We start from the raw sequence: 135,500 nt of genomic DNA, 5'->3' as shown, positions 1-135,500 counted from the left end.
CTCACTGCTGTATGAATATCTGTTATATTAACATTCAAAATAAACCTGATTTAACGTCCACAAACCAGGATTTAAGCGTCTTCCTTTATAATTGTTCTGACACGCGGCTGTGCGGATGAAGTAAAGCTAAGCTAAATCGCTGTAATTCATGACACACGTGCACTGTTTTAAAACATTTTAAACATGTGAAACTCACTCTTGATCACATTTGATGATGATTGATGAACCTAGCAAACTGAACAGACCTTTTATTCCCGGTTGCTTTGCGTACGTCTGGTCTTGCTGATATGATTATTCACGTGACTACCGGGACATGTTAATACCGCAGCTGTCAATCAATTCGGTGGGTGGGGGGACCGCACTCCTACGTAAAGTTGCGGTCGATCTGAAAACCGCTCCAATTGGTCCACCGTTTTTATGTTGCTAAATTGAAAAAAAAAGGACTGGGTGTGTTTATTTCACCCCAATTTGACGGTCTATACACCATACATGCACATATAGCTGTCCAAACAGCTTGAAAAGTAGATTTTTCACCATAGGTGCCCTTTAAATAATTCTATGTGAATCACGTTCAAATCTTTTGATTCGAATACCCAAAGTTTATATTTGATATAAACCAAAGAGCTGATTTACACCCGGAAGATGAAATTAGTGATATAAACATAAATATGAATTAGTTGTTCCCTACAATTAAAGCTAACAGATGCTAAAATTGTCTTCATTGATGTTTAACACACATAAATCTGTAAAAATCTCAGAAAATTTTGTCAAAGGGTTCATGATCTTTTAAAAAGACTGAATACCGAAAGAAAGTCTTAAGTGTTTGGAATGACAAAATTGGTGAATAAAAGATGAAATATTTTTAATAAATAGATTTAAAAAAATAGTTTTTACAAAGTGGTATGACAAAATTCCTTATTTCAATGTTCAGTCATTCATTTATTTTCTTTTTGGCTTAGCCCCTTTATTAATATGGGGTCGTCACAGCGGAATGAACTGCCAACTTATCAAGCATATGTTTTATGCAGCGGATGCCCTTCCAGCTGCAACCCATCGCTGGGAAACACTCATACACTCCCATTCACACACATACACAATTTAGCTTACTCAATTTACCTAGCACATGTCTTTGGACTTGTGGGGGAAACCAGAACACCCAGAGGAAACCCACAGGAACATGGGGGGAGAACATACAAACTCCACACAGAAATGCCAACTGACCCAGCTTGAACCAGTGACCTTCTTGCTGTGAGGCAACATCGCTACCCACTGCGCCACTGTGCTGCCCACTTCAATGTTGTTTGAAAAATAAAATAATAGGGATATCATTTAAGATCACGTGACGCATTCATGAGCCTAGACGCACGCTAGAAGAGCTCCGCACATGTTGCCCTTTTTCCTTTAAATTTATCCCGTTAATTTACATTTGGGGAAGTTTTTTCGTTTATATATGTTTTGTAGATGTCACACAGTCGGAAACTTGCTTTTTCTTCACCATCATCCTCTCCTATAAAGAAGAAAACTAAATCTTTGACCACGTCAGGCCGAACAGACATGGAGGATAACATGGTGCCACTTTGAAGCAATTCGAGAACATTCTGAAAGCTTAACTTGCAGCAATGCGCTCAGAATTTAGCTCTCACATGACAACAATTCAAAATATGTGTTCCAAAGTGGATTTCTTAACTGGAGAACAGAGAGAACAGAAAAAGGTGATTAACGAGCGCGCTCGGTGCCTGGATTCTCTCAAGCAACAAGTGACTGAACTACAAGACCGCAGCAGACGCAGTAACCTACGTTTACTAGAATTACCCGAAGGAGCGGAGAAAGACGACTCGATCGGTTTTCTGAAGCGATTCCTGCCGACATGGATTTCATCGCTGACGAACAAAGAATTAGAGGTTGAACGCGCACACCGAGTTTATTCCAGAGCCTCGTCCGATCACTCCAAGCCCCGACCTTTCCTATTCAAGCTGTTATGCTTCAATGACAGAAATCTGATTCTGAATGAAGCAAGACGCCATGGTCCGGTTAAAACAAACGACGGTGTAATGCTGAACTTTTTTCTGGATTTCTCTCCTACAACCGCAAAGAAGTGCAGCTCATTCACTACAACATAGAAGGAACTGAAAGACGCAGGTCTCCAAGCCTTTCTTCTGTATCCAGCTACGCTAAAAATCATCATGAAACACGGCGAAATTAAACAACTATATACAGTGGTGTAAAGTACTTAAGTAAATGAACTTAGTTACTTTACTTAAGTATTTTTTGGCTATTTTGTACTGAGTACTGAGTATTAAAAATATAAGCAACTTTTACTCTCTACTTGACTACATTTTTGATTGAATATATGTACTCTTTACTCCACTACATTTGAATGGACGCTTACCGTTACTCGTTACATTGTGATTGTGCGCGACAAGTCGGCATCTTTATCTACCACGGCTACTTTGTTGGCCGGACGAGATGATATTGCCATCTGCAGGGTGCTGAAGGTACTGTATGCTATTTATGAGCTAAATCATGTGAACGTGAATTAGCAGCTTGCCTAATACCAGGTATTTAATTAGCCACATGGCTGCAGCCAATGATGAGCTGAAGTTGGCACATCAAGCAGTGCCAGCACTGATGACCATCTATGGCCTTATCTGAAAGAAATGTTTTCATTTGCCGATATGCAGAAGGGCTCTAACAGGATGCAGTGTCTACTTTGTTTGCCATGAAACAGGAAAATAAGTGCTTTTAAGAATTTATCGTCAAATTTGAGAAAACACCTTGAAGTAAGAGTACATTTTGTATCAGGTGCATCTAGCTTTGCGTTTCTGATCTATTTTTCATTGAATTTATATGTAGTTTACTAAGTTGAAAAATCACACTGCTCCTCTTTGTTTAATTTTAATACAGAGAAAACATACTAATCAATTGAAAAACTACTCAAAATAAAAGTATTGCCCCCCTCTGAGACTGAGAGTGGAATCACATGAAAGTCAGCTCTGAATTTTTTTACTACGTTTTACTACTTTTTTATTTTATTTTATTAATAACATTTGAGTTTGACTGAGACTTTTTGTTCTTTTTTTTAATCTATTCTGTTTTGCCATTTAGAACACTGAGGTGTTAAATTTAATTTCTATATTAGGAAATAAAACCTTTTTTGGTGTTCTTTGAGCCTACATTCAGTATGAGTAAAATACTTAAGTTCTTTTAAATTCAAATACTTTAATACTTTTACTCAAGTCTTATTGGAATTGGTGACCTGTAACTTGTAATGTAGTAATTTTTACAGTAAGGTATCTGTACTTTTACTCAAGTATGGTTTTCGGGTACTCTTTACACCTCTGACTATATACCTCGGAGGAAGCTCGCCAGTTCCTGAATTAGTTTTTAGGACTTTCCCCAAGTATGGAAGAGTCGCAAGGGTTGGTTAATACTGAGTATCTTGATTTAGGATTTTAAACTTCTAAATATGGTGGTTCACTTGCTGTTTGTGCTCACAAGCCGATAGAGATATTGTCAATAATACACACATTTTAGGTTAACTGTTACATATAAAATCCGACATTTTTGATCAATACAAACTTATTAAAGGATGAAAAATTTTGTGAGCAATTTAGACTGAAACTATGTGAATTTATCGATATAAATAAAGGCTCAGTAGAGGATCCTCTGCCATTATGGCAAGCAATTAAGAGTTTTGTAAAAAAAAAATTAATTTGTGTCTTTTCATCAAAAAAGCAATTGTAAGAAAATCTCTGATTTAGAATCTAATCTGCAAACACAAGAGCAGATGAACCAGCAATCTTTTTCTGACAGTACAGCAGTTTCAATTGAAATAATTAAAAAGAAATTAAATTTATTATATAGACACAGAGCTGAATTTCTGATTCAAAGGTTCAGACAAAACTACTATTTTCAAGGCAGCAGACCTAGTCATTTATTGGCATTAAGATTACGTAACAGTGAAAAATTTGCTAACATTACTGCAGCGAAATCTCAAAATGGTCATATTTTGACTGATCAAAAAGCTTAAATGATACGTTTCACTCGTTTTGCTGTGACCTATACACTTCGAATTCTAGTTGCGAACCCATGTCCTACTCTTCCTTCTTTACTACTCTTGATCTTCCGCATCTGTCAGAAACAGATTCTGAGCTGCTAAATAAACCTATATCACTTACTGAGTTAGAATCTTCCATCAAACGCAGGCGCAAAAAGGAAAACCCCAGGCCTAGATGGCATACCAGTGGAATTATATTTGTATTTTTGGTCTGATCTGGATCCTTATTTCTTAGACATGTTGCAATATTTAGTTGATCATGGATCTTTTCCTCAAAACATGAATGTGGCTATTATATCCTTGTTATTAAAAAAAGATAAAGACCCCTTATTATGTTTTAATTATCGCCCACTTTCGTTAATCGGCACAGACCCTAAAATTTATGCAAAACTCCTTGCCAGCCATCTAGAAGGCCATATGACCAAACTCGCACATCACAAGCAAACAGGGTTTATCAAATCCCGCTCTGCTTCAGATAATCTATGAAGACTTCTTCACATAATCTCTACATCTGAGCAAAGGAATTCTCCTTCCGCTATACTATCACTCGATGCAATGAAAGCCTTCGACTATTTAGAATGGGACTATTTGTGGGCGGTACTTAGTCATTTAGGCTTTAATTCTAAATTTTTAAAAATGATCAAAATACTGTATGCTGATCCCACAGCCAATATACTCACAGGTCATATATCTTCACAATCTTTTGTCTATTGGAAGAGGCACACGTCAAGGGTGTCCTCTTTCTCCACTATTATTTGCTTATTATCTTCTTATTATCTTTAGAACCACTGGCCCAAGTTGTACGTCAATCTGAATTTATACTTCCCATTTTAATTAGGAACACCTCACATCACATATCATTATTTGCTGATGATGTTTTACTTTTTTTAGATAAACCAGCTCAAACAGTCCCCCACGTTTTAACATTAATCAGTAAATTTAGCACCCTATCTGGGTATAAAATTAATTGGTCGAAGTCATCTCTGCTTCCTCTTAACTTTAATGTGGGGTCTACAACATACTTTGGGTATATTCCTGTGGTACACTCCTTCAAATATATTGATGTAGATATTTTCATTTCATTTTTATGTATCTTCGCATTAGATCTGCGATTCGCGCATATGGCATTCCCTGGGATGCACAATTACCTGTACATCCTTTGCGGAAGATAATTACACCCAGTATTACATCCGTTGCTTCTGCTTCACTATGCCTCTCTTCTTAAAAATTTCTACAAACCACTATCCATTACTGCTATTTGGTCTAAGGATATCAGTGGAGATTTAGAATCTTTATTTTCTGACCAAACTTGGGACACTATTTCATCCTCCTCAAAAAAATCTGAATCATCAAATGATACACTGGAAACTGTTGAATATCTCTATTTATCCCCTGTAAAATGATTTTATGTGCATTTATCACCTTCCCCATATTGTAATTTATGCTCACAGAGTACAGTTGGCACTTATTTTCATTATTATTGGCAATGTCCTGCACTTCACTCTTTTTGGTCTCAGCTGGCTCATGACACTTCGTTTCTGTTAGGAAAAGATGTAGAACTGACTCCAGTATGCTTTTTCCTAAACAATTTTTCTAACATGTCACTCTCAATGCAACAAAAGAACTTACTCTTAGCTGCCTTCACAGCTGCTAAGAAAATGTTGGTTTGCCACTAGATCCCCCCTCATATCATGAGTAGACTTCAATGGAACCTATCTTTGCTGGACATTATTTGTATGAAACTTTTAACAGCGCGCATACATGGAGCTCAGTCAAAAACTGTTAAGTCCTGGATTTTAGCTTTTGATATTGTCACAGCCTTTGTTTCTTCCTTCTAATGTACATCTTTTCTGTTTATATATTCTTTATGTATCTCATGATGTTATAGTTATTTTTTTGTACTTACCTAACTTCTGCTCTGTATTTGACTTTACATAAATTTTATTTTATTTTTTTATTTTTTTTTATAACACAGCAAGCTTTTAATTTCTGTTATTATAGAACAAGTCTACCTGGGTGGGGGTGGGTATTTGGGGTTGTTTTATGATATACAGTAGTCATATGCTGTATGCTGTCTATATTAAACATTATTAGACATTATTAGAAGACATGGGATCAGCTTTCACTGCTATGCAGATGATACTCAATTATATATTTCAACTAAACTTGACGAAATGTCTAAACTTTCCAAGCTAACTGAGGGTATTAAAGATGTTAAAGACTGGATGACCAACAATTATCTTCTCTTAAACTCAGACAAAACAGAATTATTACTTATTGGGCCTAAATCCTGTACACAGCATATCTCACAACTCGACCTGCAATTAGAGGGATACAAAGTTAGCGTTAGCTCTACTATAAAAGATCTGGGTGTCATATTAGACAGCAATTTACTTTTAAAAATTATATATCCCATGTCACAAAAACTGCTTTCTTTCATCTGAGAAATATCGCTAAGTTACAAAGTATGCTATCGATCTCAGATGCAGAAAAGCTAGTCCATGCTTTTATGACTTCTAGGCTGGACTACTGTAATGCACTGTTTGCTGGCTGCCCAGCATCCTCTATAAACAAACTTCAATTAGTACAAAATGTAGCTGCCAGAGTTCTTACCAGGTCTAGAAAATTTGATCACATCACCCCAATTTTATCCTCCTTACACTGGCTGCCTGTTAAGTTTCGTATTGAATTTAAAATATTGCTTCTTACCTACAAAGCTTTAAATAATCTAGCTCCTGTTTATCTAACCAACCTTCTGTCTCACTACAATCCAACTCGCTCTTTAAGATTTCAAAACTCAGGGCTTCTGGTAGTACCTAGAATAGCAAAGTCGAGTAAAGGAGGTCGAGCCTTCTCATTTATAGCTCCTAAACTCTGGAATAGCCTTCCTGATAACGTCCGATGCTCAGACACACTCTCCCAATTCAAAACTAGATTAAAGACTGTGGCGAGTATACTGATTCAATGTCGCCATGGTCCCAAATTTATCCCAGCTGCCTTCTCGTCACAGTGGATCAACCACAGCTGGGAGTCATTAAGGGACACCGATATAAGCAGCGTCGGAACAACCAAGGGTGAGCTTCATTCTACCAATGACTCCCAAGCTAACCTCTGTGTCTCTCTCTCTCTCTCTCTCCCAGCGGACTCAAGCAGCTAACTTGCTGAACCACCGACCAACCCATCACGGCCCCACTCTCTATCCCCGGAGCACCTGCACGCTTCCTGGCCAGAAGAGCACCTTTACACCCCTTTCCACTTTAAACTATACCTGTAAATAAATCACCCTCCGGGGAAAAGTCTGTACTACAACCCTCTGTGTGAGTGTTTTCCCTCTAACTCGCCACAAGACCTATCTGTTTAGTAAAGGATACACTCAGTGCACCACTTAGCGGGCTTCCACACAGGTTTCTGCATCTTGTTTATATACACTATGAACAGCAGCTACGCTAATTATTCTCTTTATTCTCCATTTCCACCTGGGGAAACTCTTCCCAAGGCCCTCAGACTATGCAGAGTCACTGATTCGATCCAAGACCAACGACGAGATGATCCCAAGGTTTCCATATCCTGGACCAGGCCGTATCCTGGGCAGCTACTATGGTGGTCATGGAAGAGTGGAGAACATGAGACTGATTCCTGTGACGCTCCAGTTACAGACGAGTCTTCGCTGAGGCCAGCTTTCAGCCTCTGCCGCTGAGACTGCAGCTCTGCACAAGACGTTTGGCCAGCGGAGAAATTAAAATTGTCGTGCCCAACTGCGTCTGGTTTCTCTCAAGGTTTTTTTTCTTCACTTTCGCCAATTGGTGAAGTTTTTTTTCCCTCTCCGCTGTCGCCACTGGCTTGCATGGTTCGGGATCTGTAGAGCTGCGCATCGTTGGATTTGCTCTTTAGTGTTTGGACTCTCAGTAGTGATTATTAAACCACGCTGAACTGAGCTAAACTGAACTGAGTTTAAATACTAAAGACTGAACTACACTGTTCCTATTTACTATGACCTTTTATGTGAAGCTGCTTTGACACAATCTACATTGTAAAAGCGCTATATAAATAAAGGTGAATTGAATTGAATTGAATAAACAAAAACTGAAATAATAAAAACAATTGTTCACAAAAAAATTATAGGGATATCATTTTAAGACACTTTTTCCAGCTATTAAATTAGCTGTATAATAAATATGTTAATGATTGAGCCATTTTGTTGGTTGAACATTTCATAAATGAGCATTTTTACTAAATTAAAATAAATACCTTAATCTGACCCACTGGTTTGCTGAAGAAACACAGGTTTGAACCCTGAAAAAAAAAAAAGTGATCAGCAGGATGTAAAAAATATGCCTTAAAATATATTTTGACCATCATAATATAGTAAAAGAAGTGATGTATGTATTCATACTGAAAATTTGATCCTGTCCTAAATAGTCAGACTGTTATGGGTTCAGTAAATCCTTATTTTTATCACTGCATGCAAAGACGATTGCTTATGAATTTGGCCTCGTGGGCTTCCAGCTTTCAATTTCCAGTTGGTAACTTTAACCATTACACCTCAAGCTGTACAAAAATCTGAAAAAAATGTTGTACTGCATCTGCTGTTCTCACATATATGTACTTAACTGAATGTTTTAATCTGCTGTGAACCCCAGACTATGCTAGTAAAAATATATATACTTGTATCGTGTGCAATTGCGATCTCTTTAACTAATCGGCCCTTGTGGGTTTTTAACCCTCGACTTTCAGACCAGAACTTTAACCATCACACCACATTGCACAAAAATCACACATCGTATCCAAACAGCATGTGCTGTAAAGTAATAATAATGGAATTGACAGTAAATCAAAGATATTACTAGTTTAAACTCTAAAAACAACACCACGACAACACCTCTTTACATTAGCCTCAAAGCTAACACTTTTGCAACCGAATCATATAAACACTGAAAGAAAGTAGACTGCTGCCATTATTACAAACTGTATAGCATGATGCTCAGCAATTATTCAACATAAAATTATCTGTTTTAATAATAACAAAAATAGAATAAAATGGGGAAAAAAGCAAATTTACATACGTACCATAACAACAGTTTTTCAACAAAACGAAACAAGAAAGAGCGCCGTCTAAAGAAAGTCCTCCAAAGACTCACAATTCAAAGTAAAAAAAAAAAATAGTAAAAACAAATGTCGTATCAAATAAAAATATACTCATCAACACACTTTTAAACAACTGATATGAGATTTACCTACTGTATATAATCAATGTATATATGATTAACTCTGTGAAGAATCATTGGAAGACACAAACTTCCATTGAAACAAAATTGTAACAACTCAATTATTACATGCCTACAGAGATTGCAAAATAAAACAATACTAATTTACAATACTAATTCTGATTAAACAAAAGTGTAATTTAAACAAACATACAGTATCTGGCGCCAGTTTTGTCACTTTCAGTTACAATCCAACAATTTTGTACTTGCTTTTATGTCTTGTCTTCTTGAGCTCATTGACTCTTCCATTCTCGAGTTGTTCTTCTGAAGATTCTTTCATGAGGTTTTGTCTGAAGGTGACCATTTCAAATGTGATTACAGCAACTAAAATCAAGCGATTAGCCCACGTAATGAGAAGGCAGTGTTCGTTTTTAAAATGAAACTGGCATGCCTCCAAACAGGATAAATAAACCACATTCAAAACCAATGAAACAAGCCATGTTGCCATAATTGAATGACTGAGCAGTTACCATAAAAACTTAACATACTATTTAGGTCCTCATGACAGCTAGCTTTAGAGTACAATCAGTTTACTTAACTAGCATTTTTGGCAGTCAAACATTATATTTAAGTTATGATCTTACAAGAGAGACATTTAAAGGTATTAGTCACATAGTAGTGAATAATTGATGTATCTTTTCAAAAGGTACATGTTTGTACATAAGGTTTCCATCTCAAAACCTTATAGATACATTTTAGTACTTACAAATTTCAAAAGGTATACTTTCAGTTTAGGTACTTTACCTTCATAAGATATTAAGATATCAATATTGACTCTGTCCAAAAGTGTAAGGAGGTGGCATGTTGTCACAAAGCATCTTTCCATAGTCTAGAAGATCGTAAACATCTGGGGTGCGTTTCCCAAACAACAATGTAACTCACAGCTGAACTATCATAATACGATGCATCCTTTGGGAAAAGAACGATGTAGTGACAAGTGTTTCCCAAAACACATAGTTTCTCTGTCGCAGATCCATCGCTTGAACCATGTTAGTTATAACATAAATCGCCCATAATGACGCTCTAAACTGGGTGGAGTAACAACTTCTTTAGAGAAGAATCCCATAATTTCTTTGTGCAAATGATATTGTTTTACACAAACATGCATTTAAAATAAAATCCAATAATAGATTTGGTAAAAACATGCAGTTGCTTTCCATATTAATTAAAATATATGTAAACGGCACATATAAGGCCTGTGTTTCCCTTACAAATATTATTGAGAATATGACATATCCTATTCTAAAACATAAAAACACATATTCCAATATCATATATAAATGACATAAATAAATAATTAGGCTCTTTATTAAGAAACTAAATGTAATAATTATTATGTATTAGAAATGAAAAAAATCATTCTTTATGAATAATATTAATGATGATGATTATTATTATTATTATTTATATTAAGTAGGATATTGTTTGTTTATTTATTTGTTTTTTAAATTCTACTTTTTTCAATTTGACACTTGTAAATCACAGCAGAAAGTTCTAACCAGCAGGCTCATGTCATAAACAGTACAGATAGCCTATAAATTAAAAGAATTAACGTATGCTTTTTGTTTTCACAACCTTTGGAGATGTAACATAAATTCCGCTTTTAAATATTAGGTGACCTATAGCTTTCGCCATAAGGCTGTGTTCAAAATGACATCAATGTTTTCAAAGTGCACTGCGAAGGGAGCACAATTATAAACATGAAGATCGCTAAAACTGAACAATAGTTAGAAGGCAAATTACACCTAAGAGGGATGACCTTAATGTTTTTTTACTTTTAATAAATCCAAATTTGAATAGAAGTTGGGATTTAGAAGTGGGAATAGAACACAGCCAGGAAATGTTTCGAACTACAGCTCCAGAGTGCCAGTGCTCAAGTTTTTAACGCAGTTTGCGAATGTTCGTTGGATCGATGGATTTGGGAAACGCAAATCAACAAACTATGTTTGTAATGACGGAACTTGCGACCTTAGTTGGCTAACGATGGTTTTGGGAATCCATCACCCCTGGTTGATTTAGATCAGGATATTCACTCTTCTTGAGAAACAAACGAAGTGAATTAGAGAAGTAATTAAAGCACTGTGCTGAGTAGCCTGTTCTGACTAGCTGTGCTGCGGTGTAATATGAGGCGCCGTGTAGGATTTAAATCAAACTTTGCTTATCAACACACACATAAACACGTGCATATACACCTATAAATTACTCGCATATACACCTATACTTTTAGATGTTCAAAACAACATATATGAAACTTGTGTATATACATATAAACTTCACGCACGCATACACCCACACACAGACGCACATACATATAAACTCCATCTATGCAAACACACCGACACACGCGCACATACATATAAACTCCATCCATGCATACACACCCACATTAACACACGCACATACATATAAACTCCATCCATGCATACACACCCACAATAACACGCGCACATACATATAAACTCCATCTATGCAAACACACCCACATTAACACACGCACATACATATAAACTCCATCTATGCAAACACACCCACATTAACACACGCACATACATATGAACTGCATCTATGCAAACACACCCACATTAACACATGCACATACATATAAACTCCATCCATGCATACACACACACAATAACACACGCTCATACATATAAACTCGGTCCTTGCACGCACACACACACGCACATACATAAACTTGATGCTTCCATACACAACCATAAAAAAGTTGCGCAAAATTCTCAAACATATATATATATATATATATAATTACTTGTGTATATACATATTCAGTGTAAAAGTCACAGCCAAAACAAAATATATCATTATTTATAATTATAAGCATGTATAAGGTAATTTCAATTAGCTGTGTTGTAGTGAAATCTATCCTATCTTGAAGCTTATGAAAAATAAATAATGTGATTAATTGAGGTATTAGGTCTTTTGATTGTTGAAAACGTGACATGACTGCTCCAGCAAAATGTTTATTAAAAATCCTAAAATAAATGAAAGCAGTAGGTTTAATCAATACATGGTCACATATGAAGTATATAATATTATTTATTATTAGAATAAATACATTGTTGTCTAATATGATTTTCTGTATGGTGTCGCAATCCTTAATGGGTTATTTTGGTTCCACACTTCAGTCCAGAAGGTGGCAGGAATGCACATTGTTGGTTTGCCAGCTGCCATAATCAGAAAATAAGACGAAGTAAGCTATTTTGCCACGTTTCTCCATTTGAATGACCATGATGAACAGTGATAGCGCTAACGTTACAGACGCAATTAACATTTCGCGAAAGGTTCTTGCTTCGCCGACTATAATTAGATCCATATCTAATTCAGTGGAGTCAAATGTGTCCCCTTCAGCTGAACTGCAAACAGAAACAGAATCTGAAATGCGCAATTTGTTTCGGCCATCAAGGCCCGCAGTTCAAGACTGCGGTCACACCATCTGCGGTTCAGAGAGAGACGGTCACGCTATCTGTGCTTTAAATTGTAGTGCGCGTCTACTCTGTGTTTTGCGGTAGATTAAAGACGCGTGTGTTTAATGATAAGATAAATTAATAAGATCACTCTGAAATTCATGTTGATTTGCATGAGATAAAAAATTACTTAATGCCTTCCGTTTGAACGGACATGCCTTCCGTTCACACTGAAAAGTTAAAGCACATCCACATATAAATCACCTGCATATATGCGACTTTGTATACGTTTGTGTATCTTGTTTCGGATGTTTGCTCGACTGTTTAACGGGTGTTTATGCATGCTGGGAGTTGTATGTGCGTGTGTGTGTGGGTGGGTGTTTATACAAGGAAGTTTATGTATGTGCGTGTGTGTGCGTGCACAAGGACCGAGTTTATATGTGCGTGTGTTAATGTGTGTGTGTGTATGCATAGATGGAGTTTATATGTCTGTGTGTGTTAATGTGGTTGTGTATGCATGGATAGAGTTTATATGTATGTGTGTGTTAATGTGTGTGTGTATGCATGGATGGAGTTTATATGTATGTGCGTGTGTCAATGTGGGTGTGTATGCATGGATGGAGTTTATATGTATGTGCGTGTGTTAATGTGGGTGTGTATGCATGGATGGAGTTTATATGTATGTGCGTGTGTTAATGTGGGTGTGTATGCATGGATGGAGTTTATATGTACGTCCGTGTGTTAATGTGGGTGTGTTTGCATAGATAGAGTTTATATGTATGTGCATGTGTTAATGTGGGTGTGTATGCGTGGATGGAGTATATATGTATGTGCGTGTGTGTCGGTGTGTTTGCATAGATGGAGTTTATGTATGTGCGTGTGAGTGTGGGTGTATGCGTGCGTCAAGTTTATATGTATATACACAAGTTTCATATATGTTGTTTTGAACATCTAAAAGTATAGGTGTATATGCAAGTAATTTATAGGTGTATATGCACGTGTTTATGTGTGTGTTGATAAGCAAAGTTTGATTTAAATCCTACACTGCGCCTCATAGTGTTATCTGATTTCCTCAATAATACCACAAGAATACAGAGAAATTACTATAGAAGTAGACCACATTGCAAGATGCATGACATTTATACACATTTGAAACTTCACAAACCCACAGATTAACAATAACTTTATTCTAAGACAATATTGTGGATAGAAAAAAAGAGCAGTCAGAGAAACAGTGTGGCAAATCAGCAGTTAGTGACTTCTAATGCTTGACTTTTTACTTTTTTGCTACAACTTTTTTTTATTTTGCTGAAATTAATGCAGAAAGAAAAAAGAGAATTCACAAACTGAAAGTACTGGTTATGACTGTAACCCACGTTGCCCAAAGGAGGGAATGAAGATGTTGTTTCCTTGATATATTGGGGAATCACCAGATGACTAATCTGGAAAACAAGCCAATGAATGCCTATGGCAAACAGCTCTTAACAGGAGTGGCTAATTATAATCAGCTGAGTATATAGGCAGCACCAGAATGAGAGCAAGCCAGGTTTTAATCCCTGAAGAAGCTGGACATTCAGCTATCAGCTGGAGATGCAGCTTCTCCTTTGGGAAAGGTGGGTTGTGGTCGAAACCATGAGGTTCCCCTTTAGACCAGGAACTTCAACATTGTGCCCTTGACACATTGGGGAATGTGTATGGAAAGCACCACAGCAGATAGACCTGTCACATGTTTGGTGAGTAGATTGCCAATCAAAGATCTACACAAGCCTTTAAGGGTCATGAAACATCAAAACACATTTATTGAGATGTTGACAGTCATATGCTGTATGTGTCCCATGTTGCTAAAAACACTATTAGCACACACATATTTCGCTAACAAGTGAAAATTGGTTGTTTTTGCATTATTTCGAGCAAATTCGTTCTACTAATTTTAAAAGATATTTTGAAGCAACGTCACTGAGATTAGATCTTTGTGTAAATTCCAGCTTGGAGACTGGATATCAGTACTGGCAGGTACAATGTGATGTCTTTAAGTTTTCATCATTAATTCAAGAAAAAGTCTTGGTTCAAACCAATCAGCATGCTCTATTGTGAATGAGGTGCAACTTCATTAATATGCATGATAGCTTTGAAGACTGTTTTTACCTGTTACAATGTTCAGACTGCAGAGAGACACCAAAATGTGTTTCCAACCATAATTAAAACAATTCAATTCAATTCACCTTTATTTGTATAGCGCTTATACAATGCAGATTGTGTCAAAGCAGCTTCACATATAAGGTCATAGTAAACTAGAACAGTGTAGTTCAGTTTGTAGTGTTTAAGTTCAGTTCAGTTTAGCTCAGGTCAGTGTGGTTAATAATCACTACTGAAAGTCCAAACACTGAAGAGCAGATCAAACGATGCGCAGCTCTACAGATCCCGAACCATGCAAGCTAGTGGTGACATCGGAGAGGGAAAAAAACTTCACTAAATGGTGAAAGTGAAGAAAAAAACCTTGAGAGAAACCAGGCTCAGTTGGGCACGACCATTTTAATTTCTCCGCTGGCCAAACGTCTTGTGCAGAGCTGCAGTCTCAGTGGTGGAGGCTGGAAGCTGTCCTCAGCGAAGACTCGTCTGTCTCTGGAGCGTCACAGGAATCAGTCTCATGTTCTCCACTCTTCCATGACCATCACAGTAGCTGCTCAGGATACGGCCTGGTCCAGGATATGGAAACCTTGGGATCATCTCGCCGTTGGTCTTGGATCGGATCAGTGACTTTGCATAGTCTGAGGGCCTCGGGAAGAGTATCCCCAGGTGGAAATGGAGAATAAAGAAAATAATTAGCGTAGCTGCTGTTCATAGTGTATAGAAGCAAGGTGCAGAAACCTGTGTGGAAGCCCGCTAAGTGGTGCATTGAGTGTATGCTTTACTAAACAGATAGGTCTTTAATCTAGTTTTGAATTGGGAGAGTGTGTCTGAGCCTCAGACCTCTCAGGAAGGCTAATCCAGAGTTTAGGAGCCATAAATTAGAAGGCTCGACCTCCTTTACTCGACTTTGCTATTCTAGGTACTACCAGAAGCCCTAAGTTTTGAGATCTTAAAGAGCGAGTTGGATTGTAGCGAGACAGAAGATTGGTTAAAGCTTTATAGGTAAGAAGCAATATTTTAAATTCAATACGAAACTTAACAGGCAGCCAGTGTAAGGAGGATAAAATTGGAGTGATGTGATCAAATTTTCTAGACCTGGTAAGAACTCTGGCAGCTGCATTTTGTACTAATTGAAGTTTGTTAATAGAGGATGCTGGGCAGCCAGCAAACAGTGCATTACAGTAGTCCAGCCTAGAAGTCATAAAAGCATGGACTAGCTTTTCTGCATCTGAGATGGATAGCATACTTCGTAACTTAGCGATATTTCTCAGATGAAAGAAAGCAGTTTTTGTGACATGGGATATATGATTTTTAAAAGTTAAATTGCTGTCTAATATGACACCCAGATCTTTTATAGTAGAGCTAACGCTAACTTTGTATCCCTCTAATTGTAGGTCGAGTTGTGAGATCTGCTGTGTACAGGATTTAGGCCCAATAAGTAATATTTCTGTTTTGTCTGAGTTTAAGAGAAGATAATTGTTGGTCATCCAGTCTTTAACATCTTTAATACACTCAGTTAGCTTGGATAGTTTAGACGTCTCATCAGGTTTAGTGGAAATATATAATTGAGTATCATCTGCATAGCAGTGAAAGCTGATCCCATGTCTTCTAATAATGTCTCCCAGGGGTAGCATGTATATTGTAAACAGCAAAGGGCCTAAAACTGATCCTTGAGGCATCCCGTAATTTACTGGGCTAATTTGTGAAGGTTGTCCATTAATATTCACAAACTGGTAACGGTCAGCTAAGTATGACTTAAACCATTGTAGGGCCTGTCCCTGGACACCTGTAGACTTTAAGCGATTAATGAGGTAGATACTGTGGTCAATGGTGTCAAATGCAGCACTAAGATCGAATAGAACTAATAGCGAGATGCACCCTTGGTCAGCAGCTAAGAGTAAATCGTTGGTTATTTTCACTAATGCAGTTTCTGTACTGTGATGAGCTCTGAAACCTAACTGAAACACTTCAAAAACATTGTTCGTCTGCAGAAAGGAGCATAATTGAGCAGAAACAACTTTTTCTAGTATTTTAAACATAAATGGAAGATTTGAAATAGGCCTATAATTAGCTAAGTTGCTGGGGTCCAGTTGTGGTTTCTTAATAATAGGTTTAATAACAGCTAACTTGTAAGGATTTGGAACATGGCCTAAAGATAAAGAGGACTTGATAACGTTAAGAAGAGGTTCTCCTATAACAGGTAGCAATTCTTTCAATAATTTTACATTTACATTTACATTTAGTCATTTAGCAGACGCTTTTATCCAAAGCAACTTACAAATGAGGACAAGGAAGCAATTTACACAACTATAAGAGCAGCAGTGAGCAAGTGCTATAGACAAGTTTCAGGTGTGTAAAGTCTAAGAAGCAAAGCATTAGTAAAAATTATTATTATTTTTTTTTTCTTTTGAGAGAGAGAGAGAGAGAGAGAGAGAGAGGGCACAGTTAGTGGTATAGCCAGAGAGGCAGTTGCAGATTAGGAAGGAAAGTGGAGACTAAACAGTTGCGTTTTTAGTCGTTTCTTGAAGACAGCAAGTGACTCTGCTGTTCTGATGTAGTTAGGGAGTTCATTCAGTTCATTCAGTCAATTTTGTTGGAATTGGGTCCAATATACACGTAGCTGGTTTAGAGCTATTTATAATTTTATCTAGCTCTTCCTGTTCTATGATTTTAAAGCACTGTAGGTTATTTTGATTCAGTGGAATGTTTACTGGACCTGAAATATAAGGCGGTGCAGAAAGTTTAATATCTCCTATTTTCTGTCAAAAGCCTTCTATTTTATCACTGAAAAAATGAATCTATGAATTTATCACTGAAATGGTGTTAAATAAGAATCTAGGATTGTTATGATTATTTTCTATCAGTTGGCGGAGGTGCTCAGCCCTGGCAGATTTTAAAGCCCTCCTATAGCTGGACATACTCTCTTTGTACGCAATTCTAAAGACTTCTAAATTAGTTTTTTTCCATTTACGTTCCAGGGCACGGGTTGCTGTTTTGAGAGCGCGGGTATGACTATTATACCATGGTGTAGTTTTATTCTCTCTAGTCTTTTTTAGTTTGATGGGTGCCACAGTATTTAGAGTGCTAGTAAAGATGGCATCCATACTGCTGGTTCCTACATCAAGGTAATTTGCGCTTGCGGGTGCTATTCGAAATAGAGAAAGATCAGGTAAGTTATTTATAAATTCATCTTTGGTGGATGGAACAATAGTTCTACGATATATCGGAGCGGATCTGCTAATTTCAGGTAAACACAGCTTATATAGTAGGAGGTAGTGATCTGTAATATCATCACTTTGTGGTATAATGTCTACATTAATGACCTCAATTCCATAAGACAGTATTAGATCTAGTGTATGCTTTAGGCAATGGGTTGGACCAATAACATTTTGCTTTATCCCTAGTGAATGTAGTAAGTCCATAAACGCGAGCCCTAATGTGTCGTTAGCATCATCTATGGGGATGTTAAAGTCTCCTACAATTAGTATTTTATCAGTTTTAACTAGTAAGTCAGAGATAAAATCAGAAAACTCTTTTAGAAAATTGACATAGGGTCCTGGGGGTCTATATATGGTGATTAGAGCCAGAGATAACATAGGTTTTTGCATAGTGTCTGGAAGCATAACATTAAGCGCTAATACTTCAAAGGAGCCAAACATAAGTCCGTTTCTCTGATTAACATTAAGAATATCACTAAAGATTGATGCAACGCCACCACCACGACCAGTTTGACGAGCCTCATGTTTATATAGGAATCCTGGAGGAGTTGCTTCATTTAAACTAATATAGTCATTTTGTTTCAGCCAGGTTTCAGTGAGACAGAGTGCATTAAGATTGTTATCTGTTATTATTTCATTTATGATAAGTGCTTTAGGTGCTAGTGACCTGATGTTTAGGAGACCAAGCTTCATGAAATTTGTATTTTCACTTTTTAGTGGTTTTTCTGGTTTAATTCTTAATAGATTATTTCTGGAGCACACAGTACGTTTGTTTCTTGATCTAATAATGCGAGGAACATACACAGTCTCTATGGGGTTAGCTAGGTATGCATTACTGTTATTTATGTGGGGCGAATAGGACTCTGTATGGCTAAATTGTGAATTTTGTGAATTTTTACTTACTAGTCAGATAGAGCGAAGTTTTCTGGAGATGTTGTCCGACAGGAGTTCAGCTCCAGCTCGACTGGGGTGCAGCCCGTCAGCGCGGAAAAGCCTAGGATGCTCCCAGAAAAGATTCCAGTTATTGGCAAAGAGCAATTTCTGTTCTTCACACCATGTTAAATAGCCATTCATTCAGAGCAAAAAGTCTACTGAACCTTTCATTTCCTCGGCGGTAGGTAGGAAGCGGTCCAGAAACGATGATCTGCGTGGCGGGCGAAGTGCGTCGAACCGTCTCGATCAGACTCCTGAAGTCCTCCTTCAGGATCTTCGTCTGCCGGAGCCTGGTGTTGTTCGTCCCCACGTGGAGGACGACGGCACCGAGGCTCTCGGCAGCGCTCAGGATAGTAGGTATCTGTGCAGAAATATTATTAACACGGGCACCAGGGAAGCAGAAAGTGCGTACTTTGTTACCTTTGGAGGAAGCGGAGCGGATGTGGCGCACGATTGAGTCGCCAGTGATGGCCACATCGCGACCCGTCTCGCGGAGAGGGGCGAAGCGGTTCTCCGTGGGGATCTCGAACACCGGAGGAGGAGACGTTCTTCCCCGGGACCCGGTAAGCACCTTACGCGGCTGCACCCAGGGGCCGTGGTAGCCGGGTGTCGGCGTGAACGACGCCTGGGAGAGCTGCGCCCTCGGTGCGCTGGGCCGGACTGAGAAACACGCGGGGTTGAGGAAGAAAGAAAAATGTTATTGTATTGAACACTTACCTCAGACGAGCGAGTACGGGTTAAGAGCTTAGCCCTGAGCCCTGCTCGCTTCGTCTCAAGGGAGCAAATCTGGGACTCCACTGCTTCCAGCTCCAGCTCCAGCGCCTCCATCGATGCTTCTCCTGCACTCAAGGACAGACATGCAAGCGACATTGTACAAGGTGAAGAGCAAAGCCAGTAAGTGAGAAAATAAGTGAATGAAAGAGGTCGGTAGCTTTAGCTGACCAGCGGTGCTAGCAGGCTAAAGCTACAAACACCAGGCGGATGCTCGAGAGACAGAACGTTTAAAAGTAGATTTGTTTGTATGAGTGTGTTAAGGGATTGTTCACCCTAAGTAGGAGAGATAAATATTTAGTGAATGAGGAGGTATTTTATGATAAAAATTTAAATTGCGAATCTAATCTCCAAACACACGCAGCGAAGCTACCGTCCGGTGACAGCGATAGTGACGTCACTCGAGCATCCGCCTGTGGAAGAAGTGGAAGAAGAAGAATTGTTTAGAGACATGGGTCGTCAGTGTTGTGTTTATAAATGCGCTGCAATGAAGGTTTTGTTTTTATTTCTCCGCCATGAGATCGCAGTGTGTGGACTAAAATGTGTGGAGTACAGTGGTCTGCTAACACGCAACATAAATACGTTTTTAAGGAACATTTTTTACCCGAGAGCTGATTGTCCTGTCTCTACGGATTTGATAAATGTGTGATCAATGTTCTTTGTATGTTTATTCAGATAGCAAAGTTAATTTATATTGTCAGCAGTACTCTTTTAAAGACATATCTTACTCAAAATTATTTAGTTACTAAGTTTACAGTACGTTAATATCACTACAATATTTTGCACTGAAAGAGCCTCTGTAAATGCTGCTCTCCGAATGTAAGCATGTAAACAACTTAATCAAGCTACGTGTTGGATTTCAGCCGCATTTTGTGACAGGATAGTTTATAAGCCTGAGTGGCTTATATTTGGTTATGTTGCCATTTGAAAAATAAAGGTAATTGTAACAATGAAAATAGTTCTTAATCGTGTATATTTTCATGTAACTTTTGTGGTGAAAAAAATGTCAGAAGGAACTATTGGCCCCCGGGCATCTTCACTTTATCAAATTTGGCCCTCTTTGCAAAGTTTGGACACCCCTGGCCTAAGGGGAGGCAAAACTTCTTGTTAAGTGTGCTTTTACTCTCGGGGGACATGGCTTGCCCAGCTCTGATAAGTGAGGGTCATGACATCCACTATCCAGTGGGTCAACCGCTGTTTGGATATGGCACTTTTCTTCTGCCGACCACCATAACAGATAAAGAGCTGCTTAGAGGATCTTAAGCTCTGAGTGTGATCTGCATAAAAGCACCGAGCATGAACAGGATCTACCTCCTCCGCAGGAAGCAGTCCTCCGGTAGGAACCCTGGGCACATAGCCGGGCTGAGACCTCAGGATAAGAAGTCAGTTGGCCCAAATTACAGGCACCGTTCGCTGACCAAAAATGCCTCTAGATCCCAGACCCTCTTAATAGATGCCAATGCGACCAGCAGAGCTGTCTTCACAAACAGATTCCTTAAAGAAACTGAGTTGAGTGACTCTAACAGATCTCTCTGCTGACCTGCTAGAGCAGCAGAGAGATACCAAGGACATGAGAGGAGAGAGGGATGGATGGATTTCATCACCTCACACCTCTGAGGATCTTTTGGGCAAAATTAAATATGGACTGTATTCCTCTTGGCTGGAGGGACCGGTTTAATTGCATCCTTTGCCAGGAGGACAGTAATCTCTCACGAAAGAAAGGGGTGGTTGCAGATTTGACTACTGTAAAATAAACACCCATGATCTTGGGAATTGCAAAGCTGGGTTTGATTGTGCAAATGAGCCACCTTGACATACTGGGCAGCGCTATCTTTCTTCTCCTGGTGGACCATCTCAGGGTCGTTTCTCGGTCCGCTTACCAGACTTATTGGGGGCTCTATCTGTTGGGGGCTCAACGCTGCCACTTAGCTAGTGGAGCTGGCTATGATGACGAAGCAGAATCCAGAGGTGGGCGCCCTGAACAAGGAGCCGGCTAAAGTGGATGGGGCTGGGGAGGAGCCATTTTCTGAGCCCACTGGTAGATGACCTGCTCCATCGCACTTGACTGCTTATGCCCTGCAGAGAACTCCTGGCCCGACGAAGTTGCCAAACAGGCCTGCCTGGGATATGGGTCCATCAAAAAAGCAAGCTTTGTTGACATTGCATATATCGGCCAGGTTTAGCGAGAGGTGGCATTCCTGGACCACTAATGTGGCCTCGTCCTCCCCAGGCACGAGTGGCCAACTTGAGTAGCATTAACTCAAATTCCAACAAAGGAGGTTTTGAGATTTAATATTCATGCAGACAAACCATTAAAAGTCCTTTAAAGTTTCATATTCATAAGAGAAAAAAAACACAAAATGATTTACATTAAAGTAATGTAGAAACAGACCACAGTTTGACTTTATTACTCACATATGAGTAAAACTGGACTGATTAAATGCACTCATGCATGAGCATCTTACATTTATGTTATGTTATACATTAATATTTATGTTACCACAAGGTGGTGGCATGACTTCGTAATAGTTTTAATGCCTTATTCTTAATATTAGGTTTCCTCACAGTCATTGCTTGCATGACAGGAATAAGGAATGTACAGTTTTAAAAAACCATTGTTTCTATTTAGGTGACATATGGTTAAGACAGAATTGATTCATGCTTTTATGATGTTTACGCCAAAATTTACCCTTACCATCTAAATGTAGCTGCCGAAATTGAGACTCATCTGGCTAAGAAATCTTTCCCCAATTGTCTATTGTACAACATTGATGATTTCTTTTTATATCTGTCAGAGGTGTCACTGACTGGTGTGCTGCTGTATTCAAGATAAGATGTTTTGTGTGTTTCAAAGATGCTCTTCTGCTGATCTGTTTTAACAAACAGATTATTTGAGTCACTGTTGTCTCAATCAGTCTGTTTATTCTCTGACCTCTGGCATCAACAAAGCTGGGTATTTTTTACAATCTTTTTAAAACTGTTCTCTGTAAGATAGTAGTGTGTAGTAGATCAGCAGTTTCTGAAATACTCAGACCAGCTTGTCTAGCACCAACAACACATTTAAAATCACTTCTAAGGGATAGTTCACCAGAAAAAAAAACCCCAAAAAAACTCTTATTTACTCACCCTCAAGAGGTTACAAAACTTTATAAGGTACCTAATACGTGTACAAGAGGGTGCAAAATGCATAATATCAAATGGTTCTTTTAAATGTATATTAATAGTAGCTGATGATGATATTCTTTTGAACTGTCTAGATCAGGGATGTCCAAACTCGGTCCTGCAGGATCGGTGTTCTGCAGATCTTGCCTCTAACTTGCTTCACCACACCTGCACAGATGTTTCTAGAAAGCCTAATAATAAGAGCTTGATTAGCTAGTCCAGTTGTGTCTAATTGGGTTGAAACTAAACTTGGAACTAAGCAGGACACCGGTCCTGTTTTGTTTTTTGATAATCTGCTGATTTGATTTTATAATGTATCTGCACCAAGTTGTAATGGGACATACAATAATGGCCAAATGGGACATCCAGAGGGAACATTTATACAATTTTTGCTTTAAATGGATCGTTCAGCCTGAAATGACAATTCTTTAACCATTTACTCGGACTTCACTTGTTTCAAACTTTTATGAATTACTTTGTTCTGTTAAAGAAGCTGAAGACTTGTACCCATTGACTTCCATTGTATTTGATTTTCCTTCAATAGACATCTGTTTTCTTTAGTGTTCAACAGAATAAAGAAAGTCATAAAGATTTGAAACCATGTGAGGGTGAGTAAATATAATATTGTATAATAATATCTAAAAATAATTTTGATTAGTGGGTGAACTAATTCTTTAAATAAGTGTAATTCAAAAGTGTAATTCAACCATACAATATATGCATTAAAAACTACATTTGATTTACTGGAAAAAACATTTGACAAACTACAATATATCAAAGAAAATTACTTTATTTTACTCTGCAAAAAATGCTCAGAAAAACAAAATGCTAACCAAAAAAAAAAAACAATAGTGATTGCATTATAGTCAGTTATTATTTTCTTTTAATATTTTGGAACAAAGGGCAAATAAGTTATTTTTCCTATAACAGAGATCACTTTTGCCCTCAATCGCTAAATATGTGGAAGGGGTTGCAATCTTTTATAATATAGCAAACAAAATATAGTTTAACTTTGTTCTGAAAAGAAAATTTGTTTTATTATTGTAAAAAAAACATGTTAATAATCCAAGGAATATTTTGTCATAATAAATAACCTGTTGTTCATATAGATATTAATTTTCAATGTAGAACAATCAATGCCAATAAAAAGCCTTTTTTTAAGTGTGGGTCACAGACCATAATTTGCTTCGCACCTGCTGCTTTTAGCTATCAGGTTGTTTAGTCAAAATATCACCTTTTTATAATTCATTAGTTTGGTTATTCATTCATTTTCCTTTGGATTAGTCTATTTCAGAGGTCGCCACAGTGTAATGAACTGCCAACTATTCCAGCATATGATTTATGCAGCGGATGCCCTTCCAGTCGTAACCTAGTATTGGAAAACACCCATACACAGTCAATTCACACACACACGCACGCATGCACACACACTCACTCAGACTACGGCCAATTTGGTTTATTTATTTCATCTATACTGCATGTCTTTGGACAGTGGAAACCCACGCAAATAAGGGGAATACATGCAAATTTTACACAGAAATGCCAACTGGCCTAGCTGGGACTCAAAACAGCAACTTCCTTGCTGTGAGGTGAGAAGACACTGAGCCACCTTGCCTAGTTTGGTTATTCATTCATTTTCTTTTTGACTTAGTCCCTTTATTCGTCAGGGGTTGCCACAATGGAATGAACCGCCAACTTATCCAGCATATGTTCAACGCAGCAGATGCCCTTCAAGCTGCAACCCATTACTGGGAAACACCCATACACTCCCATTCACACATATAAACTTCGGACAATTTAGCATATACAATTCACCTATTGTGCATGTCTTTGGACTGTAAGGGAAACCATAGCACCAGGAGGAAACCCATATGAACAAAGGGAGAACATGCAAACTCCACACAGAAATGCCAACTAATCCAGCCGGGGCTTAAACCAGCGACCTTCTTGCTGTGAGGCGATCGTGCTACCCACTGCACCACCATAACGCTCTAGTTTGGTTATTGCAATAACGTAAAAAAAAATCACAAATCTAGAAAATACTGGCTTTTAAACTCCTAAAGTTTAAAATGTTTAGACTATAGGTCTCAAACTCAATTCCTGGAGGGAAAAACACAGCTGATCCAAATGTCTTGAACACCTTGATTAGTTGCATCAGCTGTGTATCAGACCTATGGGTTAGAGCAGGGGTGTCCAAACTCAGACCTGGAGTGCTGGTGTCCTGGAGAGTTTAGCTCCAACCCTAATCAAACACACCTGAACCAGCTAATTCACCTCTTACTAAATATGCTAGAAATGTCCTACTGGCAGGTGTGTTGAAGTAAGTTGGAGCTAAACTTAGCAGGACACTGGTTTTCCAGAACACGTTTGGACAACCCTGGTTTAGAGCATTTTTTTTGTTTTTTTTTATTTGTTATTAGCCTGAATTGTCATTATGGCTGCAGTTCTTCCATCACTAAACAGTGTTTCTTCATTTCATTCCTATCTGTTAAAGTGCTGGTGAACATTATTTATTTCAATCTGTTAAAAATGTTTAACCAAATTCAGTCTGCAGAATCAGTCTCATCCTTCATCATCATTCCCTTTGTAAAATTTATCCTTCATTTCATTTTTTCACATATAAACAAAGACATTCAACTTTAGATCTATGGCTCTTAAGTGGAGAATCCATTGCACATCCATTGCAGTTTAATAAAACTACTCTCCTTGGTCATCTTCTATGCTGATTATAATGCCTTCATCTTCAGTATCTGGCTCAGCCTGAGGTTGGAGATTGATGGGATAAAATATTTCATCATATGCAATTTTCCCATGAAGGCCTCTCGGGTTCTCCACACACTGCACTGAAAGCTGAAAATGCTTAATAATTAGTAATAAATCGGAATTCAATTTGAGTAATGAAAATACCTGTATGATCCAAGACTTCCTCTTTTACCTGTACAGTAGAATCAAAAGTGCCTTCTGAAAACTCTTCTTGGTTGTTCACATACTGGACAGAAATCTTAAAAGAAAGGTACAAATTCATTTGTAATGCTCAATAAGTTCTTGTAATAGGTCTAATAAGTTCTTGTACTCTGCCTTTTTCCACTGAATATACTCTAAGAAATAAAGGTCTTGGTCAGTTGGCGTTTCGGTGTGGAGTTTGCATGTTCTCCCTATGTTGGCGTGGGTTTCCTCCGGGTGCTCCGGTCTCCCCCACAGTCCAAAGACATGCTGTATAGATTAATTGATAAAAACTAAATTGGCCGTTGTGTATGTGTGTGAATGACATTGTTTGGGTGCTTCCGAGTGATGAGTTGCAGCTGGAAGGGCATCCGCTGTGTAAAACATATGCTGGATAAGTTGGGGGTTCATTCTGCTGTGGCGACCCCTGATTAATAAAGGAATTAAGCTGAAAGAAAATGAACGAATAAAGCTGTCACTGGGGCAGTACCTCTTAAAGAAGTACACATTTGACCACATTTGAAAGGGTTCATATTGGTAGCTTGAAAGTATACGTTAGTATAGGTTAGTACTTACTGTAGGTACATATTCATAGTTAAAAAAGCCAAAAGGTATATTATCATACAGTTTAATTATGAATGTGTAATTAAGTATAAAGATGTAGATGAGAACACCTCAGTGTAAACCTATGAACCTTTGTTTCTGAGAGTGTATATCTGATTTACAAAGCTTCAGTAAATATGTCGGGGCTGTCTTTTAGTCTTTAATCTGACTAACAATGATAGCAAAGCAAATGTTAGCAAACTGTTAATGTAATATTACATTTGTAAAGACCTAAATCTGACAATATGTATTATTTACTTACTCCAGATGTGCTTGCATGATCAACACTGGCTTCAGGATGCATATCTCCACAGCTTTCTTCTACTCTCTCGGTCTGCAACACACCCAAGAGTCATTTAATGATGTTTTCTTACTAACTGTAACTTAAATAAAAAGGATATTGCTAAAAAGGCTGCAAAATGCATTAGGCAGATTCTTAAGGTCAGAACATGCTAAATGTAAACTATTTGTTTACGCATGCTGCTGCACTTTTTCTTAGTGCTGTTGTTGCAAGTCAATTTGTGGTAGAAATTTATAAAGTTAAGCTGATTCTGTTAGCTATGAACATCACCGCAGGCAATTATTGTGGTTTTCTTCAATTAATCTAAGCAATCACATACCATTGTCTCAGTGACGGACTTGTCGAAGACCCAAATAAAACAGTTCTTGAACAGTTATGATGTGTTTGGATTTAAAACATGGATGTTTGCAACTCTAGTCCTAGGTTAATACCAGTCCTTGGTAAGTCTGATCCATTTAAATCAAATTAAAGCCTGATTTCCTTAAAGCCTCAGTTCCTGTTTCTTTTGTTCTTTGAATGTGTGAACGGCGGTAAAATTTGATCTCGCGATTCTTGAAGTCATCATGACATCATGTCCGGGCTTGTGAGATACAGTATGTGATGCCGGAAATGCGACTTCCTAGTTCAGATCCATTTTGAGGATTTGAACCGTACAATGGTTTGTTGTTAAAGCTAATCAGATCTGTATGATTCTGTGCCAACGGATAGTCAAATTGTACTTCTACTGGTCTCTAGGACAGCAACCTACCAACAGTACCTTACAGCAACTTAACAAACCCTGCTGAAATGCATAAAGGTGGCTACACCATAACCAAATACATACATTTAATAACTTAAAAAGCTGTCACAATGCGTGTGACATTTCAAGCACACTGGTTTCTGATGAAGTTAATAAAGTTATATTTAAGTTTATAAGCATATATTTTTAGAGCTTTGGTGTTGCAGCCTTTGTGAACTCTTAACACTTTTTGTTTGGCTGAGCACCCATTTAGATTGATGCATGTGCTTTTGTGCATTTTGTCAACTTAACAAAAAATGTTGTTAAAATTTTGTTAGCCGGTTTAGATAAAAACATCTACTAAATGAATTAATGTCAATCTAAATAGCTCTGATGGAACTGAAACTGTCTCCATGTTCCTCAGGAGTCATTTTTAAAAAGTAAAAGATCAGTGACGAACCTTTAATGTTTTCATTTTCTTCAGTTAACCTTGTAGATCTTGGCTCTTCTTGATATGTAATCCTCATTGTGGTAATCAGCAGTATATTGGAAGGATGCCATTTCCAATACGGTGTGTAAATAATCCAACAGAGCAATAAATATGGATTAATAAAATAATAGAAGGCGAAAATAAAGTAAATCAAAAGAAGACTAATTAGAGCAGTCCCCTGTCTGACTGTACAGAAAAGACTGACAAGCTTCCTTTTGTCTAAATGATCGGTAAGCACACAGGACTCCTCCCAATTGTAAGTCATTGGCATGAGGTTTATACAAGCTTCAACAAGACACTCAATAGCATCTGTTGTAATGATTTTGGTATGTCAATATTACGAAAGTTAAAATTACAGTTGAAATCAGAATGATTAGCCCACCTGTGATTTTTTTTCTGTTTCAAATATATCCCACATGTTTAACAGGGCAAGGGAATTTTTACAGTATTTTCTATAATATGTTTTATTCTGGCTAGTATAAAAGCAGTTTTTAATTAATAAAAAACTTTTTAAGGTCAATATTATTAGCCCCCTTAAGCAATATTTTTGTTTAATGATCTACAGAACAAACCACTGTTATACACTGATTTGCATAATTACCCCAACTTGCCTAGTTAACCTCTCGTATCTTGAAAAATATGTAATAAAATAAGATATTCTGTATTGTCATCATGGCAAAGATAAAAGAAATCAGTTATTAGAAATGAGTTATTAAAACTATTATGTTTAGAAATGTGTTGAAAAAAATCTTCTTTCCGATTAGCAAAAAATGGGGGGAAAATATAAAAGATAAAAAATTTAACAGGAGGGCTAATAATTCTGACTCTAAATGTATATTGGGACGCTCTACCCAAAGCCAGGTCAGCATCGCCTTAGAGACCAGCTCATCGGCAGAAGAAACCTTTCATTAAACACCCTCTTGTAATTATCATTTTACTTTAACATCTTGTATCCGTATATTCATTCAAACAATGCCCGGATTCTCTACCTGTTGTCGCAAGGGAGAATGAAAATATGAACACAAGATGTTAATTCCCAGAGGGGAATATTGTGCAGGTGTTGCTTCCAGGGTACGTCTGCAATGTTGTTCTTGCTATAACATGCAGTTACTGCAACCAAAGAAGAACTAACACGAGAAATCAAGAGTCAAAGACTCTAAAGAAAACACTGTTCACCACAATGATGACTACTGGAAAATACAACTTTTTAATAAAACCATTAATAATAATACTAAGATTAAGTCTCAATAATTCTAAGGATTTTTGCAGATGTCTGGCATAAATAAAGTCAAACAAATCTTGCATTCTAGTAATGTGGATGTAAATGAATTCTGAGTAGTGCTAATACAACAATGGTATTTTCTGCAAATATATATGACATCGGCGGCACAGTGGGTAGCAATGTCACCTCACAGCAAGGTCGCTAGTTCGAGCCTCGGCTGAGGCAGTTGGCATTTCTGTGTGGAGTTTGCATGTTCTGCCTGTGTTCGCGTGGGTTTCCTTCAGGTGCTCCGGTTTCCCCCACAGCCCAAAAACATGCGCTATAGGTGGATTGGGTAAGCTAAATTGTTTGTAGTGTATGTGTGTGAATGAGAGTGTATAGGTGTTTCCCAGTAATGGGTTGCGGCTGGAAGGGCATCCACTGTGTAAAACATATGCTGGATAAGTTGGTGGTTCATTCCGCTGTGGCGATGACAGATTAATAAAGGGACTAAGCCGAAAAGAAAATGAATGAATGAATATATGACATCCTGGAAGCTATAAATACACAATATCTCAGCTAATGAATGCTAAATGACTAGCAAGCGTGGCAAGGCAAGGTCAGAACTGCAGTATAGAGAGTTTTAGCTGCATTATCATTATTACTGCTTTGATTATAATTATAATTATATATATATATATATATATATATATATATATATATATATATATATATATATATATCAACAAGTCATTACAGTTAGTTAGTTTTAAAGTTAACATTGCTTTATTGTCAGATGGCCACTCTCTCTTGAGCCAGGCTTGCACAGTGCAAATTTTGATGCTGAAAGATTGTTTGTTTACCTGTCATGTGATGGACGCGGACAAGGGTTGATCACAGGAGCAAACAAGTGCATGCAGAGAATCCAAAGAATGGCAGTAAACAGGCGAATGATCAGGACAGGCAGCGAAAAAGATGGAAATAGTTAAACAAGGTAAAAAGTCAAACACAGCTGGGCTAGACAAAGAAAATGCATCATAATGTTCACTAATATACTAGTATAACATGACTCAGTCTAATGTGTGTGTCTGTGCTGTTTTTAAAGTCCATGTAATCAGCTTATAATGATACTCTGTGTGTGTGTGTGTGTGTGTGTGTGTGTGTGTGTGTGTGTGTGTGTGTGTGTGTGTGTGTGTGTGTGTGTGTGTGTGTGTGCGCGTGTGTGTGCGTGTGTGTGTGTGTGTGTGTGTGTGTTTAATCATGGAAAGAGGAAAGAGGAACATGTGTGACTAGATCACTGGTGATTGTGACAACCAACCCCGAAGAGCAGGCTTTCAGACACTCTATGCAGGCCAGGAGGGAGGTGAAGTGGAGGTGGAACAGGGGGAGAGGTGGAGGGCCAGGACCATGCAGGTGTGTTTGGAGCGTGGCGCTGCGGAGGACCTGGAGCATGGAGCTGCGGAGGGCCTGGAGCAAGGAGCTGCAGAGGGCCTGGAGCATGGAGCTGCAGAGGGCCTGGAGCATGGAGCTTTGGTTCAGTAGGCATTGACAGTTCAGATAACCCCAGTGGGTCAGGAGGCTTAGGTTCAGGAGACAATAGCGGTTCAGACCACCCCAGTGGGTCAGGAGGCCCTAGATCAAAAAGCACTTGCAGTTCAGACCACCCCAGTGGGTCAGGAGAGGCCTTATGTTCAGAAGACACTGGCATTTCAAACCACCTCAGTGGGTCTGCAGACTCAGGTTCGGGAGGCACTGGCAATTCAAATAACCCCAGTGGGTCAAGAGGCTTTAGTTACAAAAACACTGAGAAGTCACAAGGCTCTGGCGGCACTGGGAATTCATACAACTGTGGTAGCCATTTGTGGGACTCAGGTGGCAGCTCTGGTGACAATAAGGGCTTTGGCAGTGGCACAGAACCTGGCAGCTCTGGCAATAACAGGGGATCTGGCAGCACTGGTGGTGACAGAGGATCTGAAAGCTCTGGAGGTGGCGGTGGCCGCTCTGGCAATAACAGTTCTGGTGGTAGCAGCAGCTCAAGCAACTCAGGTGGTGGTGACCATTCTTGTAGCTCAGGTAATGGTAACTGTAAACAAGAACTACGACAGGAACCATGACAGGAAGACTTTGAAACATGAAACCATCTTCTGAGTAAACAGCAGATTGGCGCTTACCATCTTGTGAGTTGGAGTACTGATTGAGGCCGTATTGTGAGCTGACAGACTGGAGGCAACAGGGCTTCTTGCTCACTCTACTAAACTACAGTTCACAAAATGGCCACTGACAGTCCAAAAAAGCACAAAGCGTCTGCCTCCATCTCACAAGCAGCCGCTTTGTGCTTTTTTGGACTGTCAATGGCCATTTTGTAAACTGTAGTTTAGTAGAGTGAGCAAGAAGCCCTGTTGCCAGTGGGGTTTGCTGTCCTTTGACAGTGAAGGGGGACCCACTGAGTTGCAGTGCAAGATTAATGTATATATCTAGTGTCGAGGGGTATGCAATGGCATACATGAATAAAAAGGCTCAGATTAACCACCACGAACAAATATCATCAGGCATAAATTGTCAACATAATCATAGTGGAACAGGAACATGTGTGAGTGTGTGGTGCATGACAGGATTTGTAATTCTTTTGGTGGCAGAATTGTAGTTCTCCAACGATCTATAAGGACTAGATTGCTGGTGATTGTGACAACCGCCTCCCTTAATGTTGAATGTTAAAAAAGAACAGTTAGTTTGACCACTCTTCTGGTACAGGAGCAATCATTGATTGCTATAGACAAGGGGTGCTCAACCCTGTTCCTGGAGATCTAACTTCCTGCAGAATTCAGCTCTAACCCTGATCAAACACATCTAAGCAGGATCTGAAGGAGCGCTTGGTAATTAAAGACAGGTGTGTTTGATCAAGGTTGCAGCTCATCTCAGCAGGACGGTAGATCTCTAGGAAGAGGGTTGGGCAATCCTGCTATAGACTGATGATTCTCTGGGAGAGGGCCCAGACATGTTTTTACACAGCTTCATTGAAACCTTTGGGGTCCGCAAATGCACTGTAATCTCAATAAATAATTGCCTCGCAGACATCATAAATGTATCTTCATAATTATTTTTAATTAAATGCTTGAAAACAAAAGTTTTTTAGTTTTTTAATCAGTATGAAATTAACACCAGGTAATATTTGTCCTGTCTGAGCGGATGAATGACCTCCATTTAAATGCAACTCACAAAACAGCAATCACCTGAACAACCACAAACTTGAGAAAAAAAGAGATTGATGTAATTTTGCGAGGATATTTGCCACCAGGAATAAGTTGGAAATTACTTAAGAAGACTAACGCGAATGGATGTGCCATTATTCAGAGGATGGTTTTTAGTTACATCATTTGATTGACAGGATGATGTCTGATGTTTCCCTATTCTAATAGATTCTAGAATAGCACTTGCACTTGCATGCTCAAAGGGCCTTTCAAAGATGGCTGCCAAATTAAAGTACGTGCCTTAAAGGGACTATGGTAGCACACACCTCACAAATTCAAGCCGATGCCACACAAGCATTTCTGGCATGTTTGAAAATAATTGGGAGCTTGTGAGATACTTGGCTTGTCTCGTATATTCCTCTCACTCGGTACAAGCCATGACCATGCAAGCATCAGCAATTACCATGCAACTTTTCCCTATAGAATAAATCACACCGGGAATGCCCACCTTCAGACTGGCAACATACACACCCTCATATACATCCAAAATATCTTCAAAACAAAAAAAACTATATGGAAATAAGTGCAAAATATATAGTTTTAAAGCCCAATACATGTTTATAAGATTTTAAAGGTGAAATGAGACAAAAACATCATATGATTCACCTTATTGCATTCATATTTGTGTACCCCTTATATTCATATTTGCACCTGTCACAATTTTATAAACATATATGTAACCTATTTCAAGTTTATTAGCGCCTAATATGAATCAGATGATTGTGCTATCAGTATCATATGTAAAGATGAGTACTAGTGGAAGTAGTGCTGCTTGGCCTGTAAATAGGCTACACTTTTGTGTAATAATACAAAATTTGCTGTTTCAAAATGAAAAAAAAAAAGAAAAGGAAAAAAACATGAATGTGTGTATTTTTATTTTTAAGCTTCTATCGTTCACAAAAGTGTCGAGAGCAGCAATTGAGTTCGCATCAGGGACGGACTGGCCATCTGGCAAACCGGGCAGTTTCCCGCTGGGCCGACATACTTTTTGGGCCGGGCTGATCATCTTCTTATAATCTGATCGGCCAATAAAATATAGCAGTCTGTTGTATTTTTTCTGCCTAATTATTGATGATGCTGTGATCTGTGATGCTTTGAAAGTAAGATGCTTTTTTTTCAACAGACTGGCCCATGTGACAATCTGCAGCCCATTGGTTATTTTCTTTATTGATACACTCCTACAGTATTTTGGGCTCTTTGTGAGCTTGCAATGTCAGTTTGTATTTGTCAAAATAAAGTCAGAGAGTTGGAGAAGAAGCGGAAGGGAGGTTTAGAGAAATTGTGAGGAACACACTGGCATTTCATCTAGCGTTTCTGAAATGTTTTCCGTCCACACTACATCGCTGAAAATGCAAATCATGAAAACACACACACACACACACACACACACATACACACACACTCTATGCACTGCAGCCAGACAGTCAGCGGGTGCTTTGAGTACAATACCCCAGGTGAGAGCAGCACACGTCGGAGAGTTGATCAAAGATTTACCGCTGAATCTCATCTCACTATAGTCATTATATATGATATTTAATTCATCTTGTTGTCTCTATCTAATGACTCGTTGGTCTTTTTAATCTATTAGCTACTTGTTCTCAGGTAGCTCGTTTTGGCTGAGTGCAAAGATAAGTTAATATATATATTTTTATGTAACCACATACACTGATTCTGCATAGTTGACTGATTTCTTGCCTTTATTGTATAAATTTATTGTAAGTCAATCTTTTGTAATGGTCATTATTGATTATTAAAACATTCAACAAAAGTATATTACGGTATATTAATATTTTTCAATGAAAATGAAAGGAGGTAGTGATGTTATAGGCTCTGTTTTGTTATAAATATGCATACAGTGAAGACGACGGTACTATAAATATGTAGCTACACGACGCCTCAACATTTCTGCTGGTTGTTAAGTTGAAATTTTAAAATGAAAATAGGCATTTCCTTATAAAAATGTTTTCATTTCATTGTTTCATTGTTATAAAGTAGCCTACACTCTTCTCTTTGAAGATTTACCCATGCGTCAGCAGACAATTTTTGTTATTTATTATTTAATATAGGCTGAGTGAATAGTGTATTGAATACGCTAAATTGGCCGTAGTGCGTGTGAATGAGTGTGTATGAGTGTTTCCCAGTACTGGCCTGGAAGGGCATCCTCTGCATAAAACATATGCTAAATAAGTTGGTGGTTCATTCCGCTGTGGTGACCTCTGATAAATAAAGGGACCAAGCCAAAGGAAAACTAATTAATGAAAAGTATACATTTATAGAACCTAACAAATAATTGTATGGACAGTATACAGAAATTAAATTGAGATTAATAACTGTATTTATTTATTTATTTCATTTATATTGCTTTTGTGCCTTTATAAACTTATATTCAAGGGCGTGCACAGATGGGCCGCTCTGGCCCAAAATGCAAGGGCAGATTTTTTGCCCCAGTCCAGCCCTGGTTCGCATCACTGCACCATGGAACAGCCCCCTGCAGAAGACAAAACAAACTATTTACTCATTTTATTCACTAGATATTCACTTGCTATTACCATGTTAAACCAGAATGTTCACCTACCAGATGATGTTTCTTTATGGTGAATGTCTCACCATCATATACTATGACTCCACCCACTCCTTCAGGTTTTTCACAACACTGGACAGAGGTCTAAACATACCAACTGGTGTTTTAATGTCATAAAATTGTCAGCTTTATTTCAAACTAATACAAAATAAAGTTTAATCTAATCTGACACATTTATCCTTGCATTAAAGATTTTGCCATTTATTCACAGACAAACATTAATCAGTAAAATAATCTGAGACCAATTTTGATGAAATAAAATCGATGTGAATATAAAATAAATAAATCTCTGATTTAATTAAAGGATTAGCTCACACAAAAATAAAAAAAATCCATTATTATTTACTCAACTTCATGCCAAAAAAAAACTGTAAAAACAACTTTGTTCACCTATATTTTCCACATCACAATTAAAACACACTTAAAAAGCTGACAACTGTGCACAATTCAATGCTTGTGCATTTGCTGGGACAGTCTTTCATTAATGCTGAAGGTATAGTAGAACCAAAGACCCCCTATTTCATTAACAGTGAGGAAATGGAAACATATAGTGTAAAGCTATTTCTCTGCTTCTCTCTCACTGTGGACTTTTTGACCTGGTGGTGTGTCTGTGATTTAACAATTTCTTTCCTCTCTCAGTTAAAGCCATACTTGTGAATTTAGGCACATCTATCAGAGAGGGGTCTGTCAGCTGATAGATGTAAATTTCTTAAGGGTCAGAGTATCTGTGTCACTGCTCGGTGAACTGCACTGATTGTCAGAGCCAATCACAGCCATTTTTGAGCATGACCAATCATTGGTGTTTAAAAACTGCTGACTCTTAAGACTGAGACACATCAAGCCGACCGTCAAACATTGGGCTTTGTTGGTCCAACAGTCCAGCTAGTGTGTTTAATGTGCTCCACACGTCACTTCTTGTTAAGTTAACATTGGAGCTCGTTGGCCTGATTCAGCATGTAGAATCTGGGTCAGCCGTCGCCGGAAGAGAGTGCTAACAGTTAACTGTGATAATGGTACAAAATGCAGCTTTGTTTACGCTTTATCTTTGCACATCGGAAGAAAAATTTCCCTTTGCATAACGAGAAAACAGATTATGCACCCCACTGAGCATAGACACGTCCTCTTGGCCAGGTGCAGAACCTGGTTCTCATTTCAGTCAGCTTTCATCCTTTTGGTGTGTTCACATGCAGATTTTTGATCCAACGCAATGTGACAATAAAGTTGGGTTTCATTGGTGCTAGTTGTTTGGTGTCGGCTTAGTGTGTCCTGGCCCTAATGTAAACACATACTCTAGACTGACTGGAAAGAGAAGACTAGATTTTACTGTGGGGTTTTTCTGCAGGTAATTGTTCATATGATGATGACACATGAAATGTTTTGACACTGTGATATTTTTTTTTCTGGACTTGGATGAGGGAGCTCACAGATTTAATCAAAATAAATTTAATTTGTGTCTCGAGATTGAAACAATAAAAGGGGGAGTAATTAATAATAGAATTTTCATTTTGGAGTTTCATTTAAAAACTCATAAAAAAACTGAAGACTGAAGGAAAGTCTTCTGTGTTTGAAAAGTTAAAAGGGTGAGAATAATGAAATCATTTTAATGTTGATGTGAACTAACTAAATTGACTACTTGGTATGTCAGAAAGTTGTGTAGTTGTAGTTTATTTTTTATATTCGTCACTTGAATTTTGTTTTACAAAATAAATTAATGGAACTGATATAATTGAGATGTTTATGGTTTACACAACAGCAGGACTATTAAATTTGCTGTATAATATAATGATAAATATGTTAATGATGCAGCCATTTCGCTGACTTTACGGGGAAGTATGAGAAATTTCTTAAACAATCACTTTTATAACAAAAACAAACACCTTAATCTGATCCACTGGTCTGCGAGGGCAACATATGTTTGATCCCTGAAAACAAATACAAAAACAAATGTAATCAGCAGGACGCAAAAGAAAAGTGTGATTTCTAATATGTTTTAAACAAAGTTATTTATGAATTCATTCATTCATTTTCTTTTCAGCTTAGTCCCTTTATTAATCTGAGGTCGCCACAGTGGAATGAACCGCCAACTTATCCAGCATATGTTTTATGCAGCGGGTGCCCTTACAGCTGCAACCCAGTACACCCATTCACATAAACACTATGGAAAATTTTTGCTTACCCAATTCACCTATAGCGCATATGTTTGGACTGTGGGGGACACCAGAGCACCCGGAGGAAACCCACACAAAGGGAGAACTTGCAAACTCCACGGAACAGAAATGCCAGAAACTATACAGAAATGCCAACTGACCCAGCCGAGACTCAAACCAGTGACCTTCTTGCTGTGAGGCGAACGTGCTACCCACTGTGCCACCGTGCAGCCCTTATTTCCGAATTCAAACTGAATATTTTATCCTGTCCAGATAATTCAGACTGTTTCAGTAAAAATAAACTACTGCACGTGCTTTATTTCTATATACATTTAAAACGAATGCTTTAGTTTACCGTGAAAACCCAAACTGAGCTAGTAAAATAAGTAATGTTAAGGTTTGCAACAGTGATCCCTATTAGGAATCAGGCCTTGAGATTTTCTAACTTTTGACTTCCAAACCATAACTAACCATCACACCACAAGTTGTACTGACAGTAGTGCACATAACATATCGATACAGCATGTACTGCAAAGTCATATTCCAAATTAAGCATAATATTGACAAGGCTTCACTAGGCCTTTGCGTCATGCTGAGCTCGATGGATAATCAAAAGTCCAAAAAAATTTATGAAGGCAATCAGCAAAATTTGCAGCTAAACAAAGACTGTAAATCTAAAATGTTTCCAATTTACAGTTTCTAAACACGTAACAACATACAACACAACTGATTACAAGAGCCACAGAGCTAATAATATCTTTTAAGAACTCAGAATAAATTTTGCTAAACCGGAACAAAGTACCGCTGTCATTGTTACATACAACATGATCTTCTGTAATTGTTTAATATTATACATGCTTTCATACTAATAACAAAATCATGAAAAGGGAAATGTTCATTGTTTTATGAGCAAATTTAAATACATACCATGCTTCTTGTCATTTAACAAAACCAACAGCAGAGTACGGTGGCTAAAAGAGCTTAACGTGCTAAACTGCTGTGCGTTGAGCTCTCTCGACCAGCGTAGCAGTGCGTCATCTAGTAAAAGTCCTCCATTAAAAACATATAAGTTTAACAAAAGCGTGACTAGTAAATAAAAACTTATTATTAAAAATATTCTTAAATATTATAAAAATATTTATCATCATGGACCTTTTTCATGGGTTTCTCAGAAGTCATCATAATCAGGTAAACTTGAAACACAGTAAACGTGATGTTTACAACAAATCTTTTTTTTTAAATCCTATTTGCTGAAATAAAAGTAAAACTCCACTACGGTGTAAGTAAGACTTTCAGAAAAAGCAAAAAAATAAATAAAAATAAATAATAATAACAAAAAATAAAAGTGTGAGACTGATAATTGCAGCCAAAAGAGAGAACACTTTCCCGCCCATAAACGCTGCATTTTAAATGCCTCGCACAAGTAGTTAATTGTTTTTTGTATTTTGATACAAAGATGATATAATACATACGTAAACACATATAAATGTTCATGGTTTCTTTTTTTATTACAAAATATAATAAAAACTTTCAAGGATTTAAGATACTGATGACTTAAATGCCTCAGTCTTGTGAAAAGGATCCATTAGAGCTATTTTAAATCACAGATATATCAATTTAGTTTAAAATAAATGTACATATTTATATGTGACATCAATATATGATAATGTATATCATCAAAACTATTATGTATCTTTTTTTTCTGGAAAGCATCATCAGACACCACAGATGTTGGTTGTTTATTAGTAATTGTAAAGTATGGTTTTATCCTACATCCCTAATACTAACTATTAAAGAAAACTATAGTAGTTTCTTGAGCTAAAAGTCATGGTAAACAGTTTGAATAGTGAGGATTGTACCTTAAAATGGTGACCTTTACTACTAATATTGTAAAACAATTATTACATGCCTATTACACATTAATTACATGTCTATGATAGGCTTTACAAAGAAATTAATATCAATAAATCAAACAATTAGTGTCATTTAAACAAACTTATCTGTTGCTCGCTGGTCACAATCCAATCACACCTTGTGTCTTGTCTGTTACAGTCATCCGTGAGTTGCTCTTCTTAAGATTCTTCCGTGGCGTGATGAGATGCAAAAATGAAACTCAATTGCAGGAAAGAACACCCACATGCAAAATGAAAAACAAAATCCACTTACTTCCAAATAATCAAGGTGTTCAAGACTACTAGAGACTATTCAATTCACCTTTATTTGTATAGCGCTTATACAATGTAGATTGTGTCAAAGCAGCTTCACATAAAAGGTCACAGTAAATAGGAACAGTGTAGTTCAGTTTGTAGTGTTTAAGTTCAGTTCAGTTGAGCTCAGTTCAGTGTGGTTTAATAATCACTACTGAGAGTCCAAATATTGAAGAGCAAATCCAACGATGCGCAGCTCTACTGATCCCGAACCATGCAAGCCAGTGGCGACAGCGGAGAGGGAAAAAAAAACTTCACTAATGGCGGAAGTGAAGAAAAAAAACCTTGAGAGAAACCAGGCTCAGTTGGGCACGATCATTTTAATTTCTCCGCTGGCCAAACATCTTGTGCAGAGCTGCAGTCTCAGTGGCGGAGGCTGGAAGCTGGCCTCAGCGAAGACTCGCCTGTCTCCGGAGCGTAACAGGAATCAGTCTCATGTTCTCCACTCTTCTATGACCATCACAGTAGCTGCTCAGGATACGGCCTGGTCCAGGATATGGAAACCTTGGGATCATCTCGTCGTTGGTCTTGGATCGAATCAGTGACTCTGCATAGTCTGAGGGCCTGGGGAAGAGTATCCCCGGGTGGAAATGGAGAATAAAGAAAATAATTAGCGTAGCTGCTGTTCATAGTGTATATAAACTAGATGCAGATCCTGTATGGAAGCCCCCTAAGTGGTGCACTAAGTGTATGCTTTACTGAACAGATAGGTCTTTAATCTAGTTTTGAATTGGGAAAGTGTGTCTGAGCCTCGGACGTTATCAGGAAGGCTATTCCAGAGTTTAGGAGCTATAAATGAGAAGGCTCGACCTCCTTTACTCGACTTTGCTATTCTAGGTACTACCAGAAGCCCTAAGTTTTGAGACCTTAAAGAGCGAGTTGGATTGTAGCGAGACAGAAGATTGGTTAGATAAACAGGAGCTAGATTATTTAAAGCTTTATATGTAAGAAGCAATATTTTAAATTCAATACGAAACTTAACAGGCAGCCAGTGTAAGGAGGATAAAATTGGTGTGATGTGATCAAATTTTCTAGACCTGGTAAGAACTCTGGCAGCTGCATTTTGTACTAATTGAAGTTTGTTAATAGTAATTTGCTATTAAGCAGGTGTGAGTTGGAGGTGGTTGAATTTAAACTACGCAGAGCTGTGGTGCTCCAGAAATTGAGTTTTAGACCATTGCTTACGGTACGAATGAGAGGGAACTTTCTGTGTGACAAATGTGACAAAAAAAAAAAGGAAATGAACACACTGGTTATGTGGTTTCGAAGAGACGACATATTGTGACAAAGCAGTGACATCAAAAATACATTGTTTAATACACAATCAGAAATATTTGACCAAACATTTTAAAGAGGCCTTTTTTGATCAGGGGATTCAATGAAGAGTCTTTTTTGAGTATTGTATTAAATAGTCAAAATAGTGTTTTGTACTAATTATTACTAAGTACTGTTAATTTTTAGATGATATGTTTAAATAATCCTTATGTTTGAAATAAATATATAAACTGACACTTTTTATTAAAGGTGTCTAACAAATATGGACAAGAGAAGTAATCAAAACAGCAAAGGAATTGTCAGTTTGGCTGATGCAGCACACAAATTTAATATTTATCATGAGCTTTGAAAAAGAATGATCAAAAACCAGTTTGACATGTAAAACTTATAAATAACATCATTTACTGCTTAATAAAAAAGTTAAATGCAGTATTAACAAAAAACCAAAGCAAGACTGAAACTTTCCCACCAAACAAATGAATGTAGACTACATCTTCAACATGCTGTTCTGACTGGCCCAGCTAAAAAATGGTGTTTGACTTCCTCAACAATACCGCAGATTACAGAGAATTGAACATAGAAGACAATCAGAATGACGGTGCAAAGCATTATGCTTTTACTTTTAAAATGAAACGATGTGGAGATGCCTTTTTTAACAAGCTGTTTTCTATCCATAGATAGACACACAAACCCAAAGATTAACATTCCTTTTATTAAAAGACAATGGTTTGGATAGAAAAAATTAGCTGTGAAACATTTAGCTGTAAAAAATTAGCTGTGAAACACAAATTCAGCAGTTAGAAATGACTTCTGATGCTTCACCTTTTGCTTCTTTTGCTGTGGCTTTTCTCTTTTTCCTGAAAATAAATGCAGAAATAAAAAGTAAATTCACAAACTGAACTAGGACCACCCTTATAATAAAATTAGGTAAATATTCTAACAAATATATTGTAATTACACTTTTACACAGTGCTGAAAATCAGTGTTTGATTCAATTAAATGTATTTCAAGGTTGTAGTAAACAATGCAAATGTTTTTTATCTTTTTCTTTTTTCTATTCTTTCAAGGCCTGTATACAGAGCTCGTACAGAACTGGTGTGAGACAATTTTGAACAAAATAAAGTTCAATTTGTTTTAAATTTGGGAGATTACCATTAAAAGCTTGCCATTGTGAACTTTCTGAAAAGTATGTTACTTAAAATTACTGGTAAATAACCTTGATTGAAAAAGAACTTCACTGTAAGTATAACAGGACTTGAGGAAAAAAAAACAAGCTCTTTCGATCATCTGCACTGAGATTCAGTACAAACCTTTTTCCCTTGTCAAGGTTCATGTCAAAGAGCATGCGTGGAGACGTGCGAATAGTGGCCCATTGGGGAGGTTTGTCACAAGCTTGTGTCTCAGTTTGCTGTGAGGAGAAAAATTAGAGATCTTACATGGCGAAATATTATTCTAAACAAGCAAAATTGTTTTCAACAAACACAATAATGAAACTAGTCTCCTTGAAAGTACTTAAAGGTATGCTGTAATTGAGAAAAACAATTAATAGAATACTCAAAATTCTATTTAAGTAAAACATATTTGATTTTAATCTGTAAATCACTGCTGATGTTTCAAATTCCAAATTTCATTAACACATGCTGTTATTTACAGCATTTCTGTAAAAATATAGAATTCTAATAAAAAATGTGTCATGCTTGTATTCAGTTTTGGGTTACAGGTCACCAATGTTTTAATTTCATCTTGTCTTTACATTTTTTTTATCTTCACCACCTTTGTGTTATATCTAAAACCATGGTATGTTACAATAACTATTTGGTTGCTTTATTGAATACCATAATAAAAATATTCAAACACAAAAATCAATTCATTTATTTATTCATTCATTTTCTGCCGCTTTTCGGGGGCTGGGTCGCGTGGGCAGCAGTCTTAGGAGAGAACCCCAGACTTCCCTCTCCCCAGACACTTCCTCCAGCTCCTCCGGGGGGATCCCGAGGCGTTCCCAGGCCAGCCGAGAGACATAGTCCCTCCAGCGTGTCCTGGGTCTTCCCCGATGCCTCCTCCAGGTAGGATATACCTGGAACACCTCCTTAGGTAGGTGTTCCGAAACAGATGCCCGAGCCACCTCAGCTGACTTTTCTAGATGTGGAGGAGCAGCGGCTCTACTCCGAGCTCCTCCCGGGTGTCAGAGCTCCTCACCCTATTCATAAGAGTGCGCCCTCCCTTCGAAGGAAACTCATTTCGGCTGCTTGTATCCGAGAACTTGTCCTTTTGGTCATGACCCAAAGCTCATGACCATAGGTGAGAGTAGGAACGTAGATTGACCGGTAAATCGAGAGCTTTGCTTTTCGGCTCAGCTCCTTCTTCACCACAACGGACCGGTACATCGATCGAATTACTGCTGCGCTGCACCAATCCTCCTGTCAATATCACGTTCCATCCTTCCCTCACTCGTCAACAAAACCCTGAGATACTTAAACTCCTTGAAATTCTGTCCATAAAAATTATGAATAGAATTGGTGACAAGGGGCAGCCCTGCCGGAGTCCAACATGCACTGGAAACAAATCTGACTTATTGCCGGTAATGCGAACCAGACTCCTACTCTGTTCATACAGGGACAAGATGGCCCTCAACAGATCGCCTCCGACCCTATACTCCCCGAGCACCCTCCACAGAATGCCAGGAGGGACACGATGAATGCCTTCTCTAAGTCCACAAAACACATGTGGACTGGTTGGGCATACTCCCATGAACCCCCGAGCACCCTGGTGAGGGTATAGAGCTGATCCAGTGTACCACGGCCCAGACGAAAACCGCATTGTTCCTCCTGGATCCTAGGTTCAACCATTGGCCGGATCCTCTCCAGGACCCTGGCATAGACTTTCCCCGGGAGGCTGAGGACTGTGATCCCCCTATAGTTGGAGCACACCCTGCGGTCCCCCTTCTTAAAAATGGGAACCACCACCCCAGTTGCCCAGTCCAGAGGTACTGTCCCAGACCTCCATGCGATGTTGTAAAGACACGTCAGCCACGACAGCCCCACAACATCCAGAGACCTAAGATACACAGGGTGAATCTCATCCACCCCCGCTGCTTTGCCACTGCGGAGATTGCAAACTACCTCAGTGACCTGAGCTTGGGTGATGGGTGAGTCCACCCCTACATTCCCAGTCTCTGCTTCCTCAATGAAAGACATGTCGGTGGGGTTAAGGAGATCCTCAACGTATTCCTTCCACCACCCAACCACATCCCCAGTCGAGGTCAACAGCTGCCCACTTCCGCTGTAAACAGTGTCAATGTGGAGCTGCTTTCCCCTTTCTGAGGCGCCGGACAGTTTTGCCAGAATATCTTTGGGGCCGACCGATAGTCTTCCTCCATGGTCTCCCCGAACTCTTCCTAGGCCCAAGTTTTTGCTTCCGCAACCGCCCGGGCTGCAGCACACTTGGCTTGTCGATACCCATCAGCTGTCTCTGGAGTTCTGCAAGTCAACCAAGCCCTGTAGGACTCCTTCTTCAGCTTGACGGCATAAATTACTTCCGGTGTCCATCGCATGGTTCGTGGATTGCGAGCTTTAAGGGCACAGTTTCTCACGGCCGCATTAACGATGGAGTCGGAGAACATGGACCACGCAGTCTCCATGTCTCCAGCCTCCCTCTGGATCTGGTCAAAGCTCTTTCAGAGGTGAGAGTTGAAAATCCCTCTGACTTGAGGTTCAGCAAGACGTTCCCAGAGGACCCTCACATTAGCTTGCGCCTACCAGGTCTGTCCAGCTTTCCCCCCTGCCAGTGGATCCAACTCACTACCAGGTGGTGATCAGTTGACAGCTCTGCCCCTCTCTTCATCCGAGTGTCCAAGACATACGGTCTGAAATCAATATTTGCTGGAAAAACCCTGATTTATAAATCACAACAAATGAAAACATTTGCTATTTTTTATCAAAAAGCTCTAAAATGACAATATTTATCTTTTTAATTTTGTAGAAATGTTACCAGACCTTTATAGAACAAAACTAACACTAACATTAATCCATACCTAATAAATAGCAAATCTATATAAACGGAAATGTTTCATGCGGTTTCTTAATTTTTTTAACACAGAGTACCTTTTGATTTTCTTGAACCCGATCATGTAGTCAGGAACAGGACATCCAGCCTTATTTAAGACCGTAGCAATGCTGATTCATAAAAAAATTGAAAAAGTTCATGCAATTATTGGCTACAAGAAGGGATGAAATAATACCACTTTTTTTACAAACCGATACGTGTACGAGTATTTTAATTTGTGTACTAATTGAGTACCAATTACAATACTTCTTAGATTTTGTTTCAATGAAAGTGCAATCAATTTAAAAGAAAGGTTTTTTTTGCCTGTAGCGAGGATGAACGCAAAAATCTTTAACAGAAGGCTATTCCATGCCAAATATATACACACATTGCTGATAACCCTGAAAATCTATAGACCTTATTGATTACCTAAGCAGGGACATTTATTTTCAATATTTTTATTGCATTTTTTCCAGATAATATACAAACTTATAAATGTATATGAAAAATAGAAGTCCTATCTGCAAAGAGATGACATGAAATTCATTGGAACAAAAACAAGAAAACTGTAGAACTCTTAAATCAAACTTACACTTTTCTACCTCCTACTTTGCACCATCCCCCACCCCTCCCTATTTTCTGAGGCCTTCAATAAGTATGCAAAGATAAATCAAGACACAGATAAATTAATCAGAATCAGAAAGAGCTTTATTGCCAGGTATGTTTACACATACGAGGAATTTGTTTTTTGACAGAGCTTCTACAGTGCAACAGAATAACAGAGACAGGACAAAAAACAGATAATAAATATATATTTAAAAAAATAATAATAATAATAATAATAATAAACCAACTGAAAAAATTATAAATAAATAAATAATATAATATAATAAATATATGGGTAAATATAAAAGAAAACGTATAGTAAACACTAAAAGTCTCTCTTTTTCCCTTTTGAAATTCTAGTCAGCAGGTCCTGAAATGTTAAAGGGCACATAGGTTACCCCTTTTTTCATATTTAATATAAGTCTTTTGTGTCCCCAGAATGTGTCTGTAAAGTTTCAGCTCAAAACACCCATCAGATTATTTATTATAGCAGTTTGAAGTGTCTATATTATAGCTGGAAAAAAGCTGCTGCTGTTTTTTTGTACTGGCCCTTTAAGGCTAGTCCTCCCCGCCCACCGTTTTCACGTGCCTGTCAGCAATCGCCGCCCTCGGCTGCCTCAGGAAGCAGAGCTCACGTAATGTGTGCGAGAAATACTACAGTAAGAACTTTAACAATCAGAATTTGATGCATTTTTTGTGGATTTGCAACAATGAGTCACACACAATGTTATTACAAAGTTCAGTTGATGTTTGTGTAGTTGGGGTCGGAAGATAACCAAAAAGGGCAGTCAGAGGGTCAGGAGTGATGATTGTATTAAGGGCTTGAGAAAGAATTGTAAAAATATGAGACCAATAGTTTTTTAATTTTGAAAACGGAAAACGGGGAACAGTTTTTGAACAAAATGTCTTACTTTTTCCGTTTCTTGAAAGAAACGGAAAAGATAGTTATTAGGGAGACCAAATTTATTTTAAAGGAGTGAAAAAGAGTAGAAAACATTGTTATCATACAAATCGTTTAAAGTGGCTAGGTTATTGGAAATTGGCATATGAATTGAGGCACTATGAAGACCAAAATGTTTTCTAAACTGCTGCCAAATTTTTAGAGTGTTCATAACTTTTGGGTTGCTTGATGTTTTGTGTATTTCAAGAGAAAGTTGGGAATAGACTCTAGAACATAGACAATGTGAAGAGGCAGATAACTCTATATGTGTCCAAGGCGGGTCAGGAACACCAGTTTTGTGACCAATCCAATAAAGTATTTTTATAATATTACAAGCCCAAAAGTAATATTGAAAATTTAGAAGACCCCCTTCAGATTTGGGACGCTGAAGAACTGACTTTCTGATACGAGCTGGTTTGTTACACTAAATGAACCAAGCAAAAGTTGCTCTAGGTTAATAAAAAAAGATTTATTCATGGAGACTGGGACATGTTGAAAAAGGGGGAGGGAACACCAGTGAGCTATATCTGATTTGCATTTATCTAAAAATGGTATGAAATTTTAAGGAATAAATCTTAAAAAGAACCTGAAATAAATATACCAAGATAATTAAACCCTTCTAAAACTAAAAAGGAAATGAAGAGTAAGGGAGGGCTTTAGCCAGCTTATTAAAAATTAAAAATTAAAAAATTTACTCTTTTGAAAATTAATCCTGTATCCTGAAAGGGCACCAAACTGGTCCAGAATTGAAAGTATGGGTGGGAGAGAGACTAAAGGGTCTGAAATATATAAGCAGGGACATTTAACGGAAAAGTTATCCTTGTGCTGACACGCATCCATGACTGCACACGTTACATAATCAAGTGTGTGCAGTGTACGTTACCTTATGGAGTCACGCTTGATATTGCATATTGGGGACACATAAAACCCTGTTATGTGTGGTTCTTTGTTATATTTGCGAGTCCTGCCATGAAACCGTGGGTCAGGTAATCAAAAATGAGGCTAGGCTACATGATCTTTCACTATATGGTCCGGTAGTGGATGGATAGGATCAATAGTTGATTATGCAAACTTAGTCTACTTTCTCACAGAAGTTAACCCCCGCTTTTGGGCAGCCCTCATCCGACCTCTTTATGCAGCCCAAAGGACCGAGCCGTCCCGGGAGACACCTGCAAATACCCAGAGTTGGACCATGGGCCATATGGCCATTCAACGCCGGCGCAGACCTGGACAGTCTCGTCCAGCCTGGCACCACTTTGTGTTTAAAAAGGGATCATTTGTCCCGATGGGCTTTCAACCAAGGCTGAACCTGGACGCGGGTGTCCCACGCGACACTTTTACCAGAGGAGACAGGGATCATTTGTCCCAATTGGGACTTAGCAAAGGCTGAACCTGGACGCGGGCGTCCCACGCGACACTTCTAACAGAGGAGATAGGGATCATTTGTCCCATTCGAAGCTATTTTTTATCAATCACAGATAAAGACACTGAACACCATATGACCTTTATTGTTCAATTTTTATTTAGGAAGATTCAGAGTCTTCTGTTGCTTCGAGGGGGCGTTTCCCCTTCGAAGGCGGCCATGGCAGCGTCCTCCTGCTAGTTCCCTCCTGAAAAAGAGAAAAGGCCAGTTACCTAACACCACACGTCCCTCTGTTGAGGTCCATGCCAAAAAGGAACTGATTTACCATGGGTGACCCGGGACTCTCTGCCCTCTGGCGCCCCTTCCTTGAGTGGCGTTCTCTGCCCGCTGCCTCCTCCTCCTCCTCCTCCTCCTCCTCCTCCACCAAGGCCCTCTCGAAGAGTCTGCGGTGCTCACGTGCTTGGAGAGGGCCTAGGTGAAGCGCGTAGAACTTGTCTGAGGTTGAGGTATCGTGGCACATGAATTGGGCCACCTTCCTGCGATCCTCGGAAGAATGTGAATTCTTTGCCTGCGTCAGAGACAGACAGAGACTTTTTGTGGTCAAAGCCGCTGGCAGTCATGGGGGTCAGCGGGGGGGCACTGGCATAGATACTCACGTGGGTCGCGATGGCAGTTCGGACGTCAGTGAAGGTGGGCTTGCCGGGAAGCCCCATGCTGGTCCATGCAGATTGAAAATATTTGTTCAGGGTTCGACAGGGACTGGATCTGGAAGTAAAAAAAAAATAGGAGGCCTGGCTCCCCCCGGGGAGGCTAGCCCGCAGCTGCAAGAACCTCCTGAACCAGCTGTATTCTTCCTTGTTGAGAGACAGCTGAGCCGCGCCGAAGGCTCGGTTTGTCTTATGCATGGTGATCTGGGAAAAACAGAGAAGATGAGTGAGCCCTACCCCTGGTGGCCCCCACATGCAACGTTCCACTCACGTTTATGACATAGGCGGACTCGTCCGGGCTTCTGGAAGCCTCTTGGACCTCCTGGATGGTCAGGTTCTGGAAGACCCCACAGCGATGGCCCGTGATGCAGGTCAGGTAGCCGGTCAGGTAGCCGTAGAAGCGCCACTGCTGCCTGGTGTCTGGGCTGGACTCGAGGCCGTCTGACGGAGGGAAGTTAGGCGTTAGACTTTTCCAACAAACCATGTTACACCACCAACGGTTTAAACTTAGCGATAGCCGCTGGTGCCCCAAGGCAAAAAGATAATGTCTGCTCCGGGGCGCCAGCGGCTCTCGGTCAAACCGAGCCACATCAGCGTACCCACCCCTTAACCCCCATTCGGGGGTTAAGGGGTGGGTACGCTGATGTGGCTCGGTTTGACCGAGAGCCGCTGGCGCCCCGGAGCAGACATTATCTTTTTGCCTTGGGGCACCGAGCCACGTCAGCGTACCCACCCCTTAACCCCCATTCGGGGGTTAAGGGGTGGGTACGCTGACGTGGCTCGGTTTGACCGAGAGCCGTTGGTGCCCTGGAGCAGAAGAGGGAAGAACGGAGAGAAGGTCAGCGTTTCCACCGCCACTGGTGGAAACGCAGACCGGCGGGGACCAAACACTCACCTAGAAGGGCAGGTATTTTTCTCCCAGCCGTCCGATGACAGCGTAGCAGGGTGGCTTTGGAGATGAGTCTGCCTTCTTTGGCCTGCTTGGTCCTAACCTCGTGTACCACGACGCGGCGGCGTATGCCGCGAATGAGAGCTCGAAGCTCCCTGCGAATCAGCACCAGGGTGGTACTGGAGAGGCGGCAGGAGGCCGGCGGGGTTTCGGAGAGATAATCCAGGAACTGCGCCACGTTCTTCAGGTAGTGCTGCCTCGTGGGCTCGGCCATGCCCGTTTGGCCTAGCAGGGCAGACCAGGCTCGGATGCGCGCCGGTTGGTTGAGGAAGGACAAGGTTTCTGGGTCCGCGTGGCCTGTCGCCATGAAGCCTAGGAAGGCCTTGACCCTCGCCAGTTTGGAGGCCACGTTATTCCGCAGACGGGCGGTGGGCTCGCTCCCCAATTGGAAACCCTCGAACTCTGCCAAAAGCAAGTCTGCAGAACGGGGGCGAAAGTCAAAAGTCAGCCTAGACGACATACACCCACCACCAGCCCAACAGAGAAGTGCCATAACCATACTCAACTCAAGGCGCGGGCGTGGTCCGGGTACGGGTACTTTGTTGGATCGTAGGCTTCCACAGGCCCGGAGGCCGCCCGGAGACCTCGGGCCGCCCCTCGCCCGGGGGCCGGCCCTCGCCCGGGGGCGGGGTCGGGGGATGGTGCCGGCGGGGCAGGACACGACCTTGCCCGCCTGCTCTTCCTCCCCTCTTCCCCCCTCCTCAACTCTCGATAGCGGCGGGCGAATTGGAGCTGGGCGGACCTCACCTTGTCCACCTGCTTGCGGAGCTCTGAGAGCTGGGCCTGTATGCGCTCCGTTGCGAGCCTGCAGCGGGGGTCGGCGCAGGGACGCTCGGCTTCCGGGTCGTCTGGTTCCCGTTCCTCCTCGGAGGACGACGCCAGCCGAGACACCACGGGTACCGTCGGTTGAGTGGACCGCAACCACCGCAATTCTCGAGCCACTTTCCGACGCCTCGGTCGGCCCATAGCCTCCTTCCTGGCCGAGACGGAGAGCTCGGCGTGCTGCTTCAGGTGTCTGTCTAGGCGGGCCGGCGTCCTCCGGCAGCCGGGCACCGGGCACGCCGTCTTCCGCATGTCCACGCGCCCAGCGGCGAGCGCCAGCAAAAGCTTCTTCTCGTCCGCGTTCGACACCTTGTGAACCGCAGACAGGTGCGGCGAGAGGCGGCTGTAGACGTTGAAGCAGAGCGCACATTCGGCCATGACCGTCCAAGACCAAGGCTGGAGGGAGAGAGACCCATGCCGCGTGGAGCGGTTTAAAAGATGGCGGACGAAGCGTCCGCTTCCGCGTCAGCGACGCTGGTTCCCCCTCCCCCTCTTAAAGGGGAAGGACCGATACCTACGAGATCCCTTTGATCCAACTTGTATGGAAGCAGTTGTTACGACTTTTGGTGGATTTTTGTCCCAGGAACAACGCACCATTTCAGGCAGCCTCACCGTGCCAGCAGCGGGGACTTTCGCTGCTTTTTGATTTATTCCCCTTTTCCCACACAAAGGGATGGGCATGAGCCCCGCCGAACACGCACCGTTTTGGGCAGCTTGTACTGCGCCAGCCCGCAGGGGGCTTTTTTGCATAAAGCTTTTTATAGTTCCCTTCTCTGCCCCCACAAAGGGATGGCATGAGCCCGGCCAAACACGCACAGTTTTGGGCAGCTTGGACTGCGCCAGCCCGCGGGGGGCTTTTTGAATAAGCCTTTTTATAGTTCCCTTTTCTGCCCCCACAAAGGGATGGCATGAGCCCGGCCGAACACGCAACGTTTTGGGCAGCTTGGACTGCACCAGCCGCGGGGGCTTTATACATGGCTTTTTCCCACTTTCAAAGCAGTGTCGTAGAACCCCATCGAACACGCACCTTTTCCGGGGCTCACCGTATCATGAACCATAACCATCAAAAAGGAGGGGCCAGACCGTAAGCCCGGACACCACTGACCCCGGCTTGTTTCACCTCGCCAGAGACTACTAGCGGCCACCCTCCGCCTCCACCAGCCACCCCCACACACCTCCGGGGGAGAGGGGTAGGGGGGGTCAGGTGGGGCAGGGGAGACCGCCGAGGGCCAGCAAGGAGAAACCCGAAGGGGTGGGCGTGCTTGCGGACGGGCAGGAGACGCAGCACTGGTCACGCACACACACAGGGGCTGGAGCCAGCACCAGCCCGTACCCCACACGGCCCCTGGGCTCGACACACCACGCTGGAGACTCTACCGAGCCCACCTACCACCCCCAGCCCTTGTTCCAGGGCGAGGGCGGCGCGGACTGAGAATCAGCAGGGGGGGGACAAAGCACAGGGGGTCAGGCGGGCGGGCTGGCGGGCAGAGCGCCGGACATGCTCTTGGTCAAAACCAGACGGGCCATTTGAGTTTTTTTTTCCTCCCACAGATAGAGGCGGGAAAGGGGGGGGTTGTGTGCGGAGGGACACCCCCCCACGCCTCCCTCACAGCACGCCCGAGGCAGGGAGGAACCAACCACACCCATAGAGGCCGACCCACCCATGTTGGGGCAGGTGTGCCGGGCAGGGGCCTAACCCATGGGGCGTCAAAACAAGCTCCTATCGATCAGCGTGCTTGGTGCAGGCGCGAAATGGTCAAAACCTAAGTCCAACTTTCTCAAAGCTGCCCAACCGTCAGAACCTAAGTCCACATTTCTTCGCCGTCGCCGAATTCTCGATGGGAGGTCAGAGACAATCGGCGCCGGACAGGCACCTCCAGGCGCGGGACGTCCCGAAAAAGGGGTCTTCCTTCGGGCATGGCTTGGCGGGCTGGGGCCTGGGTCTCATAAAGTACCCCGGTGAGCGTCGCCAAGCCCTTGCCACCGGCCGTTCCCGAGACCAACCATCTTCATCATGGCCCCAAATGGACTTTGGTTTCAAAAGCTTGCTGGAAAGACCTACCATCATCCCAAATGCTGATGCTGACACCCAGGGCCACCGCTCCCACCCCCTTTCCCCCAGGGCCCACACCCTTTCCGGGGGCAGGGGCCCACGTCAGAGGGGCTGGAGCCCCTGACTCCCAAGGCCACCACTGACAGCCCCTTTCCCCCAGGGCCCACACCCTGTCCGGGGGCAAGGGCCCACACCCTGTCCGGGGGCCGGGGCCCAGGTTACAGGGGCTGGAGCCCCTGACTCCCAAGGCCACCACTGACAGCCCCTTTCCCCCAGGACCCACACCCTTTCCGGGGGCAGGGGCCCACGTCAGAGGGGCTGGAGCCCCTGACTCCCAAGGCCACCACTGACAGCCCCTTTCCCCCAGGGCCCACACCCTGTCCGGGGGCAAGGGCCCACACCCTGTCCGGGGGCCGGGGCCCAGGTTACAGGGGCTGGAGCCCCTGACTCCCAAGGCCACCACTGACAGCCCCTTTCCCCCAGGGCCCACACCCTTTCCGGGGGCAGGGGCCCACGTCAGAGGGGCTGGAACCCCTGACTCCCAAGGCCACCACTGACAGCCCCTTTCCCCCAGGACCCACACCCTGTCCGGGGGCAAGGGCCCACACCCTGTCCGGGGGCCGGGGCCCAGGTTACAGGGGCTGGAGCCCCTGACTCCCAAGGCCACCACTGACAGCCCCTTTCCCCCAGGGCCCACACCCTTTCCGGGGGCAGGGGCCCACGTCAGAGGGGCTGGAGCCCCTGACACCCAGGGCCACCACTCCCACCCCCTGTCCCCCAGGGCCCGCACCCTTTCCGGGGCAAGCACCGGGCCCAAAGGGTCTTCTAGTTTGACACCTGCTCACCAGCAGACCCCGGGCACCCCACACTTAAGCCACGAACATTGACTTAGCTAGTGGCACTCGCTACGCAGATGTGCCGTTGGTGAACCATCTGGATGTGGGGAACCACCCTCTCCACCACCTCGCCCGTACTGTGGTAGATAGCTCGGGGGCACCAGCCTTTCCCACTACCGCCACCCGGCGCAGTGCTCAATTTGTTGAGGCGGCTGGGGCGCACCAGCGGCACGTAGTGCCAGGGGCGTTCAATAGGGGAGTTTTGTGTTTGCCTTCTTCCAGTGTCGGACGTTCGCTCCGGCCAAGGCCAAGGCCAAGGCCAAGGCCAACAGCACTGGCCGGGTTCGGGGCACTGTCTTTGGGCAAGACTTAAATGTCTGAACCGCTTGGTTGGGGCTGGACCCCCACCCCCCAAGTCCAACGGCGCTTGCCTGGATCAAGGCACTGTCTTTGGGCAAGCCTTCAATGTCTGGACCGCTTGGTTGGGGCGGGACCCCCACCCCCCAAGGCCCCAAGGCCAATGGCGCTGGCCTGGATTGGGGCACTGTCTTTGGGCAAGCCTTTAATGTCTGAACCGCTTGGTTGGGGCGGGACCCCCACCCCCCAATGCCAGCGGCGCTGGCCGGGATCGGGGCACTATCTCGGGGCAAGCCTTTAATGTCTGAACCGCTTGTTTGGGGCGGGACCCCCACCCCCCCAAGGCCAACGGCGCTGGCCTGGATCGGGGCACTATCTTTGGGCCTGACTTCAATGTCTGAACCGCTTGGTTGGGGCGGGACCCCCACCCCCCAATGCCAGCGGCGCTGGCCAGGATCGGGGCACTGTCTTTGGGCCTGACTTCAATGTCTGAACCGCTTGGTTGGGGCGGGACCCCCATGCCCCCAATGCCAATGGCGCTGGCCGGGATCGGGACACTGTTCCTGGGCAGCCAGCCTGGCCATTGAACTCCTGGTTCGTTCAAACGCAAAGCCGCCAAAACCTAAGTCCACATTTCTACGCCTTCCCTGAATTCCAGATGGCAGGTCAGAGACAATCAGCCCCGGACAGGCACCTCTAGGCGCGGGACATCCCGGAAAAGGGGTCTCCCGTCGGGCAGGGCTTGGCGGGCTGGGGCCTGGGTCTCACCAAGTACTCCGGTGAGCGTCGACAAGCCACGCTAATTCTCGCTCAATCAACTGTGTCACTGGTGCCCCTGGAACCCCCTCGCCGCACCAGAGCCAACAGTGCTCGCCCGGGGTCGGGGCACTGTTCCTGGGTAAGCCTGCAATGTCTCAGCCCCTTGGCTGGGTTTCCCCATGCCCACGGGCGCCCTCCAGCTCGCCCGGGGTCGGGGCACTGTTCCTGGGTAAGCCTGCAATGTCTCAGCCCCTTGGCTGGGTTTCCCCATGCCCACGGGCGCCCTCCAGCTCGCCCGGGGTCGGGGCACTGTTCCTGGGTAAACCTGCATGTCTCAGCCCCTTGGCTGGGTTTCCCCATGCCCACGGGCGCCCTCCAGCTCGCCCGGGGTCGGGGCACTGTTCCTGGGTAAACCTGCATGTCTCAGCCCCTTGGCTGGGTTTCCCCATGCCCACGGGCGCCCTCCAGCTCGCCCGGGGTCGGGGCACTGTTCCTGGGTAAACCTGCATGTCTCAGCCCCTTGACTGGGTTTCCCCATGCCCACGGGCGCCCTCCAGCTCGCCCGGGGTCGGGGCACTGTTCCTGGGTAAGCCAGCCTGGCCATTGAACCCCTGGTTCGTTCAAACGCAAAGCCGCCAAAACCTAAGTCCACATTTCTACGCCTTCCCCGAATTCCAGATGGCAGGTCAGAGACAATCAGCCCCAGACAGGCACCTCCAGGCGCGTGACATCCCGGAAAAGGGGTCTCCCGTCGGGCATGGCTTGGCGGGATGGGGACCTGGGTCTCACCAAGTACTCCGGTGAGCGTTGACACAAGCCACGCGAATTCTCGCTCAATCAACTGTGTCACTGGTGCCCCTGGAACCCCCCTCGCCGCACCAGAGCCAACAGTGCTCGCCCGGGGTCAGGGCACTGTTCCTGGGTAAACCTGCATGTCTCAGCCCCTTGGCTGGGTTTCCCCATGCCCACGGGCGCCCTCCAGCTCGCCCGGGGTCGGGGCACTGTTCCTGGGTAAGCCAGCCTGGCCATTGAACCCCTGGTTCGTTCAAACGCAAAGCCGCCAAAACCTAAGTCCACATTTCTACGCCTTCCCCGAATTCCAGATGGCAGGTCAGAGACAATCAGCCCCGGACAGGCACCTCCAGGCGCGGGACATCCCGGAAAAGGGGTCTCCCGTCGGGCAGGGCTTGGCGGGCTGGGGCCTGGGTCTCACCAAGTACCCCGTCGAGCGCCGACACCACCAGCCACGCTAATTCTCACTCACCCAACTGTGCCACTGGATCCCCAAATGGGCTTGATCGTCTTTTCAAAAGCTGGCTGGAAAGACCAACCATCATCCAAATGAGGCTTTGTTGTTCCAATCAATTATTTTACTTCCTCTAAAATACTAAGATGTTTTAAGCGATTGTATCTTTATATTCTGCCAAATATACGCATACTCTAATTTTAAAAATCATGCGACCATAATCTCACAATGTTTCTGAGTTTTCTCATCCTTCCATTCGTTCTTTCGAGATAATCTGGGAATACTTTCAGTGCTGCGAATAGGGAATTGAACCGGAAACTGACAGGCGCAATAGATGATTTTTTTTTTGTCATTAACAATGAAAACATTTCAATATAGGCTTCTCTGAAAAGATTGATATTTCACTTTAATTATATTTATACTAATATTTTGCTTAACAAATCAGTGTTTGGGGCTGAAGTGTTTATAGCGGACTCGTTTTGAAGCACTTCACCTCTGTTATTCGTTGTTCTTGTTTTTATTTTTGTTTTGTTTTTTTGTAGATAATGGACCAACAAAATATACATTAAAATGAACATACAAATTATTCAAAAAGAAATTCGTTTCAAGAAGATAATATATATGATGTGTGTATTTTTGTTTCCGCCTGTATTAGATATCTGTGCAGGTGGATGACTTCGTGGAAAATAAGCATTTAATTAATGCGCCACTGTAAATTGTTGTATCACAAAGCTCTGTCATATAGACATATTTGCTATATTAGTAGTATAAGTCATTTTTTTTTAAATTATGTATTAAGAATCTGATTTTTCCTCAGTGCTGATGAGCCTTCATCTCCCTCGAGGCGAGTTCTGGCGAGAGTGTGTTTAATAAGTAAAACTGGTCACAATTTAGTTTGTGTGCATCAAACTGGTAGTAAAATATACATTTGAAATACATTAAATGCAAAGGCTGGTTAATTTACCGCTGATGAGGGATAATAGTGGTATTACAGATTTCAAAGAAAATATAGACTAATTGTAAAAAGGAAACAAATGTTTGACAACAACAGATCCTATCAATGTCATAGTGAATGCCCTTACATAACGTATCCTAGTTGACAGGAAGCACCAAGTGTTCATTGAGGTTGTGTGGTCTGTCATGTCATCTGATCTTTACAGAAGCTGTAAACAGAAGCACACGCGGTGACCGCAGTGATGTTCAGCTCTGACTAGGTGCTTTTATTTAGCCTGTAGTCTACTATATAATAATTTAGATTTTTTACAAATAATGTTCAATTACTTAAAATGTCTTTAATTGTTTATATTTATAGTTTATATATAAAATGAGTGCTAGCTTGTTTCGCTGTGTTCATTATGCAAGGATCATACTGCATATTCGGTTTATTCTTCAGTAGCCTATAGATTCGTAAATAATGTATTTTATATACAGATTGTTTATAAGGACTAAGCTATTAATATATAATTCATTAATAAATACATTAAAACATCGAAGTCAGGTAGGACAACAAATTACATTCACGTAGTAAAATACTGCTGAGTGGTATCTGTGCATAGTATCGACATTTTATGTACAATACAAGTGGATCCCTAGCTACAAGAAAACTGATTCTCCACAAGGTGACTTACCTAATAAAATCCCCTGTGCAGGAGAGGTTTGTCGTCCTCTGTGAAGAAAGTTACGGCCTTCCCTTTGTGTCCTGCTCTTCCTTTTTGGCCTGGAGGAAACGAAGCATCAACATGTTTAGAATAAACCCACACAACATGAAGGGATACTTTCTCCTCTGCTAGAGGACTCACCGATGCGATGGATGTACTCCACAGCTGAAGTAGGAAAGTCATAGTTGATAACCCAGATTGATGCCTTGAAGTCGATGCCTCGAGCCAGAAGAGCAGTGCAGATCAACACCCAGATCTTTCCTGAGCAAAAACTGCTCACCACATTATCCCTCTAAAGAGAGAGAAAGACCAGTTAAACACCTACAAATATACTCCACTGATGTGAACTACATTACAGTATGCATTAATTTCCATTTCCACTGTCAATGGTACCAAAATTGTAAACCATACCACTTTTTTGACACCCTTTCCTAGGGGTGTCATGCAACAAGTTAGGGCAATGACAACACAGGAAGCTGCATTTTTAAAAACATAACCACAACCCCATATTAATGTAGTGATCAGTGGTAGAGCCAGGAACTTGTGGAAATTAATTTCCAATATAAATGCTGCAGAGTTTACACTAAACTCTGACCCTTTTCTTAAGCTCATCAGAAAGTGGTAATTGAAACAGTGACCATTGGTCTTTTGTTTATCTGAAAGACAAAGGTGTTAAGAGCCCAGAACTTGCAAAACAGCTTCTTGATCCAATCAACATTCTACATCGTCTCAGACACAGAGAGACACGTGAATCAGAAAACTTACATTTCACAAAAGAGACACAAAACAGAATATTTAAATTCATGTACCTGTAGATTCAAATGATCATGTATATATTTAACATGCACTGCTTGATACTCCACTGTATGAAACTTTGCTTATTAATGTTTATTTATGAATGATTGGGTAAAGATCAACATTTCATGGTGATGTTTAGACAATATATATTGCAAATAATTCCTTGGGTAAATTAGATGTGGTTTAGAAAGTGAATTATGCATAGGAAAATATTTAAGACTCTTAAATATTATAATAGTTAACCGGTGGACTATGACTATACAAATCCAGGTCACATTATGGATGGCACCTCCCAGTGACCTACTCACATGATCATCCAATCACAATGCTGGATTTAAAAGGTGACTTTTCATTCCCGGCCTCCAGAGAATGTATTAAAACATTCTCTCAAACAAAGAGATGGGTGGTTCGGTGGAGAGCAAGAGTGGTTGAGTTCAGAGCAGAAGAAGAACAAGTGTAGTAGTAACAAAAGGTGTGTGGTATGCCCAGGAGCTCTACGTTCAAGGATAAAGACGTCGACGTGTCCCTGACATCAGAACCACCACCTCCAGAAATCTCCATTTCTGCGTGTTCCAGAATCGACATATTTCTATGCTCAAGGATAAAGACATTGGTGTGTCCCAGACATCACAACCACCACCTCCAGAAATCTCCAGTCCTGCGTGTTCCAGAATCTACAGATTTCTTCTTGTCAAAGCTCAAGAGAGCCAAGTCTGCTCATTCCATACTTCAAGATCCAACTTCTTCCAACCACTGCATCAATAGCAGAAATTTAAACATTCCACTTTCCAACCCTAAGAGACATTGTCATGGTGTGTTTCAGTGTAAAATATTATAATTAATTAGATGTTTATAACTTATATTCATTAATAACAAAAACTTCCTCAGTTCTTTGTTATTGTAGAATAAGGTTTACTTTACCTTAACTTATTCACCTTCATCCCTCTCCTATGCACTTCATTTATTGTACATTTAGTAATTGTAGTTACCCTTGATTACTATTTTGTTAATAAATACATATTTATTAGAATTGTGTCTTCCTTGTGTTGATAATACAGAAAAAGGCTCTACAAGTCTCACGATCTCATTATAATAATATAATATATATATAATAAACTCCTCATTTGTATTTTTTAATTAACAATTTTTTATTGTTAATTATTTTGACAGTGGAAATCTGTCTGGTGCCCCTTTTAAAAGGACTTATTTATCGGTTAGTTCTACATTAATTGGTACCCTTGTGCGAGGCTAAAATATCGATATTAATATCAATACCAAAATATTGATTTGAATATTTGATAAATCCAATTATTCACTACATTATTAAAAACCTGAATGACTCTACTGCTGCCACAATGCTGTCCATGATGCTCAGTGGGGGAAGAGCAGGGAGGTTTCTCCTGAAGTCCACTAACATCTCCACTGTTTAGAGCGTGTTGAGCTCCAGGTTGTTGTGACTGCACCAGACAGCCAATTCCTTAACCTCCAGTCTGTAAGCAGACTCATCACCGTCCTGAATGAGGCCAATAAGTGTGGTCTGCAAACATGTAACCAATTCCTCTCTCTATTCCTGCACGCTTGCTCCTCATCTACATATGAAATAAGGAATTTGAGTGTGCAAAAGGTGTGATATGTATGTGAACAGCCCATATGGCTTTATTCTTTGAGCGAGAAAGATCTCAAAAGCACTTGTGGTGCACCACCCAGGAAATGTTTCCTTTGTAACGACATGACATTAAACATCTCTAAGTTGCTGTGCTGTTAAAACAACACAACATCATTGTGTGTCTAAGTCATTGTGGTGTTAACACTATGCAATGTTACACAAATTATCCACAAGAGAGGGTCACACACTACACCATTTGACAACAGCTGCGTCCCAAATGGCACACTATGCACTTATGCACTATGTACTTATGCACTTACACACTCAACAGTATGCTGTGTTGTCCCAATTGGAACACTAATGTTTTTTTATTATTATTATTAAGCAGAAATTCAAATTGTTTCCCAGATTATGTTTGATAGTTGCCAAATTAGTGAAGTAAATGACCAAACTACCAAATAATTCCTGCCCTGAGTATAACCACATTCGCTATCGGGAGGCGCTATAAAAACACTCTTGTAGGAGAATACTGCTTTCACAGTCTAAAATAAATAAAGTAGTCCAACATGAGCATCCGAAAGCTCAACCCCTCCCACTACATGAGCAAAGCAGTGGCCGTTGAGTGCATGAAGTGTCCTCCAGCATTCCACACTTTATTTTACCGGTTGAATAAGTGCATCATTCGGGTAATTAAAGTGCACTTATTATATTTAGAATTTCAGTGTGAATACACTGCTTACACTATTTACACTACAAAATGGCATAGAATAGAGCATAAGTATGTGATTTGGGACACTCCTAACAACTCTGTGACCCAACAACTATGGCTGCATTCCAGTCCAATTTTTTATGTACTTACCTCTCTAGCTTCCCTTCGCCTCGTTCCCTCATTGATTACATCACATAAGTGTCCACTACTGGCGGAGCATTTGAATGGGTTTAAATGGAATCCCCTAAACCCTTGAGCACTTGAGAACTACACTGTTGTGACGTCACAATCGCATTGCATTTGGGGACATTTAGATGCTGGAGTGGACATATGAAGCCGACTCGCTCCCTTGGTCAAAAATTGAGGGTATGTTCATCTAAGCCTCCCTCGCTCACTTACTGAAGTGGAATGCACTTTAAAATGTCAGTGGGGATTCCCCAAAGGAATAAGTGAAGGGAGGTGTGCGAGTGTGAGCCTGATCTGTGCTGAACTAAACCAAGCCAAACCAAACCACTCAATGGAAATAAGGCCAAAAGTATTTTGTGATTTAAGATACACTGCCTAGCCAAAAATAACTGTTTGGATTATAGTAAAACAGTGTCATCTCAGCACTTCTGTTAGTCAAAACAGTTTACTCTTAAACAGTTTAGTTGTTTTTTTATATAAAGTGTTGCATTTACTTTTTCATATTTAGAGTTTGTATATAAAACGAAGGCCTCGACTTAGTTTGCAGTGATTATTATGCGAGCATGTGTATTCATGTATTCAACAGTTTTCAGTACATTTGTTTGATGCAGGCATTATCAGCAAAATTCCTTGATTATTACACTGGAATGAGAGTATAGTTCCTATATTTTTCATTTATTGTTGGTCTTAGCTCACAATGTAACTACATAAGTGTCAAGCTTCAAATAGGAAAAATATTAAAACTCTTGGTCATTTTAAAACAAGATTTTAAAGCTAGATGCTAATGGTCTAATCCGATTCAATGATTTATGCTAAGCTAAGCTAAAAGTTCCACTGCTAGATCCAGGGATTTGGTAATTGGTAAAAAAAAATGGTAAAACTGGCTGTTTATCTCTAGAAGAGTTGTAAAATGAACCATCCAAAAATGCGGTGTTAGCAACACTGTGCTACTTTTATTGCTCATGGCTCCCCCTTGAGGTTAATAAGTGCAACTGTCTGTGTGTTGTGACTTGCTGTATATGCTTCTACATGAACAAACATGCGAGTTTGCTGACTGAGCTCATGTAACCAGAAAAAGCATAAACCTCATTTGGAAATGAATGTCTTTGCTGGCTCTGCCATTGCATTGGTTTTGAGATTTCCATATTGCATAGATTGTTTCATCTTATGGTTAGCTGTTGACTAATTCCACCTAGGCCATGAACATAATATGTGCCATATGCCTTAAAGCAGATCTCATTGTTCTGCTCACAGGCATTTCTATAAATGATTATAATTCCACTGTTAGGGGATGGGCAGGGCTGAATGAAACTATCTGAACACCCAAAGACACAAGTGTGGTTTGGGGTACTGGTGAGGCTGCACTGGTATTTTATCCAGCTAAGGTTTTTAATGCTTATTAAATGAATGGAATAGTTATTCAAAATCTGAATGGATTAGATATAGTCCAGGTATTTTTAATTTTTGGTATAAAAACAATTATTATTTATTCAAATACTCAATGTCACGTGTAAATAAAAGTACAGAGAAGGATCCAATATGCAAGTGAAATTTTAATTAACACTGTCAGAATAAGCCAACAGGGCTACAAATGGAGGGTGAGGACACTGGGATACTGGGGCAGGAACAGAAGGGTGAAACGAAGTACAGCAGTCACTCCTCTAGTCCTGAGCACAATACAGATTCACATAAGCAAACACAACGAACTGACAAAGAGACATAGAAACGTAGCCCAGATATAGGCTCAATAATGAAACTCAGCTGGTGATCAAATCAAACAGCTGAGTGCCGTCATAACACGTGACCAAACAAATACACGTGGAAAAACAAACAACACAAACCCATGTGACAAAACAGATACTCCGGGAAAGCGCACAAACCTGCAACCGTGACAGTACCCCTCCTCTTAAGAGCACCTCCTGGTGCTCCCAGAAGAGCTTACCTGGCGATTGAATTCATCGATAAGAGAGTGATCCAATATGTCCTTAGCCGGAACCCAACTTCTCTCTTCTGGACCGTAACCTTCCCAGTCCACCAAGTACTGAAATTCTCGCCCCCTCCGTCTTGAATCCAGAATTCGCTTAACCGAATAAACGGTCTCCGAATCGACGAGACGCGGCGGGGGAGGGACCGGCGTGGGTGGATTAATGGCCGTATGAAAAACGGGCTTTAATTTGGAAACATGAAACACGGGATGTATTCTCCTGTACGCTGGAGGAAGTTTGAGGCGGACTGCCACCGGACTAATGATCTTGATGACAGTGAATGGGCCAATAAATTTAGGTGCAAGTTTTATTACACACGGAACGCAATGGAATATTCTTGGTTGAAAGCCACACTTTTTGACTGATGACGTAAACGGGAGGCTTAGACCGGTGGCGATCGGCTTTAGCCTTGGTGCGTGCACCCACTTGGAGGAGGGTCTGTCTGGCCCTGTTCCAAGTGCGTCGGCACCTCTGGACAAAGGCGTGAGCGGAGGGGACCGCGACTTCGAATTCCAGACTGGGAAAAACTGGTGGCTGGTAACCTAAACTACACTGAAACGGAGAAAGGCCCGTGGCTGACACTGGCAATGAGTTGTGTGCGTACTCCACCCATGGGAGCTGCTGACTCCAAGAGGTGGGATTCTGGGAAACCAAACAACGTATCATACGCTCGAGATCTTGGTTGGCCCTTTCAGTCTGTCCGTTACTCTGAGGATGAAAACCAGAAGAAAGACTTACAGACGCCCCCAATAAACGACAAAATTCTCTCCAAAATTTAGAGACAAACTGAGGCCCCCTGTCAGAAACCACGTCCGTCGGGAGGGTAATTTGGGCAGAGGGATAAAGTAAGTAGCCTTCGAGAACCGGTCCACCACGGTCAAAACAGCCGTATTGCCACCAGATGGTGGGAGACCTGTGACAAAATCTAGCGAAATGTGCGACCAGGGTCTCGAAGGCACTGACAGAGGATGGAGTCCAGCGGGAGGTCGATTAGAAGTCTTAGAAACAGCACAAACAGAACAGGCCAAAACAAACTCACGTATATCCCGTGCCATAGCTGGCCACCAGAATCGCTGTTTAACCAAAAATATAGTACGACTCACCCCAGGATGACAAGCCACTTTGGAAGAATGTCCCCATCGAATGACGTCAGACCGAATCTCCTCCGGCACAAACAAGCGGCTAGGTGGGCATCCGGTCGGGGGCGTTACCCCATCCAGGGCTGTGCGAACCCTGCTCTCGATCTCCCATGTCACCGCAGAAATACAAATCCTCTGAGGAACGATGGGCTCAAGAGACGTATTGCGCTCGGAAAAATCAAAAAGACGGGATAACGCATCGGGTTTGATGTTCTTAGAACCCGGTCGATAAGAGATGGTAAAGTCGAATCGTCCAAAAAATAATGCCCACCGAGCCTGCCTGGAGCTAAGTCGTTTGGCAGACTTGATGTATTCAAGGTTCTTATGATCCGTCCAAACGATAAAGGGAACCCCCGAACCCTCCAACCAATGACGCCACTCCTCCAAAGCGAGTTTGACAGCCAACAACTCCCTATTACCAATGTCGTAATTACATTCTGCGGGAGATAATCGGTGTGAAAAAAACGCGCAAGGATGAATTCTGTCGTCCGAGGATGCACGCTGGGACAGGATAGCGCCCACCCCCACCTCTGACGCGTCAACCTCCACCACAAACTGCCGGGAGGGATCAGGAGTCACCAGAATGGGGGCTGAAACAAAGCGGCCCTTTAATTTTGTGAATGCAGCCTGTGCTGCACTCGACCACCTAAAGGAAGTTTTGGAGGAGGTTAAGGATGTCAGAGGGGCAGCGAGCTGGCTGAAATTGCGAATAAAACACCGGTAAAAATTGGCGAAGCCCAGAAATCTCTGCAGGGCCTTACGAGACTCCGGAATTGGCCAATTCACCACAGCCTGAATCTTCTCTGGATCCATGCGCACCCCCTCGACCGACACAATGTGTCCTAGAAAAGGAACAGACTGTGCATGGAACACGCATTTCTCCGCCTTGACAAAAAGCCCATTCTCTAGCAGCCTCTGAAGCACTCGCCTAACGTGCTGCACATGTTCCTGGAGAGAACGGGAAAAAATCAGAATGTCATCCAGGTAGACATAAATAAACTGATCTATCATGTCTCGCAACACATCATTAACGAGTGCTTGGAAAACTGCGGGGGCGTTGGAAAACCCAAATGGGAGAACACAATATTCAAAATGACCACTGGGGGTATTAAATGCAGTTTTCCATTCATGACCCTGCTTAATGCGAACCAAATGATATGCGTTGCGGAGATCTAATTTCGTGAAAAAAGATGCCCCTTGCAGACGCTCGAACGCTGAAGACATCAGTGGCAAAGGATATGTATTCTTCACCGTGATGTTGTTCAGCCCTCGATAATCTATGCAAGGTCGAAGAGACCCATCTTTCTTTTTCACGAAAAAGAACCCCGCCCCCGCCTGTGAAGAAGGGCGAATGATCTTAGCCGCTAGAGAATCAAAAATGTATTTCTCCATGGCCTCCCTCTCAGGAATAGAAAGAGAGTATAGTTTGCCTTTAGGCGGAGATGTACCTGGCAATAAGTCTATAGCACAGTCATAGGGACGATGAGGAGGCAGAGAAGCAGCCTGAGACTTACTGAACACTCTCTTCAGGTCGAGGTACTCACTGGGCACGTTTGACAGGTCCATGCGCTCCTCCTGAAACACAGAAGAGGACACAGCAGAATGAGCAGACAAAAGACAAGACTCATGACAGTTCTCGCTCCACGAAAATATAGTATTAAGACCCCAGTTAATGTGAGGCTTATGGAGGACCAGCCAAGGATGACCTAAAACCACCGGTGTGTTAGAACAGTCTGTTAAAAAAAAGGATATATCTTCAACATGATTTCCGGACGTGATCATCTTTATGGGTTTAGTGGAGTGAGTGATAGTGGGAAGGGAAAGTCCGCTGAGGGCGCGTACAGCAATGGGTTGTGAAAGGGCGATAACCGGAAGTTTGAAACTGAAAGCGAAACTGGAATCAATGAAATTCCCCTCTGCCCCGGAATCAACAAGGGCATGGGTGTTCTGGCTTCCGGAACCCCATGATAAAGTGACGGGCAATAAGGTAGCCGCCGCAGAGGGTTTATCCAGATTAATTTCACCCATCAGTAACCTCTTACCTACTGATGGGTGTTGTCTTTTACTGGACAAGAAACCACACGATGTCCCGCGCCACCACAGTAAAGGCAGAGTCCCTCCTCTCTCCGCCGGCGCTTCTCCTGCACGGACAAGCGGGATCTGCCCACCTGCATCGGTTCCGGGTCAACGCTTCCCACTTCCGACGCCGCAGCCAAAGCCGGAGGACCAGAGACCGGCTTCAAAAACCTGACCTGCTGCCTGCGGTTCTCTCGGCGAAGCAATCTGGCATCCACCCGAACCGCCAGATCCAAAAGTCTTTGGAAGATCTACAGTATAGATCTCGTCCTGAAGACGCTCGGATAGTCCATGCAGGAACATGTCCCACTGCGCCTCCTCATTCCAGCCGCACTCAGCCGCCAAGGTCCGAAACTCAATTGAGTAGTCCGCCACGCTCCGATTCCCCTGACGGAGTTCGGCGAGGATTCGGGCGGCCTCTCTCCCGGAAGCGGCCCGATCAAAAACTTTCTTTAGCTCTTTGGAGAACAGCTCAAAAGTAGAACAGCATGGCAGTTTCTGTTTCCAGGCTGTAGTTCCCCATTGAGCCGCCTTACCCGAAAGGAGAGTGATGACAAAGGCGACCTTAGCCTGCTCCGAGGAGAACAACGACGGTTGCAACGTGATATACAAGGAACACTTGGAAAGAAAGGACCGGCATAGGTGAGGCTCTCCGGAATAGCAGGTTGGAGGAGGAAGGCGAGGTTCAACAAGGCGATTAGTAACCACTGGTGCTAGCAACACTACAGGGGCTGGTGCGGCTTCAGCTTGTGCCGCTCCAGTAACCAGCTGTTGGACCTGAGTGGTGAGCAAAGAGACCTGGCAGACCAGAGCCTGAATCGCCTGAGCGGTGGTAGCTAATGCCTCATCCTGCCGGTCAATCCTGGCGTTACTGAGCGAGACGAACTCGGAGATCTGGGATACACTTGCTGGATCCATGATAAGGTCAGTTCGTTCTGTCACGTGTAAATAAAAGTACAGAGAAGGATCCAATATGCAAGTGAATTAACACTGTCAGAATAAGCCAACAGGGCTACAAATGGAGGGTGAGGACACTGGGATACTGGGGCAGGAACAGAAGGGCGAAACGAGGTCCAGCAGTCACTCCTCTAGTCCTGAGCACAATACAGATTCACATAAGCAAACACAACGAACTGACAAAGAGACATAGAAACGTAGCCCAGATATAGGCTCAATAATGAAACTCAGCTGGTGATCAAATCAAACAGCTGAGTGCCGTCATAACACGTGACCAAACAAATACACGTGGAAAAACAAACAACACAAACCCATGTGACAAAACAGATACTCCGGGAAAGCGCACAAACCTGCAACCGTGACACTCAATTGCACATTGACATGGTTTTCGTAAAATTATTATTTAACGTTAATAAATATTTACATATTCCCTACATCTAAATACCATCAGCTGGTGCATCCTCATCTTGCATCTTCCATCTCCATCCCAAGATAAGAGAGGTTCTTTTGCACAGGGTAAAGCTTGCTCTTTTCCTGGTTGACATGAAACTTTTTTCACTTCTTTTTTCACATATAATGTCTTTAGTATCAAATCAAATCACATTTATTGTCACATCAGCAGCAGCATGTGTACTATGATGAGTGAAAAGCTTAGGTGCTGGCTCCAGACAGTGCACAAAACAGACATACAACAACAAAATACAAGCAAAATACAACAACAGTGCAAAATACAACATTCATTCATTTTCGTTTCAGCTTAGTCCCTTTATTAATCCAGGATCGCCATAGCGGATTGAACCGCCAATTTATCCAGCACGTTTTTTTACACAGTGGATGCCCTTCCAGCTGCAACCCATCTCTGGGAAACATCCACACACACTCATTGGCACACATACACTACGGACAATTCAGCCTACTCAATTCACCTGTGGCACATGTCTTTGGACTGTGGGGGAAACCGGAGCACCCGGAGGAAACCCACCCAAACACAGGGAGAACATGCAAACTCCACACAGAAACGCCAACTGACCCAGCCAAGGCTCGAACTCTGTCAATGTTGACAGTAGTAGGTAGAAGACAATATATAGGTGAACACATACTGTTGGTGGGAAATTATTGTAGGCAATATTGTTTGAAGTATAGATTGGTTAAAGTGCAATGCATGCTACATCTTGATAGTATGTCGTGAGGGGTATAGAAAGAGTTTGTGTGAGGTGTGTTAAGTGTTCGGGGGCTAATGACACTATCTTTACTCCTGTTTTATTCCTGTTTCAACAAAAAAAAGGAGGTTGTAGGATTTAATATAGGCTACGCACAAGCAAACCCACAAGTCTTTTAATTTTTCAGATTAGTGCAGAAAAAATGAATCCCCAAAATATTTTATATTAAGATTATATAGAAACAGTACAATTTATGCCTTAATTAAATCCTACACATGTAACTTATTTAATGGTCTTTTACAGTAGCATCTCACGTTTATCACATCTGCTACCACAAGGTGGAGTCATGACTTCATTCTGATTTTAATGCTTTCTTACAGTACGTTTGTCATTAGCTGTTTTCAAGTATTCTTGCATGAAAGGTATGGTAAAATGGTTATGTTGTATTACAAATAATTTTGTTTTTATTTAGATTGGATATGTTTAGGTTAGGTTAGGTTTGGTAGATATGGCAGGATCGATTCATTCTTTTATGATGTTTATGCCAATATTTTCTCACTATCTGAATGTTGTCATATAAAATCAAGATTTTTCTTTCGTACAAAACTAACAATTTCTTCATATAAATTTTAAATGGTTGCTATGAAATCATCAATGACAATAAAGGACTTAAGGACGTAATGTTGCATTGTTAAGCATTGCTTGGCTACTTTCCTATTTAAATGGGCAACAATATTGTATCTGTACTAATGGCCTAACTAGTTGCACTGTGTCTTTTCTGGCTGCCCATTGACAGCATCATTTCCCAAAGTTGCCCGTCAACATTTCTCAAAACTTTGCCTAGTGTATCATCAGCATTAGCGTGTCGCTATGTGTACTATATAATGCTGCTTTTGGCTGGCATGTTGTACATAAACAAAGTAGATGCCAACCCAGGCTCATTATGAAAATGTACCCCATATACATTTCTGGACAGCACCAAATACGTCCCAGCAGGTTCATTTTTTGCAGTTTTTGTTTTTGCAAATCCACCAGAGACCATTGTGTATAATATTTCACATCTCAAATTTCTCTCATGAGTGCCATTTGCACCTGCTCTTCTCACGTAAATCCTTCAGAGGCCGCTGTCGACTGACTGATCGACCGACTGACCGATCGACTTGTTTTTTAAGACCTTTGATGAAAAAACCCTGGGTTGTGTTTAGTAAGTTCGGGGACTGGAGAATACAATTACTCTTTCTGGATCCTCGTTCATTTGTGGGTATAAGGGTTCACTGGTGCTTGACTCTCCAACACAATATCACAGCAATTCGTAACTTTTTGATTTAGTGGCTTATTCGTATGAATTCGATCTTATTCTTACAATTTAGTATGATTTGCTCATCCCCCAATGACGGTCAGGTTTAGGGGTGGGGTTAGGTGCCATGCCTCTTTTTTAAAATTAGCCACTAAACTGGCAAAACGTAAAATACTTACGTTTTCTCGTGAGATCAGGCTGATCTAAAACAGGACAAAATAAAGTCAAATAAACAACTCAGAGTATGTCTCATTAATAAAGGCGAACAAAATTTAAAAGTAGCATTACTTTTTTTACCTGCATATTGCAGCAACACACTCTTCAGTTGGTGTTAAAAGACTGGTGTCTGGCTGGCCTTCATGAAATAATAATTGTTATTACATTTTTACTAATAAAACATTTTTTCTCAACTGTTTAAATTTGACAGGTTATGTATATTTACAAACATTTTAATATTCAAACCTCAGCCTGTGTTAGACTTGCCACATCAACACTATTGACCACAGCAGTGTTCTTTCCATACTGCATTTTTCTAGGCTCATTTATTTCCACTTCTGCCAGACACGCGCCGCTCAGTACCATTTCACTTTCAGAAGCCTCACACAACTGAAAGAGTCTTTTTTGTTTCTCCGACTTCGTTCGAGATAGAGAGAGAGAGAAAGCTGCCGGCTACTGAAAGGCTGTTTCTCCTGGTCCCAGAGCGAGCTACAACGCAAACAGTGGTGGTCAAGCTGGGTTTATTCTCCTGTCCCTGGGCATTTCTCTGGTCTGGTTCGAAAGAGCAGTTAGTACAGTATATTAGAGGAAGTTTCACTAAAGAGCAACATGGTCGAGCATCGCACATTGTTAAAGATGTCATTCTGACCGTGTGTTTCTGGATGCCGTGGTTCCCTGTCCCCTGCAACAGCATGTCTGTTGTGCAGCTAAGATCGTGGTGAACCACCCCTGTTGTCCCCCGCAAGTCAGATGGCACTCGGGCAGATCTGAGGGTTACAGTGAGGGATCTCCCACTCCTCCATCCAAGCTTCAAATGAAGAAAGCACTCCTTCCTCCTGGATGGTCACCCTCTCACTCAATGACGCTGAGAACCAGATGTCTATCGCTGCATCGGAGAGTGGGCTATTGTTGTCTGAGGAAGATCCAGACCCACAACCTCCCTCTAGGGTGGTAAGCAAGGCTCTGGATGTGGAGGCAGATGTGATGGTCGTGCAACCCGGGCTACTACATGGAGGTGAAAAAGAAGGACAAGCCCTCTAAGCCTCCCATCTCCTTCTTGCCAGAAGTGCACAGTAAGCTCACACAGAACTGGAGGGCACCTTTCTCTGCCCAGTCTGCGTACGCTTCCATCCTCACCACCCCACATTATTGGTCCAGGAACGCCACCACTGGCTAAACCTTTTAAATATGCGTGACGTTGACAAAGTTCGCTTTCTTAACGCACCCATATCCCAGGCCAGCCTGTTTGGCGACACCGTTGGTGAATTCACCCAGGAGTTTACTGCGGTGAAAGAGCAGTCTAGTGCAATGGGTGTGAGGTAAAGCTATACCTTCCAGCTCACAGGATCAGTGCACCTCGCCACAGGCTCTGAGTGTGTTAGAGAATGGCTTCCTTCTCTTGCACTCCACGGGACTGTAAGAATGGGTTTTAACCACAACGGTTCGAACTGTAGTTCTGCTGAGTGACTATAAAGTTATCAGCATGATGGTGAAAAACTGTACATTTCTAGTCAAACCATTCTTCTGCAATCTCATACCAAAAACAGAAATAAGGGCAGTATTAATAGCTAAAATTGTGTTAAGACCTGTTAAGGTTTCGGGTCAACCAAGAAAAGAGCAAGCTCGCCCCTGTACAAAGCATCTCGTTTCTCGTGTTGGAGATGGACTCAATCACCATGAGAGGGAAAGGTGCACCAAGCTGATGCTGACCAGTCTGAAACAGTTTGACAGGAAAACTGTGGTCACACTGAAAACATTTCAGAGGCTCCTGTTGCATGTGGCATGCTCAGCCACAGTCACGCCACTCAGATTGCTCCATTTGAGACTGCTTCTGCATTGGCTTCATGATTATTCACCTTCCTGTCATTTTATTTTCTCTTTTTCCCAAATGATGTTTAACAGAGAAAGGAATTTTTCACAGTATTTTCTAAAATATTTTTTTTAATTGAGAAAGCCTTAATTGTTTCATTATTTTGTTTAATTTTAGTTATTTGTTTTTAATTTTAAGGTCAATACTATTAGCCCTCTTAAGCCTTTTTTTATTGTCTACAGAAAAAACACTGTTATACAATGACTTGCCTAATTACCCTAACTTGCCTAGTTAATCTAATTATGTTTATGGATTTATGATGTCTCTAACCAATAATTATTTTGTTGTAGTTCCCCACCAGCTGTAAAAGACATTCCATTAAACTTAGAGCAACTTTTTGTAACATTTTTAGATATTGTTTATGCTCACATGGCTGCATTATACATTAACTAGAGTTAAAAAGGTGTACTTATATTTTATGACCCCTTTAATTTTACTATACATGCAGGTTCTTTTTTAACACTAGGACACCTGATCACCCTGTGTGTGTATATGTGTGAATTATAAAGCCTAGTCTGCTCAAAAGTATAATCTCTGCTGACCCGTGCCCTATTTGTTTTATCTGGGCTCTTTAACTCTCAATTTCTCATGTGCGACATCTCATACAGCTATCCTGATTGGTCAACCTCTTATTGGTTAACAGATCTAATTCAGCTGCACCAAAGATTCTTAGAATATCCAAGACAAACTACTTGTATAGTTTTGAATGTTGAAAAGTGCAACAGTCAATGTGGCCACTCTTCTGGTACAGGAGCCAATCATTGAATGCTATAGACCCTGTTCCTGGAGATCTACCTACCTGTAGAATTCAGCTCCTATCCTGATAAAACACAACTAAACCAACTGAAGCTGCGGTCACGCTACACGTTTCTCCCTACGCAAACGCAAGCTCGTGCGACAAGTTTCACATTTCGCTGCTTTGCAAAGTTCAAGCTTGGTGAACTCTGACCTGCAAAATCGCATCACATAATTGCATGAGACCAATCGAAGATCAAAACATGACCTCTCTGGACAGGTATTTAAAACAATCGCTCGCTTTTCTCAATGTCTAATCATCTTGTTTAATCCCGCCCCTTTTCACAGTGCCGTACAACAAAATTTCACACACATAAACTCTAGTGTGAACGCAGCATAAAGCTACGGTCACACCGGGCTTTGTGTGTGTGAAATTTTGTCGTGCAGCGCTGCGAAAAGGGGCGGGATTAAACAAGATGATTAGACATTTAAAAAACGAGCGATTGCTCCATGTTTTAAATTTCTGTCCAGAGAGGTCATGTTTTGATCCTCGATTGGTCTCACGCAGTCAAGTGATGCGATTTCGCAGGTCAGGGTTCACCAAGCTTGAACATTGCACTGCAGCAACATGCGAAACTTGACGCATGACCCCGCGTTTCTGGTCTGACGCATTCGCGTGCGTATGAATGGAAGTCTATGGGAAGAAAAGTCAAGTGTGACTGCAGCTTAAGTAGGATCTGAAGGAGCACCTGGTAATTAAAGACAGGTGTGTTTGATCAGGGTTGCAGCTGATCTCTGTAGAAAGGTAGATCTCCAGAATAGGGTTGGGCACCCCTGTAGACTTTTGGTTCTCTGGGAGAGGGGCCAGACATGTGTTTTTACAGAGCTTCACTGAACGCTCTGGGCTCCACAAATGCACTGTAATCTCAGTAAATACTTGACTTAAATCAGAAATGTATCTACATAAAGCTTCAAATCTCTTTTAATTAAACATTTGAAAACAAATGTTTTCTGGTTTTGTAATCAGTATGAAATGAACACCAGGTAAAGTCTATCTTGTCTGAGGAACAGACTCAGGAATAAGTTGAAAATGACTTCAGGAGACTAGTGCTATGGGATGTGCCGTTATTCAGAGGATGTTTTTAGTTGCATAGATTGACTGAATGACATCTGATCATGTCCTCTAGAAACAGCCAATAAAAAAGATTGGTGTCATGATCTTGTTTCCTTAGCTTGGTCAGACAACCTAAAAAAAGGCTTTTTGTTTGATTTGAAATTAAATTACTTGCCTTAAAGGGACTTTGGTAGCACTCACCTCACAAATTCAAGTTATGGCATTCAAGTCATGGCACCCAAGCTTTTCTGGCATCTTTAAAATTAATTGGGAGGCTGTGAGCCACTTGGCTTGTAAATTCCTCTCATTCGCTACGAGTACTCATACAAGTATCTGCGATTACCTTGCAAATTCCCTGATAGAAAAAAATTACAACGGGTAGGCCCACCTTTAGACTGGCATCAGCAACAGGCATCATACACACCCTAATATACATCCAAAATATCTTCAAAATGGAGAAAACTATATGGAAATAAGTACAAATTATTTTGTTGCTGGTGATAATGAGTTTTGTAGACCAATACACTTTTGTAGGTTTTAAGAGTGAAAGGGGATAAAAAAATCATTTGGCTCACCTTATTGCGTGTGTATTTCTATGCCCCTTATTTCCAAATGTCACAATTATATAAACCAGAGGTGTCCAAACTCAGTCCTGGAGAGCTGGTGTCCTGGAGAGTTTAGCTCCAACCCTAATCAAACACACCTGAACCAGCTAATCCAGCTCTTACTCTCTATACTAGAAACTTCCTGGCAGGTGTGTTAAAGCAAGTTGGAGCTAAGCTCAGCAAAACACCGGCCCTTCAGGACCGAGTTTGGACACCCCTGATATAAACACACAAATAGGTTTATAATTTTGACCTATTTCAAAATTATAAACACAAACACAAAAGTAATGAGAGGGTTGTGTATTACACATCCTATGTAAAGATAGGTGTTAGTGTAAGTTGTACTGCCAGGCCAATGCATGAACAAATTTTCAGATGAACAATCCAGACCTGAAAATAGGCATTTTTTAAATATAATAATAAAGACTTTGCTGTCTGAGATTGAAACAAAAGAAAACAAAACATGTATATTGTTATTTATATTTAATTAATCAAAACTGCCAACTTTCACAAACACTCAATGATCATTTTTAATAGTGCATGAAACGTCAGGGCAGCATGAGAATGTTTTGCTGAGAGCAGAGTTTGTGTCGATCCATCAAGGAACAGTCCCCTGCAGAAGATAAAATAAGCTGATTTACTCATTTAATTCACAAGTCATTGACATTCAGATGTTAAATCAGCATGTAAACCTACCAAGGGGTGTTTGTTCATGGCAAACACCTTATCATCCTGTATGACAACTCCATCCAATCCTTTGGGGTTTTCGGTACATTGGATAGAGGTCTAAACATACCAACTGATTTGTTATAAAATGTCATAAAAGTGTTTATTTTAGCTTTATTTCAAACTAAAATAAAATAAAATTTTCATGTAATCTGAGAGACTTCTGTCCTTGCATTGAAAATCCTTTAAAACAAATATTTAGTAAAATATTTCTTCAAAAAGACTGTTACATGATGGACAGATTTAATTTAGGCTTTTATTTACAGAAAAACAATAATCAGTAAAATAATAAAGACCAAATTTGATCTAATGAAATCCTGGGAATAAAAAAACTGAGAAAAAGAAAGACATTTGTGATTTAATTAAAAGATTAGCTCACCCAAATATTAGGCCTATTAGAACTTTTAAAAAATTATAATTTAGAAAATTAGAACTTTGTTCACCTTTATCTTCCATATAAGATCATGATGCATGTTAGTGGTGTCAAAATTAATTGTTTGTTCGATGCAAAAAGATGCAGACTAGAACTATTTGGTATCAGTTCAATAATAGTTCATAACCTGTTATTACTTATCATTTATCACAAATGCACTAAAATCCCCAACTACCTAAAAAGCTGACAAGTGTGCACAATTTAATGCTTGTGAGTTTGCTGGGACAGTCTTTTACTAACACTGAAGGTGCAGTAGTACCAAAGACCCCCTGTTTCATTACTAGGGAGGATCAGAGCAATCACAGCCATCTTGTTGAGCATGTGAACAGCGCTCAAAAAGCAAGCAGGATTTGTTTTCCTTTTGTGCACTCAAAAATATTTTTTGCTTGTTCAAACTACTTATTTAAAATGAGCTGAAATAACACAATTCTTGAGATTTCATTGAAACAACTTAATTTTTTTATGTTCAATCCACATAAATTTGTTAAAAGTGTTTAGTTAACTTAATTTGTGTTGGGACAACATAAATGAATTGTGGAACCCTGCATTTTTACTTTAGTGTATTTGCTCTAAAAGCTTCTGTTGTCTTCTGTGCCTATACTTAAGCTTTGTTTAATACATTTAGTAGGCATGTTTTCTTTTAAGGAAAAATTAAAGGTACTCTTATTATATACCAAGTTGTATTCTTGTGATGTAAAAAATAAAACTTGAAGTATCTTCAATGCATCATGATTTTGCATTAAACTAAATCAATGATATTATAACCGTAACCGGACTGTGAGACCAGCATAGGTTCACACCCCTAGTGTACATTTACTACAGGCAATACAATGCTTGCATTTTGCGCTGCTACTCTAAAAACTGGGACACACCAAAGCGATGGTCAAACGAACATATCGCCTCTCATCGGGTTAACATCGGAGCTCGTTGGCTTGATTCAGCGTGTTGAATTGGTGTCGGCTAAAGAGAAGCTACTGACTGGTTATTCAGCAACGAATCAGAGCATGACTGTGACATAGTGAAGTGACGTAGCAAGTAAACAATTTAAGTCAAGAAGGATAACAAAAAAGCTGGCTGAAATTTCACTACATTTATCAAATATTTGCAAACAATATGAATTATTCGATTATCAGACATGTTTGCAGGAGTGAATCTCTGTGTGGTGAGTGACAGTTACTGTGATAATGGTGCTAAACGCTGCTTTGTTTACGCTTTGTCTCTGTGCGTCGGAAGTTCGGTTTCCCTTTGTGGAATGAGAAAACAGATAGTGCCCTATGCAGAGCATAAAGACACATCCTCTTGTGCAGGTGCAGAACACAGCTTTATTTTCAGTTAGCTTTTGTCTGTTTGGTGTGTTCACATGCAGAATTTTAATCCAAAGTAATGCTACAACGCTAGTTGTTTGCTAGTTGTTTGGTGTCGGCTTGGTGTGTCCTGACCCTAATGTAAGCACACACCCTCTGACCTGACGGGACAGAGAAGACTTGTTTTTACTGTGGGGTTTTTCTGCAGAAAAGTGTTCGACATAAGGAATGTTTTGACAATGTTATTGGTTTCTTTTCTGGACTTGGATGAGAGAGCTCACAGATTTAATTAAAATTTGTGTCTCAGGGGATTGAAACAACATAAGGGTGAGTAATTAATAATATAATTAAAATTTTTGGGTGAACTAATCATTTTAAAAAGACTGAAGGAAAGTCTTCTGTGTTTCAAAAGAAAAAAAGGTGAGAATGATGAAATCATTTTAATGTTGATGTGAACTAACTAAATTGACTAATTGGGTATGACAGAAAGATAATTGTAATTGTAGTTTATATTCTTAAATTCTTCACTCCAATGTTGTTTTACCAAATAAATTAATGGTTGTGATATAATTGAGATGTTTTATGGTTTACACAACAGCAGGACTATTCGATTTTCTGTTTAATAAATTGATAAACATGTTAATGACGCAGCCATTTTGCTGACTTCACGAGGAAGTATGAGAAATGTCTTAATCAAGCACTTTTATAGCAAAGACAAACACCTTAATCTGATCCACTGGTTTGCGGGGGCAACATATGTGTGATCCCTGAAAACAAATACAAAAACAAATGTAATCAGCAGGACGCAAAAGCAAAGTGTGATTTATAATATGTTTTGAACAAAGTTATTTATGAATTCAAACTGAATATTTTATCCTGTCCAGAAAACTCAGACTGTTCAAGTAAAAAATAAACTCCTGCATGTGCTTTATTTCTATATGCGTTTAAACCGAATGCTTTAGTCTACCGTGAAAACCCAAACTGAGCTAGTAAAATAAGTAATGTTAATGTTTGCAACAGCGATCGCTGTTAGGAATCACGAGCCTTGAGGGTTTCTAACTTTTGACTTCCAAACCATAACCATAACTTGAACCATCACACCACAAGTTGTACACACAGTAAATCACATAACGTATCAATGCAGCGTGTGCTGCAAATATTCCAAACTAAACGTAATATTGACAAGGCTTCACTAGGCCTTTGCATTATGCTGAGAATCAAAAGTCCAAAAAAGTAAATGAAGGCAATCAGCAAAATTTGCAGCTAAACAAGGACTGTAACTCTAAAATGTTTCCAATTTACAGTTTCTAAACATGTAACAACATACAACACAATCGATTACAAGAGCCACAGAGCTAACACTAGCATCCAAATAACTTTTGCTAAACCGGAACAAAGTACCGCTGTCATTGTTACACACAACATGATCTTTTCTAATTGCTTAATATTATGCATGCTTTAATATTAATAACAAAATCATAAAATGGGAACAAAAGGAAAAAGTACAATATTTTATGAGCAAATATAATACAGACCATGCTTCTTGTCATTTAACAAACAAAACAGCAAAGTATGGTGGCCGAAAGAGCTAAATTGCAGCATGTTAAGCTCTCTCGGCCAGCGTAGCAGTGCGTCATCAAGTGAAAGTCCTCCATTAAAAACATATAAGTTTAACAAAAGGGTGACTAGCAAATAAATGTTTATTATTAAAATTATTATTAAATATTATTAAAATATTTATCATCATGGACACTTTTCATGGGTTTCTCAGTAGTAGAAGTTGTCATAATCAGGTAAACTTTGAGCACAGTGAATGGGAAATTACAACAATATTTTTTTTTTCAATCCTATTTGCTGAAATAAAAAAAACTCCACTGTGGTGTTAGTAAGACTTTCATAAAAAGCAAAAAATAAATAAAAGTGTGAGACTGATAATGGCAGCCAGAGGAGAGAACAACGTCCAATTTACTTTCCCGCCCATAAATGAAATTTGTTTTTTGTAATTTGATACAAAGATGAAATAATACATACGTAAATACATGTAAATGTTCATGTTTTCTTCTTTTTTATTACAAAATATTTTAAAAACTTTCAAGGATTTAAGATACTGATGACTTAAGATACTGATGAAATGCCTCAGTCTTGTGAAAAGGATCCATTAGAGCTATCTTATCACAGATGTATAAATGTAGTTTATAATAAATGTATATATTTATATGTGACATCAATATATGATAATGTATATCATCAAAACTTTATGTATCTCTTTTTTCTGCCAAGCATCATTAGACACCACAGATGTTGGTTGTTTATTAGTAATTTTAAAGTATGGTCTTATCCTACATCCCTAAAACTAACTATTAAAGAAAACTATAGTAGTTTCTTGAGCTAAAAGTCTTGTTAAATGGTTTGAATAGTGAGGATTGTACCTTAAAATAGTCACCAGACCTTTACTACTAATGTTGTCACAACACAATTATTACATGCCTATTACACAATAATAACAAGCCTATTACAGGCTTTACAAAGAAATTAATAGCAATAAATCAAACAATTAGTGTCATTTAAACAAACTTATCTGTTGCTTGGTCACAATCCAATCACATCTTGTGTCTTGTCTGCTTCAGTCATCCGTAAGTTGCTCTTCTTAAGGTTCTTCTCAAATGATCTTGATGGGATATGAGATTGTCTTTTCAACCGAATGATCCACGTTAAAATTGATTTACGTGATGAGATGCAAAAACGAAACTCAATAACAGGAGGAAACACCCACATGCAAAATGAAAAGACAAAAATCCACTTCTGACTGTTGGTTTCCTCACCACAGAAAACACAACTTTAGATTTAGCGCTTGATTAGCACAATTTCAAGCAGTGGTTAAAAATGAAATTAATTTTGTGCATCATTGATTGATTGATTGTAGTAAAATTGCATGCATATCCTGTGTAATTCATACTTGTTTTACTTTAAGTAGCTTATCTATTCATGTTCTGTGTAAATTATGAGGTACGATCAGGTGCTATGAGGCCTCAGGTGCCGGATTTAAATAAAATTTCTCTTATCAATACGTACATAAAACACCTGCATATACACCTATAGTTATTGGATGTTTAAAACAATATATGTATAAAACTTGCGGAAATATATAGGAAATATAAACTTTATGCACGCGTACACCAGTGATGGGTGGTGAGGTTTGTGGCTGGTGAGGCACTAACTCTTTCCGTGTCAGATTTTCAAATATATGCACCCAATATATTTGCCAACTACCGATTGTGTTACATATATCATATCAGCATTCTTTCTATACACATGGCAGGCACATATTGAGCCAAGGAAGAAAATGTAAAATATATAGCTATTCAATGTGCCTTCCAAAAAAAACCCAGGGTGGATGCCACAGATAGCCTATACAAGCGACCAAGAATCACAGTGGATGCACCCATTCTTTCAATCAATCACTAACACACACACAAAGGATGCACACCGATCTTATCTTTACTTGTAAATTAAGTCTTGAAGTGACTTGAATTACTTAAAATGATCAAGTTATCTTTTGTCCTGTCTTTGAAGCAAGCCCTTTAGCTCCAGCATTGGTCATCCATTATTTGTTCACGTTATAATTGAAAGTCCGATATTGAGAAATGTTTGAGCTGAGATATTAAATCCATGATTTTTGCAGTCAGTCAGAGCAAAATATAAAATAACAAGCTGTAACTGAACAGGAAATATATCAAATACAGTGATTTTGCATATAACATGATTGAAATTGTTTGTTTCATACAGAAATTGAATTTATAGACAAATATTTATTTTATCATTAGTATACATCACATGATGGCAGGTAAGGATGATTTAAGGTGAGGTACTGCCTCTATGGTGCATACACATAGATCATGTGCTTATACGAGTATAGGTAGGTTTGTATGCATCAATTTTATATGTATGTGCATGTGTCAATGTAGGTGTTTATGCAGGGATAGAGTTTATATGTCTAAGCGAGTGTATGTGGGGTGGCGACGCAGTGGCACAGTCAGTAGTGCTGTCGCCTCACAGCACAGCTGGGACAGTTGGCATTTCTGTGAGGAATTTGCATGTTCTCCCTGCGATCGCGTGAGTTTTCTCTGGGTGCTCTAGATTCTCCCATAGTCCAAACACATGTTATATAGGTGAATTGGGTAGGCTAAATTGTCCGTAGTGTATGAGTGTGAATGAGTGTGTATGGATGTTTCCCAGAGATGGGTTGCGGCTGGAAGGGCATCCGCTGCAAAAAATTTGTGCTGGATAAGTTGGAGGTTCATTCCGCTGTGGCGACCACGGATTAATAAAGGGACTAAGCTGAAAAGAAATTGAATGAATGAATGTATGTGGGAGTATGCATCAAGTTTATGTGTATAAAGCCTACACAAGTTTCCAACCAACAGTACAGGTGTATATGCATGTATGTATTGATAAGCGAAGTTTTATTTAAACAAAGCTAGACATTGACACCCAAGGAAGAAAAAAAAACACATTTTCCACATTTTTTATGTTACAGCCTTGTAAAAAAAATTATTAAATTCATTTATTTCCTCAAAATTCTACACACAATGCCCCATAATGACAATGTGAAAAAAGATTTTTTGAAATTGTTGCAAATTCATTAAAAATAAAAAACTTGAAAAATCACATGTACATGAGTATTCATAGCCTTTGCCGTGAGGCTCTAAGTTAAGCTCAGGAACATTCTGTTTCCACTGATCATTCTTGAGATGTTTCAGCAGCTTAATTTGAGTTCACCAGTGATAAATTCAGTTGATTGGACATGATTTGAAAAGGTATACACCTGTCTATATAAGGTCCTAGTGCATGCCTAAGCACAAACCAAGAATGAAGACAAAAGGATTGTCTGTAGACATTCTAAACAGGATTGTCTCGAGGCACAAGGCTGGGGAAGGTTACAGAAAAATTTTGGCTGCTCCGAAAGTTCCAATGAGCACAGTGGCCTCCATCACCCATAATTGGAAGATGTTTGGAACCACCAGGACTCTTCCTAGAGTTGGCTGGCCAGTTGAGTGATCGGGGTAAAAGGGCCATAGTTAAGGAGGTGATCAATAACCCGATGGTCACTCTGTCTGAGCTCCAGGCGTTCTTCTGTGGAGAGAGGAGAACCTTACAGAAGGACAACTATTTGTGTAGAATTTTGATAAAGTAAATGAATTTAATCCATTTAGGAATAAGGCTGTAACCAGGACGGATACTGTTGTGGAAAAGTCAAAGTTTTCAAAAAATAAAGTCTGTAGGAAAAGCAGTTTATTGTTACAGCATCAGTAACAACAGAGACCAGTCATTCGAGTGTCTGACGAGTATGGTTAGCAAACAGTTTAAACACACTTTGTTTTAATGCTCTCCCCAAACTTACACATTAACACACCTCCATCATCTTCTCCACTTATGGGATTTTAAATCTATCAGGTGCCCACCACCAATAGAGTCTCAGGGTCTTCGGGGGTCTTACCATGTCCACTTAAGGTCTTTCCTTCCTATTTCAAATGTGATGACTCAGCCAAAAAAACAATGCTCAACAATATATCTTGTTCACGGTCAACTTTAAGTTCAGCTGAAGTTCACAGGTACTCATTGTGACTGAAATCACTCAAATAAGCAAATAATGAGAGTAATAAATTCATCAGAAATTCATCAAGACGCAATGAATTGCCCATCAATACTTACCAAAGGGCATGAGCTGCAAGGACTGAAAACTGTGGTGGTGGAGAGTGGGTAATCGCAAACTGAAGACCAAGGGGTACTTTCATTCATTTTTGAGGGGAGAAAAATGTGGAAAAAGTGAAGTGAAGTGCTATGAATACTTTCCGGATGCACTGTATGTAAGATACATAATACTTTGATATATCATCTTATCTCATCTCATATAATTTTCGTCCGCTTTTCCAGAGCCGGGTCACAGGGGCAGCAGTCTTCTCTCCTCAGACCTCCAGCTCCTCCGGGGGATCCTGAGGCGTTCCCAGGCCAGCCGAGAGACAGTCCCTCCAGCATGTCCTGGGTCTTCCCTTAGGCCTCCTCTTGGTGGGACATGCCTGGAACACCTCCCTAAGTATGCATCGGAAACAGATGCCCAAGCCACCTCAGCTGACTTCATTGGATATGGAGGAGCAGCGGCTCTACTCCGAGCTTCTCCCGGGGAGTTCCTAACCCTATCTATAAGGGTGCGCCCTGCCACCCTGTGCAGGAAACTCATTTCGGCTGCTTGTATCTGAGATCTTGTCCTTTCAGTCATGACGTCATGACCATAGGTGAGAGTAGGAGACCGGTAAATCGAGAGCTTTGCCTTTCGGCTCAGCTCCTTCTTTACGACAACAAACCGATACTGCACCAATCCGCCTGTCAATCTCATACCTGTCATCGTATGTGTGATATATCGTATATGTGATATGTGATATATCGTATGTTAGATTTATACAGTTGAAGTCAGAATTATTAGCCCTCCTGAATTATTAGCCCCTTGTATATTTTATCCCAATTTCTGTTTAACGGAGAGAATATATTTCTAAACAATAGTTTTAATAACTCATTTCTAATAACTGATTTATTTTAACTTTGCCATGATGACAGTAAATAACAACTTACTATATATTTTTCAAGATACTAGTATTCAGCTTAAAGTGCAATTTAAAGGCCTAACTAGGGTAATTTATTAGGCAAGTCATTGTATAACAGTGGTTATATATATATATATATATATATATATATATATATATATATATATATATATATATATATATATATATATATATATATATATATATCCAGTCACTTTCGGGTTGAGGGCGGCGTGATTGCTGTTTGCCTAGAGTGCCAGTTCAGCTTGCTCCGGCCCTGCGTGTGTTTAACGTCAAAGAAATTTGGATAAGACCAAGGATGCGCATTTAGAAGGAAAGTTTCAGTATAAAACAACTAATGTCGCTACACCAGGCTATCCTGCGTTACCCCCAGAATTTCATGCAATTTCGAGTGTTTAATTTTTAATCTTTAGACCTTAACTGAAGTTCAGCGGTTCACTCTTATTCAGCATATTTTCATTCAGGATGTTTTAATGGAATTTGATACCTCATGGCGAACAGAAAGAAAAACCTCTGCATTTCGGGACTTGCGTAATTCTTTAAGGTGATCAAAAATCGCTGCTTACAAGATACTCTTAATCAGTATTATCTTAATCATAAAAGCAGAGTATTGTAAATGTACTCAGTAAAAGTGGCAAAAGAAGTAGCAAGATGTCAAAGACAGCCCTATTCTCTGCCTTTAAGCTGCTTTCTATGAGCCCTCACATTTCATAAGTTTGATGTGTTTCTCCCCCCTACACGCAACTTTGGTAAAGCGTCTGCTACACGTTGCTGTCAGAATCCTCGCTTGTAAAATATAGCCATACTTTTCTTACTGAAGCTACGGTCACACCGGGCTTTGTGTGTGCGAAATTCTGTCTCACGCAGTCAAGTGATGCGATTTCGCAGGTCAGAGTTCACGAAGCTTGAACTTAAAGCTGCGGTCACACTGGGCTTTTCTTCCCATAGACTTCCATTCATACGCACGCGAATGCATCAGACCGGAAACGCAAGGTCATGCGTCAAGTTTCGCATGTTGCTGCGGTGCAAAGTTCAAGCTTGGTGAACTCTGACCTGCGAAAACGCATCACTTGACTGCGTGAGACCAATCGAGGATCAAAACAGAACCTCTCTGGACAGAAATTTAAAACATGGAGCAATCGCTCGCTTTTTTAATGTCTAATCATCTTGTTTAATACCGCCCCTTTTCGCAGCGCCGCACGACAGAATTTCGCACACACAAAGCCCAGTGTGACCGTAGCTTCAGCCATACAGTTTTGCTCCAACCCAAATCAAACACAGCTGATCCACCTAATCAAGGAGTTAAAAACTACTAGAGCCTATTAAGCAGGTGTGAGTTGGAGATGGTTGAATTTAAACTTTGCAGACATGTGGCCTTCCAGGAATTGAGTTTTAGACCATTGCTTAAGGAACAAATGAGAGGGAACTTTCTGCGTGACAAATTTATGGGAAAAAAAATTATGAAATGAACACACTGCTTGTGTGGTTTCAACGAGGCGGCATATTGTGACAAAGTTTTCAACTGAATCATTACAAATACACATTTAAATACAATCAGAAAAATTTGACCAAACATTTTAGAGAGGGCCTCTTCTTTGATTACTGTTTTTAAATAGTCAAAGTAGTGTTTTGTACTAAGTAGTAGTAATTTTCAGATAATGTGTTCAAATAATCATTATGTTTGAATTAAATATATAAACTGACACTTTTTATTAAAGGTGTCTAAAAATATGGACAAGAGAAGTAATCAAAACAGCATAGGACCATGAGTAAATAAGAGAATTGTCAGATTGGCTGATGCAGCACATAAATTTAATATTTATCATGAGCTTTAAAAAAGAATGACCAAAAAACTGTGAAATAACATGATTTACTGCTTACTTAAAAAGGTAAATGAAGTATTAACAAAAAACAAAGCAAGACTGAAACTTTCCCACCAACGAAATGAATGTTGTCTGCATGCTCATCATGCTGTTCTGACTGGCCCTGCTAGGATGTGGTGTGTGACTTCAACAATACCGCAGATCACAGAGACTTGACTATAGAAGAAGACTATCAGAATGAAGGTGCAAAGCATTGTGCTTTTACTTTTAAAATGAAAAGATGTGGAGATGCCTTTTTTAACAAGCTGTTTTCTATCCATAGATAGACACACAAACCCACAGATTAATTTCATTTTATTAAAAGACAATAATTTGGATCGAAAAAACGAGCTGTGAAACGTGCCAAATTCAGCAGTTAGAAATAACTTCTGATGCTTCGCCTTTTGCTTCTTTTGCTGTGGCTTTTCTCTTTTTTCTGAAAATGAATGCAGAAAGAAACAAAGTGAATTCACAAACTGAACTAGGACCACCATTATAATAATATCAGGTATATATTCTATCAAACACTTTGTAATTACACATTTACAAGGTGCTGAAAATCAGTGTTTCTTTCAGTTATTTGTATTAAAAGGTTGTAGTAAACAATGCAAAAAAAATTTTGTATCTTTTTCTATTTTTTTTTTTGTTCTTTTTTCTATTCTGTAAATCCCCTGTATACAGCTCATACAGAACTGGTGTGAGACCATTTTGAACAAAATGAAGTTTAATTACCATTAAACAAAGCTTGCCGTTGTGAACTTTCTAGAAAAGTATGTTATTAAAAATTAATGGTAAATAACTTATATGAAATATTACATTTTTAACCACTGAGCAAAGAATTAAATTGGACTTCACTGTGAGTATATCAAGGCCTTGAGGAAAAAACAACCTCTTTCCATCATCTACACTGTGATTCAGAACAAACCTTTTTCCCTTGCCAAGCTTCCTGTCAAAGAGCATGCGTGGAGTCGTGCGAATAGTGGCCCGTCTGGGTGGTTTTGTCACAAGCTGGTGCTTCAATTTGCTGTGTGGAGAAAAATTTGAGATCTTACATGGCGAAATATTATGCTACATAAGCATTTTACAAATCACAATACCAACAAATAATAGTAATGAAAGAGGAAACTAGTCTCATCGAAAGTACTGTGCTTAAAGTTTTTTGAGAATTAAGAAAAACTATTTTGAACACTACTAGTTAAAATCCGTTTGAGTAAACTGATGACATTTCAAACTCCAAATTTCATTAAAATGCTTTTAGAATGTAAAATTATATAAAAAAACATGCCATGCTTGTATTCAATTTTGAGTAACACAACACCACTGTTGTTACCACATTTCAGAAATCAATAGTTGCGTACTTATTTGCTCTGTTTTTTCAATTGCTTTATTTATATTATCTTCTCTTCAACTTCTTATTTTATCATCTTTGTAATGTAAACAAAAGCCATGGTGTGCTATCTGATTCCTTTATTGAATACCACAATAAGAAGATTCAAACACAGAAATCAATATTTGCAAGAAAAATCCTGACTTACAAATCACAACAATTAAAAAACTTTTGCTATTTTATTTCAAAAAACTCTAAAATGGCAATATTTATCTTTTGTATTTGGAAGAAATGTTTTCAGACCTTTACAGGACAAAACAAGCATTACTCCATACCTAATAAATAGCAAATCTATATAAACTGTTATCTATATAAAAGTTTCATGTGGTGAGTACCTTTTGATTTTCTTGAACCCGATCATGTAGTCAGGAACAGGACATCCAGCCTTCTTTATGACCGTAGCAATGCTGATCCATAAAAAATGTGAAAAAGGTTCATGCCATAATTAGCTATAAAAAAGGCAATTCTCCACAAGATATCTTGATTTTGTAAAGTAAGTAAATTACCTGCGCAGGAGAGGTTTGTCGTCCTCAGTGAAGAAAGTTACGGCCTTCCCTTTGTGTCCTGCTCTTCCTGTTCGGCCTGGAGGAAACAAAGCACCAACATGTTTCGAATAAACACACACAACATGAAGGGATACTTTCTCCTCTGCTAGCGGACCCACCGATGCGATGGATGTACTCCACAGCTGAAGTAGGAAAGTCATAGTTGATAACCAGATTGATGCCCTTGAAGTCGATGCCTCGAGCCAGAAGAGCAGTGCAGATCAACACCCAGATCTTTCCTGAGCGGAAACTGCTCACCACATTATCCCTCTAAAGAGAGAGAAAGACCAGTTAAACACCTACAAAAACAGTTGTGCTACAGTACAGTATGCATTTATTTCCATTTCCACTGTCAATGGTACCACTTTTTTGGCACCCTTTCCTAGGGGTGTCATGCAACAAGCCAGAGCAATGACAACACAGGAAGCTGCATTTTTAAAAAAACATAACCACAACACCATATTAACAATAACACAATGAAAGCCCGGAGCAATGAACCATGCTCAAACAAAACAAGTTGTCTATTTGTGAGAAACAGCCACATGGCAAAAGGCAAAAACAGAAAGTGCTGTATGTCTACAAACATGTTATCAATTCCTCTCTCTATTTGTGCACGCTTGCTGCTCATCTACTTATGAAATAAGGAATGTGAGTGTGCAAAAGCATTCTTTGAGCGAGATTGATGTCAAAAGCACTTGTGGTACACCACAAGTAAACGTGAAGATTACGCGACATGATTACAATCATCAGCAGATTGATGTGGCATTAAGACAACATGTCTCTTTCAGTCATTGTGGTGTTCACACTATGCTACGTAAATGATCTACAATAGGGGGTTACACACTACACCATGTGACAATATATAGGTGCTGCAATTGAAAATTCCGTGATTATTACGCTGGAATGAGAGTATAGTTCCCAGACATATTGGCCTAAATAACAGCAACTTTTCATTTATTGTTGGTTTTAGCACACAATGTAACTACAGAAATGTCAAGCTTCAAATAGGAAAAGTATTAAAACTCTTAGGTCATTTTAAAGCAAGATGCTAATGGTCTAATCAAATTCAATGATGTATGCTAAGCTAAGCTAAAAGTTCCCCTGCCAGATTCATAGATTTGGATTTTAAAAAAATGGTAAAACTGGCTGTTTAACTCGAGAGTTGTAAAATGAACCTTCCAAAAATGTGGAGTGTTCCATTAGCAACACTGTGCTACTTTTATTGCTTATGGTTCCCCCTGGAGGTTATTGTTTGATTTTAAACTTGCCGCATTCGCCGTTGTGATATTCTTTAAAATGACAGGGGGCGGTCAAAAGAAACTGACTGTAAAATCAGATGGGTAAACAGAGAAGTAGGATAATAGAATTAATATTATTCAATAATTTTAACTAATTATTTTTAATGTTTTTATAAATTATTTTAATGATTATAAGGATTTTATATAACCATTTAAGTTTTTTTTTAATCAAACTTTGATGCATCACTTGCTTTTGTTCATATTTCGGACAGTTCTACAGATTATAATTTATTAAAATATTAATAACAAGAGAGTATGGGTTGCTCTACAAATATATTTTTTTATTATGGCAAGAATAAAAGCAAAAAAAAAGTACACTTACTAAAATACAGATGTTTTTTTTAGATTTAGCCCACTCCAAGATTCACAGGTGACCGTCTGGCTAGTTTGTCCTCTTATGCTAAAAAGGCAATAATGGTTCGACATTCCTGACCATTTTCACCAATAAAGCAACAGTATATTGTACACCGACAGGTTCAAATATTCCTTTCAAGTTATCAAAGAAATAATTTGTTTCTTGATTATAGTTTTGTAACTATTAAACTGGTTTAAAATCAAAAGTGTAAAACCTATAAATGGTGGAAAAATATATTTCTATTACTGTGTACCTGGGTCTCCACTTTTGCCATGGCCTCTATTGGCTTTAACAAACTTATCCCTCAGGTTTTTCCAAACTTTTTAACAAAAACTTTCCATCGTTTCCCACAGCTGTTGCAATTTTTAGCCAAGAATTATTGATCATCTGGTTATCTCTATGATCACGAATCATAAAGATGTCTGTACAGTCGTACTGTTTCAGACAAAATCTCTTCAAAGTGTTTCATATTCAACTCAAATCAAACACAGCGCCGCGTACACTGCTCGCTTGAGTCTCAAAAAAACCATGCCCTTCGCCAGCCGAAATCATGTCGCATGCCCCCAAAGCGAACCTCTGCAAACTCTGCGATAACGTCACATTCGCTGCACGCACTCAAGCAAACACATCGAGTATAAACCAGGCTTTACCAGTGTTGTGATTTTGTTGCTGTATATGGTCTTCCGTGAGCAAACATGTGAGTTTGCTGACTAAGCTCATGCAACCGAAGAAAGCAGAAACCTCATTTGGAAATTAATGTCTACTGACCAGGTAAAGTAGCCCGAGCTACACAATGTCCTAATAGAGACCACTCTCTCTCTGGTTTCTTTGCTGGCTCTGCCATTGCATTGGTTTTGAGACTTCCATATTACGTAGATTGTATCATCTTATAATTAGCTGTTGAATAATTCCACCTAGGCTATGACCATAATATGTGCTATATGCCTTAAAGCATAAGTGGCAAAGCAGTGAGGGTGGATAAGAATAACCCTGTGTATCTTGGGTCTCTGGATAATGTGGGGCTGTCTTGGCTGACACGTCTATACAATATCGCATGAAGGTCTGGTACAGTACCTCTGGACTGTAGATCTGGGACTGGGTGGTGGTTCCCATTTTTAAGAAGGGGGACCGGAGGGTGTGCTCCAACTATAAGGGGAAAATCACACTTCTCAGCCTCCCTGGGAAAGTCTATGTCAGAGTACTGGAGAGGAGGATTCAGCCGATGGTTGAACCTAGGATTCAGGAGGAACAATGCGGTTTTCGTCCAGGCCGTGGTACACTAGACCAGCTCTATACCCTCAACAGGGTGCTCGAGGGTTCATGGGAGTATGGCCAACCAGTCCACATAGATTTTGTGGACTTGGAGAAGGTATTGGACTATGTCCCTCGTGGCATTTTGTGGAGGGTGCTCTGGAAGTATGGGGTCAGAGGTGCTGTTAAGGGCCATCTCGTCCCTGTGTGAACAGAGTAGGACTTTGGTTTGCATTGCCAGCAATAAGTCAAACTTGTTTCCAGTGCATGTTGGACTCCGGCAGGGCTGCCCTTTGTCACCAATTCTGTTCATAATTTTTATGGACAGAATTTCAAGGCGCAGACTTGGGCTGGAGGGGGTCCGGTTCGGGGACCACAGGAACTCATCTCTGTTATTCTGGCTTAATCGAACATGGACCTTCAGCATGCACTGGGGCAGTTTGCTGCAGAATGTGACACGGCTAGGATGAGAATCAGCACCTTCAAATCTGAGGCCATGGTGTTCCGCCGGAAAAAGGTGGTTTGCAATCTCCAGGTTGGAGAAAAGTCCTTACCCCAGGTGAAGGAGTTCAAGTATCGTGAGCTTTTGTTCACAAGTGAGGGAAGGATGGAATGTGAGATTGACAGACGGATTAGTGCAGTGGCTGCAGTAATATGGTCAATGTACCGGTCTGTTGTGGGAGCTGAGTCGGAAGACAAAGCTCTTGATTTACCGGTCAATCTATGTTCCTACTCTCACCTATGGTCATGAGCTTTCGGTCATGACCGAAAGGACGAGGTCTTATATACAAGCAGCTGAAACGAGTTTCCTTTGTAGGGTGGCAGGGCGCACCCTTATAGATAGGGTGAGGAGCTCTGTCACCCTGGAGGAGCTCGGAGTATAGCCGCTGCTCCTCCACATCTAGAGAAGTCAGCTGAGGTGGCTCAGGCATCTGTTTCGGATGCCTCCAGGAAGCTTACCTAGGGAGGTGTTCCAGGCATGTCCCACTGGGAGGAGGCCTCGGAGAAGACCCAGTACACGCTGGAGGGACTATGTCTCTCGGCTGGCCTGGGAACACTAGAGGAAGTGTCTGGGGAGAGGGAAGTCTCGGGTTCTTTCCTAAGACTGCTGACCCGGCCCCGGAAAAGCAGTTGAAAATGAATGAATGATGCCTTAAAGCAGATCTCACTGTTCTGCTAATAGACGTTCCTATAAATGAATATAAATCCACTGGCAGTGGATAGGCATGGTTTTAAGTAATGATCTAAACACCTAGTTGCAAGTGTGGTTGAGGTGACACAATTGTGGCACTGGCAATTCATCTAGCTTTTTGTTTGTTTTGTATATCAATTTAATGCTTATTGAATGAATGTAATGGTTATTCAACATATGAACGAATTTGATATTGTCCAGGTATTTTTCCTTTTCCATAAAAACAATACTTCGTTGTTCAATCACTCAACTTAATTGTACATTGACATGGTTTTCATAAAAAGATTATTTAACATTGATAAATATTTACATTTTGAATCTAAATAACATATGTTGATGCATCATCATCTTGCACAAGCACAACAGACAGACACAAACTGATAGACAGACATAAACTATTAGACAGAGACATAAACTAATAGACAACACAAACTGATAGACAGACAGACAGACAAACTGATAGACAGACAGACAAACAGATAGACAAAGAGATATACAGACAGATAAATAGACAGACACTAACAGGTATGAACAGACAGAGAAAATGGATTATTCATGTGATTATTAAATGTTAATAAGCCTGTGTTGGACAAACCTGTTGTTGTGTGCGATCTGCATGGATCACATCCACGTTTATGCCCTCATACACCAGCTCATGGTACAGCTCTCTGGCTCGATCAATCGACTGAACAAACACCAACACAGGCGGCAGAAACCCCTGAAAACAAATGATGTGCAATTATGACACAGAAAGCCAAACCCACACTTCTCCTTTTGAAGTGTCTGAATGATAATATTCAAGATTTTTAATAATTTGCTGAGGCAAGAACTGACATCATATCAGTTAAAGAAAGACCTACACTGACCTGCTTTATGAGGTTTCTCATGGCGAGGATTTTTCCATTTTCTGAACCCACAAACAGCAGCTGCTGCTCCACAGTTTCAGCTGCAGAGTTCCTGTGGATGGAGAGTCAGTCATGCATGTCTCTTCAATTATTCATTAAAGCAATAAGCGAAGATAGAAACGCATTACAGTTAATTTATTATTTACACTGAATTCTAAAAAATACACAAAGATTTGTTTAATTAACTTTTTTAATAACTTCGTTTTGCATTTTTATCACACTTGTGTTTTTACAATGAAATAAATGCCATTTGACAACATATTCTAAAATAAAGAAACAGAAAAGCAAATTGTCATCTTAAAAAAAATTTACTTCAAGAGGTGATGGCAAGATATAAAATGGCAAATGGCAAGATATAAAAAGATGCGTTTCAATACCTGGCTCCAATGCTGACACTGACAAGGTTGTCCAGGTTCAGTCTGCACCATCGCTCGACATCTGTTGCAAACGTGGCGCTGAAGAGAACCCTGCGGATATTGGGAGAAGAGCAGGCCAGGAAGATGGTGGCAAGCTGCTCTCTGAACCCAGTCTTTCCATCCTCAAAGAGCTTATCAGACTCATCCACCACCAGCCACTCCACACTACCCACAGACAGAACATACAGATATTACACACTGATATCAACATATTACAGACAGAGCATACTGATGAGGAAAAATCTACATGCATAATTCACACTTTTTCATGATGATGATGAACAGGTTTTTTTTTACCCTAAATTAGAGAGCTTTTGCAAATCACTCACCTACTTAAGTTGATAGCAGGAGGGTCTTGATTAAGTAAATATATCAATCTGTTAGGAGTCGTCACCAGTATATCTGGAAAACAAAGGTGTAAAGTTAAGTGAGTAACTACAACAGCAGTTTTTGGTCCATAAAACTTGTAAACAAACCTCAGCAACCCAATTAAAGTAAAAATGATAAAGACTGTTCATAAGAACAAAGAAGCTGATTTTTATTGTTTACTCATGTTCACCTTAGAATCCACTGCCCTCCAGACTTATTGTAATTTTTTATAAAAATTACTTTGTAGTTTTCCAGAATTGAGTTTTGCAATTTTTTTATTGACACTCCATGTAAAAACTTTTGAAAAAAAAAATTTTGAAAAACTGCCATGCTAAGGAAGAGGTGGAGTAAGTCCTCTTAGTATTTGCTGAAATCAAAATGATATTTAACAGAAAAGTTTTGTTTCCATTGCTTGTGTTATTGATTTCAAAAGAACATGGCTAGTTTTCATCTAAGGCATGGTATTTTGCAAACACTTTCATATATTATACACACATATACACACATACAAACATATGTATGCATTTATGCAAGTAAGGCAGTACTTCATACATTGGAAATAAAACATGATTTTGTATTATTTGGATTTATCATGATATTATACATTTTTCATTGTTTAGTATATTTAGAACAGCCTAATATTTTTTACTAAGTGTTGTATCTGTTGAACATGTAATTGTGTTATGATTTAATGTTTTTCCCATTGATTGTCACTACGTTCATCATACATTGTAAGACCATTTGATCTTTGATAATATAAAGAGCGACACATTAGTGTTGTTTAGGCTGTCTTATGAAGAGCTTTTACATTTGTTTTAAAAAATCTTAAGGGCTCGTGGCCACCCTGAATTAAAAAGAGGTCATAAACGGGTTAAAAAACAGTTATAGAATAACCAGGTAAAAACCAGGTGGAAACATAACACACCAAAATAACACACATACCAAATTTCTTTGCAGACTTGGGCCCATATTTTTTCACAGCTTCAACTCCTTTATTGATCATGTGAACTCTGAAACCCACTCCTTCTGACAGCTTGAGCAGCTCTCTGTGAGTCTGTAGACACACAAACACACAGTCAGCCAATATGTTCACACAGTTGTCAGCGTGTGTATGGTTTGATGAGGTGTGCTGGACGTTCACCTGTGTGGCGAGCTCTCTGGTGGGGGAGATGATGAGGGCTCTGAAACCTTTATTGAGGGGCTGACGAAGGTGGGCAAGCAGTGGCAGACAGAAGGCCATGGTCTTCCCGGAGCCTGTAGGAGCACACGCCAGGATCTCTCTTTTCTGAAATAAACACATTGATGCAGAGCATTTAGGATCAAGAAAGCAAATTGATTTAGTTGTGATGCAACTGAAATCTGTCCTACATGCATCATGAGTGGAACAGCCTGCATCTGAATGGGTGTCGGAGTTTGGAAACCCGCGGCCTTGATGTTGTGTATGATTCGTGGGTCCAGATCATACTCTTTCTGCAGCTCCTCAAAAGTGGAAACGGGATCTGGGATGTCTGTTCCGTGCACATTAATCCGGTTCTGATGCCGTATTCGATTCACCTAAAACACATTTATTTTATTTAGTTTTCATTTAATTTAAAAAAATCTACAGAAGTGAGCACAGATCCTATTGTTAACACTCACTACTGGTTAATAATTAACATTACAGTGCTCTCTGGAATACTTGATTCTGATTGGTAAATCACAGAATTCCAAAGTAAGCTATGCCAGATAACAACCGCTGAAACTAATACCACAGGCTCATCTGTGTACTATATATCATCTTGGCTATTAGTCAATACATTCATAACCATATTTATATGCTTATTTTTTGTTTTTTGCTGGTGTGGGCTGCTTTCATCTGTTTTTGTTTTCTGAAACTTATAAATTATTACAAATCAGATAAATGCTTTGTGAAAATTAATATAAACAATTAGGCTATATTGCAAGCTAACATTAGCTGGCTAGTTAATTAACATAGAAAGAAAGTTAATGTTTGATTAAACATCCGCAAATAGCTTAGCAATCTTCCTTTATTATAATACAACATATTATTTAGCTGGTTTAGATTAATGTGTTTGCCTTCAGTGCAAAATAACTTTCTTGGATATGTAATTCTGTAATAAAAAAAATCAATGCTTGTTTCATAAATTTGGTGATAATAAAAAAAATTCTGTCTTATATTTTAGTACTGAAAACAGTTTAACCTTACTTTTTACAAGGCAGTGTACTATGAATTATCTTGACAGTTCCATATTTATATGTTTACAGGGACTACACTGCCAGCCATTGAGGACATCCAGAAGAAACACTGTCTGCGCCGAGCACGCAGTATTCTTAAGGACACCTCTCACCCTGCTCACAGACTGTTTTCTCTCCTGCCTTCCGGCAGGCGCTTCAGGCTCCCCCGGACAAAAACCAGCAGACTGAGGAACAGCTTTTTCCCCAGAGCTGTCTTCCTTTTGAACTCTGCCCCTCACTGACTCTTTTGCCCCCCAATACACCCCCCACACTCCTCTAACTTATACTCCTCACAATCACTGCACTATTTAACATTTGCACATTTAAAGTTTGCACATATTCATTCATTGCACTGATTCACTTATTTGAACTGTACATACCCACTGCACATGGACATTTGTAATTATGTTTATCTGTCTGCACACTTCTGCTATTAATAGCATCCTGTACATATATTCATTTATTGTAATCTGTTATAATTTTTCTATAACTGCACTTTATAACTTATACCTGTATCCTGCACTTGCTGCTATTGCACTGCTGGTTAGACCGAAACTGCATTTCGTTGCCTTGTACTTGTACATGTGTAATGACAATAAAGTTGAATCTAATCTAATCTAAAAAAAAAAAAAAATGTTTGGTGCCATCTTGTGACAATAATAATAATAATAATAATAATAATAATAATAATAATAAAAGTAGTAAGTTATTAAAGAGATACTAAATTATTACAGAGTAAATTAGAGCTCAGATCAACCATTTGTGTGTAATTATTTGTTTTTGTAGCAAGTAGCCATGTAATAAAAGAGATCATGTACATCTAGGTGGTTGTTTTTGCAGAATAAACCCTTTTACAAAAAAAAAAAAAATGGTATGATGCAAACAGCAAAACGTCAGCAAAAATTGATAATGGGTGTTTTAGATTTATTGTGTCTAAAAAATAAAAGATAGTTTAGTGATATTGGTTGCACTGATGGGCCTACAAACAAAATTCTCCTTATGGCTCCTGAAGGTTTGGGTCGGCCCTGTCATAACTGGTTAGTTTTGTTCAGGACTTGTAATGAAAAAATTAAAATTGTCATAATTTACTCACCTTTATCCTTATTTGAGTTTCTTTCTTCTGTTAAACCTAAAAGAAGATAATTTGAACAATGCTGGTTGCTAGCACCCAATGATTTCAATAGTACTTTTTTCCCACTAAAGAAGTTGATGTGTGCCAGCAAGCAGCATTCTTTAAAAATATCTTTGTTTGTGTTCAAGAAAAGAAAGAAACTCATAGAGGTTTAAAACCACATGAGGGAGAGTAAATAATTAGGACATTTTTGGGTGAACTATCCCTTAACAGACATTTAAAATATTCCTATTGAAAAAAATGAATGTGAAATATTCTCTGCACATAAACACTCACTTCATACCTTCTCATTATGAAGCTGCTTTAGCCTTTTTAAAGAAGGCTTGTCTTTCGACTCTTGCTTTGGCTCTTTCATCTTGTTTTGCAAAGACATCCATTGGATCCCTTCTCCGTCTCTTGTCTCAGGCTCTGCATTTGTTTCACAACAGAATGGAGAAAGAGGGGTTTGAAATAAAACCCTAACATAAAAATATATTTGAAGAGCTTGAAAGACGCTTTACCTTCAGATTTTCTCTTGGCTCCTTTCTTTTTCTTTCGAGCAGCTTTCACTGACTCTGTAGCCTGTTTCTGCTCTTCACCACTCGCTTCTCTCTCTTCTTCAGCATCATCTTCATTTGGTCTGGAATCCAGAAATGTGTCCTCTTGTTTTTCTCTGCCAAAAAAGCTTATTCCGGCCAGCTGATCTGAGCTGTCCTTGCTCTGAGACTTTCCTAGCTTCGAGGAGAATTACATAAGAATTAGCAGTGATTAAATGAGCATGTAGTTATTTACAATTATAATTAAATAGCATCCCATAAACAAACACATTGTTTAAAGGGATAATTCATGTTTACAAAAAATGTAAATAGCTGTCATTGTTTACTCACCTTTACTTGTGTTCCAAACCTTTATGAGTTTCTTTCTTCTGTTAAACACAAAAGCAGAGACTTTGACGAAAGCTGAAAACCTGTAACCATTGACTCCCATAGTATGTTTTTCTTACTGTTAAAGTAAATGGTTTTCAGCTCCCTTCAAAATATCTTCTTTAGTGTTCAATAAAATATAGAAGCTCGTAAAGGTTTGAAACCACTTAAAAGTGCGTAAATAATGAGTAAATTCAGATTGTTGTGTAAACTATACCTTTAAAATCCCAAATTACATGACATATGATGTACAACGCAGACGTAATTGTAAAATTTAAAACGTGTAAAACGCCTAATAGTATTTATAATAATAATATTATATTTACGAACACTCTTTTTGCGCTACTTGGCTTTATTTGCATTAGCATTAGCATTCCCATGGACACTCAATGGGAAATGAAAACACATGTTAGCCATGTGGGAGCATTTCAGGTTGAAAACTACGCATTCCTTTGTATTTACAAAACAACAGCCTAACAGATGTTAGCTCTGTTGTGTACTTTACACCAAACCTACCTTAAATCGCTCTGCATCTTTTGCAAACCTTTTTAAATCAAACTTTGCTCCTGACCCAAGCTTTCTAAACAAGTCAAAGGCGTCCATTGATGCTGCGTACAGACGTGACTAGTCGATAGCGTTTTCATCATTAACGCGCATTCGGCGTTTGATTATTTCGCCTCGTTTTTTTTCATTTGTCGGTCGTTCACAAGAGAGCGCTGTTTCCTTTTTAATAAACACCCAGGCCAGAAGGTGTTTATAAGTCATTTAAAGTTTTTTTTTCTTTTCTTATACTCTAATAATACATTCGTGTAACATCAATCATTATACTACGGCTATTACTACTACTACTACTACTACTACTACTACACTACTAATATATATATATATATATATATATATATAAGATAATGAATGAATGAAATTATAATATGGTACATTTGTGGATTTTTACTGTTATAATAGTGTGCAAGCGTATGCATAAACTTTCTTTTGGGATATATTTCAATATTTTGTAATAAATCAATAAACTGAAACATTGAAATTATTTATCAATTAATTGATTTTAATTCTCTTAAGCTAAAATATAAATTGATTATAGTTTAATTTAATTCAATTCATCTTTATTTCTATAGCGCTTTTACAATTTAGACAAAGCAGCCTAATACAGAAGTTCTAAATTGAAACTGTGTCAGTCCAGTTTTCAGAGTTGAAGTTCAGTTTAGTTCAGTTCAGTGTGGTTTAATTTTCACTACTGAAAGTCCAAACACTGAAGAGGAAATTCATCAATGCGCAACTCCACAAGTCTCAAACCACCTTTGGCGACAGTGGCAAGGAACAAAACTTCACTAATTGACAAAACTGAAGAAAAAACCTTGTGAGAAACCAGGCTCATTACCCCTCTGGCCAAACTTCTTGCGCAGAGCTGCAGTCTATGCACTGGATGCTGGAGAACACTAGACATCCATTGTGGAGAACTGCAGGTGTGAGTTTGTCACTGGCGGGTGTTTAGGCTGGCTCACAAGATCAATGCGGAAACTTGTCTGTCACTGGGGTCTTTCAGGAATCAGTCTCATACTCTTCACTCTTCCATGACCACCACAGCATTTGCTCAGGATACGGCCTGGTCCAAGATTATGGAGACCTCTAAGTTGGCATCTTCTCTTCACAGGACTTGAATAGGCTAAATTAATAGCTAAATATATATAAAATAAATATTTTAGGAGAATGATTTTCAATAAGCTGTCATAAAATGGAGGGCTAGATTTGGTTACCAAAAAAAAAAAAAAAAAGGACCTACAAAGAATGTTCTCCCTCATTTTGGCTCCAAAAGTGTTATTATATGGGAACTTTGAAAAACTTTCTCTGTTTGCTGGGTTAACATAACCAGCAAACAAACAAAACAGTTTTTTTTTTTATCACAAAATTGTGTATTTTATTGATTCCATAAATGAAGCGAGTGAAGGAGTGAAAGCCAGAGAGAGTTTACACACTGCATTCCAGAGCCATAGATCATTAACAGAAATAAAAGTCTTCCTATGACAGAAGGAAATTAAGCTTTCAGTCACATGAGAAAACTTCTCTGTATAGTCCTTACTGAGTGCACACACAGAAGCAGAAATTAAATTACGCAATAGTACTGTATGAATTAATCCAGCAAATGCACATGTATCTGTACACAATTAAATAATAATTAGAAAGTATCAAAGTTTATCTGAGAGTAATCAGATTAAACTACATAGCCTTTGTCACAGGTAGAGTATTACATATATGGAGCTATGGGTTTACAGGATGTGCACATGCTAGATATGGGTTTTACTTCTGCTTTTTTTCTCCATCGGATTAACTACTTTACTTCCTGTTACAGCATAACACAATACTGTGGGAGTTTGGGAGAATGGGTTTCATTTCTGTGTATGAAGCCGTGCGGCTGGAGGCACATTGTAAGTGTTCTGTTCTAATATTTTCTGTTCTGTTCTGTTATATTCTGTTCTGTTTAAGTGTGAATGAATGAAAACATAGATTTTTTTTAGACTAAAATGATTATTAGATGTTAAATATATGCCAAGTGGCTACATATTTATCACACATTGTAATTCTCCTAAATTTGAGATCTTCTGATTTATTTATCAAATATTTTTTATATTTTATTCATTAATATTATTTTATTTTCTTGCCAACTGCTTATTTTGGGCACTATCCATGCTGTACAAATGTCAAAAACAACACGATTCTGCTGCTCGTGTTCATGTCGCTGGAATGAAGTATTTCAGGTTGCGCTATAAGATTCTTTGTTATACTTGTGACAAGAATAGTTTGTTTCATCATTGTACAGTAATCATGATAACAACAACCTTTTGATGTATTTTAATAGCATCATATGTTTATATATGGTTAAGGTTTATTCATTGATTTCACATAATTATTTAAATATTAGTTCCGGTTTCCCCTCACAGTCCAAAGACATGCGCTATAGGTGAATTGAAATAACTAAATTGGCCGTGGTGTATGTGTGTAAATGAGTATGTATGGGTGTTACTCAATATTGGGTTGCAGATGGTAGAGCATCCGCTGTGTAAAACATATACTGGATAAGTTGGCAGTTCATTCCGCTGTGGTGACCCCTGATGAATAAAGGGACTAAGCTGAGGAAAAATGAATGAATGAATTTAATTAGCACCTTTTACATTTTATTTTGAGTTTGTTTTACATTTTATATATTTTGTATTTATTTTGACTTGGTACAACTAAATAATTTGTTTTATTATATTTGTTGTAGGAAAAAGCTGCTAGAAGGCTGGGTGAAAGGCTTGTATTTAAAAAACATGTAAAGACTTTACCAAGGCAAATCTATTTGAAGAGAAATGAAAAGGAAATCAAGAGAAAGCATGGGATCGCTACAACAAATTACATTTTGTATCGCCATCTGTGCTTTGGTTTCACCTTGCAGCACATTTTCCTTAACGAATTGTACAATCAGCAGTTCCCAAAAAGACATCAAGACACAGCCAAAAGTGCTTTGCTACAAAATGAATTTCTTCACAATTCCACGGGTGCCCAACAATACCTGGATTTTAGACATCTCCTTTAATTCTTTTGCACAGATCCAGATTGGAGACCTTAACATTTTATTAAACTTACAGTACTTGAACGCATCCAACAACAAGATCTCTAAGATTCAAGATGGTGCATTTGACAATCTTATTAACTTAACTGATCTAAATCTGGCCAGCAACAGATTGAATGGAGTGCCAAACGGTATGTTGCAAGGCCTAACCAACCTACTGGTGCTACGACTGGATCGCAATTATATCAGTGTCATCCAAGAGTCAGCTTTCAGCACACTTCACAGTTTACAAGTGTTAAACCTATCCAAAAACCACCTCCGTCATATAGACAACGTCAAGCCGGTTCTTGCATCGCTATATTTAGAGGAACTGTACATCGGAAGCAACTATTTTAATGTTTTTAACTCCTCTGAATTGTCAACAAACCCCTTGTCATTAAAAAGGCTTGATTTGTCCAACAACCGTTTCACAGCATTTCAGCTCACAAACAATATATTTCCAACTCTCAATCACCTGGATTTATCCTACTGCGGTCATAATGGAACCATGGCATGGAATGTCACAGAAAAGTCATACTTGGCTTCAGTGAAAACACTGTACTTCATGAATGTAAACATGTCACTTCAGACTGCTGATAATGTGCTTCAGAGCTTCAACAACACACTAAATAAAATCAGACTTAATGGAAACATTCGGTTGAACAAGACTAGCCTTCTGCTTAGCGCATGTTCTCCGATGCTAAGAGTGTTGCGGCTAATTGCAACCAAAATAAAACACCTCACCAACCACATGTTTGATCCCTGTTCTGAGCTGAGCGAATTAGATTTAGGAGGTAATGAAATATCCAATTTATCCCAGAGTATGTTCAGAGGATTCAAGCAACTGAAAAAACTGCAACTGCAAATCAATAAACTGACCCGAATTACAAACTCCTTTCAAATTCTCACCAGTCTGGAGTTCATTGATCTCAGTAGAAACAACATCCACAAGCTCTCCTGTGATGACTTTGCCAATTTAACACAGGTGCAAACACTGTACTTGTACAGTAACAAAATCTCATCCATTAGATCATGTTTGTTCAAGGACCTCAAGAGTCTTGAAGTACTCAGGCTTGGAACTAATAATCTGTTGAAGATCGATGATGCTTTCAGCAACGGGCCATATTTTCTAAAGGAACTGCAGCTTAGTTATAATAAGCTAAGCCTAATCAAAAATCACACTTTTGGAAATCTGCCACAGCTAAACAATTTGTCTTTAGAAGACAATCAGATTTCAGAGATCGAAGGCTATGCATTCGGAGGACTGGAGAACCTGACCTCTCTATTTCTGTCATCAAACAAAATAACAGGGAAGACATTAACTACACACCCAAATGTGTTCTCGGGCATGCCCAACCTCCAAAACCTCGAATTGTTTGCCAACAGCATCTCATTTGCAAACGATAAATTGAAATACCCTCTTTTTAAAGACCTGAAGAATCTCAGAGAGTTGTCCCTGTACAGTCAGCGGCGTGGAATCGGACAACTTCCCTCAAATCTTCTTGAAGGTTTATCCTGTTTGCAGATGTTTTATATCGGAAACACAAATCTAAATCATCTAAATCCTTACATATTCAATTTCACCCCACAGCTTTGGTTTTTGGATCTTTCCAAGAACGCTCTGCGAGAAGACGATGCAATCCCACCCGAGCTCTTCCACCCCATTCCTAACCTGACCAAACTCATTATTTCAAGAACTCAGCTTCGCTCGCTCAACTTCCTACTTGATGCAAATCTCAACAAACTGTCAACCCTGAGAGCCTCTGGGAATGAGATTGACAGCATCAACGAAACTCTGATTAAATCACTGCCTCGACTGGTAGTCCTTGACCTGCAGAACAACACATTCACTTGCGACTGTAACAATGCATTTTTCATTGACTGGGCCAAGAAGAATGAATCCACACAAGTGTATTATTTGAGCAGATACACATGCAGCTATCCTCGTACCTTACGAGGCACAAGCTTGGCTGAATTCAACACTGATTCCTGCACCTTTAACTGGGACTACATCTGCTTTGTTTGCAGCAGTATTTTGGTCATCCTCACCCTCCTGTTGTCATTTATCTGGAATTTTCTGCGTTATCAGGTGGTTTATACATATTACCTCTTCTTGGCCTTTCTTTACGACAGTAAGAAGAATCAGAGCGGTCAGGCGTTCCAGTACGATGCTTTCATTTCCTACAACACCTTAGATGAGGCTTGGGTAATGGAGGAACTCATTCCTAAACTGGAAGGAGAGCAAGGTTGGAGATTGTGCCTCCATCACCGAGACTTTGAACCAGGGAGGCCAATAATAGACAACATTGTTGACGGCATTTACAGCAGCCGCAAAACCATCTGTCTGATCACCAGGGACTACCTGAAGAGCAACTGGTGCTCCAACGAGGTGCAGGTCGCAAGCTTCAGACTCTTCGATGAGCAGAAGGATGTGCTGATCCTGGTGTTTCTGGAGGACATTCCCACACACCAGCTCTCGCCGTACCACAGATTGAGGAAACTGGTGAAGAAGCGAACCTACATCCGCTGGCCCAAACCTGGAGAAGATGACAAGATCTTCTGGCAAAAGCTAAAAATGGCTTTAGAGACCAAAGACAGTCATAAATCAGAGAACTCCATTTTGTAGGGGTATTAGAACAGTATAGTGTATGGTACTCTTACCCATGTGTTTTGAAAATAGGGCAACACATTGGCTCAGTGGTTAGCACTGTCGCCTCACAGCAAGAAAGTCGCTATTTTGAGTCCTGGCTGGGTCAGTTGGCATTTCTGTTTGGAGTTTGTATGTTCTCCCCGTGCAGCATGGGTTTCCTTCGGGTGCTCCGATTTCCCCCATAGTCCAAAGACATGCGTTATGGGAGAATTGGATTATCTAAATTGGCCGTAGTGTACGGGTGTGTGTATGAATGAGTGTGTATGGGTGTTTCCCAGTACTGGGTTGCGGCTGGAAGGGCATCCGCTGCATAAAACATATGCTGGAATAGTTGGTGGTTCATTTTGCTGTGGTGACCTCTGAAACAGAGACTAAGCCAAAGGAAAATGAATGAATTTTTTGAAAATATAGGCTGTTTTTTTAAGAATGTGGGGTAACACTTTATTTTGATGGTCCATTTGAGTATTAGTAGACTGCCTGCTTAATATCTCTTGATACAGACCTTCAACAGACATTTAACTGACTATAAGAAGCTTTGCAAGTACATGTCAACTTACACTAAACCTAACCCTAACACCAACCTAACAGCCTACTGTTAATCTAATCAAAATTTGTTGGGATGGAGATGCAATGTAACTTAAATTCAACAAAAGGACCATCAAAATAAAGTGTGACCGAATGGGGAAGTAGTTCAGTAAACATATTGTCCCAAAGCTGTTCTTTTAACTGCAAATCCATTCAGTTTATGTAAAGTAGACTTTTAGTATATAATTATGCTTTTTTATTAACAGTATGTGCTTGGTGAATTTATATAATCATGTCCAAAAATGACATCTAGAGGGCACAATTACAATTACAGGACCACGTACTGTGATAAAGAAAACCTTGTTTTTGGATAAGAAACATGGGTTCCATTTGCAAAAAGCAAACAAACAAAAAACTATACAAAAACTAAAAGCTCACAGGAAATATGTTGTGTACTTACTTCAATATAATCAGTTATATATTTGATTAGCAGCTTTTATACTGTATATTTGATTAGCAGCTATTCCTATAGATTCCTCAATAAGCATTTTTCCTTAAGTTAACACAGACTAAACTTTTGAAATGTGCTGCACATAAAAAAAGTGTTACACTCTTTGAGTGCGACTATGCAAAATGCTTTAAAAAAATCAACGCAACATCAACATCTAAATAAAGAGCTGGACAGTCATTTACAGTATTCACAGTATTTGGGGGGCATTTTGTAGTACTAGTCTAAATAAAATAGGAAATGCATTTTTTTAAAGGTTTTTTTAGATTTTGGGAGAAAATATCAAATAAAAATATGTAATAAGATGTGTTTGTGTGTACTATGTGTTTTACAATTTTTATACAAAATTGTAAAATGACAGGCGACAGAGTGGCTCAATGGTTAGCACTGTTGAGCACTGTTGAGCACTTGTTTGAATCCCAGCTGGGTCAGTTGGCATTTCTGTGTGGAGTTTGCATGTTCTCCCCATGGTGTGGGTTTGGGTTGGTGTGGGTTTCCTCCAGGTGCTCCGGTTTCCCCCACAGTCCAACGACATGTGCTGTAGGTGAATTGAATAAACTAAATAGGCCGTAGTGTATGACTGTGAATGAGTGTGTATGGATGTTTCCCAGGACTGGGTTGCAGCTGGAAGGGCATCCGCTGTGAAAAACATACACTGGATAAGTTGGCGGTTCATTCCACTGTGGCAACCCCTAATGAATTAAGGGACTATGAATGAATGAATAATGACATGCATATGTATGATTTTGCTAGACTCTATTAAGGTGGTTTAGGAAGACTTAAATGTCTAAAAATCATACTTAACGAGGTCTTTTGATATTCAAAATTTGCCACAGATCTCATGTAAGGGTTGAATTTAAGGTTAGGGGTAAATCAATAATTAGCAGTTTTTATGGTATAAAATACATTATGCCCACTGAGAGTCCTCACAAACCATATATACAACTGGGAGTGTACTAATGTTTAATTGTTTGTGTAACAGTCATTGTAAACTAATGTCCCACTTCATATTTTTGAGGCAACCATGAGACAGATTTTTAGGATTCTTGTATGGACATAACAGCAGTTTTAGTTGCAATTTTAGTTTTAGAAATGTCCTCACTGCTCTCGATATTCACTCATGCTGTATATGCTGTTTACTAAAACAAACGATGTTTAAAAATAATGTATACAAAAATAAATGTCTTCACTCTGACTTTTTTTTTAAACACATGCTTGCTGAATAAAAGTAATGTTAAAAAAATGTATTACAGACCTCAAATTCGAATACTTTGTACATATAAATGAAAGCCTTGTCTTAAAGCTTTTGATGACCGGACAGTATGTTTATTCAGCATGTTTGAAATGCTAAGAATCAACTGGTCAACAAGTGGTCAGTATGGGGTCACTGTGGGCTGATGTTCAGCCCACACACTGAAGCCTCACAGCAGGACCCGGGGGTGGAAACAGTCCTGTGATAAAGGCTCTTTTCTCAAAAATCATCCCTCTGTCATGAGAATGTAAAACCTGTACATACACAGACAAAATCCTCTCACAAGAAGTTCATTAAAAGAATCCTGAAACTCCAGAAAAGTGATATACAAATATGTTCAAAATAAGAGTAAAAGTGTGTCAAATTTCTGCTTGCAACTCTTCAGAATGTACTGAACAATTTTTCCCTACAAAGGCAAAGTGTTGTAACTACACGTTTGGTTCAAGTTGAGTTAAAGCCTAAATGAACATTTTTACTTTGAGTTTTTGTCTTGCTTCTAAGTCCAAATATCAAAAATTCTTAAATTAGGAAGCATTTTCTCGACAAGTAACAAATACTGGTTTGTTTTCAGAAAAAATTTGTCTTTGTGTATCACTGAATCTGCATGAAATAATTACAGAAAAAAAATACAGATTATTATCCTTGTTTTAAGGAAAAACTTGCTTAATTTTGACACATTTAGAAGATGATTTAAGAATTTTTAGATATTTGGACTAGAAACAAGACAAAATCTCTAGGTAAGAAAAGCACTTTTGCAGTGTAAAATATCATTTGTGACATCTATTCTGCTTTCTGGTCAAGTCTCCTTGTTCAATTTTGTCCTGTTTCAGAAAAACAAGAATGTTGAAATTGCAAAAACTACAAAACCCAAGCTGGCGTAAAAACTTTAAAAGCATTTAGTTAATTTTCAGTATTTGTATAGATAGTACACTTTGCCTTACTGTGGGAATCTGGGATAAATCGGGATGTTCAGTGTGGGCAGAGAGCAGAGGGTTACAGGAGTGAAGTCAGCTTTTCTGTCTCTGGTCTCTCTGACCTTTGACCCTAGTGAGTGTCCGGTAGTCGCTGACGTTACATCTCTTCATGTCTGCACATTCACTGTGCCACAGCTCCATGTTGTCCTCCATTGCACACGACTTAGCTTGTGTTTCGTGCTGCCTCTGGACTTTACAGTAGCTAACATGCTAATCGCTAACTTGTTTCTGCTACAGTGCAGTTGATTCTGTTCATGCACAAACTAGCTCAGAACATTGTCAGAGGTCATATTATAAAGCTTTTTTACTGCAAAAATGCTTTTCTTACCTAGAGGTTTGGTCATGTTTGTAGTCCAAATATCTACAAATTCTTAAATCAAGAAGCACTTTCTAGACCAGAAAAGAATATAGTCTTGTTTTGAGAAATAATGTGCCCAAATTGAGTGAGTTTTTCCTTAAAACAAGCAAATAATTTGCCAATGGGATAGGAAAAATCATTTTGTTTTGGATTTAAAACAGGATTATTTTTCTTACCCCATTGGCAGATTATTTTGCTTGTTTTAGGAAAAACTCACTCAATTTTGCAGTATTATTTCTTAAATCAAGACAATAAGTTTTGTTTGTCTAGAAAATGCTTCTTCATTTAAGAATTCGTAGATATTCAGACTAGAAACAAGACAAGTCTATGTAAGAAAAGGATTTTTTTTCGCAGTGTTCAACAGACTTGCTTGATATGTTTGTTGTTGAGATGTATAAACTGAAATCACCAGTGGTAGATGAAGAAACCAGAACAGAAAAAAACGCAGAACATTTCCTTCTCAACATTGCTCTTGGCATCTATCTATAGTCAAGAAGTTGTATCATTTATTTGTGTAATTTTTATATATATATATATATATATATATATATATATATATATATATATATATATATATATATATATATATATATATATATATATATATATATATATATATATATATATATATATATATATGGAAATGTATGTTTCTAATGCTCTGCCTTTAATTAAACACATACAACAAAACTGTAAAAATAGTAACCAGAAAAATTATTTGGCCTATGTGAAATATTATAACTCAAATGTTGTTACCAAGGCTGGATGTATATATATATATATATGATGAAAATATATATACAGATGAAAAAACCCATAAGTGCCATCTGAAATTTCAGTTGAAAAGGAACAATTTTCTCAGCCTCCTTTGTTTATGTTGAGTTATTTTACTTTAAAGATCATGAAAAGAATTTATTCTTTGACATAAAAGTAAAATTACTAAAGCCCTGATAAAAATATCGACCCACGCAAGCATGAGGAGAACATGCAAACCTCACACAGAAACACCAACTGACCCAACTGGGGCTCGAACCAGTGACCTTGTTGCTGTGAGGCAATTGTACTGTGCCACCGTGCTGCCATATATATATATATATATATATGTGTGGTTTGCACTGTCGCCTCACAGCAAGAAGGTCGCTGGTTCGAGTCCTAGCTGGGCCAGTTGGCATTTCTGTGTGGAGTTTGCATGTTACAAATATATGCTGGATAAGTTGGCAGTTCATTCTGCTGTGGCAACCCCTGATGAATTAAGAGACTAAGCCGAAGGACTTTCCAATGACTTTCTAATGGCCCAATTACCCTAGCTTGTCTAGTTATCCTAATTAACCTAATTATGCCTTTAAATTGCACTTAAAGATGAATAGAAATTAGTTATTAAATTATTATGTTGAAAAATGTGCTAATATTAATTATATTATGTGTAAAAATCCTCTCTGTTGAACATCAGTTGGAAATATTTTAATAGTAATAGTGTATTAACCGATAATAGTTTTGGCTGTTGTATATTTGCAATTTGGTTTCTAAAGATCACCCAGGCTGAATGTATTTATTAAAAAATACAGTAAAACAGTATTTATAAGGACGATTTAATATGAAATATTTTTACATTAAGTTTTAGCATGTTCAGTTTCAGTTTCATATGATCTTTCAGAAATATGACACTGATTTAGTGCTCAAGGATAATTTCTTGCTATGAATATACGTATGTGATGGAAAATATTTTAAGAATTAATACCTTTTTTGTTTAGAAATATTGCATGTTCCTATTCTTTCTTTGTTGAACCTGAACTATATATTGTATAATATATATAAACATTCGTGAAAATAGTCCAGTAGTTTTTTTACCCCATTTTAAAAGGATTCAGTAAAACACTTGCTTAATTAGGAAATGACCCCCCGAGGGTATTGTTTTAGTTAATTTTGTTTCCATGGCAGATAAATACTGTAATCACATGCTCGAGAAGTCATGTGAGAAGAGTAAAGGAAACGGCTTCAACTGTCCACTTCCTAAAAGTGAACTCCGATGAGACTCTTCTGCCCTTTGACCAGCGAGACAACAAGGGAAATAGAGCTAATGAGGCATGGAAAACAAAAACACACCCTTTTATTGCCCAAATCACCCTCCTTCACACCTCTGAGTTTCCATTAGTGTGTGAAAGCATTTCCTACCTGCTGCTACAACGAGACTTTGAATTAAACGCATAGAAATGAGCAACAGAACCAGGAAAAATGTCTTCAAAAATGTATTATTTATCAATTTACACAAATATAAATACGATTGAGGTGATTCCAAAACTTATATATATAAAAAATATCAAAGCCTTTAGGCAGTTTTACACATTCTCATAATATTAGCTACAGTGGAGTAGTGTGAAATCAATCCCTGAGAAGCAATCATTTCGTTTGTAGCTTTTGGGATCATTCCTATGTGCAAGTCCATGTGCTGAAACTGAAAGACCACTTTGCTGTTGTGAAAAATATGAATTTACATGCTAATGTGATTTCAAATCTCAAATGTGTGTGAAAAAACTAAATCTCATCAGTGATCTGCTATTTTTTTGTTATTGTTGTTTTATGGAGCCAGATCAGTCTCAAAAATAATACATTTGCAAAAATAAAACTCAAACACGCACAGCACAATTTACATTTAAAAAATCCAATACGTAAATTTAAATTCAAAGAAAAAAATCTGAAATATTTCCCCAAAAGTATTGGATGTGTACATTTATCAATTGTTTTAAATTTACGAATTGTGTTTTGTAAGTTTACGAATTGTGTTATGTGATTTTACGAATTGTGTTTTGTGTATTTACAAATTGTGTTTTGTGAGTTTACGAATTATTTTGTTTATTTACAAATTGTGTTTTGTGAATTTACAAATTGTGTTTTGTGTATTTACGAATTGTGTTTTGTGAGTTTACGAATTGTGTTATGTGAATTTCCGAATTGTGTTTTGTGTATTTCCGAATTGTGTTTTGTGAGTTTACGAATTGTGTTATGTGAATTTACGAATTGTGTTTTGTGTATTTCCGAATTGTGTTTTGTGTATTTATGAATTGCGTTTTGTGTATTTGCAAATTGTGTTTTGTGTATGTACGAATTGCGTTGTGCATTTACGATTTGTGTTTTATGTATTTACGAATTGTGTTTGTGTATTTACAAATTGCGTTTTGTGTATTTACGAATTGTGTTTTGTGTATTTACGAATTGTTTTTGTGAGTTTACAAATTGTGTTTTGTGTATTTATGAATTGTGTTTTATGTATTTACAAATTGTGTTTTGTGTATTTACGAATTTTGAACTGAATTTTGTACATTTGAATGGTGTATGAATTTTATTTTGCAAATGTGTTATTTTTGGACTTATCTGGCTCCATATTGTTTTGCATGAAAAGTTGACCGTGTGTGTTACAACAAACCACATTTCCTCATTAAATCGTATGTACAGTGTGATTGAAGATTTCATCACCTCAGACTGGTTATTATGAAAGCTTCGGCTCAGAGTTCAGTCATCTTAGCATTTCTGCTAGTTTGTTCTGTCATCCATTATGGCTTAAGGTGTAGTATATGAATAAGTATTGTTGATTTTCTGTAGTTTCCCGTCAGCTCTCTGTGATCACGGGTTACCCAGAAACACGCAGGTCCAGCACTGCTGTTGCTAAGCTGCCGAGGAAGGTCTCACTCCGATGCGTCCATTCACCAGGCCTGCAAAGGGCACTGCGGAGACAACAGACCGAGTTAGCATTACTGACACAGTTCATGGAGAGAAAAGTGTAGAAGAATGTGTAGAAATATAAAAATATTTGTAAAAATTGGTCAAAACAAATTTGCTGTTGGCCTAACTGGAAAAATCTTTCTTAACATGAATATAGCATGTTGCTGGCATATTTCTAGCATGTTTTACTTATTATTTAGCAAGCTGTTTTAGCTAATATAATTTGGCATGGCATCAGCATATTTTAACACATCACAAGTATGTTTCAACCTGTTTTGTCAAATTTTTAATGTGTTGCTAATTTATCAAAATTGGGATTTTGTTTGAGCGAGCTGTTAACATGTTTTTCACATGTTAATGGAATGTTCATTACTAACATTTCATTCATCAACATTGTTAACATGTGTTGACACATTCTACAAATGCTTCGACACATTTTAGCACAATGCTAACATATTTCCATGTTTTTAGCTCATTTTTACCAAGATGCAAACATTATTTACCATGTCCATGTACCATGTTTTTCACATATTAGTAGCATGTTGATTGCTAACATTGCATTAGTAGCTACAAGAATGTTTTAACATGTTTTAGCACAATGTTAACATTTCAAGCATGTTATACCTAGATGTTAACATGTTTTATTAAGAAGCTAACATAATTTACCATGTTGTTAACATGCTTTACAACATCTCTGATTTAATGTAATTTATTCTTAAGTTGTTATTTTGTTTTAACATGTTACTATCATGTCAATTGCTACACAATATTTAGTATGTTAAACTTACTAAAGTTTAGTTTTCACTAAAAGTCAGTAACATGTTTTACCAATTTAAACATGTTTAGCACATGTCTAAAATGTTTAAAAAGCATTTTGCTAACATGTTTCTATTTTTAACAGGTTGTTATGATATTTTTTCACATTGCTAACATGTTTTAGAACATTACAAAAAAATTACTCTTAATTTTAGCAAGTTGTTAGCATGTTTTTTTCCAATGTAGGGATGTTTATGACATAATTACATATTTTATTTATAAAAATTAAAATAATAATATTACAAATAGCACTTTTCTACATTCCCCCCTATTTTCATCTTACCGATTTACTTATGGTGATGTAGCAGTGCTGCAAGTAATAGGATGATGCATCTGTTCCTAGTTATTATTAATAAGAGCTGCTTCTGAAATATTCGCTTGAGCTGTGAGACCATGCAGTAGCTGGAATTTCATGATGGATCATAGCACCGTAGTGTTGTCAGATGTACCAACTACTACAAGTCTGTACTGAAATTTATGAGACTTCTATAGCAATTTATACAATTTCTATTAACTATAGCAGCATTTTTTAGCATTTGGAGTGCTGATAAATGGATTCTTCAACATTAATTGGCCAATGTGTTTAGTCAGAGTATATGGGCCACTGACACATGATCATTTGTCCTCTTTCTCTCCTACTTTGCTCCATCACGGTCATTTCCCTAACTTTTGCTCACAGCTTTCCACGCTCGTTCAAGCTGCATTTTTTTAAATATCTGAGGTAGACTTGAACTAAACAAAGGGGGATTTTGTGACCCTTTAAGTTAAACATAAGGTGAATAAAGAGTGCAGAAGACTGTCTGACCTGCTTGCTGGAGCCCAGATGTGTGATGGTGCTGGAGTCCATTGTAGAGTACCGAGACGGATGGGAAAACTGGCCAGCTTCTTGTTTGGGAGAGTACACTAAAAAAGACAAGTGCAATGTGAGTTTTGACATTTAGAATCTGATATTTCCTGCACTGATGAGTACAGAAGCATTTGTTTTTACTGTGTGACTGTGTGAAGGGCTGCTGGGAGATGTGAGCTGTGGTGAGCTGTGTGAGGCTGGAGCTCTGAGGAAACTGCATCGGCTGCAGAGTTGTGAGTCCAGACACGCTGTTGATGACGGGAACACTCTGAGATTGAGGGGACGTCAGACCTGCAATAACACAAAACACACTCATTGTCACAATTCTCAATTCACGTCGCACAATTCTGAGTATAGATACAATTCTGATTTTACAAGTTAAAATTCTAAATTTACATATCGCAATTTTGAGTTTATGTCTTTTAAATCTGTTTACACCTTTCAAGTCTAAGTTTACACATCAGTTATAAGTTTCAAAATGCATTTCAATTCTGTTAAAAATACATTTAAATTACAATATCTTAAAATTTTAATCTTTCAAATCTAAATTTACATCTTACACTGTAAAAAACACAATCAATTTGTGTTAGGACAACATGAATGAATTATTCGTTTTTAAAAATGTTATTTGATTGAGCATAATTAAGTTGTCTCCACAAAACCTCAAGAATTGTGTTGTTTCAGCTCATTTAACAAACAACAAATGTCATCTTTTAGAGTGTACATAAGTTTACATTTTACAGTTGTTACATTAATTAAAATAACATGTTGCAATTTTTTAATTTTACACTTCACAATTTAAAAATACATCTCACAATTCTAGTTCAAACCTCACAATTCTGAGTTTACATATTTTAATAACCTAAAATATCATCATTTTAAAGTTCATTCATTTATCCATTTTCCTTTGGCTTACTCCCTTTATTCATCAGGGGTCGCCACAGCGGAATGAACTGCCAACTCATCCAGCATATGTATTACACAGCGGATGCCCTTCCAGCTGCAACCCAGTACTGGAAAACACCCATACAAACTCATTCACACACAAACACTATGGCCAATTTAGTATATTCAATTCACTTATAGCGCATGTCTTTGGGTTGTGGGGGAAACCGGAGCACCCAGAAGAAACCCACACTAACACGAGGAGAACATGCAAAGTCCACAAAGAAAAGCCAGGACTCGAACCAGAGACCTTCTTGCTGTGAGATGACATTGCTAACCACTGAGTCACCATGCCATCAGTAAAATAATTTTACAGAAAAAAAGATTTTTGTTTTTCTACCTACAGTTTTTCTTACATTTTCAGAAATAAAGGTAGAAAAGTTTTTTTGTTTTTTTAAAAAAGTACTATTTTGTGCCTAAAGGTTACATATTTGTGATAAAAAAGTTCTGTATTGATACCCTAAAGTTATTTTTAGTACCTAGTATATTTTAGTGGCCTATATTGTACCTTAAATATTCATGATAGTACCTTTAAAGTAGAAAAATGTACTTTTGATTGTGTGCCACCCCAGGGTCAGCTCTTAATTTTCAAAAATCCCAACTCATTTTTTCCCAATCCCTTTAAATCCCAACTCATTTTGAATTTTACCAGCAGGTTTTCTACACGAAATGTGTTTTTTTTTACATAGAAAAAATCGGTCAGTCACTCTTGAGATGATTTTTCTATATATTTCTGAATATGGAATATTAGTTGAGTTGCACAGAAATGAGTGAACTTTTATTTACAGAACTATTCTTACAGCAAACTTCTTGCAGTGAGGCAACAGTGCTAACCACTGAGCCACTGTGTGGCTCTATTAGTAGCAATTAGGAGACTTTACTTAAAATAAGTGCATAAATCCATTACCTTGAATTATTTTATTACATAACAGTTCCAGGTTACATTGATTTTACTCACTTTAAAGTTAAGTCAACTTTTTGCTTTTAAGGCAATGGGCTAACTCATTTTTTAAAAGTAACTAATTGCTTTTTACACATTTATATCTAATTACATTGTAATTCTCAATTTGCATTGTGCAATTTAGGTTTTATATATTGCAGTTTTGAGTTTATATAGTGCTCCTCTGAATTTACAGGTTGCCGTACTGAGCTTATTATAACATTTTATTGATTTATTGTATTGTTATACATTATAATTCTGAACTTTTAAATTATAATTCTCAGTTTACATCACTTTTTAGTTTAAATTTCAGTTAATATCTCATTATTGCCTAAATTTTTTTCTTATTTTAGAACTGGAGATTTTACATTCTTTCCATTTTGATTGTATTTCAAAATCTGAGTTTAAATCTCACAAATTCTGACTCATTTAAACCTCTACGAAAGAGATATACAATAACTAGGGCCAGACAGAATCTGCTGACTTTTTTTGCTATTTCTGCAGAGAATTTTGTAAAAAAAAATCTGCGGATTTATGTGGAATGATTTTAGGAGTATCATAACTAAAAACCTAATCTATGAAATAAAATAATAATTTATTTTTAACTTTTATTTATGTTTACAATGCAAATCCAATTAGATCCAATTAATTGGTAAACAAGCAAGTTTCTCATATAATATATCTACTGAAAGACAGAAAATTATTTACAAACTGTATTGTAAATAAATCATATGAACATTTTAATATTACTATTATTATATCACAATAATATTAGTGAAATTTATTTAAAAACTGAATAAATATACAATTTACACACTTTACACAGACTAGTAAATACAGAGACTCAATGATGGGCTAAAAATCTGTGGAAATCTGCAGATTTCTGCACGCGCAGATTCCATGTGGCCCTAGATATAACTAAAAAAAGAGATACAAATATCCAGTTCTAATACAAAATAAAGCCAGAATGGTGAAGTAAGTTTCCCTGATGACATGAAGATAGAGGAAATGAAATGGTCACACTCACTTTGAGCAGCAAGACTCATAATGAGACTCTGTGCTTGCTGGTGATGATGATGATGATGATGATGAGACGACTGAGACAGACTGTGAATGTTGGTCAGAGTGCTCACAGGAGGCAAAACTCCACCAGAGACTGAGATCTACACAGACACACAGGCACACACAATGTAAACATAAAACATAAAAGGCACGCAAATCTTTTTCAAGTAAGGGCATGGTTCCTTTCCTCTAGTGAAATATGTCATTTTCGCAGTGTGAGCTCGCACTAACATAACATACCATAACAAATGTTTATTGGCGGAGGGCAATTCACACCAGCCATAAAAGTGAATAAAGGAAGGGTTGTGGTGTTTAACACACTGCCTGCACTTGCTAGATCAATGCTCTCTTTGACCCAGTTGAGTCAGTTTTCAAATAAAGGCGACTTTATCAATCATGTCTGTAAAACGTACATTGATCTTTGCGACTACATGCTATTTCGGGTCAGAAGAGGAGTTAGTAGACCTGTGCTTGTCAAAGCGTGCACATCATGTTAATGGAGCCCCTAAAACAGTGTTTAATTCAGAATTTTGGAAAAGAACTTCTAGACTATATCCTCATGACCTTGGGTTGTTGTATTTGGATACTTTAACACATTTTTTTACCAGCTGTCTCTCTTTTTTATTATGGTGCTGGCAAATATATATGTGACGTTTCACAAACTGATTTTGAGAAGAGCACGTGAGATGATTGATCGTGGCTGGTCTCTCATCTGTAATAATTAGGAAGCCAATCGGATTATTCCAAATTTACTTTAAGTAGCCCACGTAGCGTTACTCCCTTCTCTTTGTTTTTGAAGAATCCACCCCATCTCCCACTTTCCTTCTTTACCGGGGGAGCTCTCGAGAACTACCTGATCTCATACCCCCTTACATGCTCACTGACCAGATGGGAGACCTGGGTTCTCTCCTGGGACAGCATGCCAAACCTGCCATAATTAGCAAGCAATATCTAAGTGTGAACTCTTGAAATATATATTGATGGATAGGAAGTCTGCTTTACCTCCCAGGTTTCATAAATGGCTGGCAAAAAAGTTATAATTTTTCAAAAATGATGGGTTAACAAAAAGATCCTATCTATGGACCCTTCCTCAAATATTCATTCATTCATTCATCTTCTTTTCGGCATAGTCCCTTTATTAATCTGAGGTCACCACAGCAGAATGAACCACCAACTTATCCAGCATATAATCTTATCCACCATGCTTTTCCAGCAGCAACCCAACACTGGGAAACATCCATACACACACATACAATTTTAGCTTACCCATTTCACCTGTACCACGTGTTTTTAAACTTGTGAGGGAAACCAGAGCACACCCACACAAACACGGGGCGAACATGCACACTCCACACAGAAATGCCAACTGATCCAGCCGAGGCTCGAACCAGCGACCTTCTTGCTGTGAGGCGATTGTGCAACCCACTGCACCACAGTGCTGCCCTTCAAATATTCATTTAGAAGTTAATAATTTTGGTTGTGGAGTAGTTAGTTAGTTAGTTAGTTAGTTAGTTAGTTAGTTGTTTTTTGTGCACTTCTTAATTGGATTGTCAGACTTTTTATTTTAAGATTTTTCATTCAAGTATATTTTGTATTTTACAATTGTTGATATTTAAAAAAAAAAAAGATTTGTTTTTCTATAGATAAATTTGAATATTTTAATCCGTTTCTCTGTGATTATAGATTTTAAACAAAACAGTTTACATTTTATTAAACAGTTATATCTATTAAAATAAGAATTTGGTCGTCTAACTTATTTAGAAACAGAAAGATTATACATTTAAGTTTAAATGGGGTGTTGCAAAAAATGAGTACAACATTTTAACAAAACTTAATATTTTTTTATTCTCTTTTTTACTGTTTTATTTTTCCTTTTTATTAAAAATATACTACATTAAACTATATTCACTGAGGTGTATTTATTAAGTTATTCCAGTTTTGTCTTTGGTACAGACTAATAGACTAGTATATAAACAAATATCTTATTGTATAGCATCTAATAGAAACTATTCATTTAAAAGAGAGATCAGTAAGGGGTGTAATCATTTATGCTGGCCATTGTATATATAAGAAGTTTTTGATTTACCATTTTGGCATCCGTCGATAACAAGCCATGGCAGTGGTCCAGACCACTTGGAGAAACCTGCTGCAATACTGACGGATGACTGATGGTCGTGGAGGAAGTGACCTCACTGGCTGCTTGTTGACTGTACCTGAGCTCTGCATCGAAAGAAATAAGAAATAGGTTACTTTTTCTACTCTACCAGGATCAGCATTTAAATGTATTTAAAGAAGTCTATTCTGCTCATCATGCCTGCATTTATTTGACTATACATCAAAAGCTGTAAAATTGTGAAATATAACTGCTTTCTTGTTGAATGTAGTTTACAATGTATTTTATTCATGTGAATTAATTACTGCATTATAATTCCAGTCTTTAGTTTCACATAATACTTCAGAAATCGTTCTAATATCATTATCTGTTGCTCAAGACACGCTTATTATTATCATTAGTGTTGAAAACTGTTGAGATACTTTATCTTCTAAAAATGCCATTAAAAACTTACTTTTATTAATCCAGAACGCATTACATGTTCAAGAGTGAAAGTAAAATGAAAAAGTACATTTATAATGTACGAAAATCACTTCTAATGAACGCTATTATTTTAAAAAGTTCAATAAATCCTAACATCTAAAGGAATACTCAACATTTTGGAAAAGAGGCTCATTTTACAACTCCTCTAGAACTAAACAGTTGAGTTTTCCCATTTTTTTATCCATTCAGCCGATCTACGGTCTGGCGGGAGCATTTTTAGCTTAGCTCAGATTACATAATTGAATCGAATTAAACCATTAACATCTAGTTTTGATAATTGAATCATTTAAAGCTTGACTCTTTTGTAGTTACATTGTAAAGACAGGCAGAAAATGAAAATTTAGGAGCTACATTCTCATTCTGGGCCTAATGGTCTAATTCGATTCAATGATCTATGCTAAGCTAAGCTAAAAGTCAAAGTCCCTTTAAGACAAGTAATTTCACATGGCAGCCATCTTTGAAGTACCTCTCGGGCAGTATGCACGGGCATTCTCCAAAATTGCGTGCCAAGTTTACGATTACATTTCATATTAGGAATCACAAATAAAATTAAACAACAACTAAGTCTTTAGTTTTATTTCTAAAAGTTCCAATCACACAAAATTTGCAGAAACTAATGGCTGGTCCTATACCCTCTCTCAGGGAATGGTCAGTCTACAGCGACTGATTGACTCCTGTACTAGAAGGCAGGGCTTTATTCACCATATTGATTGTTACACTTTTCCCTATTCAAAACTGTACGAGTGACATGTCTTGTATATTCTATAGTCTTTGTAAAAGGTGCTCCCGCCAGACCTGAAGATTGGCTGAATGGATTCAAAAATGGTAAATTACTACTGTTTAACTCAAGGAGTTGTAAAATGAGCCTATTTCCAAAAAATATGGAGTGTTCCTTCAATATCAGTCTCCACTAAACTAACACAATGTGAAGTTTGTTGTCTGGTCACACTGAACATTTAAAAAATGGCTAGTCGCACACAGTGACCTGATTCCGTCTATCTTTATTTGACCTTGTTTCACAGCCATAAATGCAGCTAAAATGATAAGAGCCTGTAGTCCAAACACTGAAGGAACATTTACAACGCCGTCTGTTCTTTAAACGCATTCTCATAAACATACCTCAAATCTGATTACACTAAAATGTTGTGCCTTTTCTTTCTCCAACAAACAAATACAATCAAAGATCTGCTTTTGAGCAGTTGGAGGTCAGTGACTGTAGCTGAACACACAGCTTGAGCAAACACACGGCTCTCTGACTCACGCTCTTGACGTAATATTAATCCATCGGCAAACATTCAGAGGAATTCGGCCCGTTTCACAGCCTGACAGTTTACAGCTTTTCAACACAGCAGGCCGCTTTTGTCATTGACAGAAGTTAAGCTGAAGCATTATGATTTTATTATGGGATCATTTTAAGCCACCTCTGCTTGATCCTTCTGCTTTTAATACATTTTCTCATCTAAATGCTTTTGACCTTCTGATAAAAAAAAATGTGCATACCTTTCCAGACACAAAGCATGAACCTTGACTTGACCCTGGTTTGACCCTAAAGATTGTGTGAAGCCATTTTATGTGCTTTTATCTGACATGCGTCTGTGGGTGTGGAGGTGTGTTTTGTTCAAACACCAATAGGATGGAGGAATTACAATGAAACACACACTCATACACTACTACTGAATCTGCGACCTTGTTTACACCTGGTATTCACACTCATAACAGTTGAATAAGGCTGTAAATCACAGTTATTATCGTTGACTAGACCAAAACTATTACATCTTTGCCACTTGAAACAAAGATGAAATAAACAATATCAGATACAAAGTAAATACCTTAAAAAAAGGAAATAATTGAAAATGGTGCTGATATAGCACAAACATACAACTCTTTCTTGGATGTAAAACCACAAGTTTAAAGAACATGACTTTTTTAAATGTATTTTCCCTATTCTCTCACATTTAAATTTTTCTTTACTTTGTTCTTTTATTATCATTTTTTTATTTTACTTAATACACCATGCTGCCAACCTCAACTTTTGGTGCTGACCTGTTTATATGCTTAATTTGTAAAGTGAATGCACATCATATATTGTTTATGCACTTCATATACTGTTTTGTTCACAATATGTGGGTTTTAGTGTGGTTTATTATTTTTTTTTTATCAATTTTGTACTGTTATATATATATTTTTTCTATTTGTACTGTTATTTTCTCTTTTAATTTTGTTTGTTAATTGTCACAAAAAGCTGATAATTAAATCTTATTAAAAAATAATAGAAAATGGTTTATTTTTTATGGATTTCAGCTTTATACAATCTAAACGTGTTATAGCTTTGGTATGGAAAAATACCCAAAGAACTGATCTTGCACAATGGATAAAGGAAATGTCTGATAATCTTGGTCTTGAAAAATTAACATAAGTAATCAGGGGTAAAGCAGAGACTTTTGAAAAAAGTTCTCTTTGACTCCTTTCGGTCGCTTTACAAATGGATAGATAAAAATTGGATGTCTTTGAAAAGATGATGGTAATTTAAAATTGAATGTAATGATGTTTTTTTTCTATTTGTATTAGTATTTTTCATAGTATTGTATTTTATTCTATTTTATATCTATTCTATTTTCTATTTTGTTTAACAAATGTACATTTGGAAATATCATATAAGTTAATATTCTCTGCTGTTTGCTGGGTTTTGTAATATAATTAAAATCTATAAAAAAAAAGTTGAAAAAAAAGAAAATGGTTTCTTTTGTCTTGGTAGGTTTAAGTTGTTATTTAAATGAGCTAAATAGTAAAAAATACATTTTTGTTAGTTTCTGTACATTAGAATGTGTCCTAAACTAAAGATTTTAGCTGAGCAAAATAATGACTATACTATATTTAATGTCATTGAGTATAAAAATAGCTATACTAAAAAAAGAATTTCAGGCTTATTTAGAAAATAAATAATTTGATCAATCGTTAAGACTTTGCAGCTCCAAAAATATTTATTAATTAATTTGTATACTTTGCTGCCATCCTTTAAACCACTAGGTTTTACCCATTTGCTAGCAAGATGTTTTAATCAATAAAAATATAACCTAATTTAGATTATAATTAATTGTTTATATATAAAAATGTTTACTTAATTTTTACATAAATGCTTTACAATGGATGTCAATGGGACATTATTAACCACCAGCTACCAGTATATGACTCATAGATCAGTGCTCTTTAAATAAGGATTGTTTCATTAAAAAACACTCAAAAGCACTTAAAAATGTAGTGCGGAAAAACATTATTTTTACTTGATTTCACATGACAAATTTTGTGTTTTTTTTCATGGTTTTACGTGAATAATGTACATAAATGCTAATTTAAAATCATGTTTGTTCATTTTAATTTTAATAGGGCATCTCCTCTTTGACCCCAAAATAAAATCTAATTCCAAACATTGATAAAAGCCTATCACAGCACAAAAATAACACTTTTATGTTGCCACAACGTCTGATCATCAGTGACAGCCGTTAAAATCAGATGTAAACATTCATTCATTCACTTTCATTCAGCTTAGTCCCTTTATTCATCAGGGGTCGCCACAGTGGAATGAACCGTCAACCTATTATAGCATATGTTTTACACAGCGGATGCTCCTCCAGCTGCAACCCACTATTGGGAAACACCCATAGTTTATTCAGCACCAATTTAGTTTATTCAGGTCACCTATAGCGCATGTCTTCGGACTGTGGGGGAAACCGGAGCACCCAGAGGAAACACACCAACATGGGGAGAAAATGCAAAGTCCACACATAAACAAACTCTGTGATTATATATCTGAAACTCTTACTTGATTCAGAGCTGTGATGGTGGCTGTGTGATGGTGTGTGGGACAGCAGAGGGTTCATGTGAGGTGTGTACGTGTCCATTGCCAGCTTCTGCCTGAAAGCTTCCTCTTTACGCCGGTTAGCAAACCAGTTGTACACACGAACCTCCGTGACCAGGTTAGATCCAAGCCCATGAGCTTTAGAGGGCGACACTCCTCTCTGCACACACTCTGCCCTGAACATAACATACAACTAATGAATATTTGATAAACATTTTAACTTTCAGCACACTTCATTTTTCTAAAACAACCTAATTAAGAAACACATGCAATTAATAAGTGCCCCTTTGCATTGAACAATATAGTATATACTGTAGATTCATAGATAACAGATCAAATAGATATGATAAATAAGAAATGAATGCACGAGCACCATAATTTTAAAGTATAAATTGATTAAAACAATAAGTAATAATCAGACCAAATACATGACTAGAACAATTTGTTTAGTTAATTTTTAGTTTTAGTTAAGCTGTTTGCTCTGTCTTTTTGGCATTTTTATAAACATTTTTAAATCAATGACGTCAATCAATCTTTATTTCAGTTATTGAATTTTTCCAGTTAATTTCATTACAAGTTACAATAGATTTCAATATTTCTTTTTATATATTTGTGTTTGTTTGTTTGTTTGTTTGTTTGTTTGTTTGTTTGTTTGTTTGTTTGTTTGTTTGTTTGTTTAATTGTTATTATAAATATTTATTATATTATTAATAGATAGATAGATGGAGGATAGATAGATAGATAGATAGATAGATAGATAGATAGATAGATAGATAGATAGATAGATAGATAGATAGATAGATAGATAGATAGATAGATAGATAGATAGATAGATAGATAGATAGATAGATAGATAGATAGATAGATAGATAGATAGATAGATAGATAGATAGATGGAGGATAGATAGATGGAGGATAGATAGATAGATAGATAGATAGATAGATAGATAGATAGATAGATAGATAGATAGATAGATAGATAGATAGATAGATAGATAGATAGATAGATAGATAGATAGATAGATAGATAGATAGATAGATAGATAGATAGACAGATAGATAGAAAGATAGAAAGATGGATAGATAGATGGACGAAATATACCAGCCTGATCTTACGAGAAAACGTAAGTATTTTACATTTTGTCAGTTTAGTGGCTAATTTGTATGAATTCGTACGAGTTCAGTCGTACAAAATTGTGTGATTTTAAAAAGGTGTGGCACCTAACCCCACCCCTAAACCCAACCGTCATTGGGGGATGAGCAAATTGTACTAAATTGTATGAATTAGATCGTACGAATTCATACGAATTAGCCACTAAATCAAAAGGTTACGAATTGCTGTGAAATTGTGTTGGACAGACAGACAGACAGACAGACAGATATAGATAGATAGATAGATAGATAGATAGATAGATAGATAGATAGATAGATAGATAGATAGATAGATAGATAGATAGATAGATAGATAGATAGATAGATAGATAGATAGATAGATAGATAGATAGATAGATAGATAGATAGATAGATAAATTAATCCAAATCAATTAATAAAATAAACATAACTAAACAAATATTGTATAAAACTATATTTCGACAATATATATGTACAGTGTAAAAGAATCAAGTTGAATACAATTAACTGAACGACTTAAAATAAAACTGACTTAAAATGGCAAGTTGAATTTTATAACTCAAAAAAATAAGTTGACAACTGGTTGAGCTTTTTTTAACAAGTTAGAATAACTCAAAAACAATGGCGTATCGATCATTACCTGTTGCACTCCTCCACCAGCGCCTCTCTCTCCTCTTTGCTGGGGTTTTTCTGTCGTTCATAAGCCTGATAGAGGATCTCCTGGGACGCCGGGCCCCATTTGAAGCGGTTCCTCCTCATCCTCTTTGATCCAGGCTCCCCCTCATCTCCCACCGCTGCTCCAGATCCCCCCGCAGCCCCCGAATTGTGTCCGCCGTGATTGAATTCTGGGAAAAAAAACAGGACCTGATCCTGACTGGCTGAGTCACTGGGGTCAGAGCCCTGAACACGGTCGAACTCTGCGGAAATAAGAGGGGGACACGATTGGGGCAGGGTAAGGCAGAATCATGACAGAGAGAGAGAGAGAGCCTGGATGGGGAGACCGCAATGATTCAGAGGGAATAATGGATCCAGGGTTGAGGGACACATCCTTTTTAAATACAGTGCTCGGCATAAATGAGTACACCCCATTGTGAAAATGAATATTTTTATCAATTTCTCAGTGATTATATACAGCTGAAGTCAGAATTATTAGGCCCCCTATGATTTTTATTTCCTTTTTTATATATTTCCGAAATGATGTTTAACAGAGCAAAGACATTTTCACAGTAGGTCTGATAATATTTTTTCTTCTGGAGAAAGTTTTATTTGTTTTATTTTGGCTAGAATAAAAGCAGTTTTTAATTTTTTAAAAACCATTTTAAGGTCAAAATTATTAGCCCCTTTAAGCAAAATTTTTTATAGTCTACAAAACAAACTATTGTTATACAATAACTTGCCTAATTACCTTGACCTGCCTAGTTAACCTAATTAGCCAAGTTAAGCCTTTAAATGTCACTTTAAGCTGTATAGAAGTGTCTTGAAAATGATCTAGTAAAATATAATTTACTGTCATCATGACAAAGATAAAATAAATCAGTTATTAGAAATTAGTTATTAAAACTATTATGTTTAGAAATGTGTTGAAAAAAATCTTCTCTCCGTTAAACAGAAATAAAAGGAAAAAATAAACAGGGGGGCTAATAATTCTGAATTCAACTTCAAACAGAACAGATTAATCTAGGGGATATATCTATTAAAATAATATTTTAGTCACAGAACATATTTTGAAATGGAAAGATAATAGATTTACATTCATGCAAAATATTGCAATAATAAAATCAAAAAAATTCCCTAAATTTGTGTGTACTAATTTTTTAAACATTATTGTAAGTTATTTTGTTAGCTTAGTTACAGATTTGACTACAGTACATGACTAATCTAATGTGTATGCACAAATACAATATTGTAAAGCTTCCTTTAGAAAAAAAAAATTTAAATGAGAGATTTGTGGGGGGTGTACTCATATATGCTAAGCACTGTATACTGACCTTGACAGATAAAGTCCTGTATGTCTGTTCAGAGTAGCTAAATAACATGTGCTCTTAGTCAAAGTATGCAAACATAAATATTTTTATGTTTTCTCAATTGTTCTGTGAAATAAGACTATTAAATAATAAAACAATTTCAAAATAAAAATGGTCACGCTCTACAATAAGTTTCCTTTAACAGCATAAACTAATAATGAACAATACTTGTACACCGTTTACAAATTATAAATCATTGTTCAACATTTAATGCATTTTGAAAATTAAAAGTTGTGCTAATAAACGTTTATGTAAGTTTATACATATAAATATGTTTATACATATACAGATGTTAATGTAAGTTTATGTACTGTGAGCTAACGTGAACAATGAACAACTGTATTTCATTTTATAAAGTCAACAAAGATTATTGAGACTGTTCATTGTTTGTTCATGTTAATAAACACATCAACTAATGGAACTTTTGGTAAAGTGTTTAAATATACTAAAATATTTTGTACATCTTGTTTGTGCATTAAAATAAAACGTATGTGTGACAAAAAATTTATAATATAATAAAAAAATATATATATATATATATATATATATATATATATATATATATATATATATATATATATATATATATATATATATATATATATATATATATATATATGGGTTGGGTTCATTTGTAATGATCATATGCATAGAAAGCATAATAAAATGCATGTAAAGTCTCTACTTTAATGTTTCTAAATTGGTTTATATAACATTCCATTGTCATTCAAAGGAACAGATATATTTGTAAAAGTCAAACAATTATGACCTATAATTAATAAACTTGTAATATACGAAGAAACTTAGTTTTATTATTTTTAAAATTATTTAAAAACTTTTTTGACAACTTGGTGAAAGCCCTTGTCGCATATATCCCACAAACACATATCATTCACTAACTACTATCAATACATAAACATCATAACAACAAAACTAAATATAGGCAATTTTATTACATGATACAAAGGGATTTATTACATTAGAACTGCTTAAAAGAGATAAAAAGTTCAGGAATGAACGTTCATTTGTAATTTTAAATTTTCACATTTGATCAGGGATATATTTGAATAGAATTATTCAACTAATAGAGAAGAAATAAACAATTGTTACTCTAACATAGTAAACGATGCTTTTAAGCGCAATATACGCGTTAAAATCAAAGAAATTAAAACATATTTTTAAAATGTCAGAAAGATAAAGATGGTAAAGCTTTGGTACAGTTTATAAGATGTTGACTTACGTCGGTCGATTTCGCGCTGTTTCTGGACGTACCAGGTGTAAAGCGCGGCTCTTTTGGCGGTCTTCATCGGCGTGCCTTTATTGAGGTGTTGAGACAGGTGAGACTGATTGAGGCCCGTCACGTCCACCACCTCCCGCTGCGGGATATTGTGCTGCTGCATGTAGCCTTTAATAGTGCGAGCAACCCGCCACGGGTCCTCTCTGATCAGGAGCACACACACACACATTGCCGTCAGATTCTGAAAACCTTTATAACTAATTAGAAAATTTATTTCGGCTACTACAAAATATTGTAGGCTAACCCTATGTTGTATTGCCTATATTGTAAAAATGTTTACTGTAGCCTAAAATATAGGCTAGCGACATGCAACAATAATTTCCCAATTATTTTATAATTTAAAAACTACGTAAAATGTTTCGAAATAAATATACTTAATAATTAATAGCCTAATAACAGGCTAATGTATTTTTAGACTGAAGTCTTGAAGTTTAAATAAAACTTTAATTTCTATAAAAGTAGACAAATAATTATCTATAAAATGTGGAAATATGCAAAAAATAGACTCCATAATATTATAAAAACTCTGCGTTTGACATTGGTTATATGATTTTAAGTAGGCCTACACCGAAATTTATTTTGATGTGCCATTTGACCTAAAACGATGACAAGTTGCTTTACTATATGTCATATTTCTAATTAGCTATTGAAAAGACATTAAAATGATGTTGATCACCGATATTAGTAAATCGCTGGTGATCGGTTATTTATATTCGGCTGAAGGAAATCTGCAAATGTCGGATCCGCTAATGTTTGTTTGTTTGGGGAAATAACCCCTCACTTTTGAGTGTGCTCGAGGATGTTGATTTAAGACTATAACTTTGGACAATGAATAACTAGATATCTTTTCCCTCTATTCATACGACAATGTGTATCTTTCTGTTGATGATTTATAGAAATAAATTAATAACAACTACACGTGGTTTCGTTTTGACTTTACGTCAATGGTAATACTTGGGACATTTCGACATTCACTTACATTTAACAAAAACGATATAATACATATAACATAATATAAAACAATATAATAAGAAAAAACAATCAAACAACGGGGAGAAATCTATGTTAGTGGTTTTGTCAATTAATTTGATAAAAATGTTACACGTAAGCCTGAGACGTCAATAAAACAAAATAAAAACAGCTAGTTACTAAGTTACATAATTATTACTTATTTGATCATTTATTTATATATTAATTTAATCTACTTATTTATGCTAATTAATTATTTATGTCAATCTAATTTGTATTTATCTGTTTGTTTTAATATAATTATTTAAGGCTATTTTTGGCATTTAGTGTATTTGTTTAAATTTCATTTAATCATCTGTATTAATTATTTTCGAATTATTGATATTCGTTTTTGTTTGCTTCAGAAATTATCATCTTAGTTGTATTTTTATTTACTTAATTTGCTGATTTAATATAATTATTAGCATAATTATTTTACAATTAGCCTATTATAGCTATTAGGCTACTTTAATTTGATTTTCGTTTGTTTGTTCTGTAAAAAATACTAGTTGCCTTAAAATCTTTAAGTTGAATCAAATTATGAGTCCTTTTAACTTAAATTACATTAAACTGGTTTAAAACAACTTTTACAATTAAAAAAAACGTTAGACGTTCGAAAACAAGATCAACCTTGTTTAATAATTATATTTAACATAAAAACGTGTTGTCATGACTTTTTAGCAATGCTCTTTATTCAGTATCTTAATAATGATTTTGGTTAGTTATAAATTATAATTATAAATTAAAATAATTTACATTGATTTATAGCATATTTTACTATGCTTTTTCTCCAAACAGCACTGAAATTGGATTTACGCTACACTGAAATTGGATTTACTAAATTTTTTAAAGGTAAGTGTTGCAAACAATTTATATGGGCTGAATTTAAACAAACAAATTATGTTGAACATTACAGAATTTAATGTTTGTTTGAATTCAGTGTTTTTTTTTTCAGTGAATTCTATTGCCCTCCCTTGACTAGTTTGAAAACCCCTCCACAAAAATAGCAATTCTTCTTATTGCTACTGAAATTAAAATAACATTTAACATGCATGCTGCGTTATTTGAATAATTTGCATATTATATTTGATCGAGAACCCGTGGAGACTCCAGAGTAACTCACGACAGCATGCGCTCGACCTCCGCGCGTTGCTCCGCGGCCTCCTCGGTGTTCAGCGACTGCAGCTCTCGTAGGATTGGTGGCGTGTCGAAATCATCCCCGTCCTCCGAGCCTTCATCACCGGACAGTTTTCCGCCTTTCCCCTGCGCGCCGGTCAGCGTCAGAAACACCGGTTTCGAGTCGCCACAGTCGCTGCCGCCGTTGGCACTGGACGGAGACAGGGGCTTCTCTATTTTAATTCCGAATTCTGCGGGACACGGGCATAAATCCTCCAGCGCCTGGACCAGGACATCCTTCGTGACCCCCGAGTCCAGCAAGGCGCTCAGGAGCTCCTGCTGAAGCGATGTCAACTTGGACACCATGTCAGTAAACATCAATCCGGCTGGAAGTCCTCGCGGCCCCCGGTAAATAATCTTTGGAGGGGTGAAGAAGGATTTTTTTTGCACGAGACAAAAGTGCGTCGCGCTTGACTTTTGCAGTTTGTCCAGAGCTCGAGCGCACCTGCTGAAGGAAGTAGATCCACGCTCCTGATGGGCGGAGCTCTGTGTGCGCCCATTGGCTAGGGAACAGCGTCATGCAAATGATGTTCACTCATTTATGAATATGCTAATGTTAATGGGGAATTCATACGTTTGATTCAAGCAAGGTTGAAATAATAATAATAATAATAATAATAATAATAATAATAATAATAATAATAATATTCATTCATTCATTTTCCTTCGGCTTTGCCTCTTTAATCATCAGTGGTTGCCACAGTGGAATGAACCGAAAACTTTTCCAGCATATGTTTTACACAGCGGATGCCCTTCCAGCTGCAACCCAGTATTGGGAAACACCCATACATTCTCACGTTCACACTTATACACTAAACCCACACCAACATGGGGAGAACATGCAAACTCCACAAAGAAATACCAACTGACCCAGGCGAACATCAGGACTCGAACCAGTGACTTTCTTGCTGTGAGGCGACAGTGCTAACCACTGAGCCACCGTGTTGCCAGTAATAATAATAATAATAATAATAATAATAATAATAATAATAATAATAATAATAATAATAATGTTAATAAACTTTATTTTATTTAAAGAAGCATCACAAAGTGGTTTAGTAATGCATTTCGAAAATCACCAATTGGTGTTGGTGTGTTTTGGTACTTTTGGGTCACTTTTAGGCTGCTTTAGAGGTAAGATAATTGCATATATTACAGAGTGTTATTCATTTAGATTATTTTGACTGTATATGATCATAATTAGGCTAAATAGCTTTGAATTCAAACTATTAACAGATTGAATAATTAAAATAAAACTAATATAACTGTTGTTTCTTGGAAAGAATGTTCCCTAAAATTCTTTTTATATTAGATTGGCAAAAAGTACTCACACTTTTTATTTAGTTAAGCTTAAAACTGAAGTTACTAATGGTCAAAGAAAAAAGAAATCAAATATAAATAAAAATGTAAATTTACTACAAAAATAAAATAAGCAAAAAAAGATGATCACAAAAGAAACTAAAACATTTCATTAATCACATAAAAAAGTAGAAGGCAATAAAAAAGATAAACACTGCTTTATAAATATGTAACAACAACAAAATCAGCAGTAATAATAATAATAATAAATGTTAAGACACAATTGTTAAGAAAACTCATCATCAAACTTATATGTAAATTTTCACTTTAGAATCTAAAGGCATGAGACAATGAAAAACAACAAAGTTTTGAGTGTTTATATTTATATTAGTGCTTTCTAGGAAAAGATTATTTGCATCCAAAATAAAAGGTTTGTTTTGACGTGTGTGTGTGTTTTATGTGAAGCTGCTTTGACACAATCTATATTGTAAAAGGGCTATACAAATAAAGGTGAATTGAATTGAATTCATATATTTATTATGTATATGTGATGCAAACACATACAGTGCTCAGCATAACTGAGTACACTCCATTTTGAAAATGAATATTTGTATCCATTTCTCAGTGAATATAGGCAATGTATTTTGGTGCATTTAAACAAAACAGATTTATTAAACAGATATGTTTATTAAAATAATACTTTAGTCATCAAAAATATTTAGAAATTAACAGATAATACAATTAAATTAAAGCTAAATATTGCAAAAAAAAATTACAACCTACAAAATTTTAACAAATTTTTTTCATTTTTTGCTTCTCTTATTTTTCCCCCTTTAAATGTTATATTTTCCATCACATATAAATTTGGATGTACTAGTTTTTGGACAGCATCGTAAGTTATTTTATCAGATAAGCTCTAGATTTGGCTTCAGTACTGACTGATCTGATGTATATGCACAAATTTTTCTAAAGCTTCCTATTAAAAATATGAATTTAAAAGACATATTTGTAAGGGGTGAACAAAAACATTTTGTCACATAGATATTTAAATGTATATTTTATATCTATTAATAAATAAACATTTTCTCAAATAGATGCATGTATGTGTGTATACAAAGTAAAAAATACACAACGCACACACATGTTATGTCAAAAAACTTTTATTTTAGATGTGATTGATCACAATTAGTCTTTGGCCAGCACTAGATATATTTATTTATATATTTCAGTGTGTAGTGCTTATATACAAGGTACATGTTACGGAAGCAGACGGACAAACAAGGGGAGTAAGTATAAATGAGGTTTATTACAACAGTAGAGCAATGTGGATAATGATTGAGAGTTGAAATGGAGTTTGGATGAACTGATGATCCTCTTTGCCAGGTGGGATGACAGACACAGAAGGATGACCGAATGCACACACCAGAGGACTTGAGTGGAAGACAGACTGACGAGACACACAACGCTTGACAGGACAACTGGAACACTGGACAGACTGGAATGAAAACAGAGTAAGGTAAGTACATATGCTGAGATCGCAGGGGAGTGAAACCTAGGAAGTGGTTCACTCAGAGTCCGCTTCGTAGGAACGAGACCGGACAATGAGTGAAGTGAGGTGTGTGCTTATATAGTGAATGGGAGTGATTGGGTGCAGCTGTGCGTGGTTAATACTCAGGTGAAGGTGCTCGATGCGTGATGTTGGTGGAAGAGCCTGGCCAATCCGTGACATTACCCCCCTCCCCAGGGCCCGCTCCTGAGGGCCTGAACCTCCGACGTCGTGGTGGTCTACCTCGTCCTCGAGGTGCTGGAAATTCTGGGTGATTGGAGTGGAACTCTTCCATAAGTGCGGGATCTAATATATCGGATCTGGGGACCCATGACCTTTCTTCGGGACCGTATCCTTCCCAGTCGACGAGGTATTCAAGCTGACCACCACGACGCCGGGACCGTAGGATGTCCTTGACTTGGTAGATGGCCCCTTCTTCTAACATCAGTGGGGGAGGAGGTTCCTCTTCATGACCAGGCTCTGTGGAGGGAATCAGAGGATCGTGAAAGGGTTTTAGAAGGGACACGTGGAATGTGGGGTGGATTCTGTACTGTGGAGGTAACTGTAACTTATATGTGACGGGGTTGACCTGTTCCAGGATGGTGAAGGGACCAACAAATCTGGGACTTAGTTTTCGGGAGGGCAGTCGCAAACGGATATCTCGAGTGGAAAGCCAGACCTTCTGCCCTGGAGTATAGATGGGACCTGGAATCCTCCTCTTATCGGATACCTCCTTTGTTCTGCGTACTGCCCTCTGAAGATGGTGATGAGCATCGTCCCAGACTCTCTCGCTCTCCCGGAACCAGTAATCCACTGCGGGGACATCAGATGGTGCGCCATCCCATGGAAAGAGTGGAGGTTGGAACCCTAGGATACATTGGAATGGCGTAAGTCCGGTGGTAGGTTGCCGCAGGGAATTCTGGGCGTATTCCGCCCAGCCCAGAAACTGGCTCCAGGAGTTTTGGTGACCGTGACAGAAGGTCCTGAGGAACCGCCCCACTTCCTGAATTTTCCTCTCTGTCTGGCCGTTGGTTTGAGGGTGATAGCCAGACGAGAGGCTTACGGTCACACCTAGGAGTCTGAAGAATGCTTTCCATAGTCTGGAGATAAATTGGGGTCCTCGGTCCGAGACTATATCTTCTGGTAACCCAAAATTTCGAAAGACGTGGTTGAACAGGTTTTCGGCGGTCTCTAGGGCTGTGGGTAGACCTTTCAAAGGAATCAATCGACAGAATTTTGAGAATCGATCTACGATGACTAGAATGCAGGTGTTACCTTCAGACAATGGGAGGTCTGTCATGAAGTCAACTCCTAGGTGTGACCAGGGGCGGTTTGGGATGGGCAAGGGATGGAGTTTACCAGCAGGTAGATGTCGGGGACTCTTCGACATAGCGCATTCTCTGCAGCCTTGGACGAACCTCCTCACATCCCTCGCCATGTTCGGCCACCAAAAGCGTTGGGATAGCAGCGAGAGGGTGTTGTTGGCCCCAGGATGCCCTGTGCCCAGAGATGTATGGCTGGAATGAATGAGATCTACCCGTTGATTTTCAGGGATGAAGCGTCGATTGGGGGGACAGCCCGGCGGAGTTCTGGATTCTGGAGTGGCAACTACTGTTGGAGCGGACCATTGGATGGGACAGATAGTGATCTGATCGGGAAGGATCTTGGCCGGTGTCTCAATGGTTTCATGCTGGTCGTGAATTCTAGAAAGTGCGTCTGCTCGGATATTTTTTGATCCTGGTCGATATGATATAGAGAACTGGAATCTGGAGAAGAACAATGACCAACGGGCCTGACGAGGACAGAGTCTTTTAGCATCTTTTAAGTACTGTAGGTTTTTATGATCTGTGATTACCTGGAACGAATGTTTGGCCCCCTCCAACCAGTGTCGCCACTCCTCCAGGGCGAGCTTGATGGCAAGAAGTTCTCGATTTCCGATGTCATAGTTCCTTTCCGCCGGGCTGAGCTTCCGGGAGAAATAGGCACACGGATGGAGTAATGAGGGAGTACCGTGGTACTGGGATAGGATGGCTCCCACTCCGGTGGTCGATGCATCTACTTCGACCACAAAAGGCAAGTCAGGATCAGGATGAGTCAGGAGTGGAGCTTGAGTGAAGGAGTCTTTGAGGTTTTGGAAGGCTGCGGCGGCTTCGGGAGGCCAGGGTAGTGTTTTGGGTTTGTTTTTTAACAGAGTGGTGAGCGGAGCGGTGATGAGACTGTAATTATGGATGAAACGTCGATAGAAATTGGCAAATCCTAGGAAACGTTGGAGTTCCTTTATGGTTTTGGGTTCTGGCCAGGAGATGACAGAGGTAACCTTCCCCTCGTCCATACGAACCCCTCTCTGATCTATGATGTACCCCAAGAACTGAACAGATGGTAAGTGGAAGGAGCATTTTTCAGCCTTGAGATACAAATGATGTCTCCTGAGGGTTTTCAGGACCTCCGCAACGTGGTGGCGATGTTCGGCCTCACTCCGGGAGTAAATCAGGATATCATCGATGTAGACTATGACGAAGAGATGGAGGAACTCCCGGAGGACTTCGTGGATGAAATTTTGGAATACGGAGGGGGCGTTAACCAGACCATAGGGCATGACCAGATACTCGTAGTGTCCAGTAGGGGTCACAAACCCAGTCTTCCACTCGTCCCCCTCACGTATTCTCACCAGGTTGTAGGCGCTGCGGAGGTCCAACTTGGTGAAAATTTTGGCGGATCTGAGCTGTTCCAGGGCCGCCGGGACGAGAGGAAGGGGATAGCGGAATTTGACGGTACCTTGGTTTAGGATTCGGTAGTCGATACATGGCCGCAGCCCTCCATCCTTCTTAGCCACGAAGAAGAAACTTGAGGCAGCGGGTGACGTGGAAGGGCGGATATACCCCTGACTCAGAGCCTCCTGAATGTACTCCTCCATGGCCTTTGTTTCCGGAAGGGACAACGGGTAGATCCTACCTCTGGGCATAGGAGCATCTGGAAGCAGGTCAATGGCGCAGTCCCATGGCCGATGTGGAGGTAGCTGGGAAGCTCTCTTGGGGCAAAATACATCCTCGTATGAGGAGTAGATCTTCGGGATCTGAATGGATCGTTTCTCGACTGGACTTTCGACAGACGTGACGTAGACAGTAAGGGGTCTTTGAATTTGTAAGGGTAGATCGGGAAAACAGCTGGATCTGCATTCTTCACCCCATCTCCTTATTTCTCCTGTGCCCCAAGAGAGGATGGGATCGTGCTTCACCAGCCACGGGCGCCCTAAGATGATGTCCATCGATGCACCCTCCAGAACCAGAAATTGAATCTCCTCTTTGTGGAGCAGTCCTACTTGGAGATTGACGGATTCACATTTTCGATGGATACGTGCCTGAGAATGGATATCGTTGGTTATGGGTTGAATCTGGTAGACGTGCGTTGAGGCTTCGGTGTTAAGCTGGAGTCGGCGACAGAGGGCGTGCGAGATGAAATTTCCAGCTGACCCGGAGTCGATGAGGGCCGTGACTGAAACTGAGACAGAAGGGGTAGTTAACTGGACATTAGTGGTGAGAGGATGCATCTTTTCAATGGGAGAACTGAACAAACTCACCACAGAGCGTGCTGGACGAATGGGACAGTCCAGCCTGACATGTCCTTCGGCACCACAGTACATGCACAGACCCCGGGTCAGCCTCCTCTGTCGCTCAGTGATCGTGAGTCTACCAGATTCTATGATCATTGGTTCTGGTTCTGGAGGGACGGCTGGCTCTGGCGAACGGAGGAGTGCTTGGGATACTGGTGGAGTATCATGCTGGTAGACCCTCAGACGATCGGAACAGCGCAGAGAGTGTTGGATGAACTTCTCCAACCCCATCGTGTCGTCTAGGGCGGCCAACTGTAACCGGAGGCTGGGCTCTAGTCCGAGCCGGTAGGTTGTGAGGAGGGATCGCTCATTCCATCCGCTCGCAGCAGCCAGAGTTCGGAATTTGAGAGCATACTCCTGAGTGGACATGGCTCCCTGTTTGAGATGGTATAACTTTTCTCCGGCTGCTACTTCAGCATCCGCGCGACCAAAAACCTCCTTGAAATACTGGGTGAATGACTGAATGGAATTTGTTACCGGCCCAGACTGTTGCCAGATGGTTTCAGCCCACCGAAGAGCCGATCCAGAGAGGAGGGAAATGATGAAAGCAATTTTGGACCGATCTGTAGGGTATAACTCGGGTTGCATAGTGAATACCAGAGAACATTGTAAGAGAAATCCATTGCACTCCTCCGCCCCGCCAGAGTAGGGCGCTGGTCGAGCCATGGGACTGGATGAGTGGGTGGACGGTGAAGAAGTGCTCGGTGCTGGTGGTGCTTCGGGAAGTGGAGCAGATGGTAGTAGCACTCTCTTCAAAGCATCCACCAACTCCTGAAGGGGATCGTGAGTGCTCATGCTGTTGATAGTTGATGGTCCGGTCTTCTGTTACGGAAGCAGACGGACAAACAAGGGGAGTAAGTATAAATGAGGTTTATTACAACAGTAGAGCAATGTGGATAATGATTGAGAGTTGAAATGGAGTTTGGATGAACTGATGATCCTCTTTGCCAGGTGGGATGACAGACACAGAAGGATGACCGAATGCACACACCAGAGGACTTGAGTGGAAGACAGACTGACGAGACACACAACGCTTGACAGGACAACTGGAACACTGGACAGACTGGAATGAAAACAGAGTAAGGTAAGTACATATGCTGAGATCGCAGGGGAGTGAAACCTAGGAAGTGGTTCACTCAGAGTCCGCTTCGTAGGAACGAGACCGGACAATGAGTGAAGTGAGGTGTGTGCTTATATAGTGAATGGGAGTGATTGGGTGCAGCTGTGCGTGGTTAATACTCAGGTGAAGGTGCTCGATGCGTGATGTTGGTGGAAGAGCCTGGCCAATCCGTGACAGTACATGCTTATGTACAGTTACTGCTTATATATAATGTAAATGTCTGTAAAACCCATCATGTA

At 39.1% G+C, this 135,500-nt stretch overlaps 4 protein-coding genes and 2 long non-coding RNA genes across 9 annotated transcripts; 1 reads left to right on the top strand and 5 right to left on the bottom strand.

Annotated features, from left to right (window-relative positions):
- Positions 1-17,289: 17,289 nt before the first annotated feature.
- LOC130214336 (uncharacterized) lies at positions 17,290-28,243 on the bottom strand. Of its 3 annotated transcripts, XM_056445978.1 has the most exons (5): positions 27,986-28,243; positions 26,769-26,840; positions 25,896-25,961; positions 19,448-25,810; positions 17,290-19,388 (listed from the first exon to the last, which is right to left on the bottom strand). In XM_056445978.1, exon 5 carries the CDS (start codon positions 18,785-18,787, stop codon positions 17,675-17,677), a length of 1,113 nt encoding a protein of 370 aa, XP_056301953.1. In that variant the 5' UTR covers positions 18,788-19,388; positions 19,448-25,810; positions 25,896-25,961; positions 26,769-26,840; positions 27,986-28,243; the 3' UTR covers positions 17,290-17,674. The 3 variants fall into 3 exon arrangements, with proteins under 3 accessions (XP_056301953.1, XP_056301955.1, XP_056301956.1); XM_056445980.1 differs by lacking the exon at positions 25,896-25,961 and having other exon boundaries at positions 19,448-19,866; XM_056445981.1 differs by lacking the exon at positions 17,290-19,388 and having other exon boundaries at positions 24,548-25,810.
- A 6,574-nt stretch (positions 28,244-34,817) lies between these two features.
- On the bottom strand, positions 34,818-39,226 carry LOC130214808 (uncharacterized). Its single transcript, XR_008835637.1, has 3 exons — positions 36,923-39,226; positions 35,040-35,129; positions 34,818-34,952 (listed from the first exon to the last, which is right to left on the bottom strand). It is a non-coding gene; the product is annotated as an uncharacterized LOC130214808 (long non-coding RNA).
- A 2,223-nt stretch (positions 39,227-41,449) lies between these two features.
- ddx52 (DEAD (Asp-Glu-Ala-Asp) box polypeptide 52) lies at positions 41,450-97,023 on the bottom strand. 2 transcript variants are annotated; one of them, XM_056446124.1, is made up of 15 exons: positions 96,916-97,023; positions 95,998-96,211; positions 95,781-95,905; positions 93,499-93,684; positions 93,272-93,415; positions 93,073-93,184; positions 92,091-92,163; positions 91,723-91,926; positions 91,307-91,397; positions 91,036-91,158; positions 86,464-86,614; positions 86,306-86,381; positions 86,135-86,206; positions 85,338-85,436; positions 41,450-41,531 (listed from the first exon to the last, which is right to left on the bottom strand). In XM_056446124.1, the coding sequence occupies exons 1-15, from the start codon at positions 97,000-97,002 to the stop codon at positions 41,465-41,467; spliced, it is 1,824 nt and encodes a 607-aa protein (XP_056302099.1). In that variant the 5' UTR covers positions 97,003-97,023; the 3' UTR covers positions 41,450-41,464. The 2 variants fall into 2 exon arrangements, with proteins under 2 accessions (XP_056302099.1, XP_056302098.1); XM_056446123.1 differs by lacking the exon at positions 41,450-41,531 and adding an exon at positions 84,246-84,848.
- Positions 73,988-78,636, bottom strand: LOC130214434 (uncharacterized). The gene is made up of 3 exons (XR_008835617.1): positions 76,653-78,636; positions 74,164-74,253; positions 73,988-74,080 (listed from the first exon to the last, which is right to left on the bottom strand). It is a non-coding gene; the product is annotated as an uncharacterized LOC130214434 (long non-coding RNA).
- A 1,757-nt stretch (positions 97,024-98,780) lies between the features above and the next one.
- tlr22 (toll-like receptor 22) lies at positions 98,781-104,080 on the top strand. Its single transcript, XM_056446686.1, has 2 exons — positions 98,781-98,840; positions 99,677-104,080. The coding sequence occupies exon 2, from the start codon at positions 99,762-99,764 to the stop codon at positions 102,627-102,629; it is 2,868 nt and encodes a 955-aa protein (XP_056302661.1). The 5' UTR covers positions 98,781-98,840; positions 99,677-99,761; the 3' UTR covers positions 102,630-104,080.
- Positions 104,081-108,359: 4,279 nt separating this feature from the next.
- On the bottom strand, positions 108,360-128,126 carry hnf1bb (HNF1 homeobox Bb). The gene is made up of 9 exons (XM_056446246.1): positions 127,634-128,126; positions 125,446-125,645; positions 122,822-123,098; positions 121,014-121,225; positions 116,684-116,817; positions 114,563-114,698; positions 111,792-111,941; positions 111,609-111,706; positions 108,360-109,989 (listed from the first exon to the last, which is right to left on the bottom strand). The coding sequence occupies exons 1-9, from the start codon at positions 128,002-128,004 to the stop codon at positions 109,969-109,971; spliced, it is 1,599 nt and encodes a 532-aa protein (XP_056302221.1). The 5' UTR covers positions 128,005-128,126; the 3' UTR covers positions 108,360-109,968.
- Between the last annotated feature and the right edge of the window lie 7,374 nt (positions 128,127-135,500).

Source organism: Danio aesculapii, chromosome 21 (genome assembly GCF_903798145.1).
Source record: "Danio aesculapii chromosome 21, fDanAes4.1, whole genome shotgun sequence".
Taxonomy (NCBI): Eukaryota; Metazoa; Chordata; class Actinopteri; order Cypriniformes; family Danionidae; genus Danio; species Danio aesculapii.
Note: the sequence above shows the minus strand (reverse complement) of the source record. Positions and strands in the feature narration are given on the sequence as shown.

Coding starts and splice junctions, on each gene's coding strand:
- tlr22 (XM_056446686.1), top strand. CDS start 99,762: ATGAAAAGGAAATCAAGAGAAAGCATGGGATCGCTACAACAAATTACA.
- ddx52 (XM_056446124.1), bottom strand. CDS start 97,002: ATGGACGCCTTTGACTTGTTTAGAAAGCTTGGGTCAGGAGCAAAGTTT. Junction 91,398..91,722: donor AGTGTCAGCATTGGAGCCAG/GTATTGAAACGC, acceptor CTCCATCCACAG/GAACTCTGCAGCTGAAACTG. Junction 85,437..86,134: donor GGGTTCAAGAAAATCAAAAG/GTACTCACCACA, acceptor TTCTCCACACAG/CAAATTGAAGCACCAGCTTG.
- LOC130214336 (XM_056445978.1), bottom strand. CDS start 18,787: ATGAAGCTTGGTCTCCTAAACATCAGGTCACTAGCACCTAAAGCACTT.
- hnf1bb (XM_056446246.1), bottom strand. CDS start 128,004: ATGTTTACTGACATGGTGTCCAAGTTGACATCGCTTCAGCAGGAGCTC. Junction 125,646..127,633: donor GAGGTCGAGCGCATGCTGTC/GTGAGTTACTCT, acceptor GCTCCTGATCAG/AGAGGACCCGTGGCGGGTTG. Junction 123,099..125,445: donor ACAGCGCGAAATCGACCGAC/GTAAGTCAACAT, acceptor TTATTTCCGCAG/AGTTCGACCGTGTTCAGGGC.